Here is a 142176-nt window from a genome sequence, read left to right as displayed (position 1 = left end):
AGGGCCACTCTGGCTTTCCCACACCAAAGGGGATGCCTGGGAGCCACACTACGGTTGGCTGTGTGCTACCATTAAATTCTTCATGAGGTGTATAGAACTTGTGACATTAGCCAAATCCAATCTCTCCCAAGCCAGGAATTTTCAACCCAGTCATCAAGTCCCAATTCTGAGTGTGGCAGTCATGAGGGTAAGGAGCGGGGCATGAACAGCTTCACATAAGCAAAGGAGAACATGAACCCAAGGAGCTATGGGGTTTGAATGAGGATGTCCCCATCAGTTCCTATGTTTGAATGCTTGGTCCCTAGTTGGTGGAACTGTTGAGGGAAAGATTAGGAGGTGGCCTTGGAGGAGGTATGCCACTGGGGGGTGGGCTCTGAGCTTTCAAGCCCATGCCAGGCGCAGTCTCTCTCTGCCTCCAACTTGTGGATAAGATGTGAGCTCTCAGCTACTGCTCCGGCACAGTGGCTGCATGCTGCCACGCTCCCTGCCTGAAGGTCACGGACTCGCTCTCTGAAACTGTAAGCAAGCCCCCAGCAAATGTTTAAAAGTGGCCGTGTGTCTCTTCACAGCAAATGTAGCAGTGGCAAAGACAGGAACACAGGCAGCTTGCTCTGGGCCCACTGTGAGTGTGCAGTATTCCATCGTGGACTCCGACTGGTTTTTATCTCAGGAAGCTGAGAAGCTAGGGCAATGGGGTGACTTCTCAGTCCTGAGACAAGATGCAGAAGGAACAAATGTGGAGATCTACTTGCCCGGAGGAGAGGCCAACGCATCCATCAGTCTCTAGAGAGGAAGGTTCGGAGTGGAAGGGTCGGGCCAGAGCCCCCCAGACCGGCAGACCAGAGCCCCCCTAGACCGGCAGACCAGAGCCCCCCAGACCCGCAGACCAGAGCCCCCCAGACCGGCAGACCAGAGCCCCCCTAGACCGGCAGACCAGAGCCCCCCAGACCCGCAGACCAGAGCCCCCCAGACCCGCAGACCAGAGCCCCCCTAGACCGGCAGACCAGAGCCCCCCAGACCCGCAGACCAGAGTGCCCTCAGTCCTCCCTCGCTCTGCACACTTCCCTACCACGGGAACGCACCTCCTGCCCGGGTCTTGTCATGACGGCACCATGACGGCATCATGAGCCACCAGGCGGAGGCTCCCACAGGCACTGCCTAGGTGCTGGCAGGCAAGAAGGAAGGTTCTGGGGCTGCACAGGAACCACCTCACTGAGAGGGGGCCCAGAGGTGAGTAAGGGCCGCAGCTGAGTGGCCTCCAGGAGCGTGAGGTTTCTAGGAAGGGCCGCTCTTCACAAGCCCTTCATGTCTCCCCAGGTGACCCCGGACCAGGGCTGGCCTGGAGAGGGTCGACCCCCAAGGGAGGTGAGCGATTGACTGAACACAACAGCAAGTGTGAAAATTAAATCGAGATATTTAATAGACAGTGCAAACCATAATTTCATCTGAATATAAATGTATGCACATGTTTCCAATGAGTTATCTATCCATTATCACAAACAGCATGAGGACCTTAGAGCTATGTTAGAAAACTGGATAGCTGGAATTCAATTCTCACAATCGTATCTGCTCTCAAGAGAATACATCCGTTTCAGATCCGTGTCACAGACTCCAGGGGACCAGGGGAGCAGGACTGACAGGGTCAGGGAGGTAAACACGGGCTGCTACACAGGTGACAGACAGAGACACAGCTCTTGAGGAAACCAAAACCAGATGAGCTATGACGGCTGAGGACAAGGGGAAGCCTATCTATGGCTTTTGAAAAACGACTTTTCTGCCAGTACCATACGCATCTTACAGAGACGTGGGACAAGTCAGCTGACTTAAGGACACAGGCTACGGTTCCGGATCGTTTCAACTGCAAGTGGCCGACCCTTTCCACGGAGGATTCAGCAGTGGAGTTAGCGTAGTCCAGAAGCTCAATGTTGGATTTGCAAATACAGTTTATTTTACAGAAATTCAACATTATAAACAGCAGGCACCTCCCTCCCGCCCACCCCTCCCCCCGCCCGCCCGCCCCTGGGCACAGACCATGCTATGCGAGAGTGAGCAGTGATGCGGCTACTGCTTTGGGTGAGAGCTGAGCGATGGAGGCTGCCTGCACCGCGTCCTGCCTGCCCCGCGCACGCACGCGCCTGCCCCGCGCACAGGCCACCAGAGTCTGTCCGGGCCCAGCCTAGGCTGGACCAGTTACATGGATCCGGCCCAGTTCTCCAATTCCTTCATGTCGTCGTCTTCCTCTTCCTTCTTCTTGACTGTGGAGACAGAAAGGGCGATTTCTGAAGGCTGGCTGGGAGCTGGGGCTGTGCTCCACTGCATCTGCACACAGCCCTGTCCTGTAGCTGGCTGAGGCCTACAGCACGTTGCTCTTGGGCCCACAGGCTGCAGCTCAAATTCAGGAAACCGGGCACACCGCTGCTCCCCTCAGCCCTCGTGGGGGCAGCCACACCGGGAAGGGCTGTCTTACACCGAGGGTCTGTCCCTCAGTCCTAAAGCACCCTGGGTTGGGGAGAGAGGCAAGACCATCCCTCCAAGAGATGCAATCCTTGCCAAGCTGACCCCATTTGGAGTTGCTGGAGCCATGCTTTGCTGGCTGCCTCTGACAGCCCTGACAAGCAAGGGGCCTCTCTTAACCGTGGCAAAGGGAGAGGGTCACACCCTGTTCACACCCTGCTGGCAGGCCCTTGTCTCCACTCCAGATGGACAGTTCTGCCTTTTTAGGAGCTGTGTGGAGCACTCGGGAGAGGAAGAAGGAGAAAATGCAGGCAGGGAAACGATGGTTTTACAAAACAGGTCTCCAAACCAGCCCAGCCGGTTCCTTCCCGAGTGCACATGGTGCAGGGTCCTAGATGGAGCAAGACTTCAGTTCTCACACCTCTGCCCAGTGCCTAGAACTTTCCCCTACTCGGTGGTAAGAAAAACCACTCTAGAACAGAAGCTGTTAGTTCCCACTCCCAAGCCCACGGGGACATGTAGCAATGTCTGGAGACACTGTAGTTGACACAACTCTGTGTGGCAGCAGCGGCTGCTCATCCGGTGGGGAGAAGTCAGGGGTTACGCTGTAAGACAGCCCCACTGCTCCCAGAATTATCTGGCCACGCCAATGCTGAGGTTAGGAAATCCTGTCCTGCAAATGATACTGGCATTACGGTCATCACAACACACCCTCTTTGGCTCAGAGCCCAAACCAAAGTCAACTGACCATGAGATCACCCCCTTCTCATGGTGCCAGGGTGTGTCCTGACTGTGGGCATACTCACCGGGTTTGGACGGTAGGGCTACAGAGGGGACATTTGGTAGCGGGACTGTTTCGGGCCCACTGATCTCCAGCAAATTCTTGTCTAGCTCCTCCTGTTCAAGTTCCTCCAACTCTGCCAAGAGCTCGTCCTGCAAAAGGAAGTGTGGTGAGACCCTCCCTGCAGCCATTCCTCCCCCTGATGCCCAGTGACCCTTCTGCGGAGGTCACTGGTGCATGTATGCATGTATGCATCTGGGGTGCCGCCTAGGAGTTTCTTGGGAAGAAGGACTGTATCTTTTCATTCCTTTGCAGGGGGAAGTACTGGCAACTGAAGCCAGGACCATGCGTACGCTAAGCAAGTACTCTACCACCCAGACTTTTTCACCTTTTTAAAAGTTTGAGACAGTCCTGTGGTCCAGGCTTCTTGCCCTCCTGCCCCGACTCCCGAGTTGCCGGGTTACAAGCCTGCGCCATCAACCCAGCACCGCCCACTCCTTTTGCTCATCTGAGATTGGATTTTGAGTGTGGGCGTGTTTTGTCTGCACACCATGTGCATGCGACACCCCCAACAGCAGGCATCAGGTCCCCTAGGACTGGAGTTACAGACTGTCGCTAGCTGCCAAGTGAGTGCTCACACCCTCTTCTGGACCTCCAGGAGAACAAGGCGTGCAAGTGGTGCACAGATATGCACGCAAGCAGACATTCTTAAATGTAAAGTCCAAATGATCTTTTCTTTCTTTTTCTTCTCTTTTTTTGAGACAGGGTCTCATTGTTACTCTGGCTGTCCTGGAACTCAATGTAGACCAGTTGGCTTCTGCCTTTTGAGTGTGGGGATTAAAGGCATATGCCACTATGCCAACCATAAAATACATTTTAAAAGTTAAAAAAAAACACCCAGATTCCAAGGAGGTGCACACTGTGCCTGCTGACATCCGAGCCTCAAGTTTGCCACTGAGAGACTCGCGTGATCGTCAAGAAACCACTCACCTCATCAAACTCTTCCCCAAAGCCTACAGGTTTGGAAATAGCTGTGGAAATCTCTTCTGCAAGTTCCTGCTGGTCAGCAATGTCCTGCATTAACTCGTCCACTTTATCGATGTCCCTTGAAGTGAAATGAACAGGTTTTCACGTTAGCGAAGGCCGGCCTGCACCTGGAGCAGAGGCCCTGCTGCATGGCCTCTGCTTCTCCGCACTCAGTAGCTCTCCTTCTCCTTCAGGAAACTGCTTGTTACTACTGCCTTCCTCCCTCCCTTCGAAACGGAGTCAGGAGCTGGCGAGAAGCTCAGCCAGTGAGGTGCTTGTGCAAGCCTGGTGGCCAGAGCTCTTGGCCCGGAACCCACACAGAGGTGGAAAGAAAGAGCTGACTCCACGGAGTTGTTCCCTGACTCCCACATGCACCAGGCATGGGCACACACACTCAAAATAAACATCAAATGGACAATCACAGAATCAAGCAGACATCATTTAGTCCAACACCGAAGGAAATCAGTCTTAGCACTGGGTGGAATCAAGCCCCACCCCCCAACACCTTTATAAACAGATTTGAGACCACAGGACTTAAACTCCTGTGCCAAGACCTCTTCTTCAAGCCCCAGGCAACTCTAAACAGGAGGAGGTAAAAATCATAAACCACAGAACACAGCCGTGCCCTTCCCCACTCAAACACCTGAGGTCCCAAAGGAAAGGTAAATGCGTGTGTTTTATACTGTGTGTCACACACTTAGTTATTCAGGATGGTCTGTCTGTGTATTTCAAAACATACATGCTATCCACTGTGCTCAGTGTCTGGGAAAGCAGAAATAAAGGGATTCGGACTTCACCTGAACAGCACACTCCCACACCTCGTGCATGGGAGGGCAATGTTCCTGCACCTCTTGTCTCTAGAGCAGAGAGTGGCAAATTTTTCCAGCCCACTAATAACTATTTCAACGTGGTTTGCAGAGACTGTTATACTCAGCAGTGCAGCTCCAGACAGTGTGTAAATGCAGGCCAGGCTACTGTACAATGCAGGCCAGGCTGCACCCTGCCAGCCCCGAGGAGCTGGAACATGGCTGAGCAGCCAGCTGAGGCCAGGCCAGGGACTACAACAACCGAGTGTTTTCACGGAAGACCCTGCCTTTACAACCGGAACCAGGCTGAGTATCTAGTTCTCAAGCCACTGGCACAGAACCGTCCCCAGGGCGGGAAGGACCACTGAGGGCAGAACCGAGCGAGGGCAGCCATAGCCTGAGGGCAGGGAGAGGCAAACAGGTCCCTCAAAGCAGACCTAAGGACAAACTCAAAGCCCTGGCAGGAAGCACACGTGCTAGGGCCAATCCCATCCCCGCTCAGCACAGGCAGCTTCCATCTCTGATGAACAGAGGCGGCTGAGAGGACCTTCTAAGGACTGTCCCAACTTGGAACTAGGCCTATCACGATAACCTAGCACCCGGCAAAGCAAGAGCAACAAAACCACTTCTCTTTCTGCTCCTGAGCTCTCGTGGAAGCAGGCAGCAGGCCACCGTCCGTTCAAACTCCAAAGAGGGAGTCAACCACAACCAGACCAGCAACATCCTCCCTCCAGATGTCCCCTCCCCAGCAGTGGCACGCACATGTTGTCGTGGGCAGCCTTCATGGCCTTGGCGGCATAGCCCATGTTCTTGAGCACCTCTGTGTTGGTGTTGGCATTCTCCAGGGCCTCCCGCTGGAACTCGATGGTTGACAGGGTGCCATCGATCTGTGCCAGCTGCTTCTCATACCTCTTCTTGCGCTTCAGAGCCTGCAGGGCCGCTGGAAGGAAGAAAGCAGACTTGAGCATGCTTGGCATGGCGTGATGTCAGAGAGGACTCGGAGCCCTCTCCCAAGTGCACTGCATGCACGGCAGCTGTTGCCCCTCTGTAAGAGGGCCAATGACGTCTCCCAGGAGCACATTCAATTTTCTAAGGAAAGGCACAAAGTTCACACACCTCACAACGCAGACAGGGGAGATGCACGCAAACACAGTTCAAATTCACTGGCAACCCCATCTGCTGCAAAAATCAACCTATGGACAGGCTCCTAGAGTAAGAATGCATTCTGGGATCAAACTGCAGCTCACAGACCCAGGTGAGTGGCTCAGCTTCCCTGCTAGGTCCACTATGAGGAGTAAATGGGCTAACACACAGAGCAGCCTGGCATATTAGCAAAGCAGATAGCACACCAAAAAAACCCTGCCAGCTCTAGTTATTATAAAGCACCATTCGGTGCCATTTCACACCAACTAAATGACAAAAATAATAAATGACGGCAGCAAATACTAGATCAGTTTGGTTAAAATGCTATGTCACACAAACCAACAGTTCTGCAAATTGTTATGCTTCTGAAAGTACAGTGGGAACAGAGGACAGCATGGAGATGTTTCTGGCTCTCCAAGCCAGTACTTTCTGTCTGGAAATTAACTGAACAAAACCAGAGAGCTCCATACCTACTGGTGGCTAGTACAGCACTCTCTGTAACAGAAACCACATAAACAAACTGAGGACGGGTTCCTGCCATGAACAAATCTGGAGTTTAACCATTTGGTCAAATCAATGGTATTTGCTCTCTTAGCTCTCTGCCTGTGTAGAGAGAGATCATTTTGTCCGAGTTCCAGTCAAGGCAAGCATTTCAATAAGACCAATCTGTGGCAAAGCTAGGACCAATCTACATCTCCCCACTTTACATTCTCAGAAAGGTAGCCTAGCAGGTTTAGGCAGAAGGAACAGCTGGGCTGGACTGGGTTGGGTCAGGGAAGCTGCACGTACATGCACTCATGCATGCATGCTCCTTCATCCAGGAGGTGTGTACCAGTTCCATTCCCAAAAGGTGCAGGTCACAATCACCTCCACTACAGAGGTGGTTTCTTTGTATGTCATAAAGGTTAACACGTTCCTTCCACTTCCAATTGTCTACCCTACAACATGTCCATGGGGTCTATATGAATACCCAACACAAAACTGTAAAGTTACTTAAAACACTGTAAAATTATCTTTTTGTTTTGGTTTGGTTTTGGTTTTTTTTTTTCCTTTGGTAACTCGATTGTGTACTTCTCCACTGAGAACTCTGTAGATGACAGCATTGTGCCCAATGTCTGATGGTTGAAGACACCTGACTATTAGCCTAGGCATAGTTCTAAGTTCTAAGAACCATAGTTCATAGTTCATCTGTTCTACGAACCACTTGCCAATAACAATGGTTTGGCCTCAAAATAATTAGGTCTTTTGGTTTTTTGAGACAGAGTTTCTCTGTGTAGCTCTGGCTATCCTGGAACTCGCTCTGTAGACCAGGCTGTCCTCGAACTCAGAGATCCATCTGACTCTGCTTCCCAAGTGCTGGGATTAAAGGCGTGTGCCACCATACCCAGCATAATTAGGTCTTTGAAAGGGAACATTTAAATTGGTTAGGACTGGGGACACAGTTCAATACTAGGTCCAACTCCTAGCACTGCAGAAAAACCAACTCCCCCAGCCAGAGGAAGAGGATAAAGGCTCTCAACCTGCAGGTCACGACCCCATCGAGGATCTCTTATCAGATATTTACCTTACAATTCAGAACAGTAGCAAAGTTACAGTTATGAAGTAGCAATGAAAATGATTTTATGGTTGGGGTCACCACATGTGGTATTAAACACATGCTGTATTAAAGGATCACAGCGCTAGAAGGGTGAAAACCACTGGACAAGACAACCTGAAACAGACAAGAAGAGCGATGTACTGCCCCTCACTGAAGTTTGAAGAGCCACTGAATTGCTGTATTCAGGGTCCTGCAGATGCAAGAGAAGGCCTTCCTCCATAAGCCTAGTCTGGGAACCCCAGCACCAGGCTGGAACAGTCACCCTCAACAACTACGGCAGCAAGCAGGACAATCACGTTATCCAGGTCTGGGGCTACTTCACTTGTGACAGAAACTTAACCCCCCCACCCCAATCATCCAGTGACTTCAAGCCTTCCTTCAGGCCTTCTCAGGCAAGGCCCTCCATCTCCCAAGTGCTCCTTCCTCAGGCTCCCCGGCTCCTTCTAGCCATTCCAACCAGCCAGGGCTCAACTGAGAACAGGACCTGTCTACAAAAGAGTCAGAAATGTAGCTCCATGGCTGAGTACCTGTTTACTCTCTAGTACCAAGGGACAGACAAACAGATGGACACAGGAACAGATGGACATACGTACACACACATTCTCTCTCTCTCTCTCTCTCTCTCTCTCTCTCTCTCTCTCTCTCTCTCACACACACACACACACACACACACACACACACACACACACACACACACACACACACACACACACACCCTACAGAGTATTCTGGAGTCTAAAAGGCTGTTTGTGTGGCAGTCACTTAATTACGTCACTCAATCCTCTAGCATCCTGTTGTAGCATAGAAACTCCAGATCACAGCCTAACATGGAGACTTGGAGCCCATAAGGAAAAACATTCTATGAGGTCATCGGCTGTTATGTGGGAGAGGACAGCTCTTGTCCCCTGCTCCCCACCAGTGCAAACTGTGACTGTATTCGACGCCTAGACAGTTCTCAAGAAAGAGTAAGGTGAAAGCATATCAGCCTTCCTTTTTTTTTTTTTTTTTTTGGTTTTTTGAGACAGGGTTTCTCTGTGTAGCTTTGCGCCTTTCCTGGAACTCACTTGGTAGCCCAGGCTGGCCTCGAACTCACAGAGATCCACCTGCCTCTGCCTCCCGAGTGCTGGGATTAAAGGCGTGTGCCACCACCGCCCGGCAGCCTTCCTTCTTAATGTGCTGAGATTATCAATTTACAGAGCTGACTATGCAGCAACTAAATTATTATTATTGCTTCTGGAGACAGGGTTTCTCTGTGAACAGCTTTAACTTGCTTTGTAGACCAGGCTGTTCTCGAACTCACAGAGATCCACTTGCCTCTGCCTCCTGAGTGCTGGGGTTAAAGGCATGCGCCACCACCGCCCGGCTAAAACTAAAGTTATTATTTCCCTATTGACACCATTAGAACCACTTCATCTTTTTCTCTAGTACATTTTCTGGTTAGCAGTAAATCCTAGTATGCCAGATCTTAAATTTTCCTGATGATCCATCTCTACTTCTAAAATCCCCCAAATCCCAGGCATGATAGCACACCAATTTAACCCCAGTACTTGGGAGGCAAAGGCAATGAATCTCTCCAAGTTCAAAGCCAGCCTGGTCTACAAAGAGTTCTAGACCAACCAGAGCTACATGATGAGACCCTGTCTTAAAACCAATCAAACAACTAAATCTAAATATATATATAAATAAGCTGGGTGGTAACAGTGCATGTCTTTAATCCCAGCACTTGGGAGGCAGAAGCAGGCAGATCTCCAAATTCAAGGCCAGGCCAGCCTGGTCTACAGAGTGAGTTCCAGGACAGCCAGGGCTACACAGAGAAACCTTGTCTCAAAAAATCAAAAAACAAAACAAAAAATAAATTATATATGTTTGGACATATATAATTATACAAACACACACACACACACACACACACACACACACACACACACACACTAAAAGCCCCCAAGAATAATGACTTAGAAGCAAATGCCAATACACCAGGGAGTAAGGAAGCAAGGCCCAGGGAATGAAATGATGACTACTATCCGTCTTTGCAGACCACCATCTAACACACGGACTGGTATGCAGTTAGTTAATATACGCCAAGGTCAATCTTGAACTCCATGTGTTTTCATATACAAATGGTCCCATCCTAGCACCTAAGGTAGCTATGTAAGGAGTACTGTATGCAATTTTTACTTTTTATTTACAATGGGTTTATCAGTGTAACTGGAGGAGTATATGTTCTATATAGGAGTCTTCAGGTGGGTCTTCTGGTACACTCCCTGCCCCTCCCTGCCTCTTTCTTGGTTCATACAACAGCTCCTTTTGCAAGCCCCTCACTGTAAGGTAAGCATGCAAAAGCTAGGTAAAGGTCCCCAGAAAATACCCTGGTCTCCAGGATCCCCCTCCTGCTGCGGACATATAAAGTTCATACCAGAAAGCAGTGGATTCCCCAGGCTGCTGGCTGTCAGGGACTATGTATGTGGGTGTTTTTTTTCCCCTCCTACCTCATATTTAACCTGTATTTTTCAACTACCTGACCACACTCTGAGAAAACCCCAAAATATGTTTCACAAGTAAAGTAACCCTGAAAAGTGCCATTTGCTCAGCATCTGGCCCCCAAGAACGGGTGTGAACACAGGTATCCCAGCACTTCACTTCCTGCACTTTCAAATGTGGGGCACTGCACTGGGGGATAACTTAGGGGACAGGTGCTCCCATGGGCCAAGTGACACATTCCTTTCTCAACACTGTCCAAGTAAAACTCCCTTCTTCCCACCTGGATATCTACTTGGGATGGGGAGTTTGAAACAAGGCCTTTCTTATGCTATAGTTCAGGCTGGTTTGGAATTCACTGTAGTCCAGGTTGACCCTGAATCACCCTGCCTCAGCCTCCCAGGTGCTAGGATTAAGCTATGAGTCACCATACTCAGCTCTAACCAGATTTCTTTTTTCTTTCCCCCTTGTCCCCTCCCCCCACCCCGGAGCTGAGGACCAAACCCAGGGCCTTGCACTTGCTAGGCAAGCGCTCTACCACTGAGCTAAATCCCCAGCCCCATCTAACCAGATTTCTAACCAGTCTTGTTTTCCTAAGTAGCCAAAGTCCACAGAGCCCAAATCCAGTATTTACATAAATAAATGCAAACTGGCTCACAAGGACTTGCCAACCTTCTCAAATTCTGGATGGTTATAGTAAAGAAAGAGCTTCGAGGCTGAGGAACAGCTGTTCATCAAAGCCAAATCTTCAAAGAGGAAGCATCCAAAGAAACCCATCTTCAGCCACAGAACTCAGTGTCATTTGTAAACACACTGGCTTTAACAGCAGAAATTTAACCCTGCTAACAGAAGTTTAAGAGGTTGTTTTTAGAAGAGAAAAAGTCTGTGAAATCTCCATATTTAATTATGCCTTTGCCAGTTCCAAGAGAGTAATTACAGCAGCAATTACAGAATCTAATAACCAGCTTTATTGGCTCTGAAAGCTGAAGCAAAAGCAACTGCAACCATGTTGACATAAACACCGGTCTCCAGACAGTTGCTTCATTAGCCCTCCTAACAGCTATTTAGACAGCGTGCAGGAGACACCCCAAGAAGCAGAGCAACTAGTAGGGAAGACATTCACCAGCACTGGACCCCTTCTACATGGGGTCGACAACAGAGGCCATGTCAGTTCAGCACCACTAGGGAGGCCTTCCTTTCTTCTAGGTCAAGGTCAACTCGATTCTCCTGGAAGAAGAGAGGTCTAAGTGCTGCGATCTGCCCCACATTCAGGATAGAAGAAAACAGCCCAAAGCACGCCCATGCACTCCCTATGGACATGGAGAGCCCAGGAGCCAACTCTTACACAAGTAGATGGCAGTGTCTGAAGTTCTTCCAAGAGCCACGATCTACAACTGAATTACCATCAGAAGTGAAGGTGGGGTGGGGTGAGGGTCTGTGCACTTCCTTCCCAATCAGCATACACCACACAGCAAACACCAGCACAGTCCAGAAGATATTTCCCAAAACAGACAACACTCTGCCTCCAGCATGAATGAGACTATGAAGACCCTCAGTGGCTTGGGCATGCAAGGGAGGACCACCACAGGCAGAGAGCCAAAGGCAGCTGAGGGGCCTGATTCACCTGCCTCTAGCCCTCTTTCAAGGGCTCTTGCCTCACTCTGCTGTGAATGAAGATTTTTAGAGAACCATGAGCTAGGAGACCGGAACTAGGCATCAAGCCACTGATCACTTGCTGAAAGCAGGCTAGGGGCTCATCTATCATCAGTCCTATGTATGAGAGCAAGACAAGACACAAAGTCAAAATCCCAGTTAACCAGAGTCAAAGGCGATCCTTCTGCAGGAACAGCTATCAGCCAGAAGAGAGGTTGGATCCCCTGGAGCAGAGTTAAGGGGGCCTGAGCCACCCAATGTAAGTTCTGGAAACGGAGCTCTAGGTCCTCTGCAAGAGCAGCATGCTTAACTGTGGAACCATCTCTCCAGCTCCTCTCTTTCATTCCTAAATTCTGCCCCTCGCAAATATTGTTTAAGGTTTGTGCTGACCCATGGAAGAACTGAAAAATGACACCTTTCCATCTCCTAAGTCCTCAGAAGAAAAAGAGGCCAGGCACAGTGGCTCACATCTGTAATTCCATGCCAGTCTGAGCAACCGAATAAGGCCCTGTTTAAAGAAAACAAAACAGGAAAAAAAAAAAAAAAGAGTTGACAGTTGACCCAGGTCAAAGGTCTTTTCTCTGAGTAGGTGCTGTGATTCTGCCTACAGTACCAGAGTGGGTTTTCATTTTCCTACCCTGTAAAAAGGCAGCGGGAGCAGCCTGTGCTTTAGAGTAAACACCAAGCTCTTTGGGAACCAGGTCCAGTGAGATGGACACTTGCCAGCAAACATGATGATCTGACGCAGATCCCCCAGGATCCACATGATGGAAGGAGAGATATCATTTCCTACAAGTTGTTCTTTGATTTGTGCATGTGTGCGCGCGCGCGCGCGCGCGCGCGCGCACACACACACACACACCTCTAAATAAATGTTATAACATTTTTAAGTTCTCAGAAGCAAAAACGCACCTTTAAAGTCCAAACAGGTTGCTTTGTTTTGGGATCCCCTGAAGAGCAGCCAGCCTCACTCTGAAACAGCCTTGGAATGATACCCCAACATCACTGTATTTACTCCCACACAGCTGGGGAGTTCAGGTCAAAAGCACAGACACATTTTTCCAAGCAGCATCATTCTCGAGATGTATCTCCCTGCTCCCTAATTTGCTCTCCGTGGCCTGGAGCAAATGCACTCCATTTAGAGATGGTAAAAATAAGGACTTGTGTATGACCAGGAAATGGGAGTCCGAAACCCTGCTGACTTCATCAGCAGACACACAGGGAGTACACAGGCAGTACAGTACTCTCAGCAGAGGAAGATTCTAGAGAAAAGGACTCTGATCTGTGTAACACAGACAAAGATGAAAGAAATAAGCCCCACAATAACAGCCTCACAGAATGCTGAGCCACCCAGAGGCACTGAGACAGCACATAGTGTGTTCTATGTACAACTGGATGAGACACCTGCATGGTCCAGCAAACTCAGGATCTGCTAGTTTACAGCATGGTATAACCATGGCTTGGGAAGTCCAGCTCCACCATTATCACCCTGAGCCAATTTCATAATTGTGACGGTACCAATCTCAAGAGGTTATCTTACTGGTCAAAATGAAGTATGATGTGACATGCTGAGCAGAGTCTGATACACAGTAAGTGCTCAGAAAATGTCTGTCACTGGTATATGTGACTGCGGAACTTCTGGACAGAGCCCATTTTAACAGGAAAATATAATCATCAGTCCCAAGATTAATAAAAGAGCCAACAAAGCAAAATAAACAGTGTGCATGTGCACACACAGACATATACACATCAACATCTGTAAAACACAGCATGGGGCCGGGCAGTGGTGGCACATGCTTTTGATCCCAGCACTTGGGAGGCAGAGGCAGGTAATCTTTGAGTTTGAGGCCAGCCTGGTCTACAGAATGAGATCTGGGACAGGCACCAAAACTACACAGAGAAACCACACTTCTCAATGTTAATTCCTTCAATTCTGACACCTCAGGGCCCGGTGGTTTCATTATTAAGGCACAGTGAGCCTGGCCATCCCGTGACTACACCGAGAAGGAGGCAGTGGAGACTTTAGTAAGAGGGAGCTGTTCCAGACTTGATAAGGAATGGCCCAAGACACAAGAGAGGAGAGGCGAAGGGAAATCACCCACGAGGGAGAGAGTTCAGGGGCCAATGGTGGCTGACACCTTCTACTCATATGAGGGAATGGCTTCCCCTTGGCTCTGCTACATCAGGGTTCTGCCTGGGCAGGAAGAGGCGGGGATTCTTGTCTTTTTTGTGTTAGGGCCGTGTATGCGCTAGACAAGCGCTCTCCACTGACCCTGACTCCAAGGGGGTTCACTTCCCAGACATAGCAGCAACCAGGAAGTAGCCGTGGTGATAACTCAGACCAGGACAGGGACCTTAGCAAAGAGGTAGGCCTATCACTGGCTACTGACATCTACCCAAAGCCAAGGTCCTTTTCTGCTTATCAGCCAGGCTGACTTCCACTTGAACAGCTTCAGAAGTTCAAACTCAGAACCAGTCTAGCCCACACATAGGTCCTAGCTATTTCGTGTCTTTATTAAAACTTGTTTTAATTAAAATGTGGGCCTTAGCCACCTGTAGTGATACAAGGCTGTAATCCTAGCACTCATGAGGCTGAGGCAGGAAGATTTTGAGCTGGAGGCCGGTGTGGACTTCAAAAGTGAGATCCAGTCTCAAGGAAGGAAAACAAATTCATAAAAACAGACAAATGCTTGTTATGGCAGCACACACCTACAATCCCCGCACTTGGGAGGACCAGAAGTTCAAGGCCACCCTCAGCTACACAGTAGGCTTAACACCAGCCTGGGTTATATGACCCTGTCTCAAAAAATAAAGTAAAATTAAAAACAGACAAAAGGTCTTTGTATTTATGCATTTATATATCTACATTTGGGGCTCCCTCTGCAAATGCTGGTTATCTGGCAACACGCAGCCCCCTCTGCAGCCTGGCACCAAGCCGCGGCAGCTAAGCAGCAGCCAGCAGCCCTTCGATGTATCTGCCTACCTTTCTATCTCTGTCTCTGATGCTTTTGAGACGAGACCTCACTATGTGGCCCAGCTTGGCCTTGAATTCTTGATCCTCCTTGCCTTACAGCCTTTTACACACTGGGATTACATGTGTGCATTATCCACGGGCAGCTTTACAAGAGGGATGATGTACTTTCTGGTCACCATAGAGCACATGGCAGCCCCTCTGCTACCTGACAGTGCTGGACATCCAGTTTACCTCTGGAGGAAACCAGCAGGAATTATCCGGATATACGGGCTTGTCTTCAGACAGTGCAGGCTACGTCCAACTGAAACCAGCTCAACACCCTGCTGAGGTCAGAGCATCGAAGCTAACAGACAAGAATCTAGGTAGGCGCGTTCCGAATGGACAGCACTCTCTCTACTCTCTGAGAGACACTGGGTCCCGACAGCACCTGCAAGACACACCCCATGGTTCCGTATATGGAATCTAGCTCCAACTGGGTCATCGCCAAATTAGGTCACAAGTCAGACCCCTCACATCTCATGGCCTCGGCCTCCCCAGAAAAGGATGGGAGTGGAGAAGAGATATTTCCCTTTAGTCTCCCTCCAATTTTACAACATGGGAGCTCACGGAATTTGAGATTTGCACTAACAAGTCAAACAAACACAAAGGTAAAACTCTCCTGATGGACATGTATCATCCTGAAATGCAATTAACACCCACACACGCCACTTCCTGAGTATGTCATAGATCACGTTTGTTCTGTGTGGGGTATTTATTAGCAGCCTCTCTCGCCTTGACTGGTTTCACAACCTGCGTCAAAAAGATCAGAGACTCCTGCGGGCCTCTGAACTCAGCTACTCCAGCTGGGCAGAGGAAGTCAGCCCCCAGATTTAATGCTGGCCATAAATGTCACTCGGGAAGAATAAAGCCAGATCCCCCCTGCCATCTCCTTACACTTCTAACACTACCACCCTCTCGCAATCCCTCTGCTCGGGGGATCTCGCTCTGGCAGGCTCCCCTGCCCCACAGCCATCTCTTGCTTTGTTTTTCCCCCTCTGTGTGGGTAACTGAACCCAGTACCTCACACATGTTCCAGCACCAGGCTATACCTCCAACCCCAGCCATTTCTTCTTCAGTTTAAGAGGGTTTCAAAAAGCCAGTAACTACCTTGAACTCCAGTGTTGCTGGGTCCTAACGACTCCCTGGGGGAGGGGGACAAAAAAGCGCAGAGTCAACAGCACAGACACCGGGAGTCAGGTGAAAGGCAAACAGTAGACTTGTTTATTCAGCAATGAGGAGAGCCTTATAGACCCGCCTCCCAGCACCCAGGCTGCTTCCCGATTCAGTGACATTGCATGGTTGCCCCGCACTGGCTAGGCACAATCACAATTTCTGACAGCGCCTATTGCTAGGCACTCAGGAACACTCCAGGTTGGCTCATCTCTCGGCCTCATAGGCCTTATCTTCCTACATTGCCACTCCAGGTCATCCTCCTGCTTAACCCCTGAGTGCTGGGATTACAGTCACACATGCACCCACTGTGAGGATTTTTAAAATAAGCCCGCAAAATGGAGTCCAGACTGGCCCTCCTCAGACTTCTCGGTACTGGCATTACTCATTTATATCACCATGCTCAGCCATAGCTAGCAGATCTTAAAAGGATAAACAGTTCCCTCCCAAAAAAAACTCTATAAGAATACAGAAATAGGGGCTGGAGAGATGGCTCAGCAGTTAAGAGCACTGGCTGCTCTTCCAGAGGTCCTGAGTTCAATACCCAGCATCCATATGGTGGCTCACAACCATCCATAATGAGATCTGGTGCCCTCTTCTGGCCTACAGGGATACATGCAGACAGAACACTGTATACATAATAAATAAATAAATTAAAAAAAAAAGAATACAGAAATAATAGTATCCAACAAGGAAAAATTTACATTTGAGATTCAACCAAAAGTTTCTGATCATAAGAAAAGGGAAGAGGGATAATAACCATAATGCAAAGAAAAAAATTCAATAGTTACAAAGTAACAGTATGAACACAGATGTTAGAATTAGAAGAGACTTTTGTTTTGAGATTTTTTATTTCTGATTTGTTTTATTTTTATATATTTATGTATGTGTTTGAATGTGTGTTTGTGTGTGTGTGTGTGTGTGTGTATATATGTGCGAACGCTTATATGTGTATACCATGTGCATTCAGGAGCCTGCAGAGGTCAGAAGAGAGCATTAGATCCCCTAACTGGAGTTACAGACAGTTTTGAGTTGTCATATGAGTGATGGGAATAGAACCCGGGTCCTCTACCAAAGTGTTCTTGACTGCTGAACCATCTCTCTAGCCTCTAGGTCATATAAAGCCCAGGCTAGCCTCAAACTCACCATGAGGCCAAGGATGACCTTGAACTTCTCTTCCTGTGTCTGCCTCCTGTATAGTGGGGTTACAGATGGATTACAGACAGAACATTATACCCAGTTTATATAGTTCTGAAGTAATAGGCCAGCCTTCCTGCATTTGAGGCAATCATTCTGACAACTGAGCCGTATCCACAGCCCTAGCCAGGACACTCAAACAATGATAACATTTACAAACTGGGCAAACCTGTAATCCTAGCACTTGGGAGGTTGAGACAGGAGGATTGCTTCAAGTTTAAGCAGATTGGGCTGTATCACAAGAACCAGGCCAGCAACCAGTTACACAGCAAGACCCTGTCTCAACAACAACAACAATAAAGAAAAGAAAAGAAGAAAAGAAAAAAAGAAAAAGATTTAACTCTGCTCTGTGTTCAAAATATTATGGTGATTGGAGATTTTTTTTTTTGTTTTTGTTTTTTTCAAAACAGTTTCTCTATGTAGCTTTGGAGCCTGTCCTGGAACTCACTCTGTAGACCAGGCTGGCCTCGAACTCACAGAGATCCACCTGCCTTCGCCTCCTTAGTGCTGGAATTAAAGCATGTGCCACAACCTGGCTGAGATCTTTTTTTAAAAAACCAAACTGAGCCACCGGATTTAAATTACTGTCGATGACTCCCTGAGGACTCACACTGCAGAGGAGAGATGGTAAGTAAGAATACACAACAGCACAAACTAACCAAAGAAACAAACTGGTACTAGGTGGAAAAAGTAACGATCTAAGCACAACAAACCTCTAACACACACACCCCATCCCACAGCCCAACAAAATGAAAGTGCTCAAAACAGAGACAAAAGAAAACCTTTAAAGCAGCCAGAAGAAAAACATAATCATGACACAGATTCCTCACAGAGAATAATCATGGTTGCTCACTGGTTATATTACCTCAGCACTTGAGGCTGAGGCCAGCCTCAGCTACACAGTGAGACCTTGACTCAATAACCAAACAAGGGCTGCGGGTGGAGCTCAGTTGGTGCATGCGCCTGTCCAGTGTACAAGAAACCCTGGGTTCAACCGTCAGACGTAAACTCTATACAGTGGCACATGCCTGTGATCCCAGCATTGGGGGGGGGAGGCAGAAGAATCAGAAATTCAAGGTCAGGGCTGGAGAGATGGCTCAGTGGCATACAGGGACTTGCCACCAAGCCTAAAAACCTGAGTTTGATCCCACATGGAGTATGCAGAGAGTCAACTTCCACAAGCTGTTCTCTGATTTCCATGTGATATGTACACATACAAAATGTAATAAAAAACAATTAAAGAAAGAAATTTAAGATCCTTCTCAGCTATGTATGGGAGTTCAAGACCAGCTTGGGCCACAAGATACTCTGTCTTCAGGACAACAAAAAGATACCAGTGGAACAATTTCTTCATTTGTTGTAGTGCTGGAAGCTGAATGCAGGGCCTTGAGCATGTCAGACAAGTGCTCCAGCCCTGGGCTCCACCCACAGTTCACTGGGGCAGTTTCCTTAAAGTAACAAGAACATCCCTGGAACCCACAGTAGAAAGAAGAGGACAGACTCCTGGAGGATATCCTCTGACCTCCACGTGTACAATGTACCACACATGCACCAGCACTCACAAACACATTACACACATGCACATTTGTACACACACACACATACACATACTAATAATTTTAATTAAAAAATTAAAGTACTTGCCGGGCGGTGGTGGCGCACGCCTTTAATCCCAGCACTCGGGAGGCAGAGGCAGGCGGATCTCTGTGAGTTCGAGGCCAGCCTGGTCTACCAAGTGAGTTCCAGGAAAGGCGCAAAGCTACACAGAGAAATCCTGTCTCGGAAAACCAAAAAAAAAAAAAATTAAAGTACCCAAAACAGCTGTGCATTGTGGGACATGCTTGTAACCCCAGCCCTTGGAAAGCTGCGGTAGGAGGATTTCTAATTTCTGGCCAGTCTGGTTACATAGTCAGACTCTTAAAAAAAAAAAAAAAAAGAAAGAAAGAAAAAAAGAAAAGAAAAGAAAAGAAAAAAGTCCCACAAAATTCCATCACCTTAGAATTCTAAATACAGCAAAATTTCTCAAAAACAAGGGTAAAATAAATAATTCATCAGGTACAGAAAAACTGAAAAAGATTCCTCATCACACACACACCCTTTGAGTCAGCAGGAAAATGGCACAGCTGAAAACCAGATTTCTAAAGGTATAAAATGAAGAGCATCACAAAGGACAAACGCATAGGTGATCACGTCAGACTTTAGTTATTTAAATCTTAATGGGCAACAACAAAATAATACAAAACTTAAAACATACACAGGGAACTGGGAATCCCAGCACTCAGGGGCAGGAAAGGTGGAACTGTATGAGTTCTAGGCAAGCCTGGTCTACATAATGAGTTTTAGGACAGACCCTATCTCAAAAAGCAAAACAAACAAACAAACAAAAAACCTAACCAAACGTACATGGGAGAGATGCAGCAGTGCGTAGGAGTGTCCTGAGTTCTATCCACAGGACCTGTACTCTGTAAAGAAGGAACTGATTCCACAAATTGTCCTCTGACCCACACACATACACAATACATAAATAGAATGTAATTTTTAAAAAAAAATAAGATTAAAGCCAGGCAGTGGTGGCACATGATTTTAATCCCAGTACTTGGGAGGCAGAGGCAGACAGATCTCTGTGAGTTCAAGACCAGCCTGGTCTACACATGGAGTTCTAGGACAGCCAGAGGTACACAGAGAAACCCTGTTTCAAAAAAACAAACAAAAATAAAATAAAACAAAAAGCACGTATAAGCTGAGTGTGTGGTGGCACATGCTTGTAATCACAGCCCAAGAAGCTAAGGCAGGAGGAAGATTGGCACCAGTTCAAGGCTTGCCTGGGTTATACAGTCAGCTCAAGCCTGGGTTAACAAGACCCAGTCTCCAAATTCCAAAAGCAGGAAGTACCCACAGGCTAAAGTAACATGAATGACAGCTGCACCCAGACCAGGAGAAGCAAGGCAGTGTGCTCCTGTGGTCCAGAGGCCATTCATGGGGTGGCAGTGACATCATTGAAAGCAGACCACAGTAAGTTAAGGATGTGCATTAAGCTCGGGCACGTGAGAGCACTTCCCTAGCATGTATAAAGTCCTGGATTTCATCCCTAGCACCAGCAGAAGGGGCAGGCAGAAGATGTATATTATAAACTCTATCTAAAACAGACACTAAGAATTTGTTTGAATTATAAATAAGAGGATAAAAATAATTATTGTCTTAGTTAGGGTTACTGTTGCTGTGATGAAACACCACAATCAAAAGCAAAAGTTGTGGAGGAAAGGGTTTATCTAGCTTACACTTCCATATTACAGTCTGTTACAGAAGGAAGTCAGGACAGGAACTCAAAAACAGGCAGGAACCTGGAGGCAGGAGCTGATGCAGAGGCCATGGAGGAGTGCTGCTTACTGGGTTGCTCCTCATGGCTTGCTCAGCCTGCTTTCTTACAGAACCAAGGACCAGCAGCCCAGGGATGGCACCATCTACCATGGGCTGAGCCCTCCTCCATCAATCACTAATTAAGAAAATGTTCCACAGGCCTGTCTACAGCCCTAACTTATAGAAGCATTTTCTCCTCCTCCTCCTCCTCCTCCTCCTCCTCCTCCTCCTCCTCCTCCTCCTCCTCCTCCTCCTCCTTCTTCCTCTTCTCCTCCTCCTCCTCCTTCTTCTTCCTCTCTCTCTCTCTTTTGTTTTTTCAAGGCAGGGTTTCTCTGTGTAACCTTGCTGCCTTCCAGCCTAGCTCCAGGTTCAAAGAGACCCTGAGGGTAGGGTGGAGAGTGACAGGTGGATCAGGATGCCTGACGCCTGGTGTATATGGGCACACATGCAAACTGCCGCCACCACCAGCTCTACCACCTCCTACAGAAAACCAATAAGGGCATACTACAAGACTTTAACAGGCAACTGATTAACCTGATTTAACTGATATCTGTAGAATACACCACCAACAGCGGGGGCGGTGGTGTCGCACACCTTTAATCCCAGCACTTGTGAGGCAGAGCCAGGCAGAGGTCTGTGAGTTCGAGGCCAGCCTGGTCTACAGAGCGAGATCCAGGACAGGTGTCAAAACTACACAGAGAAACCCTGTCTCAAAAAAAACAAAAACAAAACAAAAACCAAACCCAAAAAACAAACAAACAAAAATAAACCAACAACAACAACAACAATTCATTCTGGAAGCAGGAGTGATGGCGAGCAGTTAAGTTTCCTGCTCTTCCAGAGGACCAGGGCTCAGCTCTCAGCACATCTATCAGGGGCTCACAACCACCTGTAATTCTAGTTCCAAAGGATCTCCCACCCTCTCTGGCCTCCACAGACACCTGCACTCACATACACATACCCTACCCCCAATCACATAAATAACAAAGTAAAAACCAGGCCTGCTGGCACACGCCTTCATTCCCAACTCTTAGGAGGCAGAGACAGTGGATCTGTGAGTTAGAGATCAGCATGGTCTACAGAGCCCATTCAGGCCAGTCAAGGCTACCTGGTAAGATCCTGTCTCGAAAAACAGAAATAAAATAAACCTAATAAAACTACAGAAAATTTTTGTTTGGTTTTGTTTGTTCGTTTGTTTTTTGTTTTTTTCAGACAAGGTTTCTCTGTGTAGCTCTGGCTGTCCTGGAACTTGCTCTGTAGACCAGGCTGGCCTCAAACTCACAGAGATCCATCTGCCTCTGCCTCTGCCTCCTGAGTGCCGGGATTAAAGGCATGTATCACCACCATGCAGCTATAAAACTACAGAAATGTTTAAAAAATAAATTTTTAAAACAAAAAAAAAAAATCAAGACATCTCATTCTGTTTTTATGCACACAGAATATTTACTAAGGTAGGCTCTATCTCAGGCCACAATATAAGATTCAACTAATTTAAAAGGTGTGGGGGCCCACAGAGGCTCCCTAGCAAGGCCTTACTCAAGGTCAGAAAGTCTGAGCTTGCTTTGCCCAGCAGAGCTGCATAACAGGATGATTTGGCCAAAGGCATGGTTACCATGTGTTTTGAAGGGTCTACACTTGTTGGTACCTTGAGAGGGGGAGGTCTTTTGCACCTCCCCTTGATGATGTACAAAAAGCCCATCATGAATCAAGTCGAGGCAGCTGAGTATTGACCCGGGGCCCTCCCGAAGCTATCCTGTGTCTCTGTCTTTCTCGTCATCTCCGTCTATATTTCTATCTAATACTTCCTCACTCCTCTCTCCTCCCTCCAAGAACCCTTCTACAGCTGGCCTCCTACAAAAAAAGATTCAAGTTATGCCAAAATGGAATTAAACTAGAAATCATAGAAGGAAGGTATAAATGAAGTCCACGGCAAAGGAAAGATAATACAGATGGAGTAACGCGAACATAAGAGAGAACTAGAGGTCAAGAAAATAAAATCTGGTTCTTTAAGAAGACCAATGAAATTGAACTTCTAGGCTGGACAGTGGAGGAGCACACCTTTAATCCCAGCACTCAGAAGAGGCAGGCAGATCTCTGAGTTCAGGGCCAGCCTGGTCTACAGAGCAAGTTCCAGGACAGCTAGGAACAGAGAAATCCTGTCATGAAAAACAAAAACAAACAAACAAACAAAAAATTGAACTTCCAGACAAATTAATCAGGACATAAAAGATGATAAATAGCAGGGGTAAGAAATGTGGAATTGCTACAGATCCCACCACTATTTAAAGGGTAAAGGACAACTTAGATGAAATAGACAAATTCTTTGATCAACTCAAATCCAAGTTCTTTCTACTACATCAAGACTTTATCTTGTTCTTGACATTTTTCTAGAGACAGCACACACTTTACAAGAAGGTAAGAGACGGAGGGCTGGACTCTCAGGCAGGAGACCCCAGAGGTGTGGGAGAGCTGAGAGAAACGTGCTTTGTTAGGGAACTGTGGCTGGACTTTATCCCAGGGCCAATGGGAAGCTACTGAAAGACAAAACAGGACAGCAACAGACACAGACTTCCAGTGCAGAGATCTCCAGCGGCTGTGGGCAGTGGAGGTCTGGATTTCAAAGGCCTGAACTGGGGCTGGGGAGAAGGGCTTGCGTGAGTCTGGACACACTAAGGAGGTGACTCCAGGGGCCTGTGCCACTCGCTTGTCCGAATCCACATCAGGGAAGAAAGGGGTGGGGATCCTGCTGGAGTCCCGGGTTGTTAGGTGGGGAGCCAGGTGAGGAGATGACTAGCATTTCTCAGACCAGTGACTCAGAAGACAAGATGGGTCTTGAGGGGAAAAGTACTCGCAGGTCTTTCTGTGGGACTGTGGGCTTCTAAATTCAAACCAACACCTGACATTTAAATTCATATTTTCTAAGTCCATTTAATGAAGATGCAATCCAGGGACTTCTGCCGATTTTTTGCTTAGTTTGGTTCTGTGTGCACACAGCCCTACTCTGACGGCCAGGGTGGCCTGGAATTTGGGATCCTCCTGCCCTCTGACTGCTAGGACTACAGTGTATGACACGTGCTTAGTTCAAATCCATTAAAAACAAATAAATACAACTACTAAGAGCACAGGATCCAAAGGTAACCGTTCCTAACAGTTACCATTTCGGGGTGTGTATATGACAATGCACAGGCCTATCGCCATCTCAAGGTCCAGCTCCGGGCCTTGTACCTGGGAATCTCAGGAAAAGACGAGTGGGTGGCCAAGCAAGGTACTTTCCATGGTGTTACCATTTATACAAGTTTCTTAACAGAAAAAAAATACAAGTAAAAAGCTTACAGGCAATTCCTTCCCAAGGGAATGGCGGCTGCCGTGAAGGCTGCAATCAGTTCCCAGGCACAACCTCTGCTCTGTGCTAAGCTGTGTGGTCTGGTCCTACCGAGAGGAAGAAAGCTCGACGCTCTTCCCTACAAGCCAGCCCTGGGCTAACCGCCCTTAGCCTGGGTGACCAGCCTGGGCTGAGATGGGGGGAACTGCCTGCCCTTGGTTTCCGTTCCCAGGCTGCGATGCAGGGTTTCTTTTCCAACTGGCTTTTCTTCCTCTGCTTCTAACTGAATCCATGCCAACAAAAGCCCCCTTCTGCCTGAGCGAGCATGAGTGCCTTGGCGACTGAGGTGACAACAGAGCTGGGGGCTGGGGACACTTGTGTGCAAGTGAGCAAAGAGGAATGTCAGCAGAAAGTGCTTCCAGTCTGTGCAAGTGTTAGAAGATCCGAGCAAGAGACCAAAGCAGCCCGCCCTTGCCGAGTCAGTCAGTCCCAGGGAGGGGGCTGCAGGGCCACATCATTCCCCTGTCCAGTCGGCAGCAGGGGGCACGGGGCAAAAGAGGCTCGCTTCTGGGAACTGGCAGCCTTTGCTTGGTCCATACCAAAACAGGGCCCAGAACTTCCGAGTCCTGGCACCGTGATGCGTGTCTCCCTTTACTCCGCGTGCCGCTTAACTAGAATGTGGCCCACTCTCCCAGGATCCCGGTACACAGCAGGTGCTCAGAGACAGACACTCCTCCTGCAGGAAGTTTAAGCCCTGGGCAGGGGGCTCAGCAGACCCCAATAGGAGCCAATGAAGGAGTGGACCTAGGAGCAGAACCCAGGTCTCCACCTCCCCTACAAGCCTGCTTGGGCTGGGAAAGAAGACCTGAGCAAAGCAATATGCCAGATCAGGAAACAGAGATGAGGTGGACAACTGTTTTCCTAAAGCCCAAGCCTTGGCAAATAGACTGCTTCCCTATCACAGGGTGGGGTCGGCCTGTTAGCCACAGGTTTGTAGTGATTGGCTAGTCATGAACACATGACCCCAGCAGCCAATCAGAATCCTCTGCTGTGAGTTTTCTAACTCTTGTGGGAGAGAAAAGGAGGTAGGAGGAATTTTCCTTCCAGGAACAAAACTATAAACCATCCTGGCCAGCTGCCATGACTAGGCTTAGAGGATGGAGCCAAGAGAATGGAGGTGACTGGCAGAAGGGAGTCCAGCCCCACCCTGCCCTTTCCCACAGTCCTGTGAGCCAATAAACCCCTTGGCTGCAGAGTAACTAATGCCAGCACCTCTAACTACAGCATCACAGGCTTGCAATCCCAGGCCTCAGGAGATGGAAGCAGGAGGCTCTCCTGACCAAGGCCATCATTCTCAGGGAGTCCCAGGTCTGCCTGAGGTACTGAGCTCCTGTCTCCAAAGAAAACCAAAACAGCTGCACGTAGCAAGTGATGGAGCTCAGTTCCTCTGACTCCAGAATCCTTCCACTATCCTGTTTTGAGAAACCGCTCATCTTAATGGCAGGAAGGAACCAAATATAAGAAGAGGTTTACATAAGAGTAAACACAGGGGCTGGAGAGATGGCTCAATAGTTAAGAGTACTGACTGCTCTTCCAGAGGACCCGGGTTCAATTCCCAGCATCCACATGGCAGCTCACAACTGTCTATAACTCCAGTTCCAGGGGACCCGACACCCTCACACAGACGTACATGCAGGCAATACGCCAGTGCACATAAATATTTAAAAAAGAGTAAGCACAGAGAAGTTTAACAGTAAAAAGTGTACTTAATGGCACAAGGCTATACGTTTACTAGTCATTAAAATGGTAAGTTTCAGCCGGGCGGTGGTGGCGCACGCCTTTAATCCCAGCACTTGGGAGGCAGAGGCAGGCGGATCTCTGTGAGTTCGAGGCCAGCCTGGTCTCCAAAGCGAGTTCCAGGAAAGGCGCAAAGCTACACAGAGAAACCCTGTCTCGAAAAACCAAAAAAAAAAAAAAAATGGTAAGTTTCGCCGGGCGGTGGCAGCGCACGCCTTTAATCCCAGCACTCGGGAGACAGAGGCAGACGGATCTTTGTGAATTTGAGGCCAGCCTGGTCTACAGAGCGAGATCCAGGAAAGGTGCAAAGCTACACAGAGAAACCCTGTCTCGAAAAACCAAAAAAAAAAAAAAAAAAAAAAAAAAAGGTAAGTTTCACGTTTTGTGTTATATATATATCTTTACCACACTTAGAACAGGAGGCTGGAGATGCAGCTCAGGTGACTGAGTGTTTGCCTAGCATTTGCAAATCTCTGGGTTCCATCCCCAGCGCTGCAAAAATCAAACACGGTGGCACACGCTTATAATCCTAGCCCTTGGGAAGTAGAGGCAAGAGGATGAGAAGCTACATTCCAAGTTTGAGGCTGGAAAGCACTTGGTCAGCATTCACAAGGCCCTGGGTTCAATCTCCAGCACTAGGACTAACAGCAGACTGGTCATGAGCCCACCCCTGATCTTCCCTAGAAACACAGCAGACAAAACATGTCATGTATGTGAGAATAACAAAGCTGGAGGACATGCTCCAAACTGCACAGAATTAACAGAAATTGAAACACTGGATGAAAATTATCTCTGCTCCCTTCAATAAGTCTCAACGGTGCTCCATCACAGACTGGTAGTATAAAAAAGAATGCAGCCGGGCGGTGGTGGCACACGCCTTTAATCCCAGCACTTGGGAGGCAGAGCCAGGTGAATCTTTGTGAGTTCGAGGCCAGCCTGGGCTACCAAGTGAGCTCCAGGAAAGGCGCAAAGCTACACGGAGAAACCCTGTCTCCAAAAACCCAAAAAAAAAAAAAAAGAATGCAGAGTAGGAAATGATCAGAAAGGAGGATTCCTGATCCAGCACAATGTGCTGCCCCTAGAATCTTAGCACTCAGGAGGCAAAGACAGGAGGATTACCCTGGGTTCTAGGCCAGCCTGAGCTAGGTAAGACAAACAAGAAAAGAGTGCTGAGGATAGTTTAGATGATAGAGTGCTTGTTTAACACACAGGAAGTGCTAGTTCTAGCTTCTGGATCACATAAATTGAGCACTGTAATGCACATCTGAAATCTCAGCAGTATGGGTATAATCTCAGAAGGTACAGGACAATCAGAAGTTCAAAGACATCCTCAGTTATACAGTGAGTTCAAGCCAGCCTGAGCTGTTACACGCCATCTCATAAGCAAGAGGTAGGAGATGAGATGGCTCAGTGAATAAAGACTAATGACCTAAGTTCCATCCACAAGACCTACACAACAGAGACAGAACTGACCCTACAGATGACCTCTGACCTCTACACATGCACTGTGGCACGTGCCTGTGTACATACGTACGTAAAATAAATATAACTGTTAAGAGTAAAGGATGGAATAAAGACATTTAAAAGGGGAGAGAAGGATTAGGTGACGGCTCAGAGAGTAAAGCACGTGCCACAGCATGAAGAAGGGAGTTTAGATTCCCCAGATCCAAGGTAAAAAAGCAGGTGAGAGAGCCGGGTATGGTGGCGCGCACCTTTAATCCCAGCACTCTGGAGGCAGAGGCAGGTGGATCTCTGTGAGTTCAAGGCCAGCCAGGGCTACACAGAGAAACCCTGTCTTGAAAAAACACACACACACAAAAAAAAGAGCAGGGGGCGTGAGGGTGACAACACACTTGTAATCCCAGAGAGAAGGAGAAAAGGGAACTTCCCAGAGCAAGCTGACTAGCCAGGGTTAGCCAAAATGGTGCTTTCCAGCTTCCGAGAAGACACCCTGCCTCCAAATACAAGATGGAAAGTGACCCAGGAAGACACCCAATGTCAACCGTAGACCTCCACACGGCCACACATGAAAACACACACACACACACACACACACACACACACACACACACACACACACACACCAGGTGTGAGCAATGGCCAAGGGAAGGCCATGTGAGGACAGAGAGGGATAAACTCAGATAATCCCTGGTCTTTGTATTTCTAAGAGTCAGGGACTCATTAGAGCCTGAGCAACAACATTCGGCCGGACTGAGCCGTCGCCTCCCTCCTTCCCTATCTACGGTCTACACATGTGCACGACAAGGCTGCAGCATTCAGACATCAACCCAGGGTGCTGCTGGGATACCCTAGGGCGTTGCCTCCCCACACTGACTCCATCTTAGGAACCTTTATAAAAGTGGTCACCAGGAACCTAATTTGGATATGGCCTTCCTCACTCCCACTGACCAGACAGCCATACTCCCTGTCAGCAGTTAAAACCTCCACTGTACTTCAAGAAAATAGATCAGAGAACTTGCTCTTGGTCTGTTTTCACTTAAGAAAAAGAAAGCCTCGTGTTTTAAATTCTCCAACCGAAGAAAGCAAACATTCAAGCCAAAATGGTCTCAGATATGTGGTCTTACACTGAAGATGCAGAGAAGTCAGCTTCTGGGAGCCTGGGACCAGGGGGGGAGAGGCTTGTTTTTGTGCCTGCCTGCTTCCCAGAGAGGAAGGCAAGGCTGGAAACAGAAGTCCAGCTCTGAGCAGAGCCTGCACCTCTCCACAGAGCACGAGAGTGCAAAGAGGCAGCTGGGAGGCTGAGGAAATGGCTCAGTGGTTAAGAGCACTGACCCCCGTGAACCCAAGCCCCCACTGGCCCCCACAGGCACTACATGCACTAGGCACACAGACAGACATGCAGGCAAAACACCCACACTGAGCAAACAAATTAGTACTTTTTCGTTACTAGTAAGGGGGGAAAGAACCTGCTGGAAGAGGCTGAAATGTGAAAGTTATTTACAAACACTGGGACAAGGACTTGGGGAGGGGGTGGGGGGAGGGACAGGGATGGAGGGGGATGGGGCACCTACATAAATGTCCATGTAAATTCTTATACCCACCCACTCCTCTCCTAGTATGTGGTAGTTCCTCTTCTAGAAGCTCTCAGCCCTTCTGGATTGCTCCCTTGGACTACAGTCATAACCTGATGTGCTAGAAGTATAAGACAACAGACAGCCACTGACCCTTTCTGGGCTCCCTACAATACCTAGCACTGTGCACTGCAAGGGTCTCCTTGTTATCCTGTTGAGACAAACACTGTTTATCTCCTCCAAGTCCTGAGTGGATGGCTATAAGGTCAAGACTACCAAGGGTGGAGACTTCAGACAGCTTCAAGGGAAGGGAGTTGTTTACACAGGTATTTATTGGTAAAAATTCATTAAGCTATACTCTTCAGACTCACCTGCTTTACTGTAAATAAGTTACATTTCAATTACACACACACACACTCTCTCTCACTCATAGAGTTGGGGTTGGAAGAGCTGGCTCAGTGGTTAAGAGCACTGGCTGCTCTTCCAGAGGACCTGGGTTCAATTCCCAGCAACCACATGGCAGCTTACAACCACCTGTAACTCCAGTTCCAGGAATCTGGGGCCCTCATACAGACATCCATGTAGGCAAAACACCAATGCACATGAAATAAAAGTAAGCAAATCAATTTTAAAAATTAAAAAAGGAAACTCCTATATACTGCTATGCCAACTTTTTCTCAGGTCTCTAAATCCTCCCAAAGTGGGTTAAAAGGGAGAATTAGTCAGATCATTTGCATGGGGGGGGGGGATACTGGGACAGAGTAAAAGTCAATGTCTTCTTAGCCTTGTCACAGAGAAGAAACGTAGCCATGGCAGCCCCTGAAGTTTGGGATCCTCCACCCAGGCTATGCCAGCCGGCCAAACCACCTACAGCCACTTAGAACTCCAAAGAAAACAAACCCCAAAATAGCAACTGTTCATTCCATCTCTTCCGTGCTGGCTTGCTGCACAGCACCTTTTTTTCCCAACCATCCTGGCTCGGTTGGCAACACTGAGCCACAGTGCCAGTCTGTCTGTCAGAAAGCATCAAGGCAGGAAAACTCAGTCTGCAGGGGGCTGTGTCCCTGTTAACAAGGCACCTGGCCTCTCTGGGCCCGGGATACCCTCCTATGTGACAGAACGAGCTCTGGAGTTCTCTGGCTTTCCAAAGCTTCTCAGGAGAAACAATGTACTGTGCAAGTTAATAAAACTCAGGAGAGAGCCACTAGGATGGGCACTCCTTGGGACTTGGGGTTTTAAAGGTCCTGATTTAGAAGCAGAGAGGAAATGTTTTCCATATTAGAGGCTTAGCTGTTCAAGGCGGGGCCGGGCCCTACACTGATGCCTTTGGAGAAAAGCCTGCTCCTCTTCCTGACACTCCCAGCATCCCAGCAGAGATGGTGTTATCACTGCCTGACATTAGAGCACAGCTAATTCAAACACTCGAGGTAGGTCAACCTTAACAACTGGTCCCTTTCTCCACTACCCTTACACAGGAGACAATCCTCTCTACACCCGATGACCTCACAGGTGGGTCAGTGAGGAAGTAAAATCCTGTCAAGGGATGTATCCCTGGTGCTTAACTGGTCACCGTTAGAGTTTTGTTCAGTAAAACCTGAGGCTGTTCAAACCAAAAAGAAATCTGTGTTTGATTCACCAAATGGCTAGGCTGTTATGGAGCCAGGAGAAATGCCCTCCTGAATCTGTGCTGTTGCCGGGATCCAGGCTCAAGGGAGCAGCCGAAAGCCATTATCCGGCTCTAGCCTCTGAACTAGAGAATCAAAATGGAAACACCTCAGCACCTTCTACAAAACAGCCTGTGGCTGCCCTAGACTTCACAATGAGCAGGGTTATACTGAGCGAGCTGTCAACCAACAAAATGAAGGCTGAGTTACTACATCTTTTTATGCAGCCAAACTGCTTGGAGCAGCACCAGGCTCTCTGGAGGTTACAGTGATGTGGCACTTGTTGACTCTGAGAATGACAGAGCATGAAGAAGTCTATCTTCCTTTTACTGCTGAAAACATAAAGGCCCAAAGGTGAGAAGGCACTTGCTCAAAAAAACACAGGATTAGAAGCAGAACCTGAGTGCACAGTGTCTTGAGGCCTCAAGGCTCTGACCTTTGTGGGCAATTCAGAGTAGTCAGAGGCAGGGAAGCCAGGAGGTTAGGAATCCAGGGGTTTGTGAGTAAGACAAAAGTCTGGACTTAACTGAGAATGTATAGTTTTAGAAACAGAGGTCGTGTTGTCATCCGAGAGAGGTAATAAACATACAAGGAAGATTACATCATTTTTAAAGGGCTAGAAAGATGGCTTAGTGGTTAAGAGCACTTGCTGCTCTTACAGAGGACCCAGATTCAATTCTCAGGACCCACACAGCAGCTCACAACTACCTGTAACACCAATTCCAAGGGATCCAACATCCTCTTTTGGCCTCTGTGAGCATCAGGTGTACACAAAGTGCACACAGTACATATATACATATAGGCAAAAACACATATGCAAAATAAAATGTATAATTTTTAAAGCATTTTAAATGATTTATTATTTTATGTGCACTGGTATTTTGCCTGCATGTATGTCTGAGGGTGTTAGATCCCCTGGAACTGGAATTACAGTTGTGAGCAGCTGTATGGGTACTGGGAATTGAACCGGAGTCCTCTGGAAGAGCAGCCAATGCTCTTAATTGCTGAGTCATCTCTCTAGGAAACCCTGCCCCCTCCCCTCCCTTCTTTTTTTTGTTTTTGGGTTTGTTTGTTTTTTTAAGACAGGGTTTCTCTGTGTAGCCCTAGCTGTCCTGGAACTCACTCTGGAGGCAAGGCTAGCCTTGAACTCAGAGATCCACTTGCCTCTGCCTTCCGAGGGCTGGGATTAAAGGCGTGTGCCACCACACCCAGCCACTCCTCTTTTTTTGAGACAGGGTCTCTCTAGGTACCCTGGCTGCCCTGGAACTCATTATGTAGATCAGAATGGCCTCCAACTCACAGAGATCTGCCTGCCTCTGCCTCCCAAGTGCTGAGATGAAAGGCGTGTGACAGCACACCTGGCTTATTTTTAATTTTGTGTGTGTGTGTGTGTGTGTGTGTGTGTGTGTGTGTGTATACATGGGTGCCAGAGGTTTCAGATTCCCCTAGAGTTGGGAGTTATAGGCGGTTGTGAGCTCCCAAAGTGGGTACTGGAAACTGGCCTTGGGTGATCTTAAACACTGAGTGATCTCTCTAGCCCTAGATTATATAATTCTGAAGATCAGAGCTAACCAGGTGAATCAGCCAGGCAGCTGAGAGTGAGCCACACAATAAATAAATACCAGGAAGCCATGAGCCTGCTAGTTAAATGGGGGTGGGTCAAGGCAGTTTATGTAGCAAGGATTGTCCTGCTCCCTGAGGCATGCCACTTGATATAGCTTCAGAGTGTGTGTGGGGATGGGGGGGGGGGGGGGGACTGCTATTCTTTCTCTGTTCGGCTGCCCAAGATGTGCTGGCACAGGAAAACAAGGGCAAAGTAACAAGAGAAAGAGCCGTGATGGCTGGGGCTTCCCTCACAAGAAAGCAAGCAGCTCCTCTACCCTCCCTGTCCTCACAGGCAATGACGGATAAAAAGCCCTTCAGAATGCTGCAGAGAGATAACTGCTGGTCCTCACATAGTGTGGGTGCGGAAAGTCCCTCAGTATGTACCTCAACACAACTCAAGTTCTTTGACTTAGCACCTAGGGTTTTCTGAAGCAGACTGCAGCCTGCCTAACTCTCCTCACCCTCCCATAACACGTGGCATATGCTAATCTCTGGCTTCCACACCCTGGCTTCCACAATCTCTACCCGGAATGGTCCTTTTCTTTAGTTTCTTCTGTACCCCATTCACAACCAAGACCCATCTCAGAAACACCCCCACAAATGCATACCCCCTGGCACTGTCCGACTCTCCCAGTTGGAAGTCTTCTGTCTCTTGCCACACTGTGACTGAATACCAATGGCAGTATACTTATTAAGCTAGCTGGCCGCCTCTACAGAGTCACAACTGTGTCCCAGATGGCCCATGCAGACAGTTTCACAGTGTGCTCAAAATGTTTGCGGAATTGGGTGGAACTTAAAACTACCAGCCTATGTTCTTTGCCATCATCATCTAACAGAAATAAACAGCCCACCCTGGGAGCCATCCAGGAGCCCAGCTCCTAGTTCTGGGAATAGCTAGCTCTTTTTCTGGGATGATTTGTGTGGCCTGGCTTGGTCTGGCCTCTCTGCTTCTTACCTCTGAACTAAGAATAATGGTTCTTGTCAGAGAAGCTGAGTGTTTTGAGATGAGCAGCTCTAGAAAAAGATTCTCAAGTTCAAGGCCATTATTTCAAACTCTCTTTAGCCTTGTGCACCATTTACCAACTAATGCTAGAAACTCCAAGCCTGTTTGCGGCCAAACGCCTCTTCTTCCATCACAAACACCCTAGTGTGTAGCAGCTGAGAGCTGCACTGAGGACTCTTGGGGAGCCTGTGGATTCTGTGTTTCCAGAGTATAAGGATTTCCGTCTCAAGTGTGGAGACAGTTCAGTTTCAGGCCCGCTGTGCTCTCCAGCATCCTGGTAGAAGTCATCCACGAGCCCACAGCGTTCAGTTAGCAGTGCTCTGTGACTGCGCTCACAAGCACTGCTTGCACACTAACTGGTGACTGTACCACACCTTCACAGACTCCTCTGCCTGACCATTTCCAGAGTTGTCAGATACAGTCCAAGGGGTGCTTAGTGGACATTGGCTGGGAAATTTTAAAGCTGCATTTTAGTATCTATGGGTACTAAAAGCACAACTATTATCACCGAACTGTTTCTGATAACTTTTTTTTTGGTTTTTTTTTTTTTTTTGGTTTTTCGAGACAGGGTTTCTCTGTGTAGCTTTGCGCCTTTCCTGGGACTCACTTGGTAGCCCAGGCTGGCCTCGAACTCACAGAGATCCGCCTGGCTCTGCCTCCCGAGTGCTGGGATTAAAGGCGTGCGCCACCACCGCCCGGCTGATAACTTTTAATTTAGAAACAGATCATTCAACTTTTAAAAAGGGTCCCAGCTGGGGCTGGAGAGATGGCTCACTGATTTAAGAATACTGGCTGATGCACTAAGGACAGGTCCCAGTCCCACTGCCTGGGTGCCTCCCAAACAGTTCAAGCTAATCAACTGTCTCAGCTATTGGTTCATAGTTATGTGTTTCCACTAGTTTGGTTATTTGTCCCTGTGCTTTTTCCAATCTTGGTCTCAACAATTCTTGCTCATACAATCCCTCCTCTTTCTCACTGATTGGATTCCTAGAGCTCCACCTGGCCTTTTGGAACCTGGGGCTTATGCAGGGACACTTTGCCCAGCCTGGGAGGAGAGGACTGGACCTGCCTAGACTGAATCTACCATATTGAGCTGAATCCCCAGGGGAGTCCTTGCCCTGGAGGAGATGGGAATGAGGGGTGGGCTAGGGGGAGGGAGGGAGAGGAGGAGGAGGGAGGACAGGGGAATCCGTGGCTGATATGTAAAATTAAATCAAATTATAAAAAAAAAAAATACTGGCTGAGACAGTTTCTTCTTCTGCATAATCAGGCTAAAAAATCACAACCTAGGCTGAGCTTAGTGGAGTGTGCCTTTAATTCCAGTACTCAGAAGGCAGAGGCAAGCTTAAGGGAAGTTCCTTGTCTGTGTATTCTGCATAATGGGCGTTAACAGCTTAGATGCAAGATTGTAAAACATCGGTAGTGAACTTCTGCCCTCCAGGGTTCTCCCACTGTGCTGTAAACCTGTATTTAAGACCTTTTCTCTCCTTCAATAAACAGCATTTGGCATTAAATAAAAAAAAGAAAAAGAAAAAGAAACAAGCCAAGCTAAGGCCAGACATTTATAAGTAATAATAAGCCTCTATGTGTGATTTATTTGGGAGCTGGGTGGTGGGACCCCCATAAAAGAGCAAAAGCAAAACAACATCTAACTCCAGAACTGTCAAGCAATCAGTGACAATGAGCTACCAATATGCAAACTCTAATGGGCAAAATGCTCCAGAGAAATAAAAGCAATGGGTCTACCTGAGGGAAAAAATTAAGAAATTAGCAATCCCAGCACTCGGAAGGCAGCAGCAGGCGGATCTCTGTGAGTTCAAGGCCAGCCTGATCTACAGAGTGAGATCCAGGATACTCAGGGATACACAGAGAAACCTTGTCTCAAAATATATATATTGGCAATCATTTAGCTTTTAAAAGTCAGCCCTGGAGTTGGAGAGCTCAGTGGCTAAGAGCACTTTCTGCTCTACCAGACTGAACCCCAGTTCAGTTCCCAGAACCCACTTCAGATCCCAATTGCCTGTAATTCCTGCTCCAAGGAATCTGACTCCCTCTCCTGGCCTCTAGAGGTACCCACATACATGGCAGGCAAGCAGACACACAGAGACAATTTTTTTTAATGTCAGCCTTCTCAGTCATCATCCAAGTCATATGATCAAATCTGTCACTTTGGTATGGAGGTCTCAAGCAAACACCTTTCAGGCAGCCTTGTCTAAAGAGGCCTTCCTCTCTGAGCCTGTACAGGGAAGAGCAGCAGGGCCATACAGAGACAATTTTTTTCCCTATTTTTGTGTTTACAACTATTGTATCTTATTAGGATTACACACAAAAAATTCACAGTTCTTGCTTATGCAGATAGTAAAGAATCCATTCCTAGAGGTCTTCATTCCTACTTCCTTTTACAGGAAGCAAAACAACTGTTATTAATTGATCTAACTGAATTAATGAAGCAAATTAATCACTGGAACAAGCAATGCCTTAAAATAGATCCCAGTGTTAATTATTTTATTACTAGATAGAGTTAAACATTGGTCCATTCTCACATCCCCTCCATCACTGGTGCTTCTGATCCAGACACAGCTTTGAAAAAGCACAGCACTTAAATTGGGCGGTGGTGGCGCATACCATTAGTCCAGGACACACACACACACACACACACACACACACACACACACACACAAAGCACAGCATATACTTCCAAAAACTTTTTTACTGGGGCTGGAGATATGACGCAGTAATTTAGTGCACTTGTTGCAAAGGACCTGGGTAGGGTTCCCATTACCTACATAATGGCTCACAACCATCTGAAACTCCAGGTTTAGAGGATCCAAAACCCTCTTCTAGTTTCCATGAGCACTGCACACACACACAGACGTACATGCAGCCAAAACACCCATACATATGAAAATAAGCCTTCAATATATTACATATATATAATAAAAATCTATTAATTCCAAGTACATTCAAACACTTGATGTTCCTTTCTGCCTAAAATTCCATCAGTCTCCATAATAACTACACAATAAAACATGATTTTCAAGGTTTCTCCCCTCTCCTCTATTCTAGCTCCTGCCATGCATTACCAAGTACTCGTTTTTTCTGTTTTGGGGTTTTTTTTTGGGGGGGGGTATTTTTTGTCACAGGGTTTCTCTGTGTAACGGCTCTGGCTGTCCTCAAACTCACAGAGATCCGCCCGCCTCTGCCTCCCAGGTGCTGGACTAAAGGTGGGTGCCACCACACCCAGTACCAAGTGCTTCGGAAGATGCTTCTAGAACAGATCATCCTGTTCCTGACTATCTGTTTATCACTTCAGGTAAATTGCAAACTCCTCAGGAGCAATGAGCTGACTGTTGCCTGCAATTTACCTAGCAACGAGGACAGTATCAGCACACCTCCCCACTAAAACATGCTTACTCATCACGTACAGGAATGGAGCCAGGTCCCAGCTGCTTTCTTTTTCAGACAAACACCTGAGCAGAACCTGGTGGTACAGACCTGTAATCCCAGGTCTTCTGAGGCTTGAGGATGACAAATCCATTGTCACTTCTAGACACTGTCCTATCTGGAAGAGCTGCTAAGGCTGGAGATGCAGTCTAGAGGACTCGTCTAGCATGTGAGACGCTGAGTTTTAATACCTAGCACAGAAGTGCAGGAAAAGAAAGAAAAAAAAAAAAGACCTTTTGGGCTAGGCATGTACTCAGTTGGTAGAGTGTCTGCATAATGCACAAGGCCTGGGTTTAATCCTCAGCACCCACAAACCAGGGGTCTGTCATCCCAGCACTCCAGAAGCAGAGGCAGAAGGACCAGGAGTTCAAAAACAAACAAACAAATAAATAAGTGTTGCGGAATATTTGTTTAACTATGTAAAGATGTGTTGCTGTTTTACCTTGCCTGCCTAAGGCACCTGATTGGTCTAATAAAAAGCAGAACGGTCAATAGCAAGGGAGGTGGGACTTCTGGGCAGGGAGAGTAAGTAGGAAGAGAAATTTAGGCTCAAGGAGAAAAAAAAAGATGTCAGGGAGATACCTGGAGCCAGCCAGACATTGAAGCAAGAAAGTAGGACATACAGAATGAAAGATAAAAAGCCCTGAGGCAAGACACAGATGAATAGAAATAGGTTAAATTAAGTTAAAAGAGCTAATGGAACAAGCCTAAGCTAAGGCCAAGCATTCATAATTAATAATAAGTCTCTGTGTCTTTATTTAGGAGCTGGTTGGTAGCCCAAAGAAAAATACAACTACAAACAGGGCTATAAGTGTGGCTCACTGGCGGGGTGCGTGGCTAACATACAGAAGTTATGAGGTCTGGTCTCTAATTTTAAAAACAGACAGAGCACCCTTGGAATTAAGTGCAAGTATCTATCTATGAAGTATTCAGACCAAAAAGACTTGGAATGTCACTGGGCCACAGTGGCACATGCCTGTAACCCCAGTATTTAGAAGATGGAAGAAAAGTTCAAGACCAGCTGAGTTACAAGAGTGCAGTCTGAATGGAAATGGAAACAGAGTCCCCCCCAAGATGTATGATATCCAAATTGGTTTTGAAATCAATCCCTCAAACTTTCCAGACATGGTGGCACAAATCAGTGATCCTAGCACTTGGAAGGCTAAAACAGAAGAATCACCAATGTGAGGTCAGCCTACGCTACAAAGTGAGACCCTGTCTCAAAAACAAACAACATCCCACAAGGCAAGCAAGATAGTTTGTGGGTTAAAAGGTTGCCATGCGAGAACAGCAACTTCAGTTCCAATCCTTAGGGCCCACAGAAAAGCCAGATGTGGTGGTAAACACCTGGCCCTGGCGGAGACAACACAGTGACCAGAGGCTCACAAGCCTGCTGGCCTCAGTATACAAGCGCACAGGGCAGCAGAGAAAGAACGGAGATTGAGCCTCAAAATGCAGAGCAAAAATGACTCCCAAAAGTTTCCTCTGACCTCCACACAAACATCATAGTGTGTGCACACGAGTATAACACACACCTCAAACTCTAAGGAACATACAAACTACATAGGAATTCCATAAAAACAATGGTTCTGCTTTAGGGAGTCAGGATGTGGCCTCTGTGTCTGCATTTTTTTTTTTTCCTTTTTCTTATTTGAGAAAGGGTTTCTCTGTGTAACAGCCTTGGCTGTCCTGGAACTCACTGTGTAGATCAGGCCATCCTGGAACTCACAGCAATCCACCTGCCTTTGTATCCCAAGTGCTGGGATTAAAGGTGTGCGCCACCACCGCCCAGCTGTGTCTACATTTCTTTCTTTCTTTTTTTTTTAAAGATTTATTGGGGTTGGGGATTTAGCTCAGTGGTAGAGCGCTTGCCTAGCAAGCGCAAGGCCCTGGGTTCCGTCCTCAGCTCTGGAAGAAAAAAAAAGATTTATTTATTCATGTACTTTATGTATATGAGGGCTGTCTTCATGAACACCAGAAGAAGGAATCTGATCCCATTACAGATGGTTTGAGCCACCATGTGGTTGTTGGGAATTGAACTCAGGACCTCTGGAAGAGTAGTCAGGTGCTCTCAGCCACTGAGCCATCTCTCCAGCCCATGTCTGCATTTGTAACAATTCCCAAATGTTCCCATAGGCCACATCAAACACCAAGAATGTATAGATAGCAACTAGTATATTCTGAATTGCAACTGAAGAAGCCAATGCTCATAAAGATGAGGAAACTTGGGCAGGATTCCAGAGTACCAAGAGGTTGAGGCAGAGGCAGACTGTGAACTTAGGTCTTCTGACCCCAAACCTAGCACTAATCTTTTGATCTATACATTACAACCAAATAGATACACAGCTTTCCTTTGCCCTATATGGAAGAGGGAGGAAGTAGAGCTGGAAATACGAGCTATGGGAGAATCAAGCCAGTCAGGTACTCATGATAATTTCAATCATCCAACCTTCAGCTAAGACTCCTTAAAGAGCTGAAAGGGGCGCGCGCGCACGCACGCGCGCGCACACACACACACACACACACACACACACACAATTGTTTTTTGAGGGGAGGAAGATCTGGCTTGGTGACAGGGGAATTACCTGGCCCAAGAGCTTGTACTAAATCCCTAAACAAATGGCATGACCCTGCATGTTCTGAGCTATGCTGTTCAGACCTCTGCTGGAATATTCTGAGTACTCAGCAGCACCCACCACTGAATGGGTGAACATCCACAAAGGGTAACAGAAGGAACAGAAACTTCTGTCCTAGAGAAGTGCAGGCTTGAAACATAAGCACCAACTTTCTCTATCAGCCATGGCAGAGAGAGTTCAGACCTGTCCTCTGTGGCCCAAGGATGCCAAACCCACCCCGGTTTTCCAGTTCACAGTTGTCTAGTATCAGACCCCAAGCTCTCTGACTTCATCCCAGGCTGCTTCCCCACAGGAGACCATCCAACCTGATCCAATGTAAGACTTTCAGGAAGACAGCTCTCAGCCCAGGTAGGAAACATAATCTCACAGGCAAAGCTGTCTAAGACAGACTAAGCTATAACACAGGCCAGAGATCCCAATGCAAATCCTGTCAGCAGGGGTTGGAGGGTGGTTCAATCAGAGGTTAATCACTCAGCAGGAATGCAGCAAAGGGAATCGGGCCCCGGATGTGTGGCTGGGTGACATGAACCAGCCAAGTCCAGATTAGCGCCATCCCCTACAAAGGGGATGAGACTCAGTGAGTGAGCTTCAAGGCACTGATGATGGTAAGAGGGAAAGCACATGAAAACAGGGAGCTGTCCACCCATGCCACTATGTGGACTTCCTCCTAGGAAAGCACAATATCACCTCCAAGTACCAGGAAGAATCTCAGAGAGGAACTTCTTCTGAAGATGTCCCTATGGAGGTACAACCAGAGATTATCTCCAGGCCAGAGCAGACAGAAGACAGCCAGAATCATGATGCAAGCTCCACATGTGGGGGTTGCCAAAAGAGACTCCTCAGAGACCCAAGGACATACAAATGTGAGGAATGTCCCAGAACCTTTAAATATCCCCGTAGACTTTCAGCCCACCAGAGAATACACAAGAAGGACCACGTGTCATAAAGGCTTCTATACTCACTCAGACCTGAGAGTGCATGAGGTCATACACCAGGAAAAGAAGCCTTTCGAATGTAGGACATGTGGAAAGTCTTTCAGCAATCAAACAAATCTGAAAGCTCATGAGAGGACTCACACAGAAGAGAAGCCCTACACCTATTCCCTGTGTACCCGTAGCTTCCGTCCGTCATCCACACACCACCGTCACCAGAGGAAATGCCACAAGTCAGACTGAACTGTGTACCTTCCTCACCAGAGGTTAGCAGGGCTCCAGCTCAGTGTTTCATCTGTAGATGAAGAAGCGCGTAGCTTCTAAACAGCAAGTAGCCATTGAAGACATGACTGGTAACTTCTGGATTGTTCCCTCTATCTGTTGTCATAGTCTATTGCCATGTGTGGATAAAGAAGATGAGTCTGTTTTCTGTTCAGTAACATTTTTCTAAGGCCTTAAATAGCTTATAATTTCTGCCTGATATATATTAAATAAATGAATGGAATTGTTATAGAAGGAAAAAAGAAAAAGCACAATAAATGCCTGCTGACTTGAGCCCACTGCCTTAGATGCCAGCTAAGACTGCTGTTTCTTCTTGCTGTGCTCACATTTTCCTTCCAAATACAATCATCCATCCTCAGTGACTAACCTAGACAATCATCCATCCTCAGTGACTAACCTAAAGCACCTGTTGGTTTAGTCCAGGCTTGCCTGGAACTGGCTATGTAGTCCAGGCTGGCTTCAAACTCATGGAAATCCTCCTGTTTCAGCCTGAGTGCTGGGTCAAAGACCTGTGTGGACCCGAACAGCAAATGAACTGATTTGCTTCCATGAAGCTACAGAGATGTACCAACACAGGGTGTGACTACCAGTCTACATCGCTTAATCTTACACAACTGTGTGTAACTAAAATAAGGCCCTTCCTACAAACTCGTTTCCTCTTTATTAAAGTAAGAAAAGAGAAAATCTGAACTACCGAAAGGAGATACTTCCTTAATTAGCTACCATGCCGTAAAAAGAAATGAAACTGGGACAGTAAGTTGGCTCAACAGGTGAAGGGCACTTGCCTGGCATCTGCTGACCTGAGTCACCCCAGCTCCCACTCCACGGCGGAAGGAGAGGGCCAACTCCATCAAGCTGTCCTACACACAGAGAGACACTGAAAACATAAAGATGTGGTGGTACACATCTGTAACTCAGAATCCCTGCACTCAGGAGGCTGAGGCAAGGGGTCACAAGTTCAAGGGTAGCCTGGGCTATACATAACAAGCCCCACCTCACCCCCGCCACTGCCCATACCCCCTTAAAAAGATCAAGCAAGGAGCTGGCGAGATGGCTCAGACGGTGCTTGCTGTCCAAGCCTGATGAACTGGGGTTGAGCCCCAGAACCCAGAGAAGCAGAGGCAGAGAGCTGACTCCTGAGGTTGTCCTTTGACCTCTCACATGTGTGCTGTGCCTTGAGTGCTCCCAAATAACAACAACAATAGTAACAATCATACCCATAACAATAACAATTTAATTTTAAAGTAAAGAGGCTGGAGAGATAACTACTTGCTTAAGGGTGCTTGTCGCTCTTACATAGGGTCTGGGTTCCTAACATCAGGCAGCTCACAACTGCCTGTACCTCCAGGTCCAAGTGATCCAATGCCTTCTACCGCCTCCCAGGGCACATGCACACACGTGGTGCACATAAACACAGAGGCACACACACATACACAATAAGTAACTAAATCTCTTTTTAAGAAGATTGGGGGCCGGGCAGTGGTGGCCACATTCCTTTAAAGCACAGCACTTGGGAGGCAGAGGCAGTGGGATCTGTGTGAGTTCGAGACCAGCCTGGTTAGGACAGCCAGAGCTACACAGAGAAACTCTGTCTCAAAAACAAAAACAAACAAACAAAAAACACCCCACAAAAACAACAAACAAAAAAAAAGGAGGGGGTGGAAAAAGAAGGGAAGAGAAGAGAATCTGAGCCATATGATCAACTTTCTTTTTTCTTTTTTTTTTTTATTTATTATGTATACAGCTACAGTGTTTTGTGTACATGTGTACCTGCAGGCCAGAAGAGGGCACTAGATCTCATTACAGATGGTTGTGAGCCACCACGTGGTTGCTGGGAATTGAACTCAGGACCTATGGAAGAGCAGTCAGTGCCCTTGACCTCTGAGCCATCTCTCCAGCCCCATGATCAACTTTCTTGGGAAACAGAGTACTGTCTACAAAGGTGCCTAAAAACTTTTGGATGGTTCTTATTGGTAGGCCTCGACCTGAGGCTGGTTTCTAGTAACAATTAACCCATATAAATCTGATCAGTGGTAACTATCAGTCAAGTGCCTTATGTCTTATTCTTTCATACATATTTTAAGTAATCCTCAACTCAGCAAGGCAGAAATATTTCACAAGTGAAGATAAACTTAGGTCTCCTGGATGGCAGGGTCTACGTCCTGGTCACTTCTCCACAGGGTATCAGCTTTCTCTCTACAAGCATCTTTTAAAACCAGTTCAGTCACCTCTCCAACTGCAGAAACTAAGCTAGCCCTAGACCAAGAGCCCTGAGTTATTGATCCCTTAGCATGTGGCGGGCGCTGTGCTTGGAGCCCTGTGGGATGGGAGAGGACGTTCGGTGACACCCTCCTCCACTCCACTGTGAAGAGGCAAACTTCCCAACATGCAGACTGGCAATGGGCAGGCCTAATTACCGCTGGTGAAAGAGGACCCTGATTAAGGGAGGGCTGTCAGGGAAAAGAGCTGATTTACCAACACAGCCCTCTTCTCCTCCACAGCTACAACTGGTGTCCAGTCCACAGATGGAAGCCTGCAACTTCCCTGCATGCCCCTCCCTCTCCAGAGAGCAGCCAGATGCTTAAAACTCTTACCAATGATTAGGACGGGCTTCAGAATAACACCCTTCAAAAGCTTTCCATCCACTTAGCATCCAGACTCTGCTGCCACTGAAGGCCCACCCCCCTCTCTGTTTACCCCGCCTCTTCCCTCAATCACTATACTCCAGATACAGAGGTCTTTCAACTTCTTAAATCTTGCCAACCTCCCAGCCACCCCCATGCTGATCTCCCAGGCAGGAACAAGCCCCCCAAAGCTGGTTCCTTCGAAGACTCAGTCCAAACTGGAAGAGTCAATGAGGCCTCTAAACATCCTACTCAACAGCACCCTCCACTCACTGTGACCAACTTCTCCTGTTTAACGCTCCTCACTGACATCTCCAGAATGGTTCGTTCCTTCACTTAGTGTCGTGCCCGCCCCCACTAGCTCTCTTTCAGAGAAAGGGTCTCTCTTGTTGGTCAGGTTGGCCATGAAACTGCTCCATAAACAAGGATGACCTTGACCCTCTTGCCTCTCCCTCCCAGGTGCTGGGTTACAGGACTACAGGGACATGCATAGCCAGTACCTTGTCTCTCTCTTTAAAGTGGGGGCTGTTTGGTTCCCCTCTATGAACTTGACTGGATGCTACCTGTGCTCAGAAGTTCCAGAGTGTTTGCTATTATCGAGGAGCATCCTCAGGATAGACCACCTTTTTTTTTTTTCTTCTGAGACAGGATTTCTCTGGCTGTCCTGGAACTCACTTTGTAGATCAGGCTGGTCTCAAACTCACAAAGATCCACCTTCCCCTGCCTCCCCAGTGCTGGGGTTAAAGGCGTGCACCACCACCCACAGCTAAGAATAGACCATCTTATGAGAAAACATCAAGCAGATGTTTACAATGTTAGTTAAGCCCCTACGATATGTTGGGTATTATAAATCCTTCCAGAAGGGCAATCCACGAGTTCACAGTCCCAGAACAAACTTCCCTGGTGACCTTCTTGGTTAAATAATTGTTTGGATGACTCCTACACCCCTCTCACCTTTGGCCCACTCTCCAAAGAAGATCTGCCACTCTATGATTCATGCTCACATTGCTGTGACAAAAAGCAGAGCATTTTGACATTCTTTACAGTCACTAAAGCACTTTCACATTCATTTCCTTATGAAAACTACAAGGCACTTTCCTAGACAGACTCACAACAGGAAGTAAGGATGCCGTCAAGTATCAATCAACAACAGCACTACATCGGCCAATGGAGGCACAGAGTCCTCGTACTTCTGGTTCAGGAGGGACAGGAAAGTGGTGAGTCACAGAGGGTAAGGCTTACAATAAATACGGAAGCTCCGAGGAGGCCTGGATATGAGGCAACCAAAAGAGAATCACAGGACTAGCAACATCTTGGGCCTCAGAGGCCAGATCCTATCGAGCGGATGCGGAAACTGAGGTCTCAAACTTGTTCAATTCCACTCAACAAGTGAAGAGAGTGGGTACCAGAGGGTCTCCTCACTCCCCAACCCCCTTTTCTCTCCATAAAGGAGGCTTTTCAAGAAGACTCCCGAGTCAGAGGCCGAAGGCAGCTCAGGCTCCACCAAGGGCTCGGAGGAGGGCAGAGGTGGACCGAGACACACATAAATGACAGGGTGGGGAAAAGAAATGAGCCAAAGTGGGGGTAGATGGCAGTGGCTGGGAAGGAGGGTGAGGCCACAGGGAGCAGAACGCAGTAAACAGAGTGGACCAGCACGGAGTTACAGTGCTGTGAGATCTGGGTCAGAAGAGGCCCGACCGGGTGGGGAAGAGTTTGGAGGGAGTCTGATGGTGGAAGTGAGCCTGCTCAAGGAGACACAGAGGGAGTCCGGTGGAAAGGGGTCCCGGGCCGGGAGAGGCACCGAAACAAGTCTGGCCCAAGAGTTCCAGGGCTCAAGGAGACCCCGAAACGAGTCAGACAAAGTGCAGTCCGGGCCTGGGGAGCCTCAGGAGGGGCAGTGGAGAGTCTGATGGGGCCAGGGCCGCCTCACCGCGTTTGTTTTTGGTGCCATGCTTCTTGGCAGCAGTCAGCTCCTGTTCGATCTTCTTCTCCAGGAACTCCTGCTTCTTGCTCAGCATCTCCTCCGTGTCCCGAAGCCGCTGGATGGCCTCCTGGGGGGTCGGGCCGCCCTTGCCCGCCTTACCCCCTCCAGCCCCGAACAGCTTCCCGAACACCGACATGGTTGCTGCTCGCCGCGCCGGCCTCCCGGCGCCTGCTCCGGCTCGGCTCGGCTCCGGCGCCCGCTCCCGGCCCCGCCGCTCCCCGCAGCCGCAGGCCTCGCCTCCACCTCCGCCCCGCAGCTGGGCCCGGCCGCGCCACCTCCCACAGGCCCCCACGCCCGGGCCCGGCCGGCGTCAGGGCAACGCGCCGCTGACTACAGCTCCCAGAACACCACGCGCCCGCAGCCCCTCGAGTCTAAGGGAGGACCGTGCGCTGCACGCCGGGAGTCCGAGTCTTCCGGCTCGGGGCGTACGACGGCGCACCTTTTTAGTCTCGCCGAGGTCAAAGGGCGAGGTGGCATGCTGGAAAACGTAGTCTCCTTGGAATGTGTTCTGTAGAGGCGGGAGAACAGGAAGAGAAATAACTATTACAAAGAGAGGGATTCGTTGTATTGCTCCGTGGTAGAGGCCTGGGTTTAACTCCCAGTCCCCAAAGCACATGATCACATTGGATTCTCATAAGCAGTTTATGACGGATAATGCTGTCCCTGCTTTGGAGCCAGGTTTTCATGTAGCCTAGGCTGGCCTTGAACTCCCTATGTAGCAGAAGCTGGCCTCGAATTCTTGATCCTGCCTCTGCTTCTGGAGTATTGGAAGTACAGGTCTGTGCCAGCCTGTCCCGCCTGCTCTTCCTATTTTTATGGGTAAGTGAATCAAGCTCTGGAACCGACCAACTAACTAGCTTAATTTACCGGCCCAGTTGGTTCTCTCTACTTGCGTTAGTGGTCTTTCTACCCTTTATTCACCTAGCAGACTTTCCAAAACCGAAGAAGAGTTAGCCACCTAAGCAGTGGGTTCAAGTGCAAAGCTTCAAATCAGCCTTGAATACTGACTTGGGCAGTTACTTCTTCCTTTCCACAACTGTAAATTTGATATAGTCACAGGTCCTCTTAAAAGTGAGATCGGGCCGGGCATTGGTGGCGCAAGCCTTTAATCCCAGCACTCGGGAGGCAGAGGCAGGCGGATCTCTGTGAGTTCGAGGCCAACCTGGGCTACAGAGTGAGATCCAGGAAAGACGCAAAGCTACACAGAGAAACCCTGTCTCAAAAAAAAAAAAAAAAAAAAAAAAAAGTGAGGACAGGGTCTCCATGTGTAGCCCAAGCTGCCCTCCAACGTGATCCTCCTGCCTCTGCCTAGAGCCTCCTGCACTGCATGTTCTAGGGATTCTGATCATGGATTATTACTGAACCAGAAGGAGAGCCTAGCACTTTCAGAGTTAGCATAAGGGTCAGGTGTGGGGGCACACATGCCTGAATTCTCACCACTTTGAGATCCAGAGTCCAAGGTCATTCTCTGCTACATAACAAGTTCAAAGCTAAGCTGGAATACACGGAACCTAAACTTTGTCTGGAGGGGCTGTGTTTTATGGCACCACGAATTGTGAAACATAAGTCACATTTGTATCTGTTCTAGTAGAAAATTTGCAATGTTTTATCAATCAAAGTTTAAGAAAAAAGAACCCGTCTGTTGGGCCACATCCTGGCACAGCCCATTTGGATCTGAGGAGCTGCCCCTCACCACTTACCTTAGTCACTGCTGCTCTCGGCACTTGGAAGAAAACACTGGCCAGTTTTAGCCATGCCCCTCAAAGCCTATGAACAGGCAGATGCCACAGATCTGCCACCAGTCTCACACGCTTTTGAGCTCAACTGGTTGACAGCAGAGTCCTCGTGTCCTGTGTCCTAACAAGTTTACGTCACCTTGACACTCCTCGGGTCACTGGAGAGGAGGGAGCCTCAGTTAAGAAAGGGCTCCGTGAATATCGGGCCACAGGCAAGCCTGTAGAGCATTTTCTTCATTAGTGATCGATGGGGGAGGGCTCTGCCCATTGTGGGTGGGGCCACCCCTGGGCTGGTGGTCCTGGGTTCTGCAAGAAAGCAGGCTGAGCAAACCATGAGGAGCAAGCCAGTAGGCAGCACCCCTCCATGGCCTCTGTACTGGTTCCTGCCCAGTTTGAGTTCCTGTCCTGACTTGCTTAGATGATGAACAGTGTAAGCCAAGTCAACCCTTTCCTCCCCAACTTGCTTTTGATCATGATGTTCACCTACAGCGTGAATCCTGGAGCTAGATATCAGGGTGAAAGCTGAAAGATCAGAGAAGCAGAGCAGCAGCCACTAGTTCTCACCTCTACGGAGAAATCTTCAGCTGAAAAGAAACTGACTCCTGTCTCCTCCTGCCTTATATTCCTTTCTCTGCCCAGCCATATCACTTTCTCTCTCAACCTCCCTAGTGCTGGGATTAAAGGCATGTGTGCCTCCCAAATACTGGGAGCAAGGGCATGAGATCCCAAGATTAAGGTGTGTGCCCCCACTGCCTGGCCTCTATGGCTAACTAGTGGCTCCCTGGCTTTGCCCTCTGATCTTCAGGCAAGCTTTATTTGTTAGAGCATACACAAAATATCACCACAAACCTCAAAGGAGATACCCTGGGAGTCTAGAAAATCATCTTGGGGGATCATAACAGGAAACTCAAATTTAGCTTGAGTACTCTTCCCATACAATTGGCATTGGTCACTGGGGAAGAATTTTGAACCTATATTGGGACTCTATTTTTAAAAAGCCAAATGCAGGGTGCCTATCTATAGTGTGGCCTTTGGAAGTCTGACACAGGAGACCACAAGTTCTAGGCCAGCTTGGCCTTCATAACAGAATTCTGTCTCAATCTCAAGAAGGAGGAGGAGGAGGAGGAGGAGGAGAAGAAGGGCTGAGATCAAGTCATGGATATGGAAAACATCATGGTGACTCATGGGTAGCTGCCATCTTGCCTGAGGATTTAACTGCCATGGCAAGACTCACAGTGTATATTGGTTAAATACTGGAAAGCCTGGGCTTCCTTGTTCTGGCCTTTGGGGCAAGTTCAGGTCCTTTTTAAAACTTTGATCAACCATTATTATCTCATCTCTGTTATCTCTATGAAACAAACAGGGCTATAGTACTGGCTGCTTCCCAAGCTCAGTTCCAACACCCATGTGATGGCTTATAACTGTAAGACCTGTTCCAGGAGATTCAGAGCCCTCTTCTGATCTCCATAGATACCAGACACACATGTAATACAAATACATTCATACAGGCAAAACACTCATACAATAAAAGAATTTGTTTAAAAAAAATGTTAAAGCTACCCAGGCATTGATGGCATACATTTTTAATCCCAGCACTTGGGTGGCAGAAGCAAGCAGATCCCTGTGAATTCCAGGACTGCTGTGGGATGGTCTTTCTGTATGCTGTGAGTATGTGTTGCTCCCATTGGTTAATAAATAAGCTGCTTTAGCTTATGATAAGGCAGGATAAAGCCAGGTGGGAAATCCAAACAAAGAGACAGAGGAGATGCTGTGTAATAGATGTAATAGAACACAGGTAAAGCCATGAGACATATGGCAATACATAGATTAATAGAAATGGGTTCATTTAGATGTTAAAGCTATCTAGCAATAAGCCTGAGCCATAGGCCAAACAGTCTGTAATTAATATTAAGCCTCTGAGTGATTATTTTATAAAAAAAAAAAAAACAGCTGATGCCTGGGTGGGACCTGATGGGACTGAGAAACTTCAGTCAACACAGGACAGTAAGGGCTACACAGAAAAACCCCTGTCTTCAAAACAAAACAAAACAAAACAAATAAACAAAAAGTGTTGAAGCCATGTGAAAATAATAAGCACAACCTGTGTTACCTTGAATGAAGAAAGCCAGGCACAAAACTCATGGCAACTTTCTGCCTTTTTCTTTCAAGTGCTGGAATTATAGACATGAACCACCATGCCCAGCTGAATCTCTTTCTTCTTTATTTTTTCAGTGCTAGGGATTGAACCCAGGGCCTTTGGTGTGCTAGGAAAGCACTCTCCCACAGAGCTAAATCCCCAGTCCTACAAATCTTTGTTTTACATCCAAAATAATTTATTTATGCCAGGCATATTGGCTTTTATCTTTGATCCTAGTACTCAGGAGGCAAAGGTAAGTGGATCTCTGTGAGTCTGAGGCCAGCCTGGTCTACATACCAGTTCTAGGTCACACAGGGCTACATAGTGAGATCTGGGCAAATTCAGCAATGGGGATAAGACGACTGGGGTGTGTGTGTGTGTGAAAGGGAGATGTGGGCTGGAGGGGGCCTCTATGGGACAGTGATGGGCTCAGCCAAGTCTATGTAAACCAAGTGACAACACACTGGAGGAGGCACTCAGGCTCCAATGATGACCTGTGATCACTCCCTGGACCTTTACTTAGAGACACTCACTCACTCACCAAGGGAAGGGGCTGCTTCCAAGTCCACGGTTGATGGAAGGAAGGTCCATGTGTGAGAGCCAAAGTTACATTTTAAGTTTTAATTACTGTGCCTAAGAGATCCATGAAAGAGCTGGGCGGTGGTGGTGCACGCCTTTAATCCCAGCACACGGGAGGCAGAGGTAGGTAGATCTCTGTGAGTTCGAGGCCAGCCTGGTCTACAGAGTGAGTTACAGGACAGCCAGAGCTGTTACACAGAGAAACCCTGTCTTGAAAAACCAAAAAAAAAAAAAAAAAAAGGAGAGAGAGAGATCCATGAAAGAAAAATGTCTCTGGTCTGCAAGCCCCTTGCTCAAGGACAGACAGTTCCTGAAATAATGTCTGTGGGAGATGACAAGCCACATGTTTTTCACGTGTTTGTTTCACTCATCGGCACTGATGTGCTCGATCACATGTGGATGAGAGGTTCATAGGCAGGAAATATGTCAGGATTACCCTTGCCCCTGATTGGACCTTATGGGAAATGTAATGAATGATGGGTTTTTGCCAGAGGCCACGATGCCAGAGGCCATGTCAGAGGAGCAGCAGGTGGTGATTGAGGTTCAGGGTGTTGGCCCACCAGGAGGAAACCCCCTGATGGATAGTCTCCGTTAGGCAAGCGCCCCGCCCGGACCCCAGAATGTCTTTTGCTTTTTCTGTCCCTTAGCATGCTTGTTCTCTCTCTCTCTCTCTCTCTCTCTCTCTCTCTCTCTCTCTCTCTCTCTCTCTCTCTGATATCTGGCATGGTTGAACTGGGTGTGGAGAAACTCCCCACTGCTGTAAGGTAGTATTTATCTCTTTGAGACGTTCTGTTCTTCTGGGCAGTTTTACCTGGGAATTACTTTGAAGATGACTGGGAAGTCTACCTAAGTCTACTAAGCTCTACCTCCTAATTGATAATAATATAGAGAGTTTTGATGAATAAAAGTACATACAAAGATATGCTTTTCAGTCAACTTTTGAGTTCCACCTTAGAAGCTGCTTTAGATAACAGCTCAGCTTAATGATTAAAGGAGAACAATTGAATTCTCTGGAAGCCAGGCTGGCCCTGACTCTCTTAATGCTTAGTAGACCCGTGTACCCATCCCTGCCCTCAGTTCTCCTGATATAAGAAACTAGTGATAGGCCCGGCGGTGGTGGCTCATGCCTACAATCCCAGCACTTGGGAGGCAGAGGCAGGTGGATCTCAGTGAGTTTGAGGCCAGCCTGGTCTACAAAATGAGTTCTGGGACAGCCAGTACTGTTACACAGAGAAACTCTGTCTTGAAAAACAAAACAAAACACAAGAAAACAAAAAACAAAAACAAAAAACCTTACTGATAGATGGATATGCACTCTGAGGACCTAGAGTGCAGCCAACTGATTACCTTTTATTTACTAAAGTTTAGGCTTGTGATTTCTTTAGGATTCCTTGTAAGATTAACTTTCAAGATAGACAGTAGAATTCTTTCTTGGTAGCCCTGTATACACCCTGCCAGCAAGGGAATTGTCTGTGAAAAGATGCTTTCTGTCTGCTTGTGCTCTGTTGATCTGCAATAAATTATTTAGATGGAAATGTATATGGGATATTGGAATGACTTTGTTTTTTTTTTTGTTTTGTTTTGTTTTTTTTGTTTTGTTTTTCTGAGACAGGGTTTCTCTGTGTAATAGCTCTAGCTGTCCTGGAACTCGCTTCGTAGACCAGGCTGGCCTCGAACTCATGAAATCCACCTGCTTCTGCCTCCCAAGTGCTGGGACTAAAAAGGCATGAGCCACCTCATCCAGCTGACTTTATTTTTAATCATGTAAGAGAGATCAAAAACATATAGAAATGATGAGAAAAAGGTAGATTATTGAATCTACTTTAATAAAAAAAAACTGTTATCTCAAAAAACTTTACATTGGTATAGATTTTGGTTTATTGATACAAATTTAAGGTCAATTTTGTGGTAATATATGGGTCTCAACAGCTGCAGGACTGGGTGGGACACAGGAAAACTTCCAGCTACACCCCTGAACTTTGCCAAAACAAGGCGAGATGGTCCTTCAGGTTCCTGCTTCACATATGAAACTGCCAGACATTCTGTAGGACACAGAGAAAAGTGACTGATGAACTTTGCCAACAGGCTGAACAGTCCTTCAGATTTCCTGCTTCACTGAAAAGTATGCCAGAGACTCTAGGCCTGTAGGCTGAAGATAGGTGCCCCAAAGTTACACAGGAACTTTAGGTGACTGTCCAGGCAGCCAGATTTCTCTGTCATTTCTAGAATTTTGGAAGTGGCTTGCAGTGCATTTCCTGTTTACTCAGATAATATTATATCCCTCTGGGGTCTTTGATGGAGTTGAAGATTAAATAGTTATAATTATAGTTTTCCTTGGTTACAATAAAAGATAATGGGTTGGGGATTTAGGTCAGTGGTAGAGCGCTTGCCTAGCAAGTGCAAGGCCCTGGCCTGGGTTCAGTCCTCAGCTCTGAAAAAAAAAACAAAAAACAAAAAACAAAAGATAACTTAGATATGAAACTTTAGACTTAGACTCACAAACATAGGATAGATGACAGAGTATTTTCTTTAATTTTGCCAAATACAAATAGACCAGATATGTACCTTTAATTCTTTTTTTTTTTTTTTTTTTTTTTTTTTTGAGACAGGGTTTCTCTGTGTAGCTTTGTGCCTTTCCTGGAACTCGCTTTGGAGACCAGGCTGGCCTCGAACTCACAGAGATCCGCCTGGCTCTGCCTCCCGAGTGCTGGGATTAAAGGTGTGCGCCACCACCGCCCGGCTCCTTTAATTCTTGCTTGATAACTGTTTTGTTATATGTAATTTTACTGCATTAAATGAAAACCTTCCTTCTTGATTAGAAAGAAAAGGGGAAGAAGTGCTATGGGATGGTCTTTCTGTATGCTGTGAATATGTGTTGCTACCATTGGTTAATTAAGAAGCTGCTTTGGCCTGTGGTAAGACAAATTATAGCCAGATGGGAAATCCAAGAGAAATACAGAGAGAAGAAATGTGGAGTCAACACAGACGCTTAGAGCCACCAGGGGAACAAGATGTAATGGAACACAGGTAAAGCCACAAGATATGGCAATGCACAGATGAATAGAAATGGGTTAATTTAAGATGAAAGAGCTAGTTAATAACAAGCCTGAGCCATAGACCAAACAGTTGGTAATTAATATAAGACTCTGTGTGTTTATTTGGGACTTAGTAGCTGCAGGACACAGGAAAACTTCCAGCTACTGTACTCTGTAAGAATTTAGCAAAATCCCTGTATAGAGTAGAGATTAGGATAAACAGATGTTTCTTAGAACTACTTTGACCCTGAAGAATCTATGTGAAGAATAATGATTGTTTTCCTGAAGGGGCCTTGCGGCCTTCCCATGACCTTGGTCACAGGACACCTCAGACACACCTGGGACTCTTTTTGTAGCTAGAGTTTTCCTTCCTGGCCCACAGTCAGGACAAATCTCTCTCACCCGCCAGTCCCATAGCCACTCAGACCCAACCATGTAAACATACAGAGACTTATATTGCTTACAAACTGTATGGCCTAGGCAGGCTTTTTGCTAACTGTTCTTATATCTTAAATCAACCCATTTCTATTAATCTATAAGTTGCCACATGGCTTGTGGCTTACCGGTACCTTACATCTTCTCATGGCAGAAGCTGGCAGTGTCTCCTCCACCCCAGCCTTCCTGTTCCCAGAATTCTCCTCTCTGCTAGTCCTGACTATACTCCCTGCCTGGCTACTGGCCAATCAGTGTTTTGTTTATCAATCAACCATCCACAGCACTTCCCTTTTTTCTTTTTTTCAAAAAGGAAGGTTTTAACTTTAACATAGTAAAATTTCATATAACAAAACAATTATCAAGCAAGAATTACAGTTACAATATCTAGTCTATTTATAATAACTAGTCTATTTGTATTTGGCAAAATTAAGGAAGTTGTATCTATCTTATATTTGTGAGTCTAAGGTTTTATTTGTGTATTGCACATAATGCTTAGTGAAAGACTAGAGTCAGGGAGGCATGTGATGCTTCCCTTCAGTAAAACATGTAGATTAAGGTTGGGGACCTTGGATTGAGAAAATACTTTATGTAACAATTTATAAATATGCCTTTGTATGGCTGTCCCCCCAAAAGCCAGCCAAACCCAAGGCAGCTGATTCCAGCCCAGAGAGTCCATGAGAAGAGGCTAATGAATAAAGAAGGAAATGATCAAGAGACTGTGAGTGTCTTTTTCCCTCATGCCCTCAGATAGGAGAGGTCCTAGCTACGCCAGCCAGCACCGTGGCTTCCCTCCAAACCCTGAGCTGCTTAGAGGCTGGTCCCTGAGGCAGCAATAGATTTTCCTTCTTAAACTGCTGTAAACTGGGAGTCCCGGCCATTTCCCAGGAACCTGGGTGTGGACATGGCCAGAGCCCATCCACCTGGCCAGTATTTAATTAAAGCTTGCTTCAAATTGGGCTTTAAATTGTGGTAGTGGTCTTATTCCCAGTCGGTGGGATTAACACAAGTCCAGCCCCTCAGAACGTCCTGCTGGCCTAGCCCTCAAAGGTCCTGCTTCCACAGGACCCCAGCATCTGTCACTCTCCACGGCTGTCACCCCACTCCAGGGCACCATTATCTCTGCTAGACTAGTGTAGCAGCCTCCTGAAGTGTGCCACACAATAGCTTTCCAAAGATACCTGTGTCCTCTCCCCAGAACGTCCCTTAAAGGTCTTTGAGAGGAAGAGAATAATCTGGATTATCCAGTTGGACATGGTGTAATTACAAGAAGGAGGATCGGAATGCAAGATGCTCCTCCTGGCTTTGAAAATGAAGAAAGGCCACGCCAAGAAATGCTGACTTTAAGAATCCAGAAAAAGCGCTGATGGGATGGCTCAGTAGGCAAAGGTACTTGCTGCCAAGCCAGAGGACTTGAGTGTTCTCTCTCTCTCTCTCTCTCTCTCTCTCTCTCTCACACACACACACACACACACACACACACACACACACACACACACACACACACAGAGAGCACACCAAAGCCCTTTCAAGTGTGTCCCTTGATAATGTCCCATGATCCTCCCTGCCTCCGCCCTCTCCCCCCAGGCACCTCACTCCAGACACTCCCCTTTTTATTCTTTTCTGCTCTTCAATACCACATCATGGATATATTTACTGTGCTCGTTTTATCTCCGAAAAGGCTCATACAAATTATTGTGTTTATGATGTTATCTTCAAAGCTAGGAAAATATTATTAAATGAATTAATGAAAGGACAGAGGTAGGGATGATCTGGGAGCCTTGCCCCAGTGAGACCTTGGAAGGACTTTGGTCTTTGGTCACCTTCCTCAAGGGCTGGGCTTTTTTTTTTTTTTTTTTTTTTTTTTTTTTTTTTTTGTACTTTTTATTCTCTTAGTGTGCATTAGTGTTTTGGCATGGGAAATTTTGGTTTCCCTGAAACTCGAGTTACAGATAGTTGTGAGCTGCCACATGGGTGCTGGTAGTTGAACCTGGGTCCTCTGGAAGAGCAGTAATTGCTCTTAACTGCTGAACCATCTCTCCAATCCCCAGGCTTGGGCTTTTAAATGTACCCCCAAACACCCCCAGAGAATGTCAGACCCTTAATCAACCCCTGTGATCCCACATGTCCAGGGCCCTGAGAACCTGAACAACAGACTTGAAACTGTGGGGGTTGGCAGCACCTGCGTTGGAGGCCTCCATTCCTTCTTTCCTGGGGGAGGGGAGTGGGGGAGGAGGAAAAACCGGTCCAACCTGTTTTCCTAGGCCACAGGGACCTGCTCAGTCAACTGAGACTTGCAAGCCATTGCTTTCGTCATTTTCACAGCTGGTTTCCTGCTCCATCTTCAGACCAGTGAGCTGTCCTCTCTCAGACTCTGGCTAAGCCCACATCGCAGAATCTCCCTGGGGAAAGTCACTCCTAGCTGCCCTGTGGTGAGAAGAGAGGCACCTGTGTTCTGTTAAAGTGTGTTGTTCATCCCACAGATGTTGATTGAAGAATTCCTGGGCAGTTCCAGGCATAGTAGATATGTCTATCAGCAAGTCTTTGCCTTTGTTAGAATGGGATTGATGGAGGCGACGTGGAAATCACAGCCAACCTCTGTTGTGGGATATTTGTACACTGTGTGAAGATGTGTTGCTGTGATTGGTGTAATAAAGAGCTGAACGGCCAATAGCTAGGCAGGAGGTAGAGGTAGGAATTCTGGGCAGAGAGAGAGAGGAAGTAGATAAATCTAGATGCACATCAGAAGCCAAGGAGACATTGGAGGGAGTTGGATATACAGAATGAAAGAAAGGTAAAAAGCCACGAGGCAAAATGTAGATTAATATAAATGGGTTAATTTAAGTTATAAGAGCTAGTGGGATAAGCCTAAGCTAAGGCCAAGCTTTCATCGTTAATAAGTCTCTGTGTCATTATTTGGGAGCTGGATGGCAGGACAGAGAAAGACTCATTATAAACCTCTACTCAGAATTGTTCTTTAGTCAGAGTGACTGACAGTAAACTCGTCTCTGCAGTAGTGGGGGCTTGGGGATTTAGGTGGAAAATTCCATCTGCAGGTCAGTGTGAGAGTCAAAATTACATTTGTTGTTTAAGTTTTTTTTTTCTTTTCTTTTCTTTTTTTCTGGAGCTGAGGACCCAACCCAGGGCCTTGTGCTTGCTAGACAAGCTCTCTACCACTGAACTAAATCCCCAACCACCCCCCCCCCTTTTTTTTTAAGACAGGTGCTTGTAGACATCTTGCTCTATAGACCAGGCTGGCCTTGAACTCACAGAGATCCGCCTGGCTCTGCCTCCCGAGTGCTGGGATTAAAGGCATGTGCCACTGCCATCCAGCTCAAAGTTACATTTTAAGTTTTAATTACTATGTGTTGGAATTTCTGGCCACTCCCCCAGCTACATGATTGTACATGCGCTGTTCAGATATTTAGTCATTCCAGGGCTCTACGTCCTATGTAATCCATGTGCTGCGTGGTCGCTGCATGGTCCCATAATTTGTGCACAGCGTGATCACACAATCTATGCTCATGCGTGGTGGTGCTCCATAAGCCTGTACGTGCATGTGCAGGGGAGTGCATAAAAAGTGGGTCACAGACTCCCCCCCCCCACACACACACACACATCTTCCTCTCTCCTCCTAATAAAACTCTTACAGTGGGTTTTGTCGTGCCTCTTGGTTTTTCTCTCACGGTAACAGCACCGCTTAATGAATAGCATTGCGCTGCCGCATAAAAAGCTACACTATGCCTAAGAGATCCAGGAAACAAAATGCCTCTGATCTGCAAGCCTCTTGCCCAAGAACAGAAAGTTCCTGAAATGCTGGATGGGACGGTCTATATGTCAAATTGCTCTGAATGGTCAATAAATAAAACACTGGTTGGCCAGTGGCCAGGCAGGAAGTAGGTGGGACAAGGAGAGAGGAGAATTGTGGGAAGCGGAAGGCTGAGGTGGAGAGACACTGCAGCCACCGCCATGACCAGCAGCATGTGAAGACGCCGGTAAGCCACCAGCCACGTGGCAAGGTATAGATTTATGGAAATGGATTAATTTAAGATAAAAGAACAGTCAGCAAGAAGCCTGCCACGTCCATACAGTTTGTAAGCAATATAAGTCTCTGTGTTTACTTGGTTGGGTCTGAGCGGCTGTGGGACTGGCTGGTGACAAAGATTTGTCCTGACTGTGGGCAAGACAGGAAAACTCTAGCAACAGTTGGAGGCTATTGTTTATGGGAGATAACAAGTCACATGTTTTTACCCCCCTAAACAAGTTTTTTTGACCCATCTGCACAGATATGCTTGATCACATGTGGGCAGGAGGTTCACAGGTAGCAAATACATCAGGACGTACGCTTGCCCCTGATTGGACCTGATGGGAAATGCAATGAATTATGAGTTTTTCCTTCTTAAGCTACTGCAAACAGTGACTCTCAGAGCTCAGAAGAGGGTATTGGATCCCCTAGAACTGGAGTTAGAAACAGATGTGATAGATGCAGGTGCTGAGAACCAAACCCAAGTTCTCTACAAGAGCAGCAAGTGCTCTTAACCACTGAGCTGTCTCTCCAGCCCCCATGATAAAAATCTTGGAGGAAATAAAGTTCAGTGCCAAGTAAATAAGATACAAAGCACTAAGTAGAGGCTCAAGTTCACCCTCTAAATTTGCTGCTAAAGAAACAGAGTGTGGTGGCTCATATCTGTAATCTTACCCTCGGGGAAGCCAAGTCAGCCAGGTTGCTGACAGTTCAAGTGGACCTGAGCAACCTCGTGAGCTCTGGATGGTCCAGGCAGGAGGAAGGCGGGGGAGGGGGAAAAGGAGAGGGAGAAAAAGGGAGAGGAAAGAAACAAAAAGAAACTCAGGGCTATCAAGATTTCTCAGTGGCTAAAGAGCTTCCTGCTAAGCTTGTCCATCCTAAACTCCTTCCCTGGATCCCAAACAGCGTTAGGAGATAATTGATTTCCCAAAGAAGTCCTCTGGCCTCTACACATGCATCTGGCATGCACACACCCACGTATACACATCCTCGAACATGTGCACATTAATAATAAAAATAAATAAATGCTACTGTGTGGCCCTGCTGGCCTGGAACTCATTATGTAGATTAGGGTGGCCTCACACTCACAGAAATGAGTACATACATTGTCTCTCAAATGCTGAGATTTATATATATTTATAGGTTTTGATGGTTTTTGTTGTTCTTGTTTTGATTTTCAAGACAGGGTCTCTCTGTGTAACAGTTCTGGCTGTCCTGGAACTCGCTTTTTAGACCAAGCTGGCCTTGAACTCATACAGACGTGTACATACACTGCCTCTCAAATGCTGATTTATATATGTTTGTTTTCACCTTTCTTTCTTTCTTTCTTCCTTCCTTCCTTCCTTCCTTCCTTTCTTTCTTTCTTTTAACATTGCCTGCCTTTTCTAACACCTTTTTTTTTGTTTGTTTGTTTTTTGAGATAGGGTTTCTCTGTGTAGCTTTGGTGCCTGTCCTGGATCTCGCTCTGTAGACCAGACTGGCCTTGAACTCACAGAGATCTGCCTGGCTCTGCCTCCCGAGTGCTGGGATTAAAGGTTTGCACCACCACCACCCAGCTTTGTTTTTATTTTTATTTTTATTTATTTATTTTGGTTTTTCGAGACAGAGTTTCTCTGTAGCTTTGTGCCTTTCCTGGATCTTGCTCTGTAGACCAGGCTGGCCTCGAACTCACAGAGATCCGCCTGGCTCTGTCTCCCAAGTGCTGGGATTAAAGGCGTGCCGTGTGCCACCACCTCCCGGCTTGTTTTTATTTTTATTTTTTTTTAATTTTTTTTTATTTTATTTTTTTTTTTTTTTTGGATTTTCGAGACAGGGTTTCTCTGTGTAGCTTTGCGCCTTTCCTGGGACTCACTTGGTAGCCCAGGCTGGCCTCGAACTCACAGAGATCCGCCTGGCTCTGCCTCCCGAGTGCTGGGATTAAAGGCGTGCCGTGTGCCACCACCGCCCGGCTTGTTTTTATTTTTTAAGACAGGGTTACTCTGTGTAGCTCTGGCTGTGCTGGAACTCACTCTGTAGCTCAGGCTGGCCTTGAATTCATAGAGATCTTTCTATCTCTGCCTTCCGAGTGCTGAGATTAAAGACATGTACCACCACCACCTGGCTTTTCTTTATTTTTTAAATGTTTTAAGAAAGTAAGTAGCTGAGGCCAGGTTAGGGGCTGAGGCTGATAGACAGCTGGAAAAAGATGGGAGGAATGGTGGACAACTCATGAGGTCTTTCAAGCCTACAAATCCACACAGTAAAATAATAATTAACTGAGCACAGACCATCGGAAATCACGTGGAGTTGGGTATGGTGGCCCCCACTCTAATCCTAATACTCAAGGTGGAGGCAGGAGAGTAAAAGGTCAAAGCCATCTCTGACGACCCGATGAGCCTGAAGCCAGCCAAGGCTACCTGAGACCCTGTCTCAAGAGGAAAAAATTCCATGGCTCTTTCGGGCCACCTTGTTTTGATTTTCGGTATTTGAGACATGGAAACTTAGAAATACTTCTCTGTAGGAAACTACAGCTAACATTCAGTTGGAATGGCAGGGACACAGCAGGGAATAGTAAGGTCAAGGTAATTTGTCACGTACATCCCAACTCAAGAGACTGGCTTGCTCAGCTCCACCTGCTGCTGCCACTGTGTCAGATCCAATTTTCAGTACTTGAGAAACCCAGATCTTTAAGTGAAATGCCCAAATTGAAAATTGCGTCTTTAATTGCTATTGAAGAACAGGAAATTTGTATATACCATCTCACTATTTCAGCACTATTCTATTACCCATTCTAAGACTTGTAGTGTTTCTTCCTTTTTTTTTTTAAACATTTATTTAAGTGTGAGTGTATGTGTGTGGGTGTGCATGTGCCACTGTGTGTGTGTGGAGGTCAGGAGCTGGTTCTATTCTTCTACCCTGAGTCATCTCTTGAGCCCCTATTGTTAGGAATTGTACTCGATGAGACCCCCAGATGCAGCGGTGGGCTGGCAGGTGGCCCAGTCCATGTGGCCATGGTGGCGGGTGGCAGGTGGAGATACATAACCCAGATGCTGCATCTGCGTGAAAATGGTTTATTATAATAGAGAGATGAAGAGGCAGAAAGACAGAAGAGGGGGAGAGAGGGATTGGAGGGGCAAGGGGTTGGAGAGGTGCACACCTCGTGGGAGAAAAGCAGAAGAGAGAGGAAGGGGTGGAGTTTTCCGTTAAGAATAGGCTTCTAATCTGCAGGCAAATGGATGGAACTAGAAAATATCATCCTGAGTGAGGTAACCCAGACTCACAAGGACAAACATGGAATGTACTCACTCATAAGTAGATACTAAATATAAAGCAAAGGACAATCAGACCACAACCCACAGAACCAGGGAGGCTACCTATCAGAGAGGACCCTAGGATGACTGTGGCTTATATTAAGTTTTGATTTTATCCAATCACTGGGCAAGCTTTAGTGAAACATTTTACTATTAGGATAAGAATTTGTACTGTATCAAGCTGATGAAAGGATATGCTGGCTGTGCTTTCAGGAGGGAAGGCTAAAATCTTTTTAGATTATGGATTAGCCTACAGAAAAATGTCTACCTTAAATCAAATAGTGAAGGGGAAGATGAATAGGAATCTCACTTACACAACTTAAGTAAAACATAGCTCTCTGAACAGATGAAGATAGGTTTCTTCTGTATCCCAGAATCTAATCAATATTTATGTGTATAATTCAGCTATTATTTGGCTTAAAAGGGCTTATTGGGAAATGTTATCATTTTTACTATTTTCTACAGAGAAAATATTTCCTAGTTTCAAATAACCCTGGACTTTTGAATTATAACCTGTTTTTATGTTCAAGCTATCTGTGTATTATTTCTCCTGCAGTTGTACATAAAATGTTTTTACATTAAAAAGGACAAATACAGCCGGGCGGTGGTGGCACATGCCTTTAATCCCAGCACTCAGGAGGCAGAGGCAGGCAGATCTTTGTGAGTTCGAGGACAGCCTGGTCTACAGAGAGAGATCAAGGAAAGGTGCAAAGCTACACAGAGAAACCCTGTCTCAAAAAACCAAAAGAAAAAAAAAAAAAGGACAAATACTATAGAATTGTATTACATGAAATATATAGATATATAGATTATACAAATTCATAGACAGAAAGATTAGACGTTATCTCAAGATGGAGAAGAAAGGAATATAGAGCAATGATTTCCTAAGTACAGAATTTCTGTTTTGTGTGATGGAAAAACCCCACAAATGGACAGTAGTATCAGGACATAATATCACGAATGTAATAAATCAATACAATTAATGTAATTAATGAATATCATAAATATAGTTATTGAATGAATACTGTGAATGTAATCAATGAATACCACAAATGTAATTAATATATCATGAGTGTAATTAATATCTTGAATGTAATTCATACCATTGAATTGTGAACTTAAAAATGGTTACAATTGCAAATATTATGTTCATTAAAAAAAAAAAGAGTAGGCTTCTACGTCAAGGCATAGGGTGGCTCCTAGGGGTGGGATCAGAATGTTAAGCATGGGGGCTGGGGACTTAGCTCAGTGGTAGAGCGCTTGCCTAGCAAGTGCAAGGCCCTGGGTTCAGACCTCAGCTCTGAGGAAAAAAAAAGAATGTTAAGCATGTGGGGGGAACCTATAAAAGCGGGTTCCATCTATTCCTCCCCTCTCTTTCTGCAAGGTCATTCCACAGGCCTGTGCACACCCTTTCTGCTCCCTTCCCCTAATAAACTCTAATAGTGGGTTTTGTTGTTCCTCGTGGCTTCTCTCACACAGGAAACAGCACTGCTTAATAAATAACATTTCATGGCTTCTCTCACATGGTAAACAGTGCTGCTTAATAAATAACACCTATGAGCCAGGCGGTGGTGGCGCACGCCTTTAATCCCAGCACTCGGGAGGCAGAGCCAGGCGGATCTCTGTGAGTTCGAGGCCAGCCTGGGCTACCAAGTGAGTTCCAGGAAAGGCGCAAAGCTACACAGAGAAACCCTGTCTCGAAAAACCAAAATAAATAAATAAATAAATAAATAAATAAATAAATAAATAACACCTATGGCATTTCTTTTTCTTGTTGTATTGCTCTGGCCAGACCGCCACTGTCATGTTGGAGTCACGCTAAAAATGAACCCTGGCATAAAGGAAATCTATCATATGTTTTCCCATTGTACATTTTTACCATAACTTTTTGTTTGTAGTTCATTCTATTTTCACTATTTTGACTTATTTATTACTTTATATTTGAGATAGGGTTTCATGTATCCCAGGCCGGCCTCCAACTTGCTGTAGACCCAATAATGACCCTGAACTTCTGATCCTCCTGCCTTCACTCCCCATATGTTGAGATCACACCTGTGTGCCACCACTTGGTTTTGTGAGGTATTGGGGATTGAACCCCGAGCTTCACACATGCTATGAAAACACTCCTGGCCTTTTCTTTCTCTCTTCTCCCCGCCCCCCAACCTGTTCTGACAATATAGCTCTGGCTGGACTGGAACTCACTATGTAGACCAGGCTGGCCTTGAACTCACAAAGATTCACTTGCCTCTGCATCTCAAATGCTAAAATTAAAGGTATAAGCCACCACACCTGGCCATTAATAATATTTTTAAAAACAGGGCCTCGATATATACTCCTGGCTGGCCTTGAACTCTGAGATCTGCCTGCTTCTGCCTTCCAAGTGCTGGAATTAAAGCAGCAGAGTGTCTACATAGTGAATTCTAGGACAGTCAGGGATACACAGAGGAACCCTGTCTCAAACACACACACACACACACACACACACACACACACACACACACACACACACACAGCATTCACATTAAGCCTGTTTGAAATATGGTCTTGCTATGGCAGCTCAGGCAGTATTTGAACTTAACTCAGTACCCAAATTTGACCTCAAACTGTGATCCTTCTGCCTCAGCCTCCAGAGTGAGTGCTAGTACTATAGCTGTACTGAAAAAGAGAAATTAGTAGCCATCCTGAGAGATGTTCCTTCCCCTTCCTCAGGACCCTATGTGTGTGAGACAAATGCTCTTTCACAAAGCTACACCTTTAATCTCAGCATCTGGGAGGCAGAGGCAGGCAGATCTCTGAGTTTGAGGCCAGCCTGGGCTACAGAGAAAGTTCTAGGACAGCCAGGGATACACAGAGAAACCCTGTCTTGAAGAAGGAGGAGGAGGAAGAAGAAACAAAGAAAAAAAAGGAAATAAAGAAACTTTAACAAGACAGATATTGTTCTTTCCTTTAGCTGTGGAAGTTGAGATTCAGAGATTCAGATGCATTTGCCACAGTCCAGAGGGGGCAGAGCCAGGATTCAAACACAGCCCTGCCTGACACCAGTTGGCGCTCTTTCTAGATTAGGGTGGGACCTGGATGCTCAACCTCTTTTTTTTTTTTTTTAAAGATTTATTTGTTTGTTTGTTTGTTATGTATACAGTATTCTACCTGCACATATGCCTGCATGTACACCTGCAAGCCAGAAGAGGGCACCAGCTCTCATTACAGATGGTTGTGAGCCACCATGTGGTTCCTGGAAATGGAACTCAGGTCCTCTGGAAGAGCAGCCAGTGCTCTTAACCACTGAGCCATCTCTCCAGCCCATGGATGCTCAGCCTCTTAACACCACATTGTCCAGCAACTGGGAGGCTCTTCAAGGTGCTTTGGTTCCTTTGCCACCAATTCCCCGTGACCCGATGAAGGGCTTTCCTTTCTCTGGGGCTGTCTCCCACCTGCTAAACTAGGGATACATGTGCCGATCAGACTCCAACAGTGTCCAGCTCCCCTTGCACAGTTCTGTGCCAAATCTAACTTCCGCTGTGACCTGTCTCTGCCACTTACCTGTTCTGTGGCTTTGGCCTGATAACCCTTTATACCTGCCTTGCCTTATCTCAGCCACAAAACTGGATTCAGTTCCTAACTCGAGTGCTTGGAACAAAGACAAGCCTATGGCAAATGGGTGCTTTTTTTTCACGATTTCTGGAAAATATGCGCACACAGGAGTGCTGTTGGGAATAGAGCTCTAGCTGAGTGTGGAAGCAGTTGTGTTAGCATTTCCCTGAATGTTCATCCTCCGATCTAAACACAGGCTTTCTGCCTCCAGGACTCCTCCAGGACGTGTAGAGAGTAAAAGCTGCATTTCTTAATCCCCAAGGCTCTCTCTCATTCATCACCAACTCCTATTTCAATAGGGCAGAGTGGCTGAGAGCATGTGGAGGCAGGGCCATGCTGCCCTGACTCCCCGGCTCTGCAACTTGCAGGCTGTGTGAGCCTAGGCAAGGAGCTCTGCCTCTCTGTGCTTCTGCGTCCTCAACTCTGAACTCGGGGAAGCAAGAGCTCACACCTGACGACTGAGGCAGTGTGACATGAGCAGCTTAGAGGTGTCCATTACCTGAAAGCTTAAAGGATCAGCAGCTGTCGCCTTCACGTACTCCTCCCAATCTCCAGTCACCCCGGGCCGTTCACCAGCCCCGACTTCCTACCTTCTTCCATAATTGCTCTCCCTTGTCTTTCCGCCAGAGCACCCTGTAGCAGCAGGTATGGCGGCCCACAGCTGTAATCCCAGCACTTGGGAGGCTGAGGCAAGATGACTTTCAGGAGTTTGGAGCCAGGCTGGGCTATATAGTGAGTCCCAGGCTAGCCTGAGCTACAGAGTGAGGCCTTGTCTCAGAAAATCAGCCTGCTAGCCAGGCAATCAGCCAGCCAATCGAGTGAACCAAAACAAAGCCCCCAGCTCAAATGTCATCTCCTTTAAAAATTCCCCTCCCACCAGTCCCCTGGCTCTTGTGTAGACAGGATGCTTGGGGCCCTCACCCATCCCCATTGGCTTTGCCCCTCCTGCAGCCCCCCACTCCCCATCCTCCTTGAACATGTGGGAAGCCAGGCATGGCTCTGAGCTCCAGCCTTGGGTCTCAGCACAGAGGTCTGAAGATCATGCCAGGCTTCTAGGAAACTCCGCCATCAAACAGTCAACTCTACTGTGCCCTGCCCTGGTCCTTTTCTGAGCCTCAGTTTCCCCTTCTGTAACAGAAGCAATGTGGTTCAGAGGATGGCTGTGAAAAGAAATGGAAACACATGAGTTAGGGGCCCTGGTCTCCTACCTGCCTCTCCACTGGCCTGGCTTGCCTCCCACCTGGACTAGCTGGGAATGGAGGGGACCCCAAAGGTAGGGGCATGGAGAGGGGCTCCTGCCTATAATCAAAGCATCTGAACTGACAGCATCGGGGGAAGGCCCAGGATTCTGACGTTCCACACAGGTAGAAACCTCTTCGCTGAGCCATTTGTACAAACCACGGGAATAACATCTGGGGAGCACCAGGTCTGCACCTGAGGTGGGGGGGCAGGTTGGCAGCCTGTAACCAGGCTGACCTGAAGCTCAAAATCCTCCCACCTTAGCTTCTTGAGTGCTTCGTACTGTAAGAACTACACCCGTCTGGGCAGGCCTGCTCCTCTGTGACTCTCCTTGGCTGGCTAAGGTATGAGGACTACAGTCCTCGGCCTGTGCTTTAGAAGGAGCGCTGCCCCTTCAGGGCTAAGAAAGGAAACACTGTGGCTCGGGCCGGAGCCATTTGGACTCATCTCTTTGATAAAAACATTTATTGAGATTTATTGAGCACTTTCCAAGCCATGGGTACTGTGTGCAGTCCTTTGCACATTTCCACATACTTTGTCCTCAGGACACTCTAAGAGGTAGTACTATATTAAGTCCTGTTGTACAGGTGAGGAAATGGAGCAGAAAGAGGTTAAGTGCCTGGCCTGAGGTCACACAGGCAGATCCGAAGCCAGGGCTGGCTGGTGGCTACACGCTAAGCCCCAGGCTTAGATACTTAGATACTCTTACATACTCACCTCACACAGTCCTCTAAGGAGGCCATCAGGAAGTGTTTTGGTAATGGTTCAACACACAAGGACTCCAACCACACCCAGCCAGCACAAGGGGCAGCGCAACCTGAGGCCACCCCAGGTAGCCTGGATGGGTGGGTAGAATCACTCCGCCTTCTCTTGGAGGAGGCCCAAGTACCAGCCTCCACCAGCCAGCCCCTGGGCACCTCACGTTCTGGCCATCTCTCTTATCACTGCTGTGCCCTGGGGCTACGGTGCCTGCTTCAGACCCTGTGAATGCTGCAGGGCTCCCTAGCTGATCGCGGGGCACAGGAGGACAGTTATGGGACAGGGTTGATGCAGGAACTCCCAAAAAGGCTTGTGCCTACGGCCTCCCCCGGGAAGTCCAGCCTGGTCATTCTGACGCCTGGATGTAGACCGGGACAGCAAGCATGGCACACGCACCCTCAGCCCCGGCCTGCAGCTCGGCCAAGGCCAGGTTGGAGCCCAGACCCTCGGTGTGCCCGGGCACTACCAGCTCCGGGTCCCCGCCCACCACGATGGACAGCACTGCATCCTGCTCGAAGGGCGGCTTGCCAGGGGCAGCCTCGGGTGCGGGCCCTGCAGCCTTCAGCTCCTCCAGCCCCAGCGGGTCGGGCACCGGGTTCTCCTCCTTGTGTACACCCACGATGCTGCCACTACCGCGCGGGGCTGCTCTCCTCCGGGGAGGCCGCCGGGCTTGCAAGTCCTTGTCCTTCGTGGGGCCCAGGCGGCAGCGGTGATCCTTGAGGTATTTGTGTCGTGAGAAGCCCTTGGCACAGCCTGCGCAGCGGAACTTGTAGTTGCCTGTGTGCGCGCGCTGGTGCTCCGCCAGGTGGGCGCGGCGGCTGAAGGACTTGCTGCACAGCCCACACTTGTGGAGCTTCAGGCCTGGGGAGTGAGGGGCGGTCAGCGAGAGCTGCAGCCTCGGGCCCTCCAAGCGTCTGTGTGGTCAGGCCTCGGCTGGTTCCACTGCCATCTTTCACCGTCCCTGGCACTCACTCTACCACACTGTGTATCCTCCTGTCCCCGGGCCTTTGCACCTGCTCCCGTGCCTGAAATAATCCTAAGCCTTGGTGATCTCTGTCAGCCACCCCACCACCTTTCCCTGGATAATTAGAGGCAGCTACCGCTTCTGGGCTGCTGGCCTCACCTATGCCCCTCAGGCCCTTGCCAATGGGAGAGAGAGATGTCTTTGTAAAGCACAAAATCGTAAGAGGCTTGGTACCCAAACCCTGCTCTGAGGGTGAGTCTGTCCAGCCCCTCCTCCACCGTGGGTCTGTGCTCCAGCCCCTCCTCCACCGTGGGTCTGTGCTCCAGCCCCTCCTCCTCCACCGTGGGTCTGTGCTCCAGCCCCTCCCTCCTCTGGTCTTTCCTTATCCAAGGGGCCCACACTTGTTCTCTCTTCCAGGAAAACAATTTCCTAGCTCCTCTCTCTCCTCAGGCTAGACTCTGTGGAGGACTTCCCTGATTTCCACACTAACCCTGCTGGGCCAGGCTCCTTCTGTAAATGCCTTCACCCTTCAGCCTCCTGGGGTTGGGGGCCCAAAAGGAGCAGCTACTTGCCTGAGACCACCCAGCAAGAAGCTGGTAGCACCCAGGCTCAAAGCTAAGAAGTCCAAGTCCTTGATCGACTCTCCCCCATTTCCCATTAAAAAAGAAGGGAAAAGTCTCTTGTAGCTCAGGCTTTGAACTTGCTATGAAGCCAAAGATGACCTTGAACTCTTGCTTCTAGCCCCCAAGTACTGGAACTACAATTTTACTACCACGCTCAGTTTATGTGTTGTTGGGAATCAAACCCAGGGCTTTCTTTATGCATGCTAGGCAAGTGCTCTACCAACTGAGAGACTTGCCCACTCTGCTCTCCCATTTGCGAGCTTTTAATAGAAGCAACATTAACTTTATCTCCATGGGAATTTTTGGAGACATTTTTGATTGTTACACTAAGGGGAAGATGCCACACTGACACACCATGGATGTGGGGTAGGCATGAGCAATGGTTGGGAGGTCAGCATGGACGGTGGATGGGGGGTCGGCATGGACGGTGGATAGGGGGTCGGCATGGACAGTGGATGGGGGGTCGGCATGAACAATGATTGGGGGGTGGGCATGGACGGTGGATGGGGGGTCGGCATGGACAGTGGATGGAGGGTCGGCATGGACAGTGGATGGGGGGTCGGCATGGACGGTGGATGGGGGGTCAGCATGGATGGTGGATGGAGAGTCGGCATGAGCAATGGTTGGAGGGTCGGCATGAGCAATGGTTGGGGGGTCAGCATGGACGGTGGATGGGGGGTCGGCATGGACGGTGGATGGGGGGTCGGCATGGACAGTGGATGGGGGGTCGGTATGAGCAATGGTTGGGGGGTGGGCATGGACAGTGGATGGGGGGTCGGCATGAACAATGGTTGGGGGGTGGGCATGGACGATGGATGGAGGGTCAGCATGGACGGTGGATGGGGGGTCGGCATGAGCAATGGTTGGAGGGTCGGCATGGACGATGGATGGAGGGTTGGCATGGATGGTGGATGGGGGGTCGGCATGGACGGTGGATGGAAGGTGGGCATGGATGGTGGATGGAGGGTCAGCATGAGCAATGGTTTGGGGGTGGGCATGGACGGTAGATGGGGGGTCGGCATGGATGGTGGATGGAGGGTGGGCATGGATGGTGGATGGAGGGTCGGCATGAATGGTGGATGGGGGGTCGGCATGGACGGTGGATGGAGGGTTGGCATGGATGGTGGATGGGGGGTCGGCATGGACGGTGGATGGGATGCTGACAGACACTCTTGCTTGCCCTGGGAAGGTGGCTTGGAGGCCACATCTTGGACGGCACTGACACACACCTCTATGTCACTGCACACTGTCCAGTTTAGCTGTTTACATCTACTTCCCCTGGGACTGGGGTTGCATCTAATTCACCCCTGCTGTGCCGAGGTCCCCAACACAGACCTGGCTTCTAGTTCCCATGAACACATGAGCAGAAACCCGCTGGCTGGATTAGACCAGGCCAGGACAATATGCATCCCACAGATGCCTGCTCCTCCTGAGAGCTGTATCTCGGGGAAGTTATCTTAGCCAGTCCCTCCAACAGGCCCCTAAGCCTCTTACCAGCGTGGGAGAGAATGTGGGCTTTCAGCTTGTCCTGCCGGTTGAACTCCTTACTGCAGCCTGTGTGCATCCTGGAACCCAGAGCCACCAGTTACGGGGAGCACCTGCACCAGCCTTTGTCAGCCCAAGGGCTAAGCAGGGCAGCAGCGTGGCCAGTGAGCCAGGCCGGGCCCCAACACATGCACAGAGGGCCTCAGCCCAGCCTTCCATATTGGCCCCTCCAAGGTAATCCAACCCCCAACCCCATAAATAAGGCAGCTCCTACTTACGAGAAGGGACATTTGTACTTCTTGAAGGGTTCGTGGATCAGCATATGTCTCTTCAGCTTGTCCTTGCGGTTGAATGCAGACTCGCACACTGAACATTTGTAGGGCTTCTCACCTGTGGGGACATGGGAACACCACATGGGTCCCATGAGCAGGAATCTGAACCCCCCAGGAGGAGGAGCTTTTCTTTTATTTCTTTTTTTTTTTTTTTTTTGTTTTTTGTTTTTTGAGACAGGGTTTCTCTGTTGTAGTTTTGGTGCCTGTCCTGGAACTCACTCTGTAGACCAGGCTGGCCTTGAACTCACAGAGATCTGCCTGGCTCTGCCTCCTGAGTGCTGGGATTAAATAAGAAATAAGAATAAGAATAAGAAAAGCTCCTCTTATTCTTCCTGACTTGGCACAGAGAATTTGGAGGGGTTTTATTTGGTTTTTGAGAGGTTTTCACTGTGTAGCCCAAGCTGGATTGGAGTGCACAATCCTCCTGCCTCAGCCTTCCCAAGTGCTAAGATTACAGAAATATGTCACCATGGAACTCAAGGCTTGATGTTTGCCAGGAAAGCACCACACCATAACCCCAGCTTTAAAGTATATTTCTAATTAAATATATATGTCATTACTTTTATTTTTATGTGTATGACATTATTGCCTGCATGTGTAAGTCTGTGAACCATGTGTGTGCATGTCTGATGCCCAAGGAGGCCAGAAGAGGGTGTCAGATCCCCTAGAACTGCAGTTACAGACAGTTGTGAGGCAACCTTTGGGTGCTGAGAATTGAACCTGGTCCTCTGGAAGGACAGCAAGTGTTCTTGACTGTTAAGCCATACTTCCACCCAATCCCCTCCCCACCACGGCTTACTTTTTTCTCCTTGAGACAGGGTTTCTCTGTGTCACCCTGGCTGTCCTGGAACTCACTCTGTAGACCAGGCTGGCCTCAAACTCAGAGATCTTCCTGCCTCTGCCTCCAGAGTGCTGAGATTAAAGGTGTGCGCCACCACCACCTGGCCTGTACCACTCTCTTCAGATCTCTGAGGGTACTTTATGCACATGACATAAACTCACAAAAACACATAATTTTTTTCTAATCTGTCATTCAAACTAGGCAGTAGCTAGGGAGGGAGCTGGGAGCACTGTGTAAGCTGTGACCTGCAGGTTCTAGCATGCAAGAATTTGTTTTTATCTGGTATTGTGTTGAAAGAGAAACTCTTTATTGCCCAGGAGGGCCCTGGGCCCTCCCATCTCAGCCTCCAGGAGTAGACAGGATTACAGGTGTATACCACACCCATCCAGTACTTATTTTAAAGATAAAAGTGAATCCTGGGGCTGGGGGATGGCTCAGTGGATAAAATGCTTGCTGCACAAGTGTGAGCACCTGAGTCCAAATCCCCAGAACTCACGGAAAACTGGGAGGGGCCACACATCTGTAATCCTGTCCAGCTAAAGGGCGATGAGAGGTGGAGACAGATGAATCCCGGGGCATTTAAAGGCCAAAGCTGGCCTGTGTACACAGCAGTGCGCAACAACAGAGACCCTGCCTAAAGCAAGGTTGAAGGTAAGCTCTAACACTCACCCAAGGCACACACACACACACACACACACACACACACCCCTTCCTGAATCCTGTGGCACAGACCTGTAATCCTAGCACTGGGGAGGTAGAGGCAGGAGGATCAGGCCAGCCTTGGCTATGTGAGATACCATCTCTCCTTCTTCCATAAACATTTAACAATTCAAAAACTTTTCTATACCTCAAGCTGGGAACCTAGCAGACGGGGTGCAGGACAGTCACCTACACCCACGAGGTAGTCTAGCAAGGCTGGCCTAGAAGGGCAGAGTCAAGTCCGCACTGCCTGCTCCAGGGCTCACCTCTGCTCTCTTCTCCCTCCCTTCCTCCCTCCCTTCCTCCCTCCCTCCCTCCCTTCCTCCCTCCCTCCCTCCCTTTTTTTTTTTCATTTCTATTTTTTCTTTGTATAGCCCTGGCTGTCCTGGAACTCAATCTGTAGACCAGGCTAGCCTCCAACTCACAGAGATCTGCCTACTTCTCAGGTGCTGAGATTAAAGGCGTGCACCACCACTACTCAGTTTCATTTCTGCTTTCAAGGTGATGGGATCCCCATGTTCACAGGTGAGGTGGTGGAGCCCCATGTTCACAGGTGAGGTAGTGGATCCCCATGTTCACAGGTGAGGTGGTGGAGCCCCATGTTCACAGGTGAGGTGGTGGAGCCCCATGTTCACAGGTGAGGTGGTGGAGCCCCATGTTCACAGGTGAGGTGGTGGAGCCCCATGTTCACAGGTGAGGTGGTGGAGCCCCATGTTCACAGGTGAGGTGGTGGAGCCCCATGTTCACAGGTGAGGTGGTGGAGCCCCATGTTCACAGGTGAGGTGGTGGAGCCCCATGCTCACAGGTGAGGTGGTGGAGCCCCATGCTCACAGGTGAGGTGGTGGAACCCCATGTTCACAGGTGAGGTGGTGGAGCCCCATGTTCACAGGTGAGGTGGTGGAGCCCCATGTTCACAGGTGAGGAAGGAGAGTGAAGATTGGTATGGAGGGCAAGAAGAGGGATTCAGAGGAGATGAGCCATTACAGATGGAAATGGGACAGAGGAGCAGGCCAGAGAGGGGAGGGGTGGGCAGGGCACTTACCTGAGTGGATGTGGGCATGCAGCTTGAGGTAGTGCTCTTTCCGGAAGAACTTCTTACAGATCTGACACCTGAACCGGCCACCACTGCCATGGGTGGGTAAGTGACGCCGTAGGTAGCGCTCACAGGGGAAGACCTGGAGAAAGACAGAATTGTGGGAGGTCAGCTGCCAGGACCCCATCCCTCACCAGCTCCCATCTTCTGAGCTCAGGGACCCTGGTGTTGAGCTCCATGGAAACATCATCCTATCTGCCCACAGAGCTGGAGGCCAGAGGGTCAGACCCAGCCCTCCAGACCTCTCGGCTCTCTAAGCACTCAAGAGCCCAGCCAAAGCACATTCCCTCTGAGTTGCAACCCAGGCTGTTCTTCCTACACAAAGGACTTTCTTGGTCTCATAAACTCCTATTCATCCCTCAAGACCCAAGTCAGGTGTCAGTGCCTCTCTACAAAGCCTTCTTAACTATCTGATGCCATGCTAGACAACTCAAATTCTGCCTCTGAATGATCATCCAAAGTCATTTATTTATTTTTTTGAGACAGGGTTTCTCTGTGTAGCCCTGGCTGTCCTGGAACTGGCTCTGTAGACCAGGCTGGCCTCCAACTCACAGAGATCTGCCTGCCTCTGCCTTCCAAGACCTTGGATTAAAGGTGTGTGCCACCATGCTCGGCTATCCAAAGTCTTCAGTCAGGTTACTGTCCCTCTCAGGGCCCCCTGTGAGGAAGATGCTGTGACACCTACCTTCTGGCAGTGTGGACAGGGAAAGCTGTGAGTGGCTGTCTGTACATGGTGCTCCAAGGCCTCAGGAGTGGAGTATTTATTCACACACTTGACACACCTAAGTGGGAAGGAAGAGAGAGATGAGTTCTAGCAAGGACGGAGACTTCCCCTTGTTTTCCCAAAACCAACTTCAGGAGACAAAATCCTCCATGTAATCCATTCTCAAATGTGTCCATGCTTCTTTGACATTCTCTACCCAAGGTGAGCTGCTGAGACATGGGTAGGAGCCTCTCTGGTTTCCTGGCCTCATCCTGACCCTTGAAGTCCCTTATCCCCCAAGGTAGCCAGACGGTGTCTTTAAAAATGAAAATCAGGGTATAAAAGAGGGCTCAGTGGTTAAAAGCATTGGCTGCTCACCCAGAGGACCCAGGTTCGATTCCCATCACCCACATGGCAGCTCACAACCATCTCTAGCTTCAGGGGACTTCTGGGTTCCATGGGTAAACAACAATAACAAATTAAAGAAAAAAATCCTTTTTTCTGTATTTAACAAAAATGCCTTTTGCAACTAGGAAGCAAATAACATCAATAAATATTTTTTAAAATTTTTTTTGAGACTGCAACTCATTGGGCCCAAGCTAGCTTCAAACTTCTGTGTGGACAAGAATGGCTTTGGCTTCTTGCCTCCGCCTCCCAAGTATTGGGATTACATGTGCTGTGATGCCTAGCAAGAAATCTTGTTTTCAAAAGGAAAATAAGGAGGTGGGGTGGTGTGCTAGTGCAGACCTATTGTACCTGGGAAGCAGAAGTAGTAGGACTACTGTAAATCTGAGGCTAGCCTGGGCTACATACCAAGCTCCAGGATAGTCAGGGCTATGTAGCAACACCCTGACTCAAACAACAAAAGGAAAAGAAAAGAAGACAAACAAAAAAAAAATGAATACATCACTGAAGTGAGAGTCACTTCAGTGGCTTGGGGACATTCCATAGGCAGGCCAAGTCTACTCAACTCCAAGGACACATAGCAACCAACCACCAGAGCCTGGACCTCTACAAACATGATGTGACCACCACACAAGCTCAACCTACCTACTGAGAGAGACACCTAGTCCCTGTGTCCTTGTCATCCTGGGTTTCTGCATACAGCTGAATAGTACAGCTATAGTGATCTCTTTTTTCTTTTTAAATTTATTTACTTTTCATTAAAATTTTTTTTTTGAGACAGGGTTTCTCTGTGTGAGTCTTAACTGTCCTGGAACTCGCTTTGTAGACTAGGCTAGCCTTGAACTCACAGAGATCTGCCTGCCTCTGCCTCTCGAGTGCTGGGATTAAAGGTGTGCGCTACCAGTGCCTGGCTGTAGTGATCTCTTATTGAGCATCTCCTGTGTTCCAAGGACCATGTCTACATGCTTGGTAAATTCTCTTATTTGACCTTTACGAAGAATCCAGGAGAAAGCTAAGCACAGTGGTACTGGCCTATAACCCCAGCTCTCAGGGAGCTGAGGCAAGAGCGTCACTTCAAAGTCAATGCCAACTTCAGCTACATAGTGAACTCAAGGTCAGCCTGGGAGACCCTAACTGGAAACAAGAAATGGAGGAAGGAGGTCTAGGGATATAACTGAACTGGTAGAGTGCTTGCCTAACACCCACAAGGCTCTTGGTTTAGTCCCCAACACTGCATAATAGAGTGGAACAGATGTTATCCCAGCATTCAGGAGGTAATGACAGAAACATCAGAAGTTCAAGGTCATCTTCAGCTACATAGTGAGTTCAAGACCAGCCTGGACTACATAGGAGTACTTGAGAGAAGTGGAGACAAAGTAATCAAGGGTCACCCTTGGCTGTGCAGTGAAATCAGCCAGGACTCCGCGTGATATTGATGGGGGAGGGCGGTGACATGGGGACAGGTCCTGTTCTAACAGGCTAAGCATCCTCAGGACCCCTTACCACAGGTGAGGGAACTGAGGCTGACGGCAGTTCAGTACTTTCTCAAGTCAGCTTGGGATCCGAGCATAGGCAGGTGGCTCCACAGTCCCTGTCTTCACCCTCAGGCAACCCTGAAGCAGCTGCCTCCTGAGCTATTTGAAGGCAGGTTGGCAGCATTTCAGCACAGTGTACAAAAAGCATTTGTTCACACACCCGTCTCCGTGGGCAACAAGGATCTTGGCTCAAAGATCTGCACTTACTTATCTTAATCCCAGAAGCCTCACCCAGAAGTTTCTGAGGTAACAGAGGTCACCAGACAAATCCCTACAGGTATAAGTTTATATGAAATACAAAAGCCATTCCAACATGAAAATATTTAGTGGAAGGTGTCCCATACAGATACCTGTCACCACCTGTCCCCATAGGCTCAGGACTGTTTGTGAAACACCTGCTCTCAACCAGCAGCCAGCAAAGGGGCGGGGGGGGGGGGGAGCCCAAAGGGCAGAAGCATGATGGTGAATATCTGAAGAGCACACCTTGTCTAGAGGAGGCCCAGAAAACACAGGGGATACTCTATAGACCACTGATGACAGAACGGACAACTTCAGGAGGAAAAAGCTGAAGATCTATGTGGCAACCTCATTTCTGACAAGAGAACCCAAAACTCCAGTGTTTTTGGTTGTAAGCCTAGCTTCTAACAGCTGAGCCATCTCTCCAGCTCTAGAATGCTAGTTTTTTAAGATTGTTTTCTGTGTATGTGTGTGAGCCTACATGAATTTATGTGCAACTTGTGCCTGCAGGAGCCCACAGAGGCCAGAAGAGGGCACCAGATCCCTCTTCTGTTACAGGCAGTTGTGAACCACCATGTGTGGGTTGGGAACTGAACCTAGGTCCTCTGCAAATATTCTAACCACTGACCCATCTCTCCAGCCCTCAACTTTATTTTTTTCCTCTTTTTTGTCTTTTCGAGACAGGGTTTCTCTGTGTAACAGCCCTAGCTGTCCTGGACCTTGCTTTGTAGACCAGATCTCACAAAGATCCATCTGCTTCTGCCTCCGTAGTGCAGGGATTAAAGGCGTGCACCACTATGCCCAGCTAATTTTTTTTTTCTTTCCTTTTCTCTTTATTTATTTTGTGAGTGTATGTGCCAGCGGAGGTGAGAGAACAATCCTTTCCCTCCACCATGTTGGGTCTTATGAATTGAACCCAGGCCGCGAGGCTTGGCGGCCAGCACCTGTATACACTCAGCGAGCCATCTTTCCGGCCCTGAGTTACCCTTCTCAAGGTTGTTTCTATAGTAAATGCTGACATTTACCATAGAAGAGTGAAGAGTGGCCTAAGAAGGGTCGGCATCGTTCTTTCCCTCTCGCGCCCAAACACTCAGACACCCCAGGCTGGACCCCAGCTTTTAGCCTCAGTTTCCCTTTGCGGACATGTCGCTGATGCTGAGCAGCCTGAGCCAGGCTCCCTGCCCACTGGTCCAGCGTGGCTGGTGGCATGCGCACATACTTGTAGACGGTGCTGTCCTTCTTGGGGCTGTGCTGCGGCAGGAGGCTGTGGGAGTACTGGTGCACGCCCAGGTCATACAGGGAGGGGAAGTCCTTGCTACAGAGATGGCAGCGGTAGCTCAGCTCCTCCTGGTGGCTTCTGATGTGCTCCAGGAAGGTGTCCAGCTTGGGGAACATCTGGGCACAGCTTTTGACCACGCACTTGTACACCTTGGGAGGAGACACTGGGAGTGAGAGGTGGAAGTCGCCTCCGCTGCTACCCCTACCCTGTGACCCTGGCATGAGGCTATAAACACTGCTATGAACAACCTGCCAGCTGTTCCCCGGTCCCCACAGATGAAACCAGGGCCCAGGGCCTCCCAAATTCTGGGCAAGCAGCTTCCCATTGAGTTTTATCTCTAGCTCTCTTTTTACTTTCTATTTTGATAGAGGTGCTCACTAAGTTCGCCCAGGCTGGTTTTGAACTCACTCTGTAGCTCAGTCAGGCCTTGAATTGAGATTCCCTTGGATGAGCCTCCTGAGGATCACAGACTGGCTCAGTTCCTGGCTTCACTATGATTGCAGGGTTCTCTTCTCTTGGCCAGTTACCTTTCCCTAAGGCTTTGTGAAACCTGAATGTATCCATAAAAATTACCCAAGACCTGAAAATACAGTGAAGGGTGACACTATACCCTTTCTTTGTCCCAGCTCTCAAACGAGTGTCATTAGCTGAGGGCAGTGGTGCACTTGGGAAGAAAAGGAAAGGTCCAGGATCACAAGCGGTAGGGCTGGAGCCGTACCTCAGCCATTAGGAGGGTTAGGAGTACTTGCTGCAAGGACTCAGGTTCAATTCCCAGCACTCAAATGGTAGTTCATAACCATAACTCCAGTTGCAGGAAATCTAGGCCTTCTTTTGACCTCCAGGGTACCAGGCATATATATACATATATATACATACATACACACAGGCAAATCACTCATACACCTAAAATAGAGTAAATAAATCTTTAAAAATTAAAAGATAATCCTTAGCAATAGGGTGAGTTCACAGCTGGCTTGAACTATATGAGACTCCATATCAAAGAAGAAACAAGAAGAACAAGAAGAAGAAGAGGAGGAGGAGAAGAAGAAGAAAAGAAAAATTGAGAGGCAGTACCACCAGGGCATGTGACTTGGTGGATGCTGGTGGCCCGGACATGTTTCTCACTCCTAATAGGAATCCTCAGATGAGTGTCGTCTGGGGATCATCTTTGGAACTGCTACCCAACAAACTTCCCTCGGTCCTCTCACTCCTTGGGGACATGGCTAGTTTTGACTATTTAGTATTGACGTAGGACCCAGACTCTCAAGTTCAATGCTAATTTGTTACAAAAGGAAATCCAACAGAAATGATTTTTGTGTGTATGTGTGTGATGCTATGGATGTAACTCAGGGCCTTACACAGGCAAGTGCTCGGCCCCTGAGCCATGTCCCTGCTCCTAATGGGAGGGATTTTGTTGTTGGGAGACAGAAGAGGTAACTCCAAAGGTTGTGGATGAGACATTAACGAAATTTGTGTCTACCTTAGCCATCTGATGTGGGGACAGTCAAATGCAGGAGGCATGTATCACATACTCTTGTGAACTGTATTATCATTTTCACTGCTTCTTTCATGATCTATGTGACATTCTGACATATGTATGGTCTCATTTCTATAAGAAATAAGCTTTTAATATTTTGAAAATTCAAGCAGTTATCAATATTTCTCAGGTGCTTACACAGTGTCAAACCCTCTTTATTCCTAACGAAGTCAACTCCAATTAGCCCAGGGTACCCACAAGACAGGGTGAAACCCCTGGTCCTCCTGACAGCCTTAAATCTAGTGACAGCCATGTCTTGGCAATGGTATGCAGGTAACTGTCTTTGGGAAGATCATCCTTCCCAAAACAAAGATGGCAAAAGCCTGCTAGCAGGAATCCCCTCTGCCTTTTGCATTTATCTTGACTGGAATATAAATGTGGTAGATGGAGACACAGCAACCCCTCTGCAGCTCTGAGGGTGAACACCACAAGCTAGGGATACTAGAGCAGAGACAGAAGCCTGGCCCCGGATGACATGCCTAGCCTGCAAGACAAGCCCAACACTGCTAATTTCAGGACTATTTCGATAGGAGAGAAATAAAACCCCAACTATCGACCAGTCTTTATCACTGTACACATAATAATAGTCTCCTACATGATAAGAGCAGGGCTCTGGAGCTGGGGACAAAGTCAGGTTGGTCCTGTTGGCAGCTGCCTTGGCTAGCTTGCATGAAGCCCAATTTTAGCGCTTGGAGGACAGAACTTCAAGGTCATCCTCAGAGCACGCATATGCATGCACCTGTGAGTACAGGTGCCCTCAGAGGTCAGAAGAGGGCGTCATCCCCTGGAGCTGGACTGGCAGGCAGTTGTGAGCCACCTGATGTGGGTGCTGGGAAATGAACTCAGTGCTCTTAACCACTGAGCCACAGGACCAGCCCCATGAGCCCCTGTCTTAAAACAAAAACAAAAACAAAACAAAACTCTCTGATCCATAAGAAACGCAGAGAATTCTTCTAGGAAGGTTTCCATTGCTCATGAGAAATACTATGACTGGGTTTTCTACGAAGGGTGACCCTGACGGGACAGTGAGATGGTTCAGCAGGTAAAGGCACTTGACACTGAACCTGACAATCTCACCTCAATTTCTGGGACTCCCATGGTAAGAGGAGAGAACCAACTCCCACAAGTTGTCCTCCGACCTTCACACTATCCATGGCACTTGAACACACACACACACACACACACACACACACACACACACACACACACACACACCGCAAAGGTCAGAAATAGAGCACAGAGCATGGTGGTGCTCACATTTAATCTCAGCACTCAGGAGGCAGAAGCAGGCGGATCTCTGCAAATTTGAGGCTGGCCTGGTCTACACAGCCAGTTCCAGTCAGCCTGGGCTACAGTGAGAACCTGTCTCTACAAAAGAAGGGGGAAGGGCAGCAAGCAGGAGGTAAGCCACGACGGAGGACAAGGCCACACCTTATGATGACAGCCACTAGAGTGGCCAGACAAGACACAAAGCCCTTGAACCTGAGCTGAGTGCTTGTCCTGGTTCAGCTTCCTGCCAGGTCAGATGGCAAACCTCCTAACAGTTTAACCTAACTGTCTGTCACTCCTCCAGGACTCTACCTTCAGGACAAAGAACCATGGAAAAGGCTGGCCTAATCCCTGTCCCCTTCCAGGCAGCACCGGTGACCCCAGGGCCATCAGGCTCAGAAACGGGCAGCTGTGCCCTCTGCTCTCACGCCCACCCACCTGTTCCTTCTTGTGCTGGATCATGTGGGACTTGAGCTGGAAGTAGGTGCTGAACTTGCTGGGGCAGAACTGGCACAGGTAGGAACTGTCGATGAGGACCACCTGCTTGGCCTCCGGCTTGCCACCTTCGTCCTCGCCTGCCGTGGGCAAGGCCTGGGGCTGCGTGGTGCTGGACAGGGTCTGGCCCAACCCTATGCAGAAAGAAAGTCACAGGGAAGGGTTTCAAGGTAGGCAGGACAAGAGCCACACCAGGCAGGAGGGCTCCTGGGCCACCTACTGCAGACTGGCTGTCAAACGCTGTATTCAGGACTGTACTTGGTCAGCCTGTGTGCTCCAGTGTAGCCAGACAAGACGCTAAAATACTAACATACATTCTTTATTTTTTATTTTCATCCAGGGTCTTATGTAGTCCAGACTGGTCTCAAATATGCTACGTAGCCAAGATGACCTTGAACTTCTGATCCTTCTCCACTATCTCCCAAGTGCTGGGATTACAAGTCTGTGCCACCACGTCAGTTTATATAGTGCTGGGGACTGAACCCAGGGCATCCTGCATAAAGGCAAACGCTCTATCCTGAGGTGCATCCACAGCCCTTGAAATACATTCTGACTGAGAGACAGCGAGTGACCTCTGCCCACTCTCCACCTTCTCACTCAGACTCTGACCTCTCCATGGGTGTTAGAAACTGAACACTCATAGGCATACTCAGGCTGTCTCCCAGGCCTTTCTTTTTTTTTTTTTTCCCCAGCAGTAGAGGGCTTATTTAGCATTCCTGAGGTCCTCAGTTCAAAGCCTTGTGCTACCACCAAAAAATCATCAGATAAAATTGCAGAGTTTTCAGATCCTTCAGCAGCGTGGCTTATAGCCCTGTCTAGGGATTTCTGGGGGTTCCTAGGAAGTACTAGTCTCCACTGCATCTCCCAGGGAGGGGACTGAGTCAGACCATGTGATCTGACTTGGACTTGGACTTACTTATCTGATTTTTAGAGTGATAGGAAGCTCCTAAGTCTATTAGTCTATTTCCCCTCAGCCTGCTATGAAGCTTGACTTTGAAGATGACCCTTAATAGATAAAGACTTATTATCATACTCTATCATAGTGCACTACGTGTGTCCATACCTAGTAGTGACTAAAGAGAAAATGCCATGTCCCACCGGGAAACATGATCTGTCTGGACCTTGGTGGCTTCACTCATAAAAAATGGGGATAATGGCACCCACTCTAATAGAATTGGGGCAATAAAATGAATGATGCACATGTGTCTGGAACAACATGGGTCTGTTGTAGGGTCCTGTCAGTGCTGACATCATCATCATCATCATCACCATCACCATCACATGGCAAGAAGGGAATCGAGGAGGGCATGGCTCTCTCCTGATTCCAGTGGCCTCCCCCAGGCCTTTCTAACCACAACTTACTTTTGCTTTGTCCTTCTTTGCTAACTAGAGCATCCCTCACTGTCCCTGACAGCAGAAGCCTAATCCTTCACCTCTGTAGCCCATGGCCCGGCACACAGTAGGCTCCATAATGTGTGCTGAATGCGCGGCCTCTGCGGCTGGGCCTGCAGAAGTTCAGAAAGCAAAAATCCAGGAGCAAAGAGGGCCGGCTCCAACGGCACCAGTGGGTCAGACAAAGTAGTGCCCTGGCACCTGCCTAGCAAATGGCTCTTCAGCAGCTGGCATGTGGCTGGGGCTGCTCGCCCTGGTGCTTGGGTGGGAAGAGCTGTGGCTCTGGCTCCACACTGTCCTATACAGTGGCCACAAGCCATAGGTGACAAGAAAGAGCTGGAAGATAGCCAGCCCCAGATTTCAAAAATTTAGTAAGAAAATATATACAATATTTCCATGTGGCTTTGGGGTGTTGTGGGTTGTGGAATATTCCTTTATACTGTGTGAAGATGTGTCACTGTGATGGGTTTAATAAAGAGCTGAATGGCCAATAGCTAGGCAGGAGGTATAGGTGGGACTTTTGTACAGAGAGAGCTCTGGGAGGAAGAAAGGCAGAATCGCCAGCTGAACACAGAGGAAACAGGATGGGCAATACAGAGCAAAGGTAACCAAGCCACGTAAAAGAACATAGATTAAAAGATATGGGTTAAATTAAGTCATAAGAACCAGTTAGGAACAAGCCTAAGCTAAGGCCGAGTTTTCATAATTAATAAGAAGTCTCTGTGTTGTTTTTTGTGAGCTGGTGGCCCAAAGAAAAACCCATTTACAGGGTGTGGCTCTGTGGAAGAGCAGAAGAGCCCAGGTTCCAGACTCAACTCCAAAAAGAAGAAGGAACCTCAATGATTCCTTTACGTTACCTGGGAGACAACAGTATATCAGGTTCAGTAAGATATATTAACTTTACCTCAAATTTTAGTTTATTTTATTTCCCTTATGTGTGTCTATGTGTCTGTGTGAGTGGGTGCTGGAGAGAGTCAGAAGGGGGCATCAGATCCCCTGGAGTTGTAGTTATAGATATTTGTAAGCCACCGGATGTGGGTGCTGGGATTGGAACTCAGGTCTTCATGATTGAACAGCAAGGACTCTTGACTGCTAAGCCATCTCTATAGCCTCCTGTTTTGTTTTTCTGAGATAATATTTTGCTATGTAGCTCAGGCTGGCCTCAAATTCACAATCCTCCTGCCTCAGCTTCCCAAGCACTAGGATTATAGGCATGTGCTACCATGTCGGGCTACTGAAAACTTCAAAGTACATTATGGTGCTCACGTGAATCTCCACTGAGTGTTCTATTTATCAACCTAGTGAGTCCCCAACCCCTATGTGGGAGAAGCAAACCGGTGTTTAGACAGGACTGTTAGCTTGGGAGTACCTGAAGACTTGGATGAATGAGACTCCCATAGAACATCTGAAGAACAGCTGCCCGCTGAGATTGAATGGTTTCAACTGCTGACTACAGGGACTGCCTGGAGCACTGAAAATGGACTCTAAGGGCTAGTCATGGAGCTCAGCAGACTAGTGCTTGCCCTGGCCAGCGGTGGTACACGCCCGTCATCCCAGCACTCGGGAAGCAGAGCCAGGAGGATCTCAGTGAGTTACGGGCCAGCCTGGGCTACAGAGCGAGACCCAGGACATGCACCAAAACTACACAAAGGAACCCTGTCTCAAAAAACCAACCAACCAACCAACCAACCAAACAAACAAACAAACAAACAAACAAACAAACAATGCCCTGGATTCAACCTCTGGCACCACGTAGAACCAGCTAAAGTAGCCAGGTGGCAGTGGTGCACACCTTTAATTCTAGTACCCGGGAGGCAGAGGCAGGCGGATCTTTGTGAGTTTGAGGCCAGCCTGGTCTACTGAGTGACAGGACAGCCAGGGCTACACAGTGAAAACGTGTCTTAAAAAATAAAAAACAACAAAACAAAACAAAAGTAGCTCAGGTCTGTCATTGTAGACAAATTTCTAAACAGTCTTTTAAATAAGAAACACAGAGCCAAATCCAGGGGTGAAAGCCTTAGAGATCAGAGGAATAGGAATAGCCATCAATTAACCTTAGCTCACCTTGCTGCTGTAGCTTCCCAAGAGAACCAGTTTCTTCCTGTCTAACCTGCGCCTTTATTACCTTGCTGTTCTGCCTTCTCATTATTATATTATATCCTTCTGAGGTCTCTGATGTAGCTGAAGACTAGACAGTTATAACTTTTCTTAGTTATGATAAAAGATAAGTTAGATATGAAACTTTAGACTTAACAAATATAGGATAAATAGAATGTTTTCTTTGAATTTGCCAAATATAAGTAGACTGGATATTGTAACTGTGATTCTTGCTTGACAACTGTTCTATTATATGTAATTTTACTATGTTAAAGTTAAAACCTTCCTTTTTGAAAAAAAGAAAAGGGGAACTGCTGTGGATAGCTTTCTGTATGCTGTGAAAATGTGTTGCTCCAAATTGGTTGATAAATAAAATGCTGATTGGCCAGTAGCCAGGCAGGAAGTATAGGCGGGACAAGCAGACAAGGAGAATTCTAAGAGAGGAAGGCTGAGTGAGCCCACTGTCCAGGGAGCAGCATGTAATGGCTCACAGGTAAAGCCACGGAAAACGTGATGACATATGGATTAACAGAAATGGGCTGAGTTTCAGTGTAAGAGCTAGTCAGTAGTTAGTTTGAGCTAATGGCTGAGCAGTTTTAATTAATATTAAGCTTCTGTGTGTTCATTGGGTCTGAGCAGCTGTGGGACTGTGGGATTGTGGGAGCCAGGTGGGACCAGGAAAACTTCAGCTACAAATCATAGCACTCAGGAGGCAGAGGCAGGAGGAGTAGGCGTTCAAGGTCATTCTCAGCTACATAGCAAGTTCCAGGCTAGCTCAGGCTACATGAGACTGGGGGGAGGGGAGGGGAGGGTATAGGGAGAGGAAGAAAGGAAGGAAGGAAGGAAGGAAGGAAGGAAGGAAGGAAGGAAGGAAGGAAGGAAGGAAGGAAGGAAGGAAGAAAATAGATTCTAATATGGGATCCAGGGCCAGCCAGAAATAGATAGTAATTAATTAGTGAGTGATATCTCCGTCTGCCCCAGCACAGTATTAGAGTAATGTCACATATATTATATACGTGGCATCCTTCCTCTCACCCCATGTCCCCTTCTTTAGGTAAGCTGCTGTACAGCACAGACTGGACTCGGACTCCTGATCCTCCCATCTCAGGTTCACCAAGGCTGGGATGATACGTGTACACCACACCCAGCTCTCCATTTCACAGATAAAGTAGGCTGAAGCCCAGAGAAGTCACGGAAGTCACCCAACTGGCAACAAAACCTATGAGGCTGCGGCTGGGCATGGTGCTGAGACCCTGGGCTTGGTCCCCAGTACCACAGACAACCAGACAGCACCTTTGGAGCTCCAGAAGGGATGAGCCGGGAGAGCGGCTCCACCCGCTCCACTCACCGGTGTCTTCCTCTTCTTGTCTGCTGGGGTTCAAAGCCATGACCTGCACTGTGACAGAGTTTCGGGAGATGGTGCCACCACTGCGCCCTGGAGGCCACACCTTATGAGTCTGCATGTGCTTCTTGACATTCGACTTCTGGGCAAAGGCGCGGCCACACGCAATGCACTGGAAGGGTTTCTCCCCCGTGTGGCTGTGGGAACAAGGTCAGTCAGCATTCCTGTGTAGAAACAGGGACGTGGCCTCCACCCAGGAGCTCACAGCCACCAGGAAGGCCAAGAGATGCTGCCGGCCATCACCGACAGCACCAGGACCCGTTCTCCCGCCGGGGCAGACAGACCAAGGGTAGAAACCTAGCTCTTGAGCTGCAGACCTTCTCCATGGCCACCTCACATTTGAGATGACTGATTTCCTGACTGTTGAAACATCGAGTAGGAAATGTGTGTGTGTGTGTGTGTGTGTGTGTGTGTGTGTGTGTGTGTGGTGTGTGTGTGTGTGTGTGCAGGCATGAATGTGCCACAGTGCCACAGCACATGTGTGGCAGTCAAAGGACATCTTGTAGGTGGCAGTTGGTTCTCTTCTACCATGTGGATCACCAGAAATTTAACCCAGGTTATTGGGCTTGGTAACAAATTCTTTACCTATGGAGCCATCTCCTCGAACTCACAGAGATCCTCCTGCCTCTGCCTCCAGAGTGCTGGGAATAAAGGCATGTGCCACCATGCCCAGCTTTTAAAATAATTTTGAGAAGCTCCCTATTGGTTATCATTGAATATGGAACATCATTTTTTATGAATACTTATGTATTGAAAATGCAGTAATGGGGGCTGGAGAGATGGCTCAGGGGTTAAGAGCACTGGCTGCTCTTCCAGAGGACCTGGATTCAATTCCCAGCACCCACATGGCAGCTCACAACTGTCTGTAATTTCAGTTCCAGGGACTTGACTCCCTTATACAGACATATATGCAGGCAAAGCACCAATGCACATTAAAATAAACAAATCTTGAAAAAAACAAGTTAATTAATTTAAAAAAGTGAAATGCAGTAATGGAAAAACATTATAAAATGATTATAAAAACGTCACTGAAGATCCAAAGTGGCACCGCCTGGTAAGGTACCAGCCATGCGGGGCCAGTCACACTTGGCTACATGACAGTGAAATTTAAGTCTGTTTCTCAGCGGCCCTAGCCAAGTTCTAACAGCCACTCGAGGTTAACAGTGCCAATTTGGACATTTCCAGTATTGCCAAATGTTCCCCATGATGTCCAGGTTGCTTCCAGCAACATTTGGCAATGTTTGAAAACAGTTTTGGCTGTCACAGCTGTGGGCAGAGGTGGTGGTGACATCTCCTCTCAGAGGCTGAGGACAGTGTGGAATATTCCACAAAGTACAGTCAGCATGACTCGACCCCAGGCCCCAGTCCCAATAATGCCAGGGTTCGGAGGCCCTGATCTGGACAGAAGTCGTGCTCTGTGTCTGGAACCTAGGACTGGCCCTTGGTTCTCTCTCAGAAATGAACAAATTCATGGCAGGTGTTAATGACAGACTAGCCCAAACCCGAGACTTCTTCCAGTGACTCTTTAGGGATCGAAGCCGAAATCATCTCACCACATCGTTCTGAATTTTCCAACACCAGAGCCACGACTGACCCCAAATCCCCCCACATACCAATGAATCCCATTGTGAGGAGCTGCTGAGTCTGCCCACCCTACCATTTCACAGGTGGACTCCACATTCTTGGGGCAAGAAGGATCCTCTTTAGTGAGCTATCCTGATACATCTGGCAGCCTACAGGCTAACCCTTCTGCAGTTGGAAGACAGGCAGCCTCATGTGTGTGCAAAGCCTCTCTCAGTTCAAGGGTACCCACCATCCAGACATGCCAATCTTCCTGTCTCAGTGTGTGTGCCTGGCCCTTGGATTTGAGAAGAATGTGGGGAACCCTCCTCCTCCGCACAGCAGGTCTACAGATGGACACAGGGCCTGAGAAGGGAGCCTCACTGCCCTACACTGCAGGTGGCCCCTAGTCGGAGCTGTGCTGGAGCCCCCTGCCCACAGGGCTACCTGGCAGCTACCTTCGGATGTGTTGCTGAAGGTCGAAGTTTTTAGTAAATGACTTGTCACAGTAGGAGCATTTCAGTTTCTGGGCCTTTGGCTTCCCTGCAGCTGAAAAGACAAGGGAGGAGAGGAATGGTCAGGCTGGGGGTCCAGTCGAGGGGACAGGGGAAACCTCCAACCACTTCTCCCCTGTGCCTGACAGACAGCATGTGCCCTGGGACATCTCCATCTGTGTGTAGACAGTGTAAGAGGAAAAGCCCAAGATTCGCTCTGGAGGGAAAGCCAGACAAAGCCCCCTCGAGGGCTTTCTCTGCTCATGATGAAATCCACCATCTCTGCTATGGCTTTCAGCACTCCATGTCCTCTGTATCGGCCAACTTCAGAATTCCCTCCATCCTGCAATGGACTCCTTGCTAATCTTGATGCTCCCAAGCATGGTCTCATCCCAGGACTTTGTACCTGCTGGTTCCCTTGCCAGGAAAGGCTTGCCCCTCAATACCTACATGACTACTTCCTTCCATCTGGATAGGTAGGCTGCGTCCTTTTCTACCTTATAATCTACTTCCTAGAGAAACTCATAAATACGGACCTATTTCCTCCCCATCTCTCCCATTAAACTGTGAGTGACTGACAGAGGAGGAGATCCTGGACCAAGACCTAAATCCCCAGTGGGTGATGCACTGATATTAATGCATTTTCAGGAAGAAGGGGGTAAAAAGAGGTTGAAAGGGAAGCCCTTAAAATTCCTAGTTGAGCACACTTTTAATCCCAGCACTCAGGGAGGCAGAGGCAGGTGTGAGTGTGAGGCCAGAGAGTTCCAGGACAGCCAAGGCTGCACAGAGAAATCCTGTCTTGAAAAAAAAACAAGACCAACCAACCAAACAACAACAACAAAAACATTCCCGGTTCCTTTCCCCACCACATCTACTCTCTGGCTCTGACTCTGCTCTGACTCCATGCTTCGGCTCTCTAAAAGGGGGAAGACCACAACGGGTGTAACTGGTGCCACTTTTGCCTCCTTCCTGCTCCTGGCTAAGACAAACATTTGCTAGCTTCCTTTGCAGCTATGCATGGCCACATGACTACATATGAAGAAAGTCTCATACAGGACTCCTGGAAGCTGGGAGAGTCCCCTGGTACCCTTCTCTTCCTCCTCTTTCGTACTGTCTGGAATACGAAATTGATGACTGGCATTGCAGCAGTCACCTTGGGTGACAAGGCACCCTGACAAATGAAGCCATGCTCCAGGGTCAGAGAAACAGAACAACAGAAGTAACGTGGCTGCTTGGTGACCATGCCACAGAATTCCCCGATTTCCTGCTCCTGGTCTAAGGAAAGAAAACCCTTATCATTCTGAAGTCACCGCTAGTTCAAGTTTTCCAGTACACGGCACCAAACTTAACCCTATCCATCTTTACAGCAAAGACTAGAACCAAGCAGCCTGTGGGGAGGCCAATGCCAAGGGAAGATGCCCAGGGAGGGTGGGCGGCCAACCTTCTGGGAGTCCATTGGCACCTTTGGAACGTCTGGTCTTCAGCGTTGGGGAGGGGTCAAAGGTGGCCACTGTGTTCCCAGCTGCACTGGTCATGGGGGCAGTGGAGCTGGGTCCTTTTGGTTTGAATTCCTGCTTGCCAGGGCTGTACACTGGGGGTGTGGGGTACACTGGAGCCTCCACACACTGGTTTGGCACCTAGAAGGACAGCACTGTGAGTGAGGGGGAGAGCCTTAGAAGGGACAGGATAAGGGGACCCTTGTGGACCGTCACTGTGGTCCTGGAGGCTTTCACCACCGCCATTCCATCAGCACCCAAGCTTGAACCTGCCTCACCCAGGCAATTACTCCCAACACCCCTCAGAGCTTCATGAATTGGGCCAGTAAGATGGTTCAGTGGGTAAAGGCCTTTGCTACCAAGACTCATGGCCTGAGTTCGATCCCCAGAGCCCACGGGGTAGAAGGAGTGTGAATTCTCACACGTTGTCCTCTGACTTCCACACACATGCCCCCATCCACTAAATAAGTGAAAGAAAAGAAGAGAGAGACAGACAGACGGCCAGACATGCTAGCATATGCGTGTACACACACACACACACACACACACACACACACACACACACACACACACAGAAAAAGAGCCAACGTCATGAGGTAGCTTTGTGGCTCAGCTGTCTGGGTTTAAACCCAGACTCTGCCACATGGCCCCCACGCGGCCCTCCCACAGTTTGTGTGTGCCATCTGCAGACTGCACGCTTCGGTTAAAGCCCTCTTCTCCCTGACACAGGCGCTTGTGAGAAGAATGCTGGGTCTGGCCTTAGCACAGGGTCTGGTGTAACTGTGCCCAGTGTCCCTGACCACTCCCCCACACCACCGCCTCTGCTCACCTCCAGGGGTGGGTAGGGCTGCATCCCCAGGGCCTGGATCTCCACTGTCCCATTCCCTGCCATGGGCGCAGCGGCGCTGTACACCTCCACCACATTATTCCCAACAGGGTTGGAGCGCCCAGAAGGGCCCAGGGTCTGGGGAGGAGGAGGTGGAGGTTGGGGAGGCGGGGGCAAGGGTGGAGGGGGTGGAGGAGGCGGTGGAGGCTGGCTGAGGTAGTTGGGCACTGGATGCATGTTCAAGCTGTTCTGCAATCACAAGAGAAAACGACAGTGTTGAGGTGGTTCGTCAGCCAGAAAGGCTTTAGCCAGCGCGTGGAAAGGACGGTAACGCCCTGGGCAGCTCAGAGGACAGTACTGAGACAGGGAAAGAAACAAGGAAGGACCTGGGAGAATGTCAGGGACGTCAGCTCGGGGCTGCTCCTCTTCTCTAGGGAGGTCGGCCAAGCTAGCCTGCCTTGGGCATCCCGTGTCAACGGCAGAGGTCTACCAAGGCCATTGCATAAAAGAAAAGTGAAAGTTTGTAAAGCAGGACAGGCTCTTGACTGATGGATGACTCAAGACCGACTTTGGGCCGTTTCCCAGGACAATGACCACCCAGCAGCTGCTTACTAGAATGTACCAATAGTGGGGCTCAGGGGACCAGCTCCTTCCCCTCTGGGATCCTGAAATCTGGTCTTGGTGGCTGGTCACCTATGTGTACTGGAAAATCTCAAGGAGCCACTATATTTTCTGCTTTTTTCTAATGGACGGAGAATAAAAAGAGGACTCAAAACAGCTGGACAGTGGTTGTCATGGCTCCATTCCTCAGCAGGGCTGGCCAGAGAAGGAAGCTAGTCCCTTCCATGTAAGGGAGCTAGAGCCAAAGCCATTTCCTTCTACAATATTCTGATTTCACAGGAGTTAGTCTGCAGGCCTGGAATGAAACTCTTGAGAGGTGTACAAAACCCTGGGGTCAGTACCCAGCATTGCAAGAAGGAAAAAAAAAAAGACCCCCATGAGAAGCCCCCACCGCCTTACCTGCACAGGTGGGGGCCCTTGAGGCATAGGCTGGTCCAGGGATGTAAAGGCCGACATGGCAGACATGAGCACGTCATCGCTCACCAAGATGTTCCCTTGCACCAGGGTCTGGATCAGTGGAGACGGGGGGACTGTGATGTATGTGGAGATCTGAGCAAGAGAGGAGCAGGGCATGTCTGAGACTCCATAAGGAAGCTGAAGGGTGATGTGAAATACCTAAGTTCAAGTCATACACAGGAGTCTACATCTGAAATCCTAGCACCTGGGAAGCCAGAGGACTTCTAGGAGTTGGAGGTTAACACACTACGTAGTAAGTTTAGACCAGCCTGAGTGTTAGAATTACAGGTATATACCACTGTGCCCAGCTTCTGTCCTATGCATCTCAGCCAAGCCCACAACGTAGATACCTGCCCAGCATCGTTCCTCCAAGACTCAGTCCAGAGTGTGCAGAAAGAGACCTTCTAAAGGCACCAACCAACAAAGAATGAAGGACTACCTGGCGGTTGGCAGGAGGCGGGGCCTGCTGGACAGCAGCAGGTGCTGCAGAAGGGGTGTAGATGTTGTTGGTAGCCAGTGAGACTGTGGCCAGGGCAGGGGCATTCCCCTGGCACTGCTCACGCTTATGGGTCATGAAGGCTGGCAGGGAGTTGAACTGCTTCTTACACTTGCCGCAGAGAAAGACATCCTCATCATCTGGGGTCAGGCCAGGAGTTGAAGAGGTCACACATGAAGTGGAGTAATGGGGGAAAAAAAAAGCAAGAACGAATCAGGGGGATCACAGAGAAGAATGGGATACCACAGCTGGCCTCAGGACAAGTCTGAAAACAGTATGACCTGCCATGCGGGTGTCGGCATCAACCATGTGCTTCCCAGGAATGTTCAGAGCCCAGCAGGCACCTTCAGGAAGAGCCAGCCATGTGTGCAGCCAACTATCAAATAATTTGAAATATGGAAACGGTAGTGACTTCACTCCAAAGCTGAGAAACACAGACTCTATTTTGACTGAATTTACTCGTCAGTCTCCAGTGGGCCATGTAGCTACGTCCTCAAACCTCTGCATCCACTCTTCCCCTTGTCCTGGTGCATCTCAGATCAACTCACGCTGCAAGGCTCGTCAGCTCTAGGAAGTCTTTATAAAGATTTATTTGTATTTTTTAATTGTGTGTGTGTGTTATTGATTATCAAAGCCATTGATATATCCCCAAACCTGGCATCAATATTCATGGTATTCTTCTTATAGACTAGAACAGATTTTAATGGGAAACATGACTTCTTACTTTTTTGTTTTGTTTTTCAAGACAGAGTTTTTCTGTGTAGCCCTGGCTATCTTGGAACTCACTCTGTAGACCAGGCTGGCCTCTGAATTCAGAGATCCACCTGCCTCTGCTTCCTGAGTGCTGGGATTAAAGATGAGCATCACCACTGCCTGGCATAACTTCTTACTTAAAATGTATTTTTCCCAAACTGCTTTGTTGCTAGGTGGCATATCATGACTACGTTCTGACCAATGGGATAAGGGCAGAAGTGTAAATCTATGCAAATGTCTCTTAAAGAGAAAAGGTGTGGCTGGTTGTGGTGGCACGCACCTATAATCTCAGTGCCCAGGATGATAAGGCAGGAGGATCTAGAGTTCTAGACCAGCTTGGGCTACATATGAAGTCCTAATCACAAAACCAAAAACAAACAACACATAAAAGAACGGATATGACTTCCTCTTCCCTCTTCCCCTTCATGTTGGCCAGCAGATGGAAATCAAAGTGGGAACAGGGGGGTCCATCTGACTATGGGGTGAGGGCAAAGTCAGAACAGCTCTACAGGCAGGCAGGCAGGGCTTCATGGGGAGAAACGTTAGCTTCGTCTGTGAGGAAACCAGTAGACGCTTCCATTTCTTTCTTGGTTTAGGTTAGGTTTTTTGTTGTTGTTTTGTTTTGTTGTTGCTGTTGCTATTGTTTCATTTTTTAATTTGTTTGCTTGTTTGTTTGAGACAAGGTCTTAGCATGCAGCCCTGGCTGGCCTTGAACTCGCTATGTAGACCAGGTTTCCCTCAAACTTGAATCCACAGAGATCCTACTTGCCTGTGCTTCTGGGATTAACAGTGGCTGCTGCTGCCTCTTCCTCTTCTTCCACATTTATTTTAGCAGGTGGCTGTATGATTGTGCCATGGCTTGCACATGGAGGTCAGAGAACAACCCGCAGGAGGGTTCTCTCCCTCTAGCATGTGAGTTCCAGGGATCAAACTCAGATCAGCAGACTTGCAGCTAGCATTTCTATGCACGGAGCCATCTTGCTGACCTCAGAAACTTCCATTTCTTACATACATCAGCTAACGCCAAGTCCTAAATACTCATATAAGATTCTTATTTGGTAGGACAATTACCCTCTTTCTACAACTGTTGAAACTGAAGCTAACCTGCCTACCCTGGACAGTCTAAGAACTATGGGAATAATAACCTGCATCTTACCATAAGACAGGAAGGCAGATCTCTCTGTGAGTTCAAGGCCAGCCTCATCTACATATCAAGTTCTAGGCCAGACAGAGCTACCTAGAGAGACTCTCTCTTTCTCTCTCTCTCTCTCTCTCTCTCTCTCTCTCTCTCTATATATATATATATATATATATATATATATATATATATATATATATATATATATACTTAATTATAATTTAAGCCCAGGTGTTTATTTCTGTGTACCTGGAGTGATTCTCAAGTGTTCAAATGTCTGTGGGCTACATGGTGGAAGGCACCTGCAATTCTAGCACTCGGGAGGCAGAAGTATGAGGATCAGGAGTTTAAAACCATCATCTTTAAATAGCAAGTATGAGGCCAGTCAAGGCTTTATGAGACTTGGCCTCAAATTTTTTTTAATTAATTAATTAATAAGACTCACGGGACTTCTAGAGAAGTCCTTTCCCTCTCTAGGTGTCAGAGGCTTGCCCCATAAACTGGAAAAATCTGGTTGTTCTCTTTCTACAGAAGCTGAAACATGACTTCCAGGGAGAAGGCTGCAAAGCATCAAGGCTCCTGGACATTCCCAATGATGATGCCTGCGACCCGAATTCTCTAAGCAGTGGACAGAGAAAAGCACAGACAGGTTCAGGCAGGAGGAAGGGAGGAAATTCAGACACCAGAGGACAGTCTCTCCCATGCCCCACGAACCTCACATGTTCTGCATGGGAGCCACTTGCCCTCTGCTGACGGACAGGGCAGATACTCACCCAGCGGCTGAATGGCAGGCGGCGCATTGACACTTTGTCCTGTTGGGTCAGGGACTGCTCCTTGGCCATCCAACAACGACTGGACAGCCAAAACAGTCTGATTGTCCATCCCTGAGACAGGAAATGCAGCCGGTGAGGAAGTGGACCCAGATTCCACTCTCACTTCACCCTCACAAGCCAGCGCTACCTCAAAAACCCAAGATCTGTCCTCTCTACTTCACTGCAACAGATCCCAGGATGCGAGGCTCGAAGCGTGGTCTCAGAGTAAAGACTTCATTCCTAAACCTCTCGCGCAGCTAGGAAAGGACTACATGCTGTTAGGGGGGCAGGTGCTATATGAAAGTTTCTCAAAACTGGGTGCAGTGGCGCACGCCTTTAATCCCAGCACTCAGGAGGTAGAGGCAGGTGGATCTCTGGCTTTGAGGCTAGCCTGGTCTATATAGTACTGGAACAGCTAGGGCTAAGTCAGTGGTTCTCAACCTTCCTAATGCTACCACCCTTTAGTACAGTTCCTCATGTGTGGTGACCCCCAAATGATTTCCCTTGCCACTTCATAACTGCAATTTTGCTACTGTTATGAACTGTAATGTAAATATCTGTGTTTTCCAATGGTCTTAGGACCCCACGTGAAGGGGTCATTTGACCTCCGAAGAGGTTTTGACCCACAGGTGATCTCTGTTAGTCGGAGGCCAGCCTGGTCTACATGTAGAGTGAGTTCCAGGACAACCAGCACCACACAGAGAAACACTGTCTCAGAAAACAAACAAATAAAAAAGAGAGCTTCTCAAAATATCACTTTTTTTTTTTTTTTAAAATAGGGTCTCACTCTAATAGCCCAAGTTGGCCTTGAACTTATTATAAAGGGTTAAGTTGGTCTTCAGTTCATGATGATCCTCCTGCCTCAGCCTCCAAGTGCTGGGATTACAGGTGTACATCTCCACAGCCAGTGTTATGCAGTGTTGGTGAGTGAACCCAGGGCTTTGGGGGAGGGTGGGCAGGCATCCTACCAACCGAGCTGCATCCTCAGACCAAGAGATTAGTTTGCACCACAGCACATGTAGAGGTCAGAGAACAACTCAGTGATGTTAGTTCTTTTCACCTTTCAGTGGGTTCCAGAGATCCCACTTAAATCATTAGGGTGGCAAGGGCCTTACCTGCTGAGCCATCTTGCTAGGCCCAGGATGTCTTAAGAGCTGCCTAGTACGTAAGTGCCCTCTTTACCCCAGCCCCAACTCTGCTTCCTAGAACAAGGACATGGAAGTCTACACACCACCCTTGATCATGAGGATGAGCTCTAGGAATTGGAACACAAAAGAGCTGGAAAAAGAAGCTGAGAGCATGTCTCACTGGCAGAGCACATGCTTAGCATGTACAAAGGTCCAGTACCTACCCCCACCCAGCAAACAAAAAAGAAAAAGAAAAAAAGGTGAGAATTCTTCTGGGCCAACTTACACCCCTAGACATCCCCAGACCATCTTCCTCTGTAATTTCTATAAACAAACAATTTTGTAGTGTCTCAAAGGCGTTGCTGGACCCTGAGTCCCAGAGCCCTTTGGAAACCCCATTTCCTGGTCCTCTTCACCCACACCCCACAAGTCTCCCTGCATTCCTCATTCTCATCTCTGTCTCTTCAACATCCGATATCTGATGCTGAATCTTCAAAGCATCTGCCTGTGCCTCCATCTTCTTGCCAAATGTCCAGTCTTTTCTATTCCTCTAGTGAGACTCAAGCTCTCACTTCCACCAAAGACCATCCAGAGGTGTCTGACACACCAAGACCCTCTCCCTGGCTCCAGGCGCCCCGCTTCTCGGGTCTCTTCTACTTTGCTGGAGGTCCTTCTTTACAGTCTCCTACCGCCCACCCCCAAAGGTAGCTGTTTGAGGAGTTCCTTCTGTCTGGACTCCACTCCCTGCACTGTCCCCAGTGGTCTCATCCTCGTTCATCTCTTTCCATATCTTGGGAGATACAGACCTGTGGTCCATGCTCTCCCATGCAGCTTCTAAAAACCCTTTCCCATTGCTAGGTTTTGGATGGAGTCAGGTGGTTCAAGAGGACACCAGATAAAAAGTTAAGTGGTTTATTAGAAGAATTATTAACACCATGGATAGACAGAGGGACAACTGGACGGCAGGAGCTCTGAGGAGACTTTAGGCACCAGAACCTGAGACAGACAGTGCAGTGTCCTCTCTGAAGAGAATCAGAGCCATGTCGCAGAAGTGAGATCTGTTCTCTTACCTTTGTAAATTGGGAGAGGAAATTTACAGCAAGAGCCTGAGCCAGGCTCTCCAATTCCCAGGAGTCAAGGAGGAGGGTGGGGAATAGAATATGCCTGGTGCCAAAACCTTAGCATCAATACTGTTTGACGTTACCTCACTTCCCAAGTGAGAAATCCTGTCTGCAATGTCCTAGCACAGTGACTGTCAGTGACTGTGAGGGGGAGCTGCTGCAAAGCATTGGCTAAAATTTTTTTACTATTTGTGCGTGCGTGCGTGCGTGCATGCGTGCGTGCGTGCGTGCGTGCGTGCGTGCGTGCGTGCGTGTACTCGAAAAGGCCAGAGGGTTGTCAGCCCCTGGAAGCTGCACTTACAGGTTTAAGTGAAACCACCAAACCAGATTCAGCAAAATACTAAACTAGACCACTCCATAGGTGGAGACAGTTTACTGGGGGGCAGAGTGCGGGCTGCCTCAGAGAGTACAGAGTAGCAGCCTGGCGGAAAGGCGAGGGGACTTTACATGGCGGTCAGGAGGGTGAGGGTCTTTGAGCTGATGCAGGCTGTTCGGTTACATGGGAACTCGATGCACTTTGCCCCCATCAGCTGACCATCGGCGGTAGAGAAGGGAAGTAGTGGCTTTCCTGACAGACAGAAACCCGAATTAAGCCGGATGGTGGTGGCGCACTCCTTTGATCCCAGCACTTGAGGAGGCAGAGGCAGGCAGATCTCTGAGTTCGAAGCCAGCCTGGTCTACAAAAAGAGTTCCAGGACAGCCAGGGCTGTTACACAGAGAAGCCCTGTCTCAAGGGGAAAATAAGCAAATACCAACAAACACACAAGCTAGATGCACCTTGGGGAAATTGATGGGCAAAATACACAAGTTTCAAAGGCAAGATCCACTTCCATAATAGTCTTGTAAAGACGACATTTCATAGGTGGGGAACAGATAAGTGTTTGCCAGGAGTCAGGAATGACAGGCGAAGGAGAGGGTGCAGAGTGTGGCCTGGAAAGGACCAGCTAGGATTCTAGACCCCTGGACCCCGTCAGCTGGTAGCCATGGTAGCGATGGCATTCTTCCACACTGATGGGTGAGAATCTCTAGTGTAAAGATAACATCAGCACAGACAGCACAGGCCGTGCACAAGCTGGGAAAATGGGTTCTAGGGACCACCCTGTATTGTGTCTTAGAACTTCAGGAGGAAAAACAAACTTTTTCAGGATAAAATAAATACTTGGGCCTGTGAGATAGCTCAGTGGGTAAAGGCATCTGGCAAGTTGAGTTTGATTTCTGGGACCTAGGCTGTGGAAGGAGAAAACTGACCATTGCAAGTTGTCCTGTGACCTCCACGTGCATGCTGTGACGTAAGTGTGCATATATATATATATATATATATATATATATATAAAATACCAGCCCCAAATTAAATGGGCTATCCTCCACTTCCGTCTCCTCAGGTAACACCCATTGCTACAAACACAGCAGCAGGGCACTGTCTTTCCAAGGTAGGCCCTGGGGCACCCTCTGATCTTCTCTCACCCCACTGCTTCCTTCCTGCCATTTCTAGACTTCTGGCAAATCTAACCTATTCTGTCTCCCGAATGCATCTGAAATCCACTCTTCCATCCCCTCAGTTGCCTAGCCTAGCTCCTCATCCCCTCCCTGCTGCCAGTCACACCCCCCCCCAGGCCAGTCCCCAGAAGCCAGGGTGAACTTTATAAAACATACATCAGATGATGCGGCTGCCTTGATGAAAACCTTTTCTTAGCACCACACTGATCCCAAGATAAAGTTCAGAAGCTTCATCGAATCAGGGGAGGTCTTTTCTCTAGCTGCTCTCCTAGGCTGAAGTGAATTGTGGGAAGTCTTGCTCTCTCCAGGGTTTTGCAAATGTGGCTCCCACCACCTGGTGGGTCGGATGCTCTCCCAGTGGATCAACACACACCTGCTGTTCTTCCCTCACTCAGGAATTTATTTATTTGGGTGCTGGGGACCTTCCAAGACCAGTGAAGCTACATTCCCCTATTTCTCTTTTAATTTTTTCATTATCCAATACACAAACGCATGCTTGTAGTAACATTTAAACAATGCAATACCACACTGTCCTCCAAGAGGGCATGACCCTAACTGCCAGATTCACACCATCCCTGCTATTTTCTTCAAGGAACACAGCAGCTGGGGTTGTCTTTGCAGTCTTTTTTGGGGGGTTCTTGTTATTTTGTTTGTTTTGTTTTCTGGAGGATATTTATTTTCAATATTTTTATTATGTTTGAGATTATAATTTATTACAACATTCCCTTTGCTTTCCAACCTCCAAACCTTCCCATATAATCTCTCCATTTTTCCTTCAAATTTATGGCCTTTAAAAAAAAAATGTTGCGTGCATATATATATGTGTTCATGTATATTCATATATATATATATATATATATATATATATATATATATATATATATTCCCAATTGTTTGTTTTTTAAGTCTCATGGTGCCCACGTTGGCCTCAAACTCGATATGTAGTCGATGCCAACAAACTCCTGATTTTCCTGCCGGTCTCCACCTTCCAATCGCTGAGATTATGGGCCTGCACCACCACACCTGGACGAAGTTCTTCTTTTACTATTCTTTCCCACAATTTTGGCGGCAGGAGTAGGGTGAGGTAGGGCAGTAAAGGGGGGAGGGGGAGGTCACCTGGTTCAGGGACAATCACTGAAACTGGACCCCCTATAGATAGCAAAAGGCGCCCCATCATTCCATGGTTAGAACTCATCCCCCAAGAAGCTAGGTGGCTGAGGTCCAGAGAACTGCAAGCTTCTGCTTCCTTTTGCCCGTCCTGCCCACAGGCGTGCGCTCTGGCTGTTCGCCCCGCCCTCCACCCCCTGGGGTGACGACTGTGCCCAACTCCACTCCTCTCTCTAGAGCTGTCCTTTCTCGCTAAACTCCAGCAGGTGCACATGGTGGCGCTCAGAGCTCGCTTGCCCCAGAGCCTGAGGCCCAGCCACCTGGGTGATCTTGCAGATCACAGGATCGGATCCAATGTGATCGGAGACCAGCGTGGCCCGAGCAGGCACACGGCGGGCGGGTGTCCTACGTTTACTGGGTTGGGCCTGTGATCTCTCCCAGACTCAGCCGTGCATACAGGCGGGGCCTCCTTCCCCTGCACTGGATTTAGGACTACAGTGCGTCTCCGGAAGTTCTCGGGTGGGTCAGGGCGCCCGATTGGGCTGCCGGGCCACCCAGGCCCTCCCGCGCGGCGGTCCCTCCAGGCCCCGGCCCCCGGCTGTTTCCTCCGCGCGCACCCTCCCGCGCCGGCAGCGGCTTCGGCGGCCGCGCTGTTCCGGTCCCGAGGCCCCCTCCCCGCAGGCCGGCGCTCCCCAGCTGTTCCCGCCCCCTCCCGCCCCGCGGCTGTTCCGGCCCGGGCGCCCTCCGCCCTCCGCCCCGCGGCCTCCGCGCGCCCTGGGCCCGCTGCTGCGAGGGCGCGGCGGGAGGGGGCGCCACGCGGAACAGCCGCTGCCCCGGCCCGGCGCGCTCACCCTCCAGGGCCTCGAAGATCGCCTGCGCCATCTTGGAGCCGCCGCCGCCGGGGGAGCCGGAGCCGGGCTACGCAAGCATTGTGGGAGCCGCGGCGGCGGCGGCGGCGGCGGCGGCGGGGTCGGGGCCGCCAGGGGGCGCCCAGGAGCCGGCGCCGAGCCCCCTGCCCCGGAAACACAGCTTTCCCCGCTGTCCACCCGAGACCCAGTCCCCTAGTGGTTCCAGTTCTGCACAGACAGACGTCCGACGCCCGCACGCCACCCCCGAACCCTGACCCTGACCCCAGTTCTGCAACATGCACCCCATTATCGCGGCACACGGTATTCTCCAACTCTGCAACACCAAGCCAACCTCACCGGGATTACCCAACTGTCACGATGGCACCCCACACCCTGCAACTGTGCCACGCAGGTTGGAAACCAGCCTTTCATCTCTTCCTGCTCTTAACCTCTCATTATCTCTTAGGTTCCCTTAAGGCTTTTCTTGCCCTCTATTTCCAGCTTTGAGGGGGATCTCCATTCCTATTCACATCTCTCCATCCTGATTCTGAGACCCCATTTCTGTCACAGACCCTATACCCATTGCAGCCACCCCTATCCCAAGTTCATAGGGATCCCCCCTCAATTTCATGTCCTCCCTCTTTTTATTTACTTATGTGCGTTGGTGTTTTGTTTTGCTCGAATGTATGTATGTGTGAGGGTGTTGGATCCTCTGGAATTGGAGTTTCAGACAGCTGTGAGTTGCCATGTGATTACTGGGAATTGAACCCAGGTCCTCTGGAAGAGCAGCTAGTGCTCTTAACCGCTGATCCATCTCTCCAGCCCGTCATGTTCTCTTTTTTACATTCAGTGTGTGTGTGTGTGTGTGTGTGTGTGTGTGTGTGTGTGTGTGTGTGTGTGTAGACACACACGGCAAGTGTCTGCACACACACCCCACAGCACATGCGTAAAGATCGGAAGACAACGTTCAGGACTCGATTCTCTCCTTCCACCACATGAGACCCTGGGATTGAACTCAGGCTCTACTGCGGGTACCTTTACCGCCTGAACCATCTCTAAGGCCTCTCCTGTTTTGTTTGTAATCCACCAAGTCTAATTTGTCTGCCAGTGTATTGATTGGTGTAGGGTCATCCACCGGAACATGGTCTACCAGGGACTCTAGGGACCACACCCTTGAAGGAAACTGGCTTTCCCTCCCAAGGCAGCCCTTGATGGGGACTGGAGCTCCTCCTTCATGCCTTCTGGAATGTTGACTGGCTTGAATCCTGTGCGGGCCAAGAAAGCTGCAGCTGGTCTGAGTCTGTAAATGCTGTCTGTAGTCCTGTCATTTCTGAGACTGTTTCAATCCAGTCTTCCCCAACCTCTGGCTCTTAGAGTATCTTTACCCCCACTCATCCATGAGTCTTGGTAGGGGGAAGAGATATAAGACAGAGGCCGCTCTCACTTGTAGTTGTGAGTTTCTGGGTGAACCGCCATCCATGCACAAAGAAAGTTCTCTGATGATGGCCAAGAGCGGCCCTCATGTATGGGTAGAGAGATGGAGATTTAGAGGGCAGTTTGCTATTATGGACATTCAGTTGTTAAAAATATTTAACTATGGGGCTGGAGAAATGGCTCAGTGGTTAAGAGCACTGGTTACTCTTCCAGAGGACCTGAGTTCAATTCCCAGCTCCCACATGGCAGTTCACAACTGTCTGTAGCTCCACTTCCAGAGGGTCTGACACCCTCACACAGACACACATGCAAACAAAATACCAATGTACATAAAATAAAAGTAAATAATTAAAAATTAAAAATATTTAACTACGATATGCAATAGGGATGTCAATCTGTTGCCCTTGGGCAACAAGGAAAAGTTGGAGGAATCCCACATAGGGAAAGGGGAACCAGAGAGATGCCATCAACAATGGATGGCTTCCATGATTATAGCCATATTGTTCTAAGACTGAACTATCATGGATTTGACTCAGGATATCCTCCTTGTTTTTCCACAAATATCTATTTAAGCTTCAGCCAAAGGAGTAATCAATACAAACCACAATTTTCACTTTCTTCACTAAACTCCTAAAATTAAAATTAAAAAATAAATCCACCCAAGGCTCCTCTCTGTTGGAACACTGCTACCACATTCTACTAATTTGCCTCATAAGCCATCTGCATGCCACACCGTGAATTCCTCAGGCTTCCCTGAACACCAAACATTGCCCTTGCTGCTCTTTGCCTCCCATCTGCACCAACACCTGAGCTTTAAGCAAATCTCCCCTACAAAATCCATTCATTTGCTGGATGTGCTAGTAACCTTTAATCCCACCTCTTAGAAGGCAGAGGCAGGCAGATCGCTGTAGGTGGAGGTTCTCTGTCTCAGTAACTGCTCCCAAATAACCATCCAGAGACTTACTATTAATTATAAAAGCTTAGCTGATAGTTTATGCTTGTTACTAACTAGCTCTTATTGTTTGGTTGGAACCTCCAACTCACTCCTGCTTGATCCAGAAAGCCCCATTCTTCTCTCTCTCTCTCTCCCCAAACCCCACCCTCTCAGAATCTCCAACAAAGGGAAGGCACCAAAAAACCCAGTTCCAAATTCTTGGCAGCAATGGCAGCTCCTTCCCTGAAGTTGCTAGCCACCCAAATCCCCACCTAAAGCGGTCAGCTTTTGACCATACTTGGGCATAAACCCAGGTGTAGTAGACACATCATCACCCCTAGCCTACCACCTATATAAGCTCCCTGCTTTAGCTCAGGCGTGGGACTTCTCCAGCCTCGATCTCTGAGACTGGAGAACCCACCCGGGAGTTGCATTGTTCAAATAAACCTGTTCTTTTGCTTTTTCAGTTTGACTTGATCTGGCTTACTATATCAGCAAAGAAACCTATTATCAGGGTACAGAAAACCTATTACTTACAACTTAAATTAACCCATATTCCTTATCTACCCTCTGCCACATGGCAGTACCTTTATCAGCATGCCATATTCATCTCCTGCTTCATCTTTGTCTCACTCGAAACTCCCGAGACTCTGCCCTTCTCCCTCCCCAGCATGCTCTCTGCCCCAAAAATCCTGCCTAGCCATTGGCCAATCAGCTTTTTATTAACAACAAGAGCAACACATTTCACGGTGTACAGAAGGATTATTCCACAGCAGATCTCTGTGAGTTTGAGGCTGGCCTGGTCTACAGGGCAAGTTCCAAGCATTCCAGGACTATGTAGTGAGACCCTGTGTCAAAACAGAACAAAAAAAACATCACTACTGTAATGATAAATAAAAAGGAAGATGAAATGAGCACCTCTCAACGGGCCCTGCCAACGTGTGCCACTAAGCAAACATGCCACGAAGAACAGAGTTAGTGCAAGAGGTTTGTTGGGGGAGGGGAGAGGAGGAAAGGGGAATAAAAGAGTGAAAAGCCATGTTGGAGTGGGGACAAGAAGTGCAAGAGAGGAAAGAGGAGGTCAAGAGAGAAAAGAAGAGGCTAGGGAGGGAAGAGGAGGTAAAGAGAGGAGTAAGAAGCAGGAGAGGGGGCTGGAGAGATGGCTCAGAGGTTAAGAACAGTGGCTGTTCTTCCAGAGGTCCTGAGTTCAATTCCCAGCACTCACATGGTGGCTCATAACCATCTGTAATGAGATCTGGCTCCCTCTTCTGGTGTGCAGGGACACATGCAAACAGAACACTGTGTACGTAATAAATAAATAAATGAATCTTTAAAAAAAAAGAAGAAGCAGGAGAGACAGAGGTAAGAGAGGCAAGAGAGCGAGCTGTCCCTGGCGGGCACTGTTAAGAGGTGCACATGTCACACAGCAGCTGGTGGTGGAAAGGCCCCGTCAACCCGTGAGGATGTAACTGCTTTGGTGGCAGAGGCAGGCTGCTGCTGCCGCCACGGTGGAAACTAACACTCCTCCCTTTTATTATAAAAAGGTGAGGGAGTAGGAAGAATTGGCAGGTGAGGTGGGAATGAGGGTGCCATGTTCTTGAGACTACCTGTTGTCTGGGAGCGTTAGCATCTTTGGGGGACCCAAGAAAACTAGGATGCTGGCCACGTTCTAGGATTGCTGTCTGTATAGATGGCCTTTTCACTTGCATTCCAGGCTTTGTGGGACTCTCTGTAGGAGCTAGGAAAGTGCAGGCCTAGTTGAAGCAGATTGGACCACTTTGGGCTAACCACTTTGAAGCTGTCTGGAATGCAGATTTTGAGGGGACACCTGGACCTGGCAGGATGCTGGCATAGCAGAAGATAAAGTTAAGAAGTTTTACGGGGAAATTTTTTTCTTAGGTCCTGGTAATTGAGGGAGGGGAGTCCCAAGACCGGGAAGGGTGGAGCAGATCCCACTCTCAGAAACAGGCAGTAGGTGATAGTACTTTTCTGGATTTCATTTGACCTGTTCGAGGTGGATCCAAGTCAACTCTCTGGAGCTTAAGAGATTAGTTTTAGACACATTAGCATTCCCACTATTGGTAATCTACTGAAATCCACATTGTAGAGAAGGCAGCAGACTCATGCCTTTGAGTCACAGAGGACCCAAAAATGATTCTGGTTCAAAGCATAAACATTCTTTCCTCTATCCAGAAGACTGAGTGCATATATATTAGACAGATATTTTTAGCACAACAAGAAGCATTTTTTTCTGGAGCTAAGGACCGAACCCAGGGCTTTGCACTTGCTAGGCAAGCGCTCTACCACTGAGCTAAATCCCCAACCCCAACAAGAAGCATTTTTAAATCTATAGCTAGAAGCCAGGCAGCGATGGTGCACGCTTTTAATCCCAGCACTCAGGAGGCAGAGGCAGGTGGATCTCTGTGAGTTCGAGGCCAGCCTGGGCTACCAAGTGAGTTCCAGGAAAGGCGCAAAGCTACACAGATAAACCCTGTCTCGAAAAACCAAAAAAAAAAAAAAAAAAAAAAAAAATCTATAGCTAGAGAACAACCAAAGGGAATTTAAAATTTTGCACTGTGGCTATGGAATGGCATCGGTGCTCTGCCAGAGCCAGATTAGTAGTTTATCAGAATTCCATTAACGTTCAGACTATGAACTTTTGGAGTCTTAATATAACAGTAGCACAGTGAGAGAAAGAAATCTGGAACATGTCTCATTCTTTTATATACCTTAAATCACCTTTATAAAAAATCGCCATTAAAGTTTTCCCATCCTCAGAGCTTTTTCACTTGAATTTATATACCTTAAAACACCTCAGACACTAAAATGTTTTCTTAGATCCTCACGACTTAAGCTTCATATCTTCACATAAACTTTACACTTTTTTCTCTCTAATCATTTACCTGGAGACACAGGTGGTTGACTACTGAGAACAGTCATTGTAGTGTGAGTCCCTTTAAATGAAGGAATAGTAAAAGGTTACATTGAAATCTCTTTGGTGAGTTTATCTCTTCTGAGTCTGGTAACAAAGTAAACTGTCTCTAGACCTAAAAATAGCTCTAGGAAGGTGAGGCCTGTGGCCTGAATTTTGCACACAAAGAGAACCTGGAAGGCAGCTGAAGTCAAGGATGCTGCTCTTAAACTGACAAAGCGATCACTAGCCTCTGGTCACCAGATACCGGCAGAGTTCTGAGAAGGATAAATTCCACCTGAGTAAGCAGAAGTGCAGCTTCCAAGTCCATTGAAAGTGACAGAGACTCACTGGCCTTCTAGACAGCTACTTCAGGGTCCTCCATGTCATTGCGGGCAGAGATCTCAGGGTAGCATCAGTCTTTGGCTGCCAGATCCAGAAGACCCAACAGACCTTCCTGTAGAGTAGGAACTTGGGGCGGGGGTGTGGGGCAGGAGGTCAGAGCCAGCCTACCTTGTCTAGGCAAAGCAGGGCACTCGATTCCCCAGTGGCCTGCTCTGCTTGTCCACAATCTGGGGAGGGTCTTGGCAGCAGCTGAGAGGAAAGGCAGGTTGTGGGTGTTTTTCTGTTTTTTTTTTTTTTTTTTTTGCCTAGTGGCCGCTGGTATTGCCATATTTAAAGCAAGCTCCAGGTGGAGGTTCTTCTGTGCCGATCCACCCTCTTTGGAGGAGACAGGGTGCTCGCTCCTAGGAGCTGGCTTATCTCTTTTACTGAGGGTTAGATCAGCAGATACTGCAGGGAAGAACCTGTGTGTGCTGAGCAAGACAAAGCTGACTTCTGCATCTCTGACTCCCCCCACGCCTCAACAAACATACAAACAGGATGTTTACGAAGTTTAGAGGGGAGCAGACAGAAACAAGCAGGTCTTGGAGCAAAGAAAAAGAAGAGAGTGGAGAATTCTTTTTTGGTTCTCTGACCACCTGGTCCAAGGTATACTAAGGCCAGATTTGATTTGAAAGGACTGGTCAGTGGGTCTCCATAAGACATCCCAGTGGGAGCAATGAGGTATATGATACCATTCCCAAGGATGAGGCAGAAGGAAGTCCAGAACCTGAAAGCCTCAGGCAAGGACCAGACAGAACAGGCACAAGCTGTCCAGTGTGTCCTCACACAAGAATAGGAGCCAAGGGCTAAAAGCCCAAGTGAGACACAGTCGCCTGATACCAGGGCTTTGAGAAAAGCCAGAGGCGAGGACTGTGCTCAAGAAACAAAGCCTCACCTCCAGTGGAGTGGTCCGAGGCAGGTGGCCCCGCCAGAGGGCCAATTGCCAGTACTGGATGGAAGGAAGGCCGTCAGTGAAAGAGAAAAGCACATCTGTTGCAGGTGGAGTGCATGGGTAGGATCCAGTGTGGCAGACCAAATGCCAGGAGAGCTTATCCGAGTCTCAGCACCAGTGTAATGATAAATAAAAAAGGCAAAGGCAAAGTGGGTACCTTTCAGCGGGCCCTGCCCAGTTTTATACCACCAAGTAAGATGCCAACGCCCCAGACAGCAGGAAGCAGTCCTAAGAAGAACATGGCGCCTTCATTCCCACCTCACCTGCTAGCGCTTTCCTAGTCCCTCACCCCAATTTTTTTTTTAAAGATTTTATTTATGGGTTGGGGATTTAGCTCAGTGGCAGAGCGCTTGCCTAGCAAGCACAAGGCCCTGGGTTCGGTCCTCAGCTCAGGAAAAAAAAAAAAAAAAGATTTATTTATTATGTATATGGTGTTCTACATGTACACAGGCAAAACACCAGAAGAGGGTGCCAGATCTCATTACAGATGGTTGTGAGTCACCATGTGGTTACTGGGAATTGAACTCAGGACCTCTGGAAGAGCAGCCAGTGCTCTTAACCTCTGGGCCATCTTGCCAGCCCTGTCATTCTTAACAATAAACAAAAAGGATGAATGTTAGTTTCCACCGCGGCAGCAGCAGCCCGCCTCTGCCACCAAAGCAGTTACATCCTCACCCGTTGACGGGGCCTTTCCACCACCAGCTGCTGTGTGACATGTGCACCTCTTAACAGTGCCCGCCAGGGACAGCTCGCTCTCTTGCCTCTCTCACCTCTGTCTCTCCTGCTTCTTACTCCTCTCTTTACCTCCTCTTCCCTCCCTCGCCTCTTCTTGTTCCCCAGTCTGACATGGCCGTTCACGCTTTCACTCTCCCCTTGTTCTGCTTCCCCTCCCTCAACAAACTGCTTGCACTCACTCTGTTGTGCTGTGGGGGTGGGTGGTGGCGTGTGTACTTAGTGGCACCCCTTTGCAGGGCCTGCTGAAAGGTACCCACTCTCTCTCCTTTTTTATTCATCATTACAACCAAAACACTCCTCAAAGACTCCACAGGTCAGTCCTTTTCCAGGGACTCTTGGAGACCCAGTGCCCACTCCAAATCCTAAAGCCTCCTTCCCATAACCCTTTGCAGGAGTGAGACCAGAATTCCTTCTTTTCTCTCTTTAACATCTCCATTAACCCATTGGCCTCAGATTCTGATCTCTTCCCTAAAGTGTTGTTCAGCATAGCTTTTATCACATCACCATGTTAATATATCTGGTCATTTATTTTACCTTCTTTTGTTAAGCAGCTACAGTATGGCAGGTATCGTTCTAGATTCTAGAAACATAGCCAAGAAAAAAAATATTTTTTTTCATACAGTTATAATTCAGCAGGAGAGATGGGCTATAGACAAGGAAGTAAATAAGGGAGCGAGGTGCGAGAGTCCACGACTTCAGATCATTTTTGTTCCCGTATGAAGAGAAGCTGCGTTAGTCAGGGTGGTGGGTCAGGAAGAGCCTCTCTGTGGAGATAGATGCACAAGCAGTCAACTTTTTGAAAGGGTAACAGGAGAGCTGGAGAGAACGGCAAATACAAAGACTCTGCGTCCAAACTGAAGGCCAAGGGTAGGGGTGGGACTCAGGGTGGATCACCTGCTTAGCATTCACAGGGCTCTGCGTGCAGCCCCGCCCTCCTCTAGCCTCACACACTCAGGGCCGAGCATTATAAAAGAGCAGCTGAGACTAAGTGAGAGTCTAGGTTTTGTTCTGAGACCGACAGACAGGGAGAGCTCCACGAACACAGGGCAACACAGCCACGGCAGCTCGCCAGATGCTTCTCTTCACGCAGGGGTACAGGCACATCTGTTCTGCATGCTGTCCTGTCTTCCTAAATGGCAGGTTTTCTATCCTCCATAAAACTTCTTTAGGAGAAATTGTCTGTGACCTCCTAGGACAGGACAGAGTCCTGCCCGTGCCTGGCACCGCCCTCACCAGGTAATCATTATCTCTTTTTCCCATACACCAAGCGGGACAAGCACTGCCTCCATTCCGGCTGGACCTCAAGGCCACCAGGAAAATGCTTGATGATGGCTTGCTGGATGGGACAGATCAAAAAACCTTCACAGAACCAAAGCCCTAACAGTGACTGCTCCCTCTGCAGACCTCCCACTCTTTATTATTATTATTATTATTATTATTATTATTATTATTATTATTATTGGGTTTTTTTGTTTGTTTGTTTTGAGACAGGGCTTCTCTGTGTAGCTTTGGTGCCTGTCCTGGATCTTGCTCAGTAGACCAGGCTGGCCTCAAACTCACAGAGATCCGCCTGCCTCTGCTTCCCAAATGCTGGGATTAAAGGCGTTCGCCACCATCCCCTGGGGACCTCCTACCACTGTCCCCTCCTCCATCACATCTCTATCAGTCCCGTGTCCTACTCCTTCAGGGCTACCTGGTTGGCACTGAACTTCTGAAGCAACCCATGTAGTAATTCCAGGCAGAGGGCCAACTAGGGGAAAGGAAAGGATTGAGAAGCTTCTAGTGACCAACTTTACCCCGAGTCTCCCCCAGAATGACAACACTTAAAACTAGGTTCCAGGTTGAGAGGAGAAAATGAGTGTATGTAAGGCAATGTTGCCTCTGTACATCTTGGTGTTCGTAGGAGGTAGCAAGACGTGGCAGTTGTTACAGACAGAATTGTGTATTCCCTTTCACCCTCCTGATACTAGGAGGTTCCAGGCCCAATAGTCAGGACGTTTCTGTATGTGGGGGTCGGGGCTTTAGCTCAGTTGGTGCTTTCTTTCTGTCTTTTAAAGATTTATTTATTATGTATACAGAAGAGGGTACCAGATCTCATTACAGATGGTTGTGAGCCACCATGTGGGTGCTGGGAATTGAACTCAGGTCCTCTGGAAGAGCAGTCAGTGCTCTTAACCTCTGAGCCACCTCTCCAGCCCCAGTTGGTGCTTTCTTAGCAGGCAGGAAGCTCCAAGTGGCTCCTCAGCATGGTATCAATGGGCATGGTGGCTTGGCTATAACTCCAGCACTGGGGAGGTCGAGGCAGGAAAATTATAACTGAATCATTCTCAGCCACGGAGCCTGTTTGAGAGCATCCTGATATATATAAGATCTTGATTGGTGGGGACCGGGGATGGGGGTGGGGGAGAGTGGGGTGGGGGCTTGGGGTGGAGGAGGCTGACAAGATGGCGCAGGCGCAGCGAGTGAAGAAGGCACTTGCCACATGGTGGAAGGAGAGAACCGGTTCCCGCCAGGCATCGCCTCACCTCTGTGTGTGCGCTGTGGTGCATTCGTGCATATAAACATAAAGGAAATAAATGTAATGAAAAATATATTAAGAAGAAAAAATGGCGCACGCCTTTAATCCCAGCCCTCAGGAGGCAGAGGCAGGCGGATCTCTGTGAGTGCAAGGCCAGCCTGGGCTACAGAGTGAGTTCCAGGACGGACTCCAAAACTACACAGAGAAATTCTGCCTCGAAAAACAGCAGCAACAACGAAAAAGAATAAGACTTGTAACAAAGCACTGAAGGGCTATGCATGTAGTTTTGTGGCAGTGCACTCAGTGTGCATAAGGCCCTGAGCCTGACAGCCACACACAGACATGCAGGAAACTATACCCAGTTAGTACGCTACAGTTGCACACTGAGGAAATTGTGTTTTTCTGGGCAAAGGTGAAATATACAGGTCTGCCCTGAGGAACTTAGAGTTGTGCAAAATGAAAATGGGTCACTAGGTAATAAATATTCTTATTGTGGCAATGTGTTTTTACCTTTAGCACCATAGGAGGCTTGGAAAGGTAGAAACTTATTCATCTTCCTGAGAAAGGGCTTACCGAAAGATAATGTACAGAAAAACCTGCCAAACCGAATTGTTTCTAAATACCTGCTCCCAACACTCACTGGACCACATGTCACAACTCAAACTCCATGCAGTTGTAGGTGACATTTCTTTCTATCTTTCTTTCTTTTTATTATTATTATTATTATTATTGGTTTTTCAAGACAGGGTTTCTCTGTGTAGCTTTGGTGCCTGTCCTTGTCTCGCTCTGTAGACCAGGCTGGCCTTGAACTCACAGAGATCTATCTGGCTCTGCCTCCCAAGTGCTGGGATTAAAGGCATGCGCCGTAGGTGACATTTCTAACAGCTTTGCTTTTCCAAATCACACACACACAGAGAGAGAGAGAGAGAGAGAGAGAGAGAGAGAGAGAGAGAGAGAGAGAGAGAGAGAGAGAGAGAGAGAGAGAGAGAGAGATTGAGACAGGGTCTAGCCTAGCCAGTTTCAAACTCACTATGAAGCTGAATATGACCTTGAACGCCTGACTTTCTAGCTTCCACCTCCCAAGTGCTAGATTACCTAATTTGCTATAATAAAAAGTGTTCTTGCCGGGCGGTGGTGGCACACGCCTTTAATCCCAGCACTCGGGAGGCAGAGGCAGGCGGATCTCTGTGAGTTCGAGGCCAGCCTGGTCTCCAAAGCGAGTTCCAGGAAAGGCGTAAAGCTACACAGAGAAGCCCTGTCTCAAAAAACCAAAAAGAAAAAAAAAAAGTGTTCTTGGGGCTGAAGAAATGACTCCGTAGTTAAGAGTACACACTGCTCTTGCAGAGGATCGAAGTTCAGTCCCCAGCACCCACATCAGGAGGCTCACAAAAGCTGGTAGCTCCAGCTCCAGGGGGATGGGACACTCCCAGGGCGCTTGCACTTACATGCACATAAAACACACAGATAATATCAGTACAAATATTTTCAAAAATAATAAATACTTTTAAGTTCTCTGTGGCTACTTTCCAGCTTTATATTTTGTGTTCATTTTTTTTGAAAGCCTGTGCCTGAATTACAATATTTATAATCTCTGTTGATTTGTTGATTTTTCTTGTTCTCTTAGGAATCTGGTTATCTCTAATGACCGGCTGATCGTCTACCTGTGAAATTTTATTTTGGGTTCCCTGAAGCAAAAAGCAGATATGCTCTTCTCCAGACTGTTTTTTTTTCCCAAATATTACTTTGTTTTGTTGTTGTTTGTTTATTTTGAGACAAGGTCTCATTATGTAGCCTTGGCTAGACTGGAGATCTTCCTCCTGAGTGCTGGAATTAAGGGTGCAAGCCATACCACCATATCCCTCTAGACAAGCACTCTTTACTTGAGTTCTGGGGATCCCAACTCAGGCCCTCAAGCTAGCAAGGCAAACACTATCATCTAGCTGACTTCCCACTCCTGAATCTGATTTCTGCAAAGATGTGGGGACATCAATTATCTATTGTTCATAGCTTGAGAGGTCTTTTTATATTAAAGAAAAGATTTTCAGCATCTGGAGAAGCAATGGTTCAGCAGTCAAGATCATGTAGGAGCTTGCAGAGGACCTGAGTTTGGTTTCCAACACCCATGTTGGGCAGCTCACAAATGGCTCTGGCATCCCTGATCACCAACACTCAAACACACACACACACACTTAACAACAGAAAAATTAATTTTTAAATAAGAATAAGCTGGGTGTGGTGGCAAACACCCTGCCTAAGACAGGGTCTTACAGGATAGATAGCCCAGGCTGGACCCAGCTCCATGATCCTTCTGCCTGTGCCTCGACAGGCTTGAGATTGCTGGTGTGCACCACCGCAGTTGGCAGAGCTTGAGATTTCTTGACATACCAAGCCCTGCTCCCCAGGGTGCGAAAAGACTCATCAGCCACAGTTTCCAAGAAACAGCTTTAAAAAAAGAATTTCTCCTTCCTTTTCTTTCAACTGTTGTGTTCAGCTTGGAAGCAGCCTGCTCTGGGGTTCCTTGGGGCTAATGGGTTATACAGTGGTTTTAGGTCACATTAGCTTGAAAGGTGAAATCCTTTTTTTGCAAGGGGAGGTTTCAGCTTGACTCAAGAGAGTCTGCTCTAAGCCTCCTCACTTGGAGCAGGCCCTGGACTTGCACTCTGGTATCTCTTGCCCTGTGTGGTTGACAAACTGAAATTCCCAGGTTCAATATTTGTCAAGGCTCTCATGTCATAAGTGGCTTTGGTGCGCCAGTATATGAGTCCTCTTGTTAACTACCTAGTTTCTAGTTTTCTCTCAATTGCTGGCCTGAACATTCCTCACACTTTAAAGCATTTCTGTGTTCATAAGAATATTATAGTCAGGCGATGGTGGCACAAGCCTTTAATCCCAGCACTCGGGAGGCAGAGCTAGGCGGATCTCTGTGAGTTCAAGGCCAGCCTGGTTTACAGAGCAAGATCCAGGACAGGCACCAAAACTACACAGAGAAACCCTGTCTCTAAAAACAAACAAACAAAAGAATATTTTATACATATAGGCATATATATATATATATACAATATGTATAATATGTTACAATTAGGCATATTAGCTATTTATTAACAGAAATATCTAAAGATTTACCCATGCTATGACCATATCAGTCAGTGGTCTTGGTGTGTGGGCTTTGGACATAAAAGGACCAGAAGTGGCCCAGTATTGGATGGGTCTTCAATCTTCAATAGGTGTCCAAGGGCTTGACAGACACCGGCCAGAGCCTGGCTGGATTCCTTTCTGCCCATTTTTCTCATGTTCAAGTCAGGGTCTTGATCTGGTGTGGGTTCTGCCTGGCTGTGAACACATGTTCCATGCATCACCAGTGAGATCTCCAGGGCTCCACACCATCTAAGCATAGTTTTGCTCCCCACCCTTCATATCAATAATGGCAAAGGCCAAGCCCTACTTACCAGTGTTGCCGTTGAGTACTAGCAAAGTGTGATGGAACTTCTCAGAAACCACTGGAGACTTGCTCACCAACTAAAAGACATTCATTCTCAACATTAAGGAAGGCAGCAGGAGTGTGTAGGCCTCCTGTGGAGGAGTAGAGGACATTTTTACAACACAATCACTGTATACATATGATGTGCATACATGTATGTGCATTTGAATTCATGTGGTTGAACTCGTGTGCACATGTATCCATACGGGTGTGGAGGCCAGAAGGCCATCACTGGTGTCATTTCTCAGGAGATGTCTACCTTGGCTTTTTGAGGCTGGTTTGCTCATAGGGACCTGAGGCCCACCAATTAAGCTAAGTTGGCTGGCCAGTGAGTTCCAGGGATCTGCCTGTCTCTGCCTTCCCAGTACTGGGATTCTAAGCTCACACCACCACACCCAGCTTTTCCCCTGGGTTCGGAGGATTGAATTCAGGTCCTCGTTTGGATAGCAGGTACTCTGCTGACCATGCTGTCTCTGAGGCCTCTCCCCACCCTTTTGGGACAGGATCTCATGTGTCTGGAGCTGGCCTTGAACACACTATGTATGTGACTGAGAATAACCTTGAACCTCTGAGCTACCTATGTCACCTCCCCCATCCTGGGATTACAGGTGTCTGCCCCCACAGCCAGCTGATGAGGTGCTGGGGATCAAGCTGGGAGAGCCTTGCAAGCTAGACAACCAACACTCTTACCAACGGAGCTACATCCCTAGCCTAGAGACACTGTTCACTAATGAACTGTTCTTAGAGTTTATAATGAATAAACTAGCTGATCAATATGAAAGATAGAAACAAAGACCCAATTTTGGTGATGAAACAGGTTCAACGCAATTCATTTCCTTTACTGACCTCTGACATTACCCTTTGATACTAGCCCAGGCATTATCACAAGTAAATATCACATGTCCTGAGTACCAGGGAACAATCGCTCAATTACAGCCACCACTCAGTGTGCGACTATTACGTAATGACCTTTATACACAGTAACATTATATGTAAATGTCACTCACCATCAATGTTCTAGCAGTGACAGTTTAATATCTTACTGCTTCTGGAAACTTACGTTGGGTACTGGAGTTACAGTAGAAAACTAGACAAATTGCTTTCTGGCCCCAGGAAAGTAACAAACATTCCATGTGATGATGGACATTGAGTAAGTAGCAACAATCACAAAGTGTGAAGAGTTGTATAAAAGAAAAAGAAAAAAAAAAAGCAAACAAAACAACAGAAAACCTGGGCTGCCTGCTGGGCATGGTGACCCATGCCTTTAATCCCAGCACTCTAGAGGCAGAGGCAGGCGGATCTCTGCGAGTTTGAAGCCAGCCTGGTCTACAGAGTGAGTTCCAGGACAGCCAGAGTTACACAGAGAAGCCCTATCTCGAAATACAAAACAAAAAAATAAACAACAACAACAAAACCTGGGCTAATAAGTCAGCTGTGAGCAGGGCTGCTGTCTGTGGGGAATCCTGCAGGGCTTCCCTTATTAGGTGGTACCTGAGCCAACTGAGAGGAAGTCAGCCATAGAAAATACAGGGGCAGTGAATTTCAACGGGGAAATAGCTGCTGCAACTCCTTTGAAGCAGAAGGGTTCTTGGGATACTCAAGATATGGAACTGAGCCAGTAAGTTGGAGAAAAAGGAGAATGTGGGACGAGAGGCAAGGGCCAGCACACGCTAAATACACCTACTCCTGGGGACCCTAAGAAAGAGTTTGTATTTTAAAAATAAATAAGAAAACAGGTGTGGTAGCTCAGGCCTGCAATCCCAGCACGTGGGCGGTAGCGGGAGGGGGGTGCGGGGTGGTGGTGGTGTTAGAGTTCAAAGGCCAGCCTGGGCTAAAGGAGGTACTGTCTCAAAACACCCAACAATGAGTGACATGTGATTTTTGCTCTGAGAAGTTAGCTGCGATATCTGCTAGGCAGTCGAAAGTGTCGTGTGTGAAGTAAGACCCACGTCACCTCCCAAAAGTCACCCGTTTCAACTGGAAAAGCAACACACCCCGCCTAAGCCCCACAATGAACCAAACTTCTCCCTAAGAAAACTGCCTTCTGATTGGGCGACTCCTGCGTGAGACCTTCCGAGTCACGGTGATTGGCTACCAACTCTCCTTTCTCTTCCAATCAGATAGCAATTCCGAAAAGTGAGAGCGGCCCAGCCCCTTGCAGACCAGTGCGCTCTGTGACTGGCTCTCTTGTGTAAGTGACGGCAGACTCAGCCTATAAAATGATACAACGACGGGGGCGGTGCTCCCCAATGCAGTGGGCTGTGCAGCCAGGACCCAGGGCTGTCAGTAAGCGTCCAGCCGGGTCCCTCGACTGTCCTCCGGTGCTATGGCCGCCCCGCCGCAGCTGCGGGCTCTTCTCCAGGCTGTCAACACGCTGCTGCGCAAGCGCCGCTACCACGCTGTGTTGGCCATACTTAAGGGCCTCCGGAACGGGGCTGTGTGAGTGGGGCCGCGGAGTCTGGTCAGGGCTGAGGGACGACGGGCCTAGCTGGGATCGCGAGTTCGAGGCCCCGTGTCACCTCGCTGTACGCTCTCTAGGAGCTCTTGGGTTTGATTTCGGTGCCCCCTTGGTGCAGGAGGCGTAGGATTTTGGGTTCCTGTCACCATGTCAGCCCTGAGCTGGGGCTCCCCCCGTCCCTCTTCTGTGTCCTCTGTGCTTTACAACCTGGTACTCTTGACTTAGTTGCCTCCTATGCCAGCACCCGTGTCTCCTCATCTGGATCCAGTTCACCCCATCTTGCCGTATGCCCTTTGCCCCATTTGGCTTTGGTGGCTCTGTATGCACAAAAGAATCTGGACTCTGTCCTTTAGCAAGCAGGTGGTCACCTACTGTCTACTAGGTTCCCCTATTAAGCTGCCAACAGGTTCATATTTCTCATCTATATGGCTTCACCTCAGCCCTCATTTTCACTGGGGACTCGTGGGTAGGGTCAGTGAATGTAAGAAAAGCCCGCTAATATGTGCTAGGCAGATTGATCTCACCTCCCTCATGCAGGGAGCAGAGGGGGTCTTGGGGTCATTTTGCTGGACTGGTGCCTGGAGATCAGCTCCCCCTTCCTTAACCCTCATGCTTTAGCAGTTACTGAGGGGCTGCTATGCCAGAACTAGCAACGACTCAGAGAAGAAACCAAAGTCCCTAAAGTTGGCGTCCTGGCAGCAGTGTGTGTGTGTGTGGCACGGTGCTGAGTGTGTGAACTGCCAAGATTTAAAACCTGGTGTCGTCTACCTTGATCTAGATCTTGAACAAGCCACTTAGCCTTTCTGAGCCTCGCTTTCTAGAACATGGGTCCTCCAGAGCACTTCTGTTGGTTTGAGGACGCATTAGTAGCTGGTGTGTGTCTGCACAAGTGATAGCTGTTGTTGTAGGCACGTGCTGTCTGCCTGGCTCACTAACCCTCTCAGGTCCCTGCTTAAGTGTTACCTCCCCGCTGAGGCTGTCTCCGAACTCTTCATTCTGTCCCCAGCCTTTTTTTCTGGGTAGTACTTGTCATCAACAGACACAGAATAATCTTGTTTCATAGTCCATGTCTAGAAAGTGTGCTTCATCAGTCTGGGGTGGTGTACACGCCCCTATTCCCAGTACTTGGGATGCTGGGACAGGAGGATTATTGTGAGTTCAAGGTTGACTTGTGTTAAATAGTTTATTCCAGATCATCACGGGCTGGAGTGTGAGACCCTCTCTCAACAGCAATGACAAAATGTGCTTCACAGGAATATGCATTTTTACCTATATTGTCCCTGTATGTATCCTGGTGCTCCCTCTATTATAGGCATTCAAATGTTACTTAGATGAATATTTGAAAACTAGGAATTACTCTTGTCTCTGCCTTCTAGATGAGTGGGTAACGACTAGGGAAGGTATGCTGATTGTCCCTGCTCATATCAAGTTAGAGTTACAGTCAGGATTCAGACTCAGAATGGACATTCAGTCAGGTAGAAACTGCTTCCCTGCTGGATCTGACCAGATCATATCAGCCACTCTTTGACCCGGATGAGATGAACCCTGACCAGGATGGGATAACATCAGTAGCCCCTTTGCCAGGTATGCACTGGACAAAGCAAGAGCCGGCCTGTGTGCCAGCAAGCGTTGCCCAATATGGGCTTTGTACACCTGCCCCTGCTCTGCCTCTCTCTATGCCCTCCGCAGTGGACCTTCCCAGTCAGGACAGACATTTTTCTAGGGTCAGGCATTTGTGTTCTAACCCCAATGCCTTCACAAATTGAATAGTTCTGTGTCTCTTCTATTCTTGGTTTTCTCCTCTGTAAAATTAAAACTGTAAACTCAGCCATTCCCAAGTCTCCAAGGCAGGGACCTCCTTACTCGTTAGTGGCACTGACCCTGTGCCCACCTGTGAGGACCACAAGTCCTAGGGGAAGTCTCACCAACTATGGCAGGGCTGAGTATGGCAGCACACACTTGTAGGCACAGCACTTAAGAGGCAAGTGGATTGGGAGTCTGAGACTAGCTTGGGCTGAATAGCAAGACCCTGTAACCAAAACAACAAAACCAAAACCCAAACACCAGTGCAAACTAGTATTCAGGAATGCTTTTCAGAGGGAGTGATGGTGATAATCTGAAGGCCACATTAGGGTTTTCTGGGAAGAAAAGAGCATCCTGGGCGTGGAAATGTATTCAACAAAGGCCTGGAGGTAGGGGGGAAATGCTGTGTTTGTGAAGAGAGGTCATCAGTTTAGAGAGGTCAACATGGGTGAGTCAGCCCTAAGAGTTTTTCTTGGGTGTGTGAGCGCACACACAGATGTACTCATGCACATGTGTGCCAGCACCTGTGAAGACCCAAGGACAATCTCACTGCCGCGCCTTAGGCACCTCCCTTCTACCTTTTGTTTGAGAAAGGGTCTCACTAGCCTGGACGTTCACCGGGCGGGCTGGACTAGCTGGCCACCCAGCTCCAAGAATCTGCCCGTTTCTGCCTCCTGTCTCACCATTTCTTGGAATACAGCTGGTGGGCCTTGCTTTTTACATGGGTTCCAGGGATCCAGACTCAGGTCCTCAGACTTACGAGGCAAACCCTGTACTGACTAAGACATCTTTCTAGCCCCCATTGTAATGAAAAAGTGGGGAGGCCTCACTGCGTGTCTTAGGTTGGCCTCAAATTCAAGCCCCTCCCGTCTCAGCCACCCAGTTCTGAGATTACAGCTGTGATGTAACAAGTCTCATCCGCACTTGAGGAGTTTGAGGAGGGCTTGGCAGATGTAGGGACTTGAGGACAGTCTGCTTGTGTCGAGGATAAAGGGAAGGCCCTGGCTGACTGCAGGAGCCTCAAGGCTTCTCTATGCAGGAGAAGGAGATAAGGTTCTGGAGGTGCTGGGGGAAGAAGACCACAGAGACTGGAACTGCCTGACCACTGCCAGGCAGAGGAGAAGATAAGGACATCAGACTGGCCTCTGCAACAGAAACACATTTTGAGTTGTTAACTTTTCAGATATCTTTAATTTCCTTTTTAAAAAGTTAGGTAACACAGTCACTAAAGTCAGAAAAAGTTCACTGCTAAGCCAGGAGTTAACTCGGCGGGAGAGCGCATGCTTAGCATTCAAGAGGCCCCGAGTTCCATCCCCAGCTCTAGAATAAAGTGGCACAAATGCCCTCTGTCAGTTCCTCCCCGTGGAGACAGTCCCCTACGAGCCTCTTAGGTCTTCTTCCAGACTGTCGTACGCACATGCAAACACATGCATCTTCAATGGTTTCCTTTTGGAATAATGTTGGACTTACAGAACAAGTCCTCACTTACGCTTTCTGCTTCACTGCCCACACTTTCCACCTTGTGCTTTGAAATCCCACGGACTCAGCCCCAGAGGCAGCAGGCATTTCCCAATGAGGACTTTGGACATCCTCTCCCACTCCAGCTCTCCCTCTGTCCGCCTCTGTGAACCTTCCCCGCCATGGCTTCCTGTGGTCCTGCCTTTGCAGTCCAGTCCCAATGCCTTTGTTCTGAATGTTAAATGACTCTGCATCTTTCCTGACCTCCGTTTTTCTCTTTAAAAATTCTTTAAAATTAAGCCAGACATGGTGGTGCATGACTTTAATCCCAGCACTCTAGAGGCAGAGGCAGATGGGTCTCTGAGTTTGAGGCAAACCTGGTCTACAGAGTGAGTTCCAGGACAGCCAGAGCTACACAGAGAAACCCTGTCTTGAAAAAAAAAAATTTTTTTAATGAGTGGAGGATCATTGGATCTGGGGGAGGGGAGGGAAAGTGGAGGGGGGAACTAGGAGGAGTGGGGGAGGGGAGGCTTCAGTCAGGATGTACTGTATGAAAGAAGAATAAAAATAGTTTTAGTTAATTACTTTTAAAACATATTTATTTGTTTAGTTAGTTTGTTTTGAGACAGGGTTTCTCTGTGTAGCCCTAGCTGTCCTGGAACTTGCCCTGTAGACCAGGCTATCCTGAGGTTATCACACTCAGCCTTTCTGAGCTTAAGGCCAGTCTGGTTTACATAGTGAGTTCCAAGCAGAGCTAGTACTGCATAGTAAGAATTCATGTCTAAGCCAGGTGGTGATGGCACACGCCTTTAATCCCAGCACTTGGGAGGCAGAGCCAGGTGGATCTCGGTGAGTTCAAGGCCAGCCTGGTCTACAAAGTGAGTTCCAGGACAGCCAGGCCTGTTACACAGAGAAACCCTGTCTCAAAAAAAAAAAAAAAAAAAAAAAAAGATTCTGTGTCTATGAATAAATGTAATAAAAATTAAAACAAAATAAGATAGTATTAATGATAACAATAATAAATCAAATCTAAAATTAATCAAAGACAAGCCTGGCTGCACTAGGTAGGTCAGGAAGGCTCTGAGAGAGCATCTCTGCAAGGTCAGGAATAGTGGACACCTTTTGTATACTTCCTTTTCTTTCATAAGAACTTTACCCAGCCCTCTGAGGTTTAGCATTCCTTTTTAGTTGGGGAAACTGAGGCTCAGAGAGGGTAAAGATAAGCCAAAGGCCACTCTACCAGAAGGGTCTGGAACTTGAACCCAGATGTAACTGGCAAGCCAACATTATTTCCCTCCCATCGTGGTATCAGAATTGGGGGTGGGAGAAGGGACCAGGGGCCAAAGGGGGAGCCTGGAAACTGTTACAGTGATGGGTTAGTAACTGTGTGCTTCTGTTTCTACAGCTATGGAGTCAAAATCCGGGCACCTCATGCACTGGTCATGACCTTTCTCTTCAGGAGTGGCAGGTACCTACCCTCTCTGCATACCAATTGGGAGACAGTGTGGTCAGCCCTCAAGCCAGGATGGGTGTAGTAGTTTTCACGCTAGGACTAACTTCCCCATTCCCCTGTGCTTCCTTTAAAGTCCAGCTCTGATCCTGTGTCCCCACTTGAAAATGCCTGTGGCTCCTCTCTGTCCTCCAAAGAGACCCACCCACCAGGCCTGGCCTTCAAGGCCCTCTGCCATGTGGTCACAGCTAAATCCCTGCAGTGTCCAGTGTGGACTTCCTTGGCACACAGGCCCTGTCCCATGCACAGACTTTGGTACTTCCGGTTCCACACATTTGCCTGTGCCTTGCCACTTCCATGAGTGCCTGGCCTCTTCTGGTCAGCTTTCATTTCCTTCCTAGAAACCTATCCAGTCTTCTGGGTCATATTCTCTGGGAACCAGTCTCTGATCTCTCCTCACCTGCTCCATGTTCTGACCTTCTTCTGAGTCCCTGTAACTAACTCTTCCCTCAAGGCCTTACTCAGAAAACCCCTTGCAATCTAATGTTTATGGACACAGCTGTAGTTTCCAAGAATCGTACACAGGGGTTGGAGAGATGGTGTCATTGGTTAAGAGCACTTGTTGCTTCTTCAGAGGACCCGAGTTCAGTTCCTAGCACTCACATGGCAGCTCCCAGTCATCTGTAACTCCAGTTTCAAGGACTCCAGCACCCTCTTCTGACCTCCTCAGGCACCAGGCACACATGTGATGCACACACATGCAGGCAAAGCACTTATATGCATAAAATAAAAAATATGTAAATAAAAAAGTACCATGCACAGAGGGTAGGTTAAGTCCAAGTTGCAAGATTTCTATTTTGGCAGGTTTATTTGACTTATCTTGGTTGGGGCTTTTTGCCTTCCAAATAATATCTTTTCCTTTCCCTTCCCTTCCCTCTCCTTCTCTTCTCCTCTTCCTTTCTCTCTTCAGAGCCAGGAACACAGTAGGCAAGCACACTGCACCAAGCCGAATGCCAAGCCCTTCCACATCTTTTTGTTTTGTTTTTGAGACAGGGTCCCAAATCATTCTTTAAAACCTGATCTTACTCATTCAGTCACCAAGTGTTTAGTGAACATCTACTGTGTGATACACTCTGTTCTGGCTGCTAAAGATACAGCAGTAAACAAAACAGACAAGGATTCCTGCCCTCCTAGGGTTTATCTTCTAGTAGGAGGTAGCAGAAAATGAACATTAAAAATATCAGGGAAGCCAGGTAGTTGCGGTGCATGTCTTTAATTCCAGCACTTGGGAGGCAGAGGCAGGCAGATCTCTGAGTTCGAGGCCACTCTGATCTACAAAGCAAGTTTCAGGACAGCCAGGACTACTCAGAGAAACCCTGTCTGGAAAAACAAACAAACAAATCAAGGAAAAGAGTTCACAAGATGCTGAAGGCCAGGGAAGGGCCAGAGGTAGGGTTGATTGTGCCTGGTGAGTTTGAGGTGTTGGCCACCAAACTGTTGAAGGGGAAGGAGATAGAGATAGAGGGTCATAGCAGGAACGGGTCAGGCCTGTCTGGCTCTAGGCCTGGAAGAAGAGCTTGGCTTTCCTTTTTCTTTTTTTTTGGGGGGTGGGGGTGGGAGTGGTGGTTCTCTTTCTTTCTTTCTTTCTTTCTTTCTTTCTTTCTTTCTTTCTTTCTTTCTTTCTTTCTTTCTTTCTTTCTTTCTTTCTTTCTTTCTTTCTCTCTCTCTCTCTCTCTCTCTCCCTCCCTCCCTCCCTCCCTCCCTCCCTTCCTTTCTTCTTCTTCTTCTTCTTCTTCTTCTTTTTTTTTTTTTTTTCGAGACAGGGTTTCTTTGTGTAGCTTTGCTCCTTTCCTGGAACTCACTCTGTAGCCCAGGCTGGCCTCGAACTCACAGAGATCCACCTGGCTCTACTTCCCGAGTTCTGGGATTAAAGGCGTGTGCCACCACCGCCTGGCAGCTTTCCTTTTAAGTGAGAACAGGAAGCTAACATTTTTAGCATGGGCATACCACTGTTTGACTTCCGGTAAGATTTTTTTTTAAAGATTTATTTTTTTATTTTTTTATTTTTTTTGGTTTTTCGAGACAGGGTTTTTCTGTGTAGCTTTGCGCCTCTCCTGGAACTCACTTGGTAGCCCAGGCTGGCCTCGAACTCACAGAGATCCGCCTGCCTCTGCCTCCTGAGTGCTGGGATTAAAGGCGTGCGCCACCACCGCCCGGCTTAAAGATTTATGTTTAATTATATATCTTCAAATATGTGTCATGAGTACAGGTGCCCTTGGAGGCTAGAAGATGGTGTTAGAGTCTTTGGAGCTGGAGGACAGGGGTTTATGAGCCACATCACATGGGTGCTGGGAACTGAACTCAGGTATCCTGTAAGAGCAGTATGTGCTCTTCACCTTTGAGCCATCTCTTCAGCCCCTTTTCGGAGGCTTTGTATGATTTGTCTCCTTTTGCTTCTTGAGCTGAAGTCTTGTTATGTTGTCAGCCTGCCTTCCCCCTTCCGGGCTCAAGCCCGACCTCAGCCTCCCAGATAGCTGGGAATATAGGTGCCTGGCTTTCCTTACGTCCAACAGCATGAAGATGAATCATTTGCTACCTAGTTGAGAACAGCTTGGAGAGGAGGAGGGAATAACACAGGCGCAGAGTCGGTGTGGACGTTAGCAAGAAGCCATGCAGTATCCTAGTGTGCTGGCCAAGATCTGGGTGGTGGCCAGGAGGACAGAGCAGTCAGATAGAGATGTCTTGAAGTCAGTGCCTGTCACTTACTTACTTTTTTTGAGGGTTTTTTTTTTTTAATTTTTTTTTTATTTTTGAGGCAGAGTCTCACTGTGTAGACTGGGATGGTCTCAAATTTACAGGGGTCCACCTGCCTCTGCACTGCCAAGTGCTGGGATTAAAGGCAAGCAACACTCTATTTGGCCTTACTTTTTATTTAACTTTTGAGACAGGGTCTTGCTTTGTAGCCCACGCTGGTCTCCAACTCTCAGCCCTCCTGTTTCACCCAGGATTACAGGAATGTGCTGCCATGCCCAACTGCAATCCCACGTTCTGGCCTTAAAAATGTTACTCATAGGGGCTGGAGATGTGGCTCAGGGGTTAAGAGCACTGGCTGCTCTTACAGAGGTCCTGAGTTCAATTCCCAGCAACCACATGGTGGCTCACAACCATCTGTAATGAGATCTAGTGCCCTCTTCTGGCCTACAGGGATACATGCAGACAGAGCACTGTATACATAATAAACAAATCTTTTAAAAAAAAAAGTTTAAAAATAAGTGTTACTCATAGCTGAACATGGTGGCACATTCTTTTAATTCCAGCACTCAGGAAGCAGAGGCAGGTAGATCTCTGAGTTCCAGACTGCCTGGTCTACATAGCGAGTTCTGAACATCCAGGGCTACATAAAAAGACCCTATCAAAAAAAAACCAACCAACCAACCAAGTACTCATGGGCCTTATGTTCTCAAAAGCCAAGAACCAGCTGCTTCGGGCTTTTCCCACTCACCTGCCTGACTTCTATCATGCTCCCCTCCTCTCTCTCTCTCTCTCTCTCTCTCTCTCTCTCTCTCTCTCTCTCTCTCTCCCTGTGTGTGTGTGTGTGTGTGTGTGTGTGTGTGTGTGTGTGTGTTCCACCTGCCTCTGCCTCTTGAGTGCTGGGATTAAAGGTGTGCACCACCACTGTCTAGCACCACCATCCCCTTCCTATGGAGGGTCCTTGTCTAGAATTCAGAGATATACTGGTTATCTTTGCTGTGCCCTAGTGGGACTGTAGAGATGGCTCAGCCATTGAGAGTGCTTTGCTGCTCTTACAGGGGACTGGAGTTCATTTCCCAGAACCCATAACCAACAGCTCACAACTGCCTGTAACTCCAGGTCCAGGGAATCTAATGCCCTCTTCTGGCCTCTGTGGGTACCCACAGACATGTGAGTGCACATACAGTCACACACTCACTCTCACACATACACTTACATGCTCTCGAATACACACACACTCATACATACATTCACACATATACTCACACACATGTACACTCATGTGTGTACTTTCACACATACACTCACACACTCATACATCCACATACACTCACACATTCACACGCATTCTCTCTCTCTCTCTCTCTCTCTCTCTTTCTCTCTCTCACACACACACACACACACTCTCACACACACACTCACACACTCCCCTTTAAGGAGAAGGTGGATTGAATTAACTCCTCTTCATCTCAAAAGGAAGACCAGTCTCGGGTGCTGACCTCCTTCCTCACTGCCCTCCCTCCACACACAGCCTCTGATCAGAGCCCACACCAGAGCCCACACCGGCCTCTCTCCATTGCTTGGCTCCCTTTCTGTGCCTGTTCTTGGGGCCTCTGTGTATGGTGAGTCTTCTGCCTGGAAAGTAGCATGCTCCTCCCATGGATTCCTTCCCGTCCTTCAGATTCCAGGGCCCCCTCTTGTCCAAGCCAATGTCTGATTCTTGTCTTGGTGACTATGTCTCCTCATCATAAGCCTTACACATGCAGAAAGCAGATGTATTATTTCTCAGAATTCTATCTGCAGATCCAGCTCATAGCAGGCACTCATTCATTTGTTCTCTGTTCCCTCACCTCTCCCACTTGTTGAGCACCTACTGTGTGTCGGGCCCTGTTCTGTGCCCTTAGGATGAACTAGCAAAGTCTAGAGCCTGCTCTGCAGAAGCGTACACTGAGGACCAGGGAACTTTCTACATCAGCTGTCAAATGTCGAATGGTGGTAGGAGCCCTGAAGGAAAGAAAGACAAGTGAGGGGTGGGGTGGGTGCTCACTAATGCTAGGTGTCAGCCAGTGACCCTCTGAGGTGGTGACTCTGAGTTAAGGCCCCAGTGGAGCCCCTGAGGACATGGGTGCCCTCCACAGAGGGCTCAGCTTCGTGCTCCTTGCCTAATTCCGATCTGTGTGTCCTCCGGGGAGAGCTGCCTGGACCAGCTGGGCCTGCACTCATGGGGCTTTCTGTTTGTACAGTCTCCAAGAGAAACTGCAGGCCATCCTGAAAGCCACATACACCCACTCTTGGAACCTGGCCTGGTTTGTGTTCACCTATAAGAGTCTCTGTGCCCTACAGTCCCATGTGCAAGGCGAGAGCCACCAGATGCACCCTTTCCTGGCAGCCTTCATCGGAGGCCTCCTGTTGTTTGGAAAGAACAATAACATCAATAGCCAGGTAAAGGCTTTCCTGAGAAGGGACAGTGGGGTGCCCTTTAGTTGAGGGGTGGGGGATGAAGATAAACTCTTGACTGCTGTCTGTGTCTGAGGTCCAAGAATCACCGGTCCCGGGGTGACCTCTCAGTTTTCCCATTTGTAAACCAAGCCACATTTGGAATCCCAGGGCTCCCTGCCTCAGTGTGTCTGCTGCTCTTTGGGGCAAGGATTTAGGTGGTGGTGGTGGTGGTGGTGGTGGTGATTGAGACAGGTTTCATCTTGTTCAGGCAGGCCATGAGCTTGCTTTGTAGCTGAGGCTTGCCTTGAATTCCTGATATTCTTGCCTCATCCCAAGTGCTGAGATTACACATGCATCAATAATTTGGTGGTGCAATGATTTTTTAAAATTATTTTTTATGTATGTGTGTCTCTATGTGCATGTGCACCTGTGTGGGGGCGTCTGTGGAGGTCTGAAAAGGGTGTTATCTCTTCTGGAGCTGGAGTTACAGGCACTTAGGTGCTACCCTATGTGTGTGCTAGGAATCCACCTCCATCCTGTACGAGAGCAGCAAGTGCTCTTAACTGCTGAGCTGTCTCTCCAGCTTAAGATGATTTTTTTAAATGCACTTTGACCTGGGTGTGGTGGTACACTGAGAGACTAAGACACTGATCTGAAGCCAGCCTGGGCTACATCTCAAAACAAACAAGTGGAACTCAGTGAAATAGAAAAAAGGGAATCAAAAGAGAAGAGCTGCTTCTTTGAAAAGATGAATAGAATCAGTAAACCTCTACTCCAGGATCACCTATAAAGATCTTTACTGATACTGGAAATGACAAGGGTTATGTTTAATGTCTTGTGTATATTAAAAGCCCTTGAGGAGACCCAGCACTTAGGAGACAAGGGTAGGAGGATCTCAAGGTCAGCCTGGTTTACATAGTGAGTTCCAGGACAGCCAGGGCCACATAGAGAGACCTTGTCTCAATACATACATACATACATACATACATACATACATACATACATACATACATACAAACATACAAACATACAAGCAAGCACTCACACACACACACACACAAACACAAGCCCAAGGCCTGTGAGGTAAAGTTGCCTGCCTTTAAGTCTGACAACTTAATTTGGTCACATGGTGGAAAGAGAAGAAGTCCCCAAGGATTTCCTCTGAACTTTTCATATGTGCTATGACGTATGTGCCCTGCACCCCCTAAAATAAAATAATAATAAATGTAGATTTTTAAAAGATCTTGATTGCCATGGAAAACTGTGACTAATTCTATTTTTGCAAACTTGGTAGCTAATATGAAATAGACCAATTCTTTGAGAAGAAAAAAATCTGCCTGGGTTACATGGGAAGGAAATCATGGCTTTCTTTCTTTTAAAACAAATTATTCTTCTTTTATGTGCCTAAGTATTTGCCTGCATGTATGTGTGTGCACCATATGCATGCCTGGTGCCTGGGGAAGCCAGAAGAGCATGTTGGGTCCCCTGGAACAGGAGTTACAGATGGTTGTGAGCCACCATGTGGAGGCTGGGAACCAAACCTGGCTCCTCTGCAAGAGCAGCCAATGCTCTTAACCACTGAACCATCCCTCCAGCACCTTCTTTGATTTTTTTGAGAGGGTCTCATGTTTCCCAAGCTGGCTCAAACTCAATATATAGCTGAGGCTGGCCTTGAACTCCTGCTGCCTCTACTTGCCCAGGGTTTGGATAATAGGCATGTGCCCCCACAACCATTTATTTATTTATTTTTCTTACTGTGTCTTGCTCTGTAGCCTAAGATAGCCTTGAGTCTTGGCGTTTCTCCCTGACCCTCCAGAGCACCAGAATTAGAGTTATGTATGGCCACCCTGGCTTAATTTTTTCCTTTTACTCCTAAGTAATATAGAAGTACCATCAGTGGTTTTTTGTTGTTGTTGTTTTTGGTTTTTGTTTTTTCATCCTTTGAAGGACATTTGGGCAGTTTCTAGCTTTGGGGTATTACAAGTAGATCTGTGAAGAACACTCTTGTACAGATACTTCTGTGAACATAAGTTTTCATTTTTCTGGGATAAAAGCCCTAGAGTGTAACTGTGGGTTGTATGGTACATGCATGCTTGGTTTTAAAACAACCTGCCAAAAAAGAAGAAAGAAAAAACTCGACAACCTTCTGCCAAGCTGTTTTCCAGAGAGACTATCGTTTTTTACATTCTCACCACAAATATATGAATGTCTAGTTTCTCCACATCCCAGCTAACATTCAGTTTGTTCCATGAATTATGTTATCTGTGTTTTAAAGGGTGTGTGTGTGTGTGTGTGTGTGTGTGTGTGTGTGTGTGATATGATTATAAGTGCAGGTGTGCACCTGCCATGGTGTGTGTGTGTGGATCAGAGGACAGCTCTTAGGAGTTGCTTCTCTCCTTTCACTGTGGACCCTGGGGCTTGAACCCGAGTTGTTAGACTTTTGCTGCAAGTACCCTCAACCCCTAAACGATCCCACCAGCCCTGTCTTAGCCACTGTGACAGTACATCTCATCGTGACTTTACTTTGCCTTTCCCTGACGGCTAATGATGTTGAAATCTTCCTCATTATCACTTATTTGCTACCTCTACAACCTCTTTGGTGAAACATTCATGTCTTTTGCTCATTTTCCAATTGGAATATTTCATGTTTTACTTTTGAGCTCTGAGGACATCTTTCAGATCATCTACATGCTGATGCCTTGCGGATATGCATTGTGATTGTCTCTCATCTGTAGCTTTTCTGTCTCGGAGATGAGGTCTTGCCATGTAGCCCCAACTGGCCTGGAATTTATTATGTACACCCAGCTGGCTTCACAAAGAAAAAAAATGAATTTCAAAAAGATCCAGAATATTATTTTTCCTTGTATAGATCATTTTTTTAAAATTTTTGAACTGTGTATAATTCATTTTAAAAACTTCTAATAAGGGAAACAGGCATAGTGGTGTATGCCTTTAATCCCAGCACTTGGAGACAGAGACAGGAGGATTGCTGTGAATTTTAGGCCAGCTTGGTCTACTTAGTGAGCTCCAGGTCAGCCAGGACTACATAGTGATACTATGTCTCCAAAACAAAACAAAACAAAAAGCACAACTTTTTTGTTTGTTTGTTTCTTTGTTTTTCGAAACAGACTTTCTCTGTGTAGTTGTGGTGCCTGTCCTGGATCTTGCTCTGTAGACCAGGCTGGCCTCGAACTCACAGAGATCCACCTGGCTCTGCTTCTGGAGTGCGGGGATCAAAGGAGTGTGCCCACCGCCCGGCTGCACAACTTCTAACAAGGAGATGGAGAGGTTGTTCTCTTGGCAAAGTGCTTATGAAGCAAAGCCAAGACTTGACTTCCCTCCCCAAAACCCACATAGAAAGCTAACCATGTACTATGGTACTTACTTGTAACCCCAGTGCTGGGGGGGTGGATAAGGAGGGTGCCTGGGCTTTCTGGCACCAACCACTCTATCCAAATAGGGGAGCTCCAGGGTATGAGAGACCTTGTTTCAAAAATAAAAAATGTAGAAACCAAAATGGATGGTTTCTGAGGAACAACAGTGTTCTCTGGCTTATACACACACAGAGACACACAGCGGAAATAAATAAATAAGTATTATTACTATTTTTTTAAAGGCAGGCACTGAAGCATCTGTCTGTAATCCCAGTATTTGGGAGGTAGAGAGAGATAGATCCCTGAACTCTACAGTCAGCTAGCATAACCAAATTGGTACACTCCATGTTGAGTGAGAGACTCTTGTCTCAACCACTCGGGTAGAGGGCAGGCTGGATCTATAGCTCAAAGATTAAGAGTGTGTTTAAATCTTTAAAAAGAGAAGACATTCATAAATTGAAAGATTTCTTTGTGGCGGTGTTGTTAAGACAGGGTCTCTCTACACAGCCCCAGCTGTCCTGGAACTCACTCTGTAGACCAGGCTGGCCTTAGACTCACAGAGATCTACCTGACTCTGTCTCCAGAGTGCTGGGATTAAAGACTTAAAGGCCTGAAGGTGCAAAGGCATAAATTGAGAGATTTATTAAGACACTGGGTTTTGTTGTTGTTGTTGTTGTTTTTAATTATACAATTTGTCAGCTTGACACGGGGGGGGGGGGGGGGGGGGAGGGAGGAGGGGGAGAAGTTAGGCTAGAGCTGGGCCAGGTAGCTGACACCTTTAATCCCTCCCTCAGAGGCAGGTAGATCTCTATGAGTTCCAGGCCAGCCTGGTCTACATAGCAAATTCTAGGAAAGCTACATAATAGGGAGCTCCTATCTCCAAACAACAAGAACAGCCCAAATAACTAGGCTACAGAGGGAACTGAGAAAGACCTCCAAAGGCAGTCAGTCCCCGGTCTCCATCCCCACATGTGTGCAAGCACCCAGCACACACGTGGGAATTCACCTTCACAAACACATGCACCACACACACAGAAATGGTAAGTTGTCTGCTGCACACCGCCTCCGTCATCTTGTACGTTAACTTTGAAAATCACACAGCCAGTGCACTGTAATGCCCCGTGCCCAGGGTGGGTGGGCAGGTGAAGGTTGCCCGCGGCCATGCGGACTAGTAATCTTTTCGACATTGCCTCCTGCAGATCAACATGTACCTGACGTCGCGCGTCCTGTTTGCCTTGTGCCGCCTGGGTGTGGAGAAGGGCTACCTCCCTAAGCTCAAGTGGGACCCGTTCCCCTTGCACACGGCAGTGATTTGGGGGCTCGTGCTGTGGCTCTTCGAGTATCACCGGTCCACTCTGCAGCCCTCACTGCAGTCCTCCATGACCTACCTCTACGAGGACAGCAACGTGTGGCATGACATCTCAGACTTCCTCATCTTCAACAAGAGCCGCCCCTCCAAGTAACACAGCCCACGGTGCTGAAGGAACGCCTCTGCCCAGACAGCTCCCGGCAGTGTCCATCTGCTGCCCAGAGAGTGGTTCTGTCAGCACACTGTCCTGGAGGATCCTGCCTTCTCATGGACCTCACACTCCAACTTGTTTTATCCCAGCCAGGGTTCCATTTGCCGAAGGAAAAGCCCTGAGTGTGCACCTGCCAGGTGCTTTTGAATAGTCTATGTAGCAAGCGGTGCACTAAGGAGTCTGGGGCTTGACTTCCGCTGCTCCTCTGACTTCTGTAAGGCCGGGGCAAGTTGCACCCTCTCTGGGCCTCAGGCCATTCAGTTCAGGGGAAGCCCCTTAGAGAAGAGTTTCTTTCTGGTGGGTATGATAGCCTTCCCTGTGCTGTGTATCAGAGGGCTCTTTGCTAGTGGGCAACAGGTTACAAATACCTTGAAAAAAAAACAAAAACTAAACTAAACTAAACCCTTTGTGTAAGGTGTTCTATTGAGAAGTTCAGGAGCCCCGTTGTCCAGTAGAAGCACAACATTAGCAATTATGAGTTTTCAAAAGCTGGAGGTATAGCTTATAGGGACAGCACTTGCCAAGCTTGTGCGAGACCCTGGAGCCTATCCTCTGCACTGAAAATAAAACTGGCACACACCTTTAATCCCAGCACTCAGGAGGCAGAGGCAGGCGGATCTCCATGAGATCTGCAGAGCAAGATCCAGGACAGGCACCAAAACTACACAGAGAAACCCTGTCTCGAGAAAAACAAAAACAAAAACAAAAAAACTTCTAGTGAGCACATTTTTAAAAAGTATTAAGAAGGCTGCAGCAGTAGGTTGTGAGTTCCAGGCCAGCCTGGGATACATAAGAGAACTCTATCTCAAAAAAATGAAGGGCCAGGGAGACGGCTAGATGAGTAAAGACGCTCGCTGCCAAGCCTGTGTTCTACATGGTGACGTGTGGGAAGAGAGAATCAGCAAGTTGTCCTCTAACTGCCACCTGTATGCCTTGGCATGTATGTGTGCTTGCACACACACACACACACACACACACACACACACACACACACACACACACAAACGCACATATACAGTAAATAAATTAAAATGTAATAAAATTTTTTAAAGAACATGTAACATGTAAGATACATCTTAACAATACATTTTGCCTGCATGTACGTCTGTGCACCATGTGTGTGCCTGGTACCAGCAGAAGTCAGAAGAGGGTGCTAGATCCCTTGGAACTGAAGGAATGGATGTTGTGAGCCACCATGTGGATGCCAGAATTGAACCCTGGTCCTCTGCAAGAACACTAAGTGCTTTGTTTGTCTGTTTTTCAAGACAAGGTTTTTCTGGGTAGCCCAGGCTGTCCTAGAACTCACTCTGTAGACCAGGCTGGCCTCGAACTCAGAGATCCACCTGTGTCTGCCTCCGGAGTGCTGGGATTAAAGGCGTGGGCCACTAAGTGCTCTTAACCACTAAGCCATCTCCCCAGCCTCTGATTGTAATCATAAATTTTAACTTAATATTTCCAAAACCTTTTCATTGCAACATATATTAATATAAAGGCTTGATGACAGTTTTTCTCGTGTTACGTCTTCAATGCTGGCGGTGTGTTTTACATGTATCAAGTAGCACACCTATCGTCACAGAAGATTCCAGTGGACACTGAAAATCTAGAACTAAAGACATGGTCTGACTCCAGCACCACCTCTGGGACACATCCTGGGGGAAGGCTGTCCATCTCTCAGCACTTCAGGGTCTCACAGATGAGGACAAGCACAGTGATCCAGTCCACACTGGATCTTGCCAGCTGCTGCCGTTGCCACCAGTGCTTCCGCAGAGCAAGCTGCTGCTTCCTCCTGATGCTTTGCACAGTGCTGCTTTCAGTGCATATAGTCACCTTGCAAGGGTGTGTGTTGATCCGTGTTTTCCAGATGTGGAAACTGAAGATCGGGGAGGAGGTAATTTGTCCCAAGTACCATGGATGCTATGATATAGCCACGTCATAATTTGAGCCATTTGCTTGATTTTGAAGCCCATGTTTTTTTTTTTTTTTTTCAGTGCCTTGCTTTGAACCTAGAAAACTTCAACCATGCTTTGTAATCGTTAGTTATAGGATATGGTGTCTGAAATCAACCCAGATGCATACAGGAGCTCTTGGTGGCATAAATGGAACTTCTTGGGGTGCTGTGTCATATGGGGAAGTGGGCCACAGTGAACTGGAGAGTTGTGTGGCAGGCAGAATTAAAAAAACAAACCAAAACTCTCAGAAAAGCCTGGTCCAGAGGCTGCCAACCTGAGACCCTTGGTTTAGTTCGATCCGTTACTTATAACGTGCCCTCCCATTCTGTCTTTTTATGTGTCTGAAATGACTAGTCGAAATCTACATGAGTCACTGGAGAGCTTATAGCCCGTAGATTCTGGCTAGGCATGGAGACACACGCCTATATTCACAGCTACATAGCAAGTTGGAACCCAGTCTGGTGGCGTGAGGCCCTATCTCAAGAACAAACAAACAACAAATGGATACAATACAAACTCTGACCCAGGGGTGTGGAATGGGTCCAAGAGTCTGACTGTCCTTCAGGTTCCTCATGCTGGGGGTGCTGTGCTATGAGCCCCAGCCTGCGTGCTGAAGGAGTTGGTGAAAGGCAGGTCCAAGCGCTGTTATCCTAGGTCGCTCTGGGGAGGTGGAGGCGCCTTTTGTCTGACGCCCTGCTCTTAGCTGCAGCTCAGAGCCGACCATTTGGAAGAGCTTCTTCCTGGGCTTGCCCTGGAAGAGGAACAAACTCGAGACCGTGGCGAGGCCGACCATTGCCAGGCAGGTTTATTTTAGCAGACGGTGGGGAGCCCTGCCGTTCTCTCTCTGTGCACACCCATCTCCTCCAGCTGCCGCTCCTGTGTCTCCCTGCCTGAGGACTCCCACCGCTGGTGCCTGCTTTACCACTCACTCTACAGCAGCCGTGAAGTTTGGGGGATGAACATGCCCCTCGAGCTGCATTAACCCAGCACCGAGAAGAGATACCATCCTAAGCAGCTCCCAGCCCTTAGAGGGGATACCCCTCCATAACTCTGTGCTGCTTGCTAGAGCTCCGAAAGGATTGGGCTCCAGGTGCCCATGGTGAAAACTATCTCCCTCATGCCTCGGCAATTGCATCCTGGGACCACTTAAACCCATTTAAACCACTTGCACTCAAATCCTCACCTTGGGCTTTATTATCAGGGAAACCCAAACTAAAATTGGCCACTGGTCAGCAGGCTGAGAGGCAGTCATACATGCTTGTAAGGGACAAGGGCTTTGGAACCAGCATGCCCAGGCTCGAGGCCCGACCTATTAGTGACGTGGCCATCTGTGCCTCCTCTGTAAAGAAGGCGGCATTGTGATAACACACACCTCGTGGTATCTGGAGGGATTAAGTGGGACATGTAAAGTGAGCATTCGAGAAACATTGCTCTTATTTCCAATAGAACAAATGCAGGAGGAAGCTGGTTGTAAGAAATCAGTGTGCCCTGTGTTTAGCCTGCCCTTCTCCCCAGCCAGCCTTGGCCTCCTGCCCTGACATCCCCCCTCCACTGCTGGGGGTGGACGGCTCCACCACTGACTGGCTCTGCTCTCTAAGAATAGGCTTCCCTCGCAGATGGCATCTCTCTGGATCTTGCCAGAGCATCTGGTGCCTCCAACTGCACACTCCAGGGAGGAAGGCGGGGTGGTCCCCACAGAGAGGAGCAGAGTCTGTCTTCAGCAGCTTTGGGAAGAGCCCAGCTTCCCTCCTTCCTAGCTGAGCCTCCATTTTTATGATCTGTATGTAGGAATTGCCAAAGGTCCATTGGCACATGGGGCCGAGCTACTGCCGTTCCTGAATGTGACTTCCTGAAACATCGTAGTAGATTAATCTGCAATTACTGCCTGCTACATTTGTACAGAGCCTTTTGACATGCAAGACTTAAAAAATTACCTTATTATTTAATTAACTCTCTCCCTTTGTGGGGGTCTTAGTTTTCTTTTCTTAAGACAGGGTATCATGTAGCCCAAGCTAGCCTTGAACTCAATATTCAACTGAGGCTGGTCTCGAATTCCTGATCCTTCTGCTTGCACCTCCTGAATGCTGGGATTACAGGTGTGCATCATCATGCTTGGGCTTTTTTTTTTTTTTTTTTTCTTTTCTGAGACAATCTCACTCTATAGCCAGGCTGTAGCTGAAAGTTTTCCTTGTGCCCCACCTGGTCTGCAGCCGCTCAGACCCAAGTAAACACACAGAGGCTTATATTAATTAAAACTGCTTGGCCATAAGCTCAGGCTAACAACTGACTAGCTCTTACGCTTAAACTCAGCCCATTTCTGTTCATCTATATGTTGCCATGTGTTCTGTGGCTTTACCTGTGTGCCATTACATGCTGCTTCCTGGATAGTGGGCTGACATCTGCTGACTCAGCCTTCCTCTTCCCAGATCAGTGTTTATTAAAGCAGTGTATAAAAGCATTATCCCACAGCACCAGGCTAACCTGCAACTCACTGTTTAGCCTAAGATAGGTGTGGGGGTGTATTCCTGTACATTCCTGTAATCCTCACTTTTCAGTTAGGAGCCAGCACTACATGAGAGACCTGGTCTCAAAAAGTCTCTCTCTATCTTAGTATAAAACTCAAAGGTGGTACACTCATTGAATCCCAGCACCTGGCAGCCAGTTTGGAGCCCATGAGTTTAGAGACCAGCCTGACCTCCACAGTAAGTTCCAGGCCGGGCAGGGCTACATAGTGAGACCCTGTCTCAGACAAAACAAACCATCAAGCTGTATAACGGGGGCTGGGGGTCAGAGCCTCTCCTATACCTGAGCTCAGTCCTGAGTACCAGGGAACCCACTATAAGAATGCCTACCCCACTCTCTGTGTGTGCAGCATGCATGTGCGTGTGTATATGTGTGTGAGTGTGTGGAGGTCAGAGGCCCACATTAGGTGTCTACCTCAGTTGCTCTCCACTTTATTTTTGAGGTGGGGCCTCTCACTCTTGAGGAAGCTGGAGCTCAGGAGTTCAGCTAGGTTAGCTGGCCAGTGAGCTCCAGGCTTCTCCACCTCTTCTCGTTAGTGCAGGGATCACAGACACATGCTACCATGCCTGGCGTTTACATGGATGCTGGAGAGCCAGACTCTGGACATCATGCTTACATGGCAAGCTCCTAACAGACTGAGCCATCCCTTCCCCGCTTTGCTTCATGCACTTTCCGAACTGCACAGCCTTCTGATGTGTCCTACATAGGCCACTTCTATGAGTAAACCTTTATTTTGCATTTATCTTGACTCTTGACATTGATCCTCATATGTGTGTTTGGCTTCTTTCTGATTAGTATTCTAGCTGGGTGGTGGGTGGCACATGCCTTAATCCCAGCAACTGGGAGGCAGAGGCCAGTGAATTTCTGTGAGTTCGAGGCCAGCCTGGTCTGCAAAGTGAGTTCCCACACATCTAGGACTACACAGTGAAACCCTGTCTCGAAAACAACAAGAAAATATTCTGGGCGGCGGCGGCGGTGGCGCACGCCTTTAATCCCAACACTCGGGAGGCAGGGGCAGGTGGATCTCTGTGAGTTCGAGGCCAGCCTGGTCTCCAAAGCAAGTTCCAGGAAAGGCACAAAGATACACAGAAAAACTCTGTCTCGAAAAAACAAAAAAACAATCTATCTAAAGTGAGCCTCAAGGGGCTGGAGAGACGACTCAGTGATTGACAGCACTAGCTGCTCTTCCAGAGGACTCGGGTTGATTTGCAGCACCCACATGACAGCTCACAACTGTTACTTGAGTTCCAGGGCATGCGACACCTTCTTCTGGCCCTCTCAGGTACTACATGCACATGGTATACAGACATAAAAGCAGGCATAATATCCCTACATATAAAACACATACTCATACATATAAAATAAAGATTTTTTTTTCTATCAGGTACCATATTTTGTCTGTGGGCCGTGTTGTCCCAGAAACCATGTTGATGTCCTTGACATGTGCTACCACCAAGGGCTATGATGTTGTCCATGGCCTGTTGATGTCCGTGGTCTGTACTATCACAGAAGACCGTGCTGAGGTCTGTGGCATGTGCTGAGTACAGACATGATGTGGAACTCCATGCTCCCACTGACTGTAAAGGGCAAGGAAGCTACCTCTATGATGGTATTGATGACTGCAGACTCACAGTTGAGAAGGAGGGACATTGAAGACTTCTGTGACAACCTCTCCCCCTCCACACGCCTCAAAAAAAGAAACAGCTTAGACAGAAAGCCATCCAAGAGAACTCTTAAAAATTGTGATAAGGATCGGAAGTACAGCTCTCCACAGTTGAAGACTTCTGTGAGCAGTTTGGGTGGAAAAGGACACAGTTTTTGTTTTTGTTTGTTTGCTTGGTTTTGGTTTTTCGAGACAGGGTTTCTCTGTGTAACATTCCTGGCTGTCCTGGAGCTCACTTTGTAGACCAGGTCGGCCTCGAACTCATAGAGATCTGCCTGTTTCTGCTGGAATTAAAGGGATGTGCCTGCCCGGCTTTTTTTTTTTTTTTTTTTTTTGAGACAGGATCTCTTATGTAGCTTTGGCTGTCCTAGAACTCACTCTGTAGACATGGCTGGCCTCAAACTTACAGAGATCCACTTTCCCCTGCCTCCTGAGTTCTGAGATTAAAGGCATGTCACCACCATGCCCTGCAAAGACTCAGGTTTTTTTGTTTTTTTTTTTTTGTTTTTTTTTTTTTTTTGGTTTTTCGAGACAGGGTTTCTCTGTGTAGCTTTGCGCCTTTTCCTGGAACTCACTTGGTAGCCCAGGCTGGCCTTGAACTCACAGAGATCCACCTGCCTCTGCCTCCCGAGTGCTGGGATTAAAGGCGTGCACCACCACCACCCGGCCAAGGACTCATTTTTTTTAAGGGTCTGGCCACTAGGAGTTTGACCTGCTCCACTGAGTATATAAGTAACATGAACTGGACTTGTTTTCTTTTCCTCCTATTCTTTTTTTGGGGGTGGGGGACTTAACAAGGGGAGGGGCAGACTTGGGAGGATTGGGAAGTGAGTATGATCAGGATGCCAGGATGCATGATGTGAAATTCCCAAATAATCAATAAAGTGTTATGTTGGAAGAATATTTTTTCTAAATCTTCTTTTTCTGTATACACACACGCACATGCATAAAATTAAAAAACAATCTTGAAGTGATTCTTTGAGCCCATACTTTTACCCACCCAGCTCTACTTTCCCAGTGCCTTGGGCAGGTCTGTACTATGATGAGTAATAGTGAACCACCCCAGATACCCTGGGCCTTACCAGAGACAGTTCCCAAAATTCAGGCTCTCAGACTTCCAAGTGAAGGGGGAGGATGACGTTCATTTGGGACCTTCTGCTTCTCCCCTCCCAGATTAGAGATCGTTAGCAAGCCCATGTGAGAGCAAGGATTTGCAGACTGAGATGCCAAGAAACTGCCGGTGTCTGATGCTTTCCACTCAAGCCTTCCACATCCAGACTCCAGAAAGGATCCTGGCAACAGCCTCTCTTTTGACATTGTTCCCTTTGACCGCTCTGTGAGTGCATTTGGTTTATAAGAAGCCGGCTTTGAACCCTCCGTTCTCCTAAACTGGAACACCGCGATCTGCCTCCCAGAATGGAGCCCATGTCACGACAAGCTGTGGCTCCAGACCAGTCTTTTCTTTGACAAATTAGATTGTATTTATAAAAAGAAAAGTGTTTTTTTTCCCCCTTCTCTTGTCTTGTTTCAGATTCCTAGGGAGAGAATGCCTTACTTCAGCCTTGAAGGGCATTTTGGAGCAAGAGTTTTGACGTTAAGCAGAGGCAGGAGAGGCCAAACACGCCCAGGCAGAGGACAAAAGAAAGCAGAGCTCTCTACTGAGTGTCTGTTGGAGGAATCTTCTAAACACAGGGACCCTGTTTTTTTTTTTTTTTTTTTTTTTTTTTGCACCAGGACTCTGCTCAAGAGCCCCCGTGGAAGTCGTGACTTAGAAAGCGGACAGAGCTGCATGCAGGTCCTGGCGTGAGTGCCACAATCTCTGTTCTCTTCCAGGCTTCTCCCTGGGGGCTGGGTGTCAGCTGAGAGTCAGGAGCAGGGCCAGGCCGCATCAGCTCTTTAGATACTTCTTTTGGAGTGCCTTTGTTTATGTCATGAATTCTTCTGGCATCTGTGGGAGTCTGTCATCCCCTCTCACAGTGTGGTTTCCAAAACCCATGCAAGCAAGTACATAGAGCCAGGGCCGACAGAGCAGGCTGGTCTCAAAACAAACAAACAAATAAAACCCCCCAAGACACCCCCTCAAAACAATACAACAAAACCTAACATCTAATGGAATATCCAAAAACTGTGACCTCAAAGATGTAATAAACACAAGTGGTATCTTAGATAAAGCAGCTAGCATTACACATGGAGGCAGAGCTGTGAGTTCCTGTGTGTGTGTGTATGCAATGCTGGGGTTTGAACCCTTGTACCTGCAAGACAAGCAGTCTACCACCTGAGGTACATCCCTAGCCCTGGAAGAGCTGTAATTTCTGTTGCCCATGTAATTTCAGCATTCAGAAGGTAAAGTAAGGTGACTCATGAGTTCATAATCATCCTCTGCTACACACAGTGAATTTGAGGCCAGTGTCTTAGATTTTTATTTCAGTGATAAAACACCACGACCAAAAGCAACTCGAGGAGGAAAGTGTTTATTTCATCTTCTAACTATTCAGGTCACTGAGAAAGTCAGGCAGGAATGAAAGGCAGAAACTGAAGGGAAGCCATGGCTTGCTCTCCCAAGCTTGCTCAGTTTGTTTCCTTATATACCCAGGACTGCCTGCCCAAGGATGGCACTGTGAAGTGTGACCCAAATTAGTCTTATCAATAAAAATCAAGAGCCAAATATCGGGGTAATAACCTGAAAGTAGAGAAGCAAGGGAGCAGCCACTAGTGACTTCTTACCTCTTCGAATCCTCAGACTGAAAGGGGCGGAGATCCTGTCTCCACTCGCCTTATATTCCTGTTTCTACTTCCCAATTGTGCTGGGATTAAAGGTGTGAGCCTCCCAAATGCTGGGATTAAAGGTGTGTGCCTCCACCCCCTGGCCTCTATGGTTAACTAGTGGGTAGTTCCACCCTCTGATCACCAGGCAAGCTTTATTTGTCAGAACACAAACAAAATATCACACAACAGCACTGGCCCCTCCCAGGTCAATCATTAATCCAGAAAATGTGCCCTATGGACACGTCCACAGACCAATCTGATGGAGGCATTGTCTCAATTGAGCTGCCTTGTCCCAGATAACTCCTAGTTTGTGTCAAGTTCACAACAAAACAAACAAACAAAAAACAAAACAAACAAACAAAACCTAACCAGGATAGCCAGTCTGGACTACATAAGGCCATCTCAAAAGCCAAAACCCAAACCAAGGGACTTAGTGGTTAAGAGCTTGTACTCCTCTTGCAGAGGACTTGAGTTCGATTCCCAGCACCCACACCTGATGCCATGAGCACCTGCACACACAGGCACACCTTCCCTCAGACATAAACAAAATTAAAAATAAAATATTGTGGGGGCTGGGTGTCTTGGCACACACCTTTAATTGCAGCATTTGGTGAGTGGGAGGGCCTGTGAATTGAAGGCCAGCTTGGTCTTCATAGTGAGTTCCAGGACAGCCAGGGCTCTGTAGAGAGACCTTATCTCAAAGACAAAAAAAAAAAGTAAAATGAAATAACTCTTTTTTGGGTCAGGAGTGTAGACCAGTGGTACAGAACTTGTCACTTGCTTAACTAGTTGTGACTTATGAATATTATTTTATTAAATTTTAAATATTTTATTGAATTTTATTATTATGATATCCTTTTATTGTTTTAGTTTATTATCATTTTGATGGGATTTTTGAGATGAGCTCTCATTATGTAAACCTGATTGATCTAAAATTCACTGTGTTAGACCAGACTCCCTGAATTCAGACATCCTCCTCTTCTCCCTCCCAAGTGTTGGGTTATAGTTGAACATAATATACCCTGCTCTTCCTCCTCCTGCTCCTCTTCCTCCTCCTTCTCCTCCTCCTTTGCATTAAATAACAAAATCTAGCTGATTGCTGCCACACATATCTATAATTTCAGGATTCAGAGCTAAAGAGATGGCTCAGCAGTTAGGTGCTTGTATTGGTCTTGTAGAGGACCCAAGTTCAGTTCCCAGGACCCACATCAGGTGATTCACAAACACCTATAACTCCAGCTCCAGAGGATTTGATGCTTCTGACTTCTATGGCCACCTGTATTCACATGCACATACCTTCCCCCAACACTTATACACATAATTAAAAATAATAAATCACCAGACATGGAAGTAGTGGCCCACCTTTAGGAAGGTAGATCTCTGTGAGTTTGAGTCCAGCCTGGACTACACAGCAAGTTCCAGTCCAGCCAAAGTCACACAAGACACAGTCTCAAAAATCACAAATACAAAACAAAACAAGCCGGGCAGTGGTGGTGCACTCAGGGAGGCAGAGGCAGTTGGATCTCTGTGAGTTCGAGGCCAGCCTGGTTTACAGAGCAAGTTCTAGGACAGCCAGAGCTACACAGAGAAACCTGTCTCAAAAAAACAAAACAAAAACCAAAAGAAGCAAACAGAACAAAACAAAATAAACAAACAAAATCTTTTAAAATGTATATATAACCCCAGGACCTCAAGGTGAGGCAAGAGGATTACAAATTCGAGGCCAGAGCATGCCAGTAGCAAGCGCCTATCTCTTCTTCTTCTAGGTTTTTTTTTTTTTTTAAATTTAGACAGGGTTTCTCTGTGTAACAGCCCTGGCTGTTCTGGAACTTACTTTGTAGACCAGGCTTGCCTCAAACTCACAGCGATCCGCTGAGATCAAAGGTGTACGCAATCACTGCCCCTTGCAAGATCCCATCTCAAAAATTAAAAACAACCAGTAAACCAGAAAAGAATAAAAGAGAAAAAAAAGCCCAGGCATGTTGGTACGCGCTTGTAACGCCAACACTCAGGAGTTGGAAACCACAGACTTGAGGCTAGCCTGGAAGACATTGAGTTACAGACCTGGACTACATAGTGAGACCCTTTCTTAACCACAGCAAAAATCCAAACCAAAAAAAAGAAAGAAAAAAACAACTTGTATGACTTAAAGGTATCCTAACCTGGATCCCTGCAGTGAGCATGACATGCAAGGCGCTGCCTGCCGGTGGGATGTGAGTTACCTTTGGGAAAGCCTTTTCTACCTTCCCATGAACAACAGCGCACAGGAGCTCAGGGAACCAGCAAGAAGCCCCGTGGTCCAGGGCGTCCTGGACCAGACTTAGGTGGCTGCAGCTCGTGAAGGAAGAGTGGGATCTGGGGTGTCCTTGGAGAATGGCACAGTGCTTAGGAAGGGTGGGAGAGAGGAGGGTGTAGTGAATAACGCCCATGTCTCTCTGCTTTGGGGTTTGCCTCCCGCCAAGAGACAGGCCCTGGACCTAGTGCTCTCGCCGCCGTTCCCCTTCAATCCTCTCCTGCCCTTCATGGCCCTTCTGAGGCCAGCCGCCTACCAGGCCCCTGGCATGCCAGGCTTCGCAGCTGGCCCTGATTGTCATTGCTCCCCAGGGAGTCATGGGAACACACTCCCCCTGCCCTCTTCACCCCCCTCTTCCCAGACACGGCCAGGCCCTAACAATGCCCCCTCAGCCAGCCAGTGGCCTGGACACAATGCCCCTGTTTCGGTTCATTGCCAGCCCCAGGAGGCCTGCTGGGTTTCCTGGCCTGTTTGGCATATATATATAACTCGGGCTTCCAGAGGAGATTTTTTTTTATTATTATTATTTAAAAATAGTATGTGGGCAGGGGTGGGGTGGGGGCGGGAGGGCTCTGGCTTTTCCTCTGAATATCTTAATATATTATAAAAAGTCTTTCTCTCCCAGTGCTCTGCCCTCCCCACTCTGCTCCATAGCTGTAATTGTCATTCGCCTGTGAACCTGGGGTCCCGCGGGTGTCGGCTACAAAGAGAAAGAAAAGATGGTTGCCTGTCGTGGCCAGCTTCTGCTGATGCTGAAGGCCACGGTGGTAACGCTCACGGCATGGCAAGCGCTGGCCCTGCGCGTATGTGTGCAAGGGCCAGAGGCCAGAGTCTTGCACAGGGTGAGCGTGGGTCCTCCCACTGATTTCATCCCCAGCCCCACCTGGCATTTGCTGTCGATTGTAGCTCACTCCCTCTAAGAAGCCATTCCAGATCTAAGATACATCATTAGTTTGATTCCCTAAAAAGGGAAAGAGGGGCTGGAGGTGTAGCTGGGGGGCAGGACACTGCCTAGCATGCGGCATGCACGGGGTTTCCTATTCTCAGCGCCAAAAAGAGAAGAGGGGAGGGTGGAGTATTGGGGAGGGGCGAGAGAGTAGGAGAGAGAAAGGAGGAGGGGAGATAAAGAATTTCAGAGATGTTAAAATATGAAAACGTTTCAGGACCCAGGTATGGTGTGCACATCTACAATCCTAGGACTTAAGAGGAGGAGACCAGAGAATCAGGAGTTCAAGGTCATCCTCAGCTACATGAAACCCTTTGTCTCTCTGCTGCCCCTCTGGGAAAGGTCCAGGATCAGTGCAATAGGGGCTTGTCTCGGTGCCACACTCCAGTGTCCTCCAAACACAATTCCCCCTCCCTGTCTCTGGGCCTGTCTGGGACTCACAGGGGTTGAGAGGTAGAATGGGGTTATTTTAACAACTCTTCTCTCTGTTCTTCAGGTGAACAAAAGTGGTTTTTCTTTTGATTTGTGGAAACTTCAAAATGAGAAAGTAGAGAGACTGCCTCGGTCTCCATTGAGTGTGTGTGTTTGTGTGTGTGTGTGTGTGTGTGTGTGTGTGTGTGTGTGTGTGTGTGTGTGTGTTTGTGTATATGTGTGAAGGTGTCCATGGAGGGCTGGATCTCCTAGAACTGGAGTTACAGAGGGCTGTGAGTGGACCTAAGTAGGTGCTGAGAACCAAGCTCAGGTCCCCTGGGAGAGTAGTATATACTCATTTTGATTGGTGTGGTTTGGTTTGGTTTTTTAAGACAGGGTTTCTCTGTGTAGCCCTGGCTGTCCTGGAACTCACTCTGCATTCCAGGCTGGCCTCAAACTCAGAG

The 142176-nt window shown here is 47.9% G+C and overlaps 3 protein-coding genes and 2 long non-coding RNA genes across 9 annotated transcripts; 3 read left to right on the top strand and 2 right to left on the bottom strand.

Moving 5' to 3' along the window:
- Positions 1-1396: 1396 nt before the first annotated feature.
- Positions 1397-45260, bottom strand: Chmp4b (charged multivesicular body protein 4B). The gene is made up of 5 exons (XM_006992831.4): positions 44947-45260; positions 5830-6007; positions 4226-4340; positions 3261-3387; positions 1397-2255 (listed from the first exon to the last, which is right to left on the bottom strand). Exons 1-5 carry the CDS (start codon positions 45134-45136, stop codon positions 2191-2193), a joined length of 675 nt encoding a protein of 224 aa, XP_006992893.1. The 5' UTR covers positions 45137-45260; the 3' UTR covers positions 1397-2190.
- A 20251-nt stretch (positions 45261-65511) lies between these two features.
- Znf341 (zinc finger protein 341) lies at positions 65512-98804 on the bottom strand. 3 transcript variants are annotated; one of them, XM_076570950.1, is made up of 15 exons: positions 98566-98804; positions 92824-92934; positions 90103-90299; positions 89607-89756; positions 88590-88835; positions 87727-87901; positions 86229-86319; positions 84157-84347; positions 79263-79453; positions 75959-76167; positions 72545-72641; positions 71809-71941; positions 69173-69284; positions 68904-68974; positions 65512-66683 (listed from the first exon to the last, which is right to left on the bottom strand). In XM_076570950.1, the coding sequence occupies exons 1-15, from the start codon at positions 98594-98596 to the stop codon at positions 66169-66171; spliced, it is 2520 nt and encodes an 839-aa protein (XP_076427065.1). In that variant the 5' UTR covers positions 98597-98804; the 3' UTR covers positions 65512-66168. The 3 variants fall into 3 exon arrangements, with proteins under 3 accessions (XP_076427065.1, XP_076427064.1, XP_006992894.2); XM_076570949.1 differs by having other exon boundaries at positions 87706-87901; positions 98566-98796; XM_006992832.4 differs by lacking the exons at positions 90103-90299; positions 98566-98804 and having other exon boundaries at positions 87706-87901; positions 92824-92892.
- Positions 91956-94765, top strand: LOC143273045 (uncharacterized). The gene is made up of 3 exons (XR_013050886.1): positions 91956-92094; positions 92582-93785; positions 94069-94765. It is a non-coding gene; the product is annotated as an uncharacterized LOC143273045 (long non-coding RNA).
- Positions 94795-98104, top strand: LOC143273044 (uncharacterized). The gene is made up of 4 exons (XR_013050885.1): positions 94795-95040; positions 96256-96399; positions 96493-96540; positions 97514-98104. It is a non-coding gene; the product is annotated as an uncharacterized LOC143273044 (long non-coding RNA).
- A 15326-nt stretch (positions 98805-114130) lies between the features above and the next one.
- On the top strand, positions 114131-130667 carry Pxmp4 (peroxisomal membrane protein 4). Of its 3 annotated transcripts, none has more exons than XM_006992833.4 (4): positions 114131-114347; positions 119033-119095; positions 124072-124270; positions 128841-130667. In XM_006992833.4, exons 1-4 carry the CDS (start codon positions 114235-114237, stop codon positions 129102-129104), a joined length of 639 nt encoding a protein of 212 aa, XP_006992895.2. In that variant the 5' UTR covers positions 114131-114234; the 3' UTR covers positions 129105-130667. The 3 variants fall into 3 exon arrangements, with proteins under 3 accessions (XP_006992895.2, XP_076427063.1, XP_076427062.1); XM_076570947.1 differs by lacking the exon at positions 114131-114347 and adding an exon at positions 115748-115950; XM_076570948.1 differs by lacking the exon at positions 124072-124270 and having other exon boundaries at positions 114154-114347; positions 128841-129001.
- Positions 130668-142176: the final 11509 nt, after the last annotated feature.

The sequence above is a fragment of the Peromyscus maniculatus genome, chromosome 4 (assembly GCF_049852395.1).
Source record: "Peromyscus maniculatus bairdii isolate BWxNUB_F1_BW_parent chromosome 4, HU_Pman_BW_mat_3.1, whole genome shotgun sequence".
In the NCBI taxonomy this organism is placed as follows: domain Eukaryota; kingdom Metazoa; phylum Chordata; class Mammalia; order Rodentia; family Cricetidae; genus Peromyscus; species Peromyscus maniculatus.
This window is presented reverse-complemented; position numbering and strand designations above follow the sequence as displayed.

What these genes read in the sequence shown, in the direction of transcription:
- Chmp4b (XM_006992831.4), bottom strand. Translation starts at nt 45,136, where the DNA reads ATGTCGGTGTTCGGGAAGCTGTTCGGGGCTGGAGGGGGTAAGGCGGGC. An exon ending in TTGGGGAAGAGTTTGATGAG is followed by an intron (nt 3,388 to 4,225) that starts GTGAGTGGTTTC and finishes TTCCTTTTGCAG; the next exon opens with GACGAGCTCTTGGCAGAGTT. An exon ending in AGCCCTACCGTCCAAACCCG is followed by an intron (nt 2,256 to 3,260) that starts GTGAGTATGCCC and finishes CTGTCTCCACAG; the next exon opens with TCAAGAAGAAGGAAGAGGAA.
- Znf341 (XM_076570949.1), bottom strand. Translation starts at nt 98,596, where the DNA reads ATGGCGCAGGCGATCTTCGAGGCCCTGGAGG. An exon ending in AAGGGCCCCCACCTGTGCAG is followed by an intron (nt 88,836 to 89,606) that starts GTAAGGCGGTGG and finishes TTGTGATTGCAG; the next exon opens with AACAGCTTGAACATGCATCC. An exon ending in CCACATTCTCTCCCACGCTG is followed by an intron (nt 66,684 to 68,903) that starts GTAAGAGGCTTA and finishes CTCACTCCCCAG; the next exon opens with GCCTGAAGCTCCACAAGTGT.
- Pxmp4 (XM_006992833.4), top strand. Translation starts at nt 114,235, where the DNA reads ATGGCCGCCCCGCCGCAGCTGCGGGCTCTTCTCCAGGCTGTCAACACG. An exon ending in GGCCTCCGGAACGGGGCTGT is followed by an intron (nt 114,348 to 119,032) that starts GTGAGTGGGGCC and finishes CTGTTTCTACAG; the next exon opens with CTATGGAGTCAAAATCCGGG. An exon ending in TTTCTCTTCAGGAGTGGCAG is followed by an intron (nt 119,096 to 124,071) that starts GTACCTACCCTC and finishes CTGTTTGTACAG; the next exon opens with TCTCCAAGAGAAACTGCAGG.